Here is a 140,262-nt window from a genome sequence, read left to right as displayed (position 1 = left end):
TGGCATGGGAAATTATTTATGTTTGCAAATTGCTTTTGACTCACATGAGTTATTCTTCTTGCCTGCCAACAGGTCTGGGGATGGGAGAGAGTTACTGAGCCGGCAGCTGAGAAATCCAGGGGCGATGGCAGAAGGAGCACTGAGGCGGAAGTCACGAGCCTCGGGATTTGGTCCCAGCTCCGTCACTGCCATGCCATTACTTCCCCTTGCTGGGCCTCAGGCTGCTCATCTGCAAAACGAGAGGGCTGGGTGGCCTCTGAGTGCCGAGGGCCTTGGTGGTTCTGACATCTCCTGGGCCTGCGACCCCCGAAGAGGCACAGACAGGGTTGGTGCCAGCGGGTGTACTGCTCCCTGATGTGGGCTCGGCAGTGCTGCTGCTGCTGAGCGCTGGAGGGTGGAGAGGATGCTGCCCAGCCCTGCCCGGCAGGAAGAACTAGACAGGGCAGCGGGGCAGCCAGTAATGTTTCCTCCTTTAGCCTTTTGCTTCATACTGGTCCTTAGTGAGGTCTATTTCCATAGACTAGGATGAAAACAAATGTCGGCAGAGGAACCACCAGAGCAGAAAGTCCCTGGGGCTGGTCCAGGAGAGAGATACACACAACCAGAATGAGCATCCTAGACATAATCAGGGCCAGAGCAGGATCAGCTGCATGACAGGTGGATAGGGGTCACCTGGCCTTCGGGGAGGAAGGGGTTGGCCCACTGATGATGGAATCATTAGCTTCTGGAAGCCCGGAGCAGAGAAGGGTCCCAGAGTTCCTAATCCAAGTCCTTCGCTCTACAGATGGAGAAGCTGAGCCTCCCAAAGCTGAGATCAAGGTGAATTATCGATGATTCTCTACCCACAAGTGGATGCTTATGTTCCAACAAGGAGCAGTGCTCCCCCAATTCATCCACCATAAAGTTGGATTTAATAATAGTAATAATTCGAAATTCAATGCCATGGCCATGACGGATTGGCCGCATGCTGCTCTTGAGAGCCATGGTCTGGCCTCTATTCTCTGACTGTGGTTTGGGGCCTAACCCAGAGAGAAAAGAAGCCCAGGGTCTGGGCTTCTTCCAATCCAGTGACCACCAAGTGGGGATGAAGGCTGTTGTGGGCTCAGCTCTCTGAGGTGGCAAGAGACCTGCTAACCTCAGAGCTTTGAGTTGGTTCTGCCTTGGTATTTGTTCAGTCCTGGCCAAACCACAGTGAGCCTCAGCCCTGGGTCTAGAGGGGAATTTGGGGTCTGTGCACTCCCTCATGAGAGATGACCTATGGATGGGCAGAAGGCAGTCAGACAGCAAGAAGAGAAACTTTTCTGCAAATCCCTTTTCTTCTAGAGCCTGCCTTTTCTCCTAGGCCCAGAGATGAGTTCCCAGGGCCATGATATTCCACCTGAGTAGACTATAATGCCTCGAAGGTCTAGCTTCTCATCAGTTCCATATGATGAGAAAGAATGCAAGGATGCACCCAGTCTTCAGCTGTGAGTCAGCCTGGTGGCAGGTCTAAGTGGTCTTGCACACCTTTCAGTACTTCAGAGAGAAGAGGGTGACACAGGACCAAAATCAAGGTGGGCAGAGGCAGCAGCAGGGAGAAAAGGAAACCAGAGAGGACCAGAGATAAAGAGAGAGACCAGACCCAGAGGTAAGGAGACCAAAAGGACCAGAACCAAAAAAACAGAGAATGAACATAAAAGAAATAGAAAGAGAGCAAGACAGAAGCAGATGAGGAGAGAAACCCATACAGATAAGGAGACACAAAAGGCTGGAAGAAATCAACTGATTGAAAAACACTGTGTTGGAAGGGATCAAAGTCAGTGTCACCAATATGGGGACAAACTGACTTGCGTCTCCTGATACGATGCACTGAGAAGGACACAGCAACACTCCAGGGCATTTCTCCCACAAACGTAGCACCCGAATCTAACCATGTAGAAATGTCAACACCAAGGTTGAAGAACCCAGAGAAAAGCAGAGGCTCTGTCCCAGCTTGTTGTTGTTGTTGTTCAGTCGCTAAGTCGTGTCTGACTCTTTGCAACATACCAGGCTCTCATGTCCTTTACTAGCCTGTCCCGGGTTAAAAGAGACTAAAAAGACAGGACCGCATGGACTATACAGTCCGTGGAATTCTCCAGGCCAGGATATAGGAGTGGGTAGCCTTTTCCTTCTCCAGGGGATCTTCCCAACCCAGGGATGGAATCCAGTTCTCCCGCATTGCAGGTGGATTCTTTACCAGCTGAGCCACAAGCGAAGCCCAAAACACAGGACACTCAATGCAATTCACGATCCAGGTTTGGCTAATGGAAAAGGAAAAAAACTTGGCTCTAAAGAGCATGACTGAGAATATTCACAAAATTTGTCTATGGACTCTAGGCTAGAAATAATATTGGATCCATGGTAAAAGTCCTGATTTTGATAACTGTACAGTGGTTATGTAAGAAAGTGTCCTTGTTCTTAGGAAAAACACATTAAAGTATTTAGGCATAAAAGGGTAAAAGGTCTCCAACTTACTTTCAAATAGTTCAGACAAAATATGGGGAGAAAGTGGGGAGGAAGGGAGAGAGAACAATAAAGCAAATGGGAAAAATGTGAATAACTGGTGAGTCTGGATAAAGAATATATGAGAGGCTTCCGTGGTGGTCCAGCAGTTAGGAATCTGCCTTGCAATGCAAGGGATAAGGGTTCGATCCCTAGTCAGGGAACTAAGATCCCCGGGGGCAACTTCGTCCAACAAAGTCCAACACAGCCAAATAAATTTTTTTTTTTTAAAGAATATATGAGAGTTCCTTTACTATTCTTGCAACTTGGAGCCTCCTCTTTGGGGTTGGGGACAAGTGTTGGCTGACACCAGAGGCTCATATTGAATCTGGGAAGAACCAGATGTGCCTCCCATGCGAGCGAGGCTGAGGCCCAGCTCTCCAGCAGCTGAGAACATCTGAGCAACTTGACCGTCCCTTTCCGCCTGCTTGAAGGCCTGTTTCCCACCCCTTCACCCCCTGACTTCAACACAAATGAATGGGGGTCCAGGACAGTGGGCCCGTAGCCACCAAGTCCCACACCAGGAAGTCGAGGTGCCTCCAGCTCAGCCTGGCTACTCACACCTCACAGTAGGGCCCACCATCACTCTGTGGCCATGGGAGGAGGCAGGATCTGGCAGAAAGGGGAAGGATTAGGCCGCTGGGCAAACTGGGCTCCAAGTGCCAGCCATTCTGCACTCACCGGTTCTGGGTCCTGGGGCTGGCGGCTCTGTCCCCTAGAGCTCCCCAAGCCTGGCTTATTCTTACCATTTTGGTCTCCTAAATGCCACTTCTTGAGAGAAGGCTTCCCTAACCAATTACTCCATTTATTATCCTGTTTTTCTTCTTTAGGGGCTTCCCTGGCAGCTCTGAGGGTAAAGAATCTGCCTGCAATGAAGGAGACTCAGGTTCAGTCTCTGAGTTGGGAAGATCCCCTGGAGAAGGGCGTGGCAACCCACTCCAGTATTCTTGTCTGGAGAATTCCATGGACAGAGGAACCTGGTGGGCTACAGCCCATGGGATTGGGGCACAAAGAGTCATGACTGAGCGACTAACACTTTCTTCTTTAGAGCAGGCATCCTTAGCTGAAATTTGGATTTGTCTGTTCCCCTATCCCCCCCCAGTAGAGTGTAAGCACCTGGAGAGGAAATCAATGTCTCTTTTACTCATTGTTCTAGTCTCAGCTTCCAGAACTTGGAATAACTCAGATACCAGAGCTATTTGTTTAAGGGAGAAAGGAGGGAAGGGAAGAAGAAGGGATGGAAGTGGGGGAGGAAATCTCTGAACCTCTCTGAGCCTCAGTTTCTTCACCAGTGAAACTGGAGGAAATTGGTGCAGGGACTGCTGAAAAGTTTGCTTGGATATAGGATTAAGAATGTCCCAGGGTAGTGTTAGACCCAAAGAGGCAGTAAGAGGCTTCGATTGTTAATATGACTGTCTCAGGCCTAATCACAGCAACTCCAACCCTCTTTCACCCCTGCCCATATCACTGTTCAGACATTTGGTAATTAATTTGGCAACCTGGACATTTCTCTTTTTTTGGCCATACTGAGCAGCTGGTGGGATGTTAGTTCCCGACCAGGGACTGAACCCGGGGCCCTCTACAGTGAAGCATGTAATTCTAACCAACCACTGGACCACCAAGGAATTCCCATACCTGGTCATTTTACTTTCATCTAGGGGAGGGTAGATTGGAAGGGGTTGGAAGGATTGGAGTTATTTTGTCATAGTTTGTGTTTTAGGTTTTGTGTGTGTGTGATTTTATTTTATTTGATTCAGTACTATGAACTGAGCACAGAGCTACAGCCGAGATCTCCCCGCCTCTGCCCTCCAGACCTGACAAGCCAGGAGTCCTGTGAATGCTGGCAGGGTGACAGGCGAAGTGTGGGTCCAGCTCCCAGTTTCTGCATGGGCCCCAGAAACACTCAGCCACGCTTCTCATGAAGAGATTCTCAAAAAAAAGCATCCCTGGGCCCCCAGATTGCCTTACTCATTCTGACCTGGGGATTCCCATCTTGATTCAGTTGTAGAACATGCTCGAAAAGAATCTTGCCTTCAGTTCTCTGACTTGCCTGTTGGTAATAGAAGAGAGACAAAGCCAACTGAAAACAGGCAATAAATGTTGCCTGGCTAGCCAAGTTGAGTGAAAAAGTGAGTGAGTGAAGGAAGGAAGGAAAACCTCTGGGAGTTTTAAGTTAGTTTAGCTCATATTTTAGTTTCTTTCCTGGCACATATGAGACTCTGGAAACACTGGGAAGATTCCAATCTAGGCCCGACCATTGTCCCCACCCAAAGCTGGCATTATTTGGGACCAACAAGCTTGTCGAGGTGTGACTAGCATTCCAAATGAAGCTGGTTCCTCTCCCAACCTAATTAGGGCCCACATAGAGAACCCTACTGAAATGCAAGCCCCAAGGAGACAGGAAGTAGCTCAGAAGGGATAAGAGAAAGATTTCAGAACCACAGCCACTGAAATTTGTTTACCATTGTCTAGCTTCCCTTGTGATATCACTGAAAGATGCAGATACACACTGTGCTTTGCAGGGAACACACCGCAGGCCAGTTTAACTGATCAAATCTTGGCAAGTTAGCAAGTAGGGATCATGTGCCCGCTCAGTAGCTTCAGTCATGTCCGACTCTTTGTGATCCCATGGACTGTAGCCTGCCAGACTCCTCTGTCCATGGGGTTTTTCAGGCAAGAACACTGAAGTGGGTTGCCATGCCCTCCTCCAGGGGATCTTCCCGACCAAAGGATCGAACCTGCATCTCCTGTATCTCCTGCCTTGCAGGCAGATTCTTTACTGCTATGCCACTGGCAAAGCCCCGGTAGGGACCATATCGACATTTAAAACATTAGCTGCAATCTCCTAGTCTGGTTCAGCCGCCTCTCCAGCTGCCTGGAGAAATGAAATGTGCCTCCAACTCCAGACCAGCTGAGTCTCTCGTAGACAAGTCATCTCTTTGTGTTGTCCATGCCTTGTATGAAGGGTGTGGGAATTGCCATGTTGAATGGACTGCTGACAAAGGAAGAGACCAACTTGTGACCTGTTCAATCAAATTTCCATCGTCAAGATAAGAGTGGGCAGGGACTTCCCTGGTGGTCCTGTGGTTAAGAATCTGCCTCTCAATGCAGGGGACCTATGCTTGATCCCTGGTTAGGAAACTAAGATCCCACATGCTGTGGGCAACTAAGCCTGAGCACAGCAATTAAAGAAGCTCACACACCTCAACAAAGACCCAGCACAGCCAAAAAAAAAGATAGAGAGAGAGAGAGATAAGAGTGGGCAAACGGTCAGGTCTATAAATAATGCTTTCAAGAGGGGCTCTTCCTGAACCATCTCACAGATTTGGCAGGTGTGAGCTGCCCATTTCTTTCTGTCCCAAATGCAGAGCTGGCCAGCTCTCTCCCTGGAGCTTTGGCAGCTCACCATGCAAGAGCCCCTCTCGTCTTTCTCTACCCAGCACTGAGCCAGGAACATGGAATCTTCTTTAGCCACGAGATGGTTCTTCTCTCTCCACCTGCCCTGCAACCATGCCACTGCCTGGAAGTTAACTCAGGTGGTGAAGAAGCCTCCTCCAGATTTCCAGTTCCTGATTAGGGTGAGGAATCTCCACCAGTGACCAAAAATGTGCCCAGAAACCCAGGTCATTGCTGTGTTCTGTGTCATGCCTTGCAGGGATCCCTGTGTCTCTGCCACTCTTGACTGGTCTCTCTTACCTGCTGAGCCTTAGCCTCTCTCACTAGGAGGGGCTGTGTCTTTGTCACCATCATTCCCCAGCACAGCGTCTGGAAGGACTGGATAAATATTTACGGAATGAATGAGCTGTGTTTACAAGGTTACAAGTCACTGCTGCTGCTTCTCTCCTCGTGTCCCCCAACAGAAACTCAGAAGAGTAAAAATTCAGGCAGAGGCTTTCTCGGGGGCTGTCCCCTGGTCCCCCCATCCCCAAGTCAGCAGGATTTCCCACCTGCTCATGGGATGGGAGCAGAGGAGGTATCTCTTTTTCTCTCTGTATATCTAAACAATAGCCAATAGTTATTAGATTCAATCTTTGTTCTTTACTCTTCTCTCTTTTATGAAAGACATTGCTTTTGTCATAGCTTGTGAGGTACTTTGTTTTCTCTCTCTCTCTGATAATTTTCATCATCAGCTTGAGTTTAGGATAAATGCCAAAAGTGACACCAGCTCCTGAATAAACACCACTGCCTTGTGCCCCCATGAGCTAATAACGACAATAACTCACAATTATAGATTGCTCACTGAGCCAGGCTCCATGGGAGAGCCCTTACATGCTTTTTCTCTTTTAATCCTCACAATAACCTGATGCAATACAAACTAGTATTACCCCCAGGAGGAAATGGATGCTTCGAGAGGTCAAGTACCTGGCCGGGGGTCGCAGAGCCAGTGTGCAGCGGAGCCAGGGCTTGAATCCAGGTAGCCTGGGCTTCTAACCCTGATATCACACTGCTGCCCTCAGGAGTCTTTGCACACAAAGAGTGTCTGGCCAGGATGTCCCTCTTCAGGAATGGCAGCATAGTGACAACCATCTACACATCAGAGGCACCAGCTGTGAACTGAGATGAACCCTACAAAGTGAACTGCTCCTGGGACCATAGAGTCATCACAAGGCAGGAGCTGGAAGAAGCCTCTAATAGACCTTAGGAGCCACTCCCTCACTTTATAGACAGATACAATGATGCTTGGGGGCTCACACTTCAGCTGGTGGAGCATCCAAGATCATCCAAGAGTGCTTCTGCCTATGGCCCCCGATTTGTGGTCCACTCTCAATGCAAACTGGACAAGAGGCAGTTTGAGATCAGATTTGGCCTGCTCAGTTCTTGGTTCAGACCTAAACACCCTGGCTTGTTTCACAGCTGATTCAGCCCTCTGGAGGCCCCCCAAGTTGAACATGGTTTTAGAGTAGCCTCCAAAATATGAGGCTGCTGGTTACCACATCTGCTGTACAGTCCTGGCAATAAACTCTCTGCTCCTCGTGCCTGAGTTTCTTTGTAGCCTCCTCTCTTCCGCAAAGAGCTGACAAAGGATTTTTATTCACAAACCTCACGTCATGGTCATTCTATTTCCATGGCTACTCCATTAATTAAAAAAAAAAATATATATATATATATATATTTGGCTATGCTGGGTCTTAGTTGTGGAGCGCCAAGTCTTTGGTCTTCCATGCAGATGCGGGATCTTTAGTGGCAGCTTGTGAACTCTTAGTTGTGGCACCATTAATGTTAAATTTTGGTCACATCCTCATGGGATGAATGGACAACCCTCAAAGTACTGAACCGGAAGTCCAGGTTGTTCAGGCAACTTCCATCCCAGCCTTGGCTGCAGCTCACATCCCCAAATGAAAGTGTTATATGTTCTCAATAGCACCAATCACTTTCTTCCCCAGGGCTTATCAAGGTTGTAAATTACATTAGGTGTGTGGCTTTTCTATTACTGTCTCCTCTCACCCCAGGCTTCAAACTCCATGAGGTCAGAAGCCAGGTCTGTTTTATAGTAAAAATAACTCTGAGCACTGGGCTTGATCGGCATGGAGAAGGTGCCTAGGAAATCTTTGTTGGGTGAACAGGTAAGAGGGTGGGTAGATGGATGTGGATAGATGTTGAGAGAGTGGGTTTAAAAAAAATGTCTAAAAAAATAAATAAATAAATAAATAAAATGTCTAGATGCCAGATTACCAGAATGGCACCTGAAGCTGAGGGAGGTCCCACTGTGCACAATGATGAGGCTAAGGAGGGCCAGAGTAGGTGTAATAATTCTTCCCCTACCTTCCTTCCCCACCTGCAGTCTCTCCAGCTACCACCCTGGAGACTTCCTGCAGAAGGATGTCCCCTGTAACTGGCAGCCCCTGGGTTAATGGCAACCTCAGGAGGTTGGTGAATGGGACTATATTCTCTCTTGTTTATTTGGATTTTGCCCCTTTCTTCCCCAGCCTGCTGCTCCAGGAAAGGTATCGGGAATATTCTAACAGATGTAAGGGAAGCAGATGAGCAGGCTGGAGCAGGTAACCTTCATGTACTTCCCAAAGTGGAGCTGACAGCACGCACTTTATCTGGACATTCCCCTACCAAGGAGAGGAGGTGGATGGGAGAGAGGGAGGAAGTCCATTCTTGGAGATACCAGTTTCTAACTGCTGCTGCCTCCACTCTAGTGACACATGGGACTTCATAGGCTCGTGGGCACCTCCTTCATGCCCTTGGTGCAGGGCCTAGGATAGTGCTGGGAACAGAGGTGCATTTGAGGAAGCATCTCTATAATCATAATGGCAAAGAGAACCATAACGGCATCAACACTAAGATGCAAATTAAAGACTAACCTTTCCTCTGCTTTTATAATCAGGGCACTACTAAGTACCAGGCACTTCCCATGGTATTTCATAGGGTCCTGCCATGGTCCCAGCCTATAGACAGGGAACTGGGAGGCCTGGGGAAATTCAGCTCCAACAGAATTGTGCCCAGTTGGGGGCCATGGTTCTGTTTCGTCTGTTCCCTGGAATCTTATAGGTGGAAACCCTAGAGGTCATTCAGGTCACCCTCAAACCTAAGCAGGAATTGCTCCATGACTTCCCATGATAGCACTGCGGGCCTACCAGTCCCAAGCATCCTGCTCTGCCAAACTCTAGGGGTTGCTAATTGTTGCCTGCTCCTCTGTTAGCAACCCGTAGAGTTTAAATCCACCTTCTCTGAAGCTTCCTCCTGTTTCTTCTGGGCTGCGCCCCCAGGGGCAGGCAGGGATCCAAGTGCTGGGAGCTCTGGGGACCGAGCCTTGGCAGGAGGGTCCCCCCCGCCAATGGGGCTGACCCCCAACCTCACTCTGCCGCGGTCTGTTGAACCTGACCTGTACCTTTGCCCTTGGCTCCTACACACACGCGCGCGTGCGCGCGCGCGCGCACACACACACACACACCCCACGCTTTCAGAAAGGAGACAGCCTCTGTCTAGCCTGGAGTGAAAGAGTAACTAGTACATTTTCCTGGTTCTTCCCATACCCCACCCCACCCCCACCCTATTCCCACCTTCTTTTTTTAAACCTTTCGGATGGATCTAGAAAGAATAAGCCAGCTACGACGCCGGTTGTGGAGAGGCGGGAGATGCTCTCAGGGCAGATAGCTCTGCTTGAGCCCCTTCCCCAGGTTAACTGCAATGGGGGAGGGGAAGCATCTTGGAGTAGGGAGGGGTGGGCTTATCCCGGAGGACACCCAAGCACGACCCCAACACTGCGGTTGGGTTTTGATTGCCCTCTCCTTCCCCCTAAAAAAGCGCGATGGGGATGGGAAGGGGCGGGGCTCGGGGAAGGAACGCACCGGCCGCACCTCGACCCTGCTGACTCGGCATAGCTGGCTCCGCCTGCCCCAGCCCGGCATTAGGAGTAGCCGGGGCCGCTCGACAAAGCTGGGGAGTGGCGCCCCTCCACCTGGCATGCCTGTCTGCCCTTCCGCGGCCCCGACCCGGCGGACGACGCTGGCGGCCGGCCATCTTCCCTCCTCGCCCCCGCGGCCGACGCCTCGCAGCTCCGCACCCGGGAGAGACCGCAGGCCAGCCGCCACCCACCATCCCTGCCCCCGGCTGGGGGTCAGCTGGCGCGCTCCAGCGCCGTCGCCCCGTGGCGGGTGGGACCGGGGCAGCTGGAGCCCTGTCCTCTAGGGGGTTCCCATCGACATGACCCGGGGGCTGGACGTGGGGGCGCAGCTGCTTTCTTGGGGGCATCCTGGTGAATTGTCGGTGAAGCCTTTGAAACATTTGCGCCGGGCAGGCTTCGGTGCCACATGTCCACCCTCCCACTTCGGTGGGACTGCTCTGGCTTTTCCCGCCCGCGGTTCCCTCGAGGTCTGCTGTCCTTCTTTTGCGTCCTCGGTCGCATGGGGCAACACTGTGATCCCACCTAATAGCCACTTTCTAAAGGATTGACATTCAATCCTAGGGCTCAATTCGGTGTCCCGACCTGATTGTAAGCGCCCCCAGGGCAGCCGAGTCCGGAACAGTGTGCCCGGGGCAGGTCTGGAGGCGGCTCTTCGCCTGGATTGTCCGGGCCAGCGACTGACCCAGCAAGTGAACAGCGATGAGGCCCGGGAGTGGAGTTTCCAACCACGTGGAGTTTTCACAATGGGGGAAGACAGGGAGGGGAGCAACCTGGAAGCCCCCAGAGTGTGACCAGGTGTGTCCCTTTGACGGTAGCCTTCTGGGCAAATCCATTCGTCGCTGGAGCAGCGGAGGCTGCGAACGAGCCGGGTTCACCCCACCCTGGGAGCGGGCCGCCTGCCGCCCGGGGAGGCTTGGGAAATGGGCGAAGTGGTCAGACTGGTTTCCGGAGCCGGGCTCGGAATCCACGCGGGCTGGCAGGCATTGGTGGGGGAGGATTGAGCCCCGCCAGCGGCGTTGGCAAGGCCACCCTGGGATGCTTTGTTTTCCATCCTCGAAGGAGACCCTGCAGGATGGGGGTGGGAGGGACAGCAGACGTCCGGTTGGGAAACCCAGTTTCAGGTATGAACCAGTAGTCTGGCAGCTCCCCACCCCTCTGGTGCCCAGCCCCCTTCTGCCCGGTCCGGACTTTAGCCAAGAGTATTTGGGAGATTGAGTTCCCGGTCCACAGCGAACCCGGGCTTTGATCTTGGTATTTGAAAGAAACAAGGGAAGGGGTGGGGTGTGTGAAGAAGAGTCCAGCTCTGCCACTAACCTGAAAGACCATGCACAGGACACTCCCCTCTCCCAGCCTGCTTCCTCATCCATCACCATCTTTTCCAGTCAGACACTCCTGGGGGTCTGCATGCACCGGGAGATGGGGACTCAGAACCCCTAGGGAGTCGCGTGGAAAGGAAAGGAGGGTGCAGAAGCCGATGTCCACCCGCTCCCTCCCAACCTAGGACGTGCAGTCGGGAGAAATCAACCAGTGGTTGGAGACCTTGGGTGCCCCCACCTCATCCCCAGGGGCTGGGGACTTGGGGACGAGAAAATGGAGTCTTCAGGGAGAAAATTCTCTACCTAGGAACAGTGTGGCACTTGATGGAGTAGGCTGCCAGGAGCCAGATTCTCCCTCGGTCTCAGGGGTGAGGAAGGGGTGCCTCACCTTCACCACACACACATCATAAACCCCCCAGGTCAGGAAGTCCTGTGCAGGGGCGGTGAAGGAAGGGGCTGAGCAGCAAGCTGGGGGTTTGGGGCGACAGCACTGCCATCCCAGAAAAATGGAGCGCTGAATCTCGCGTTTGCAGCAGCTGCTGGGCAGCTCGGGGGGTCTAGAGAGCCGCCCACGCTGCGGTCTTCTTTGAGGTTCCTAGGGGGAAAACGGGGGCGTGAGGTGGGCACTACACGAGGTCAGTGGGGGCTCGAGGATTAGTGACACCCCCCCCCCAACCAACCCAAGTAGAAAAGAGAAGGAACTCGAGGCTAGAAGAACACCCAGCTCTTGTCACCCGCCCAGCCTGCGGAGGACCCCACCCCCCTTCCCGCAACCAGGGTGGGCTGCGGCGAAGGCGCGGGTCCAGCCCGGCAACCGAGGTGGAAGAGGTCCTTGCTGACCCTCTAGGGCTAGGCGAGTGGCCGTCGCACGAGAAGCCCCCCCCTTGGGAGGGGCTGTGCGGGCTCCCAGGGAGGGGCGGGGCGAGGGCGCGGGCCCCGGAGCCCCCAGGCCGCCCAGCCCGGGTGGGCTGCAGGGGCCCCCGCGGGCCCGGGGCGGGCTTTGTCTGCCGCGGCTCCTCTTTGGGAAGGCGCCAGCCCGGGTACAAGATGGCGGGGAAAGGGTGGGATCGCAGGCGCTCGCCACGCGGAGCGGCCCCGCTCTGCCTGCAATGCAGCAGGGGGAGGGGCGGGAGGCGGTGGCGACACTGCGAGCCCCCCGCCCCCGCCCCGGCCACCGAATGCGCCCCCCCCGCCGATGACCCCGCGCCCCTCTGGCCCCGCCGCCTCTGTCTGGCGGCTGCAGCCTCCGCCTCACTCTGCAGAGCCCCGGCCGCGGCAGCTGCAGAAAATGGCTGCCAAAGCGGCGCCAGTCGCCACGCTACCACGGGCGGGGGGCGGGCTCCGCGGCCGGCCCGCAGCCCCGCTCCCTTCCGCGTCCGGGCACTCTCCACCCGGGCGCCCGGACCCTCGTGGGCACCGGGGAATAATGGGGCCGCAGCGGGGGGCGAGAGGGGAGGGGGAGGGGCGGTTACCTGCCAGAGGAGGGGGCGGGGAGTGGAGGGTGACAAGGGGCCAGTACCAGGAGGGCGCTCTCTGTCTGTGCCCCCCCTATTCCGCATGCCCCGTGCCCTCGCGAGGTCGCGGCGCCCGGGTGGGGCAATGCTAATGGGCTGTTGACCTCGGTGACCGCTTGCAGCCCACTGTCCGCACCGCCACCCCCTCCCTCGTGTTGAGGCTGGGCTGGCCAACCCTGACTCCCCCTCAACCCCCCGCCACCCTCGGCGAAAAATAAAAAATAAATTTAAAAAGCTGTGTGCGTGCTGACTACAAAACGACCCAAGCCCGGAACTCTGCGGAGAAGATCCGGGTGGATCCTTCGGCGCCATGAGCCGAAGCGGCGGCGGCAGCTCAGCAGGTGCCGCGAGCCCACCCTCTTCTCTGCAGGGAGCAGCCCCCCGACCCCCGCCTCCGGCCAGCCAAGGGCCGCCGCCCGCGCCGAGGAGGCGCCCGCGGCCACCCTGCCTGGCACCCGGGCCCAAGCACGCTTCTCTGGGCGCCAAGGGGAGCCCGGGGCTCTAGAGAGAGGTGTCCAAAGAGATCTGGAGAATCGGCCGGGGGTGCAAGCTTAGGGCAGGGCCTAGGGGCACACCAGGAAGGGAAGGAACTTGCCCCCCGGAGCCCCAGAGCTGGTATTGCTGGGGGAAAAAACGAAAAGTGAGAACAGAGGACCCGTGGGTGGGGTTGGGTTCTGGAGCCCGAACCACTTGGCGCAGTCGAGCGGGTCTGTAGCCCCCTCTTACTCCAATCGGGAAGAAATCCGGGCCGTAGTGAGTCCAGCTGGCTAGGAAGAGGTGTTCCTGTAAATTGGGACTTTATTTTCCCCTATCTGCAAATTTCTCTCACCCCTCCCACCAACCGGGTACTCAGCTCCAGCGATTTCACCACTACTGGCTGGAAATTTCAAATTCAATAAATAAAGAGGGCAGGGACCAAGAGCCAACAGGTCAAGGAACTGGGTTTCCAGATTAGAGAATGGCTTCTGCTCTTGGAGTTTAAGAAAAGAGAAGCAGCACACGTAAGGAGACACCTCCCCGTGACGGGAGAACATCTGGGGCCCTCCTCCCTCCCCTCGCTGGGCGAAGGTATCCATCCACCTACCTAAGCACGCAGAAACTTGGGGTTGGAGATTTAATATGAATGACCTGGCTAAATGGGCGTGGGCAGGTGCGGGGCAGGGATGGGCTACGTGGAAGTATCAGGAGGCTGCACCCGGGTATTCACGAATTTTTCCAGGGCTCAGAGAGGTCTCCATGGCAGAGGTCCAGCGTTGGGCGCAGACCCAGACAAATCCTCTGCCCCGAGGGCATCCCCAGTCACTGCGCGGGAGGGAAACTGTGCTTTCTGCTAGTCAAGACACCGCGGCAGCAAATCTCAGCCAAGGTCGGGGAGGGATATGTGCTGGCACCAAGGGCTGCTGCGGCCGCAGCGCTTCCTTCCGCAGAAACAGCGAGGAGGAGGAGGCGGCCAAAACTAACTCCATCCAGCAGGCAGCGCCCTCCTCAGTTTGGCACCCGCGTTCCCTGGCAGAGCCCGCTTCTGCCACCTTCCCCGGAGAGGGTCCAGGTTGGGGAATTCGAGTTTTGGAAGAGAAAGAGGGCGAAGGCGAGGAAGGATGCCCGGGACCGAGCAGAGGTCACGCAGGTCATCGTTCTCCGTTTCCCATCCCCCACCCGAGCCAGGTCTTCTGTGCGACCCCCACCTGCGCAGGGCTCCAGGCACAGGCTTCCCAGTAGAGGGCATCGCTCAACGCCTGGGCTAAGCGGCGGCCCTAGAGGCAAGCTCTATCACGGGCAAAGTCCCAGGGCGCTAAGGTGCTCATTGTCTTAGCTGTCCCTTTTGGTTCTCCTGGGGACAAGCGCGAGTCCCTGAGAGGGTAGCTCCGGTCGCCGCGGCGTCGCTAGAGGAACACGCGCTTCGGAACTGGTTACCACTCAGGAGGGGTCAGCTGGACACCTGTGCGTGCGTGCGCGTGCGCGCGCCTCTGAGAGCGAGGGAGGGGGGAGCCCCGGGAACCGCTGTGCGTTTACTGCCCGAGTTTGAGGCAAACCCGAGCCTCAGGTCCATGGGAATAGGGACATCTTCTTCCTCCTCGGGCTCCCGTCCAGCGGGTGGGCTCAGCGCTGAGCACCTGACCTGCATCCCGCAACCTCCAATGCGCTGCGTTCTGCCTGGAAACCCGAGGGTGGCTCTATCAGTACATTTTTCTCCCCCACGCAGCGTTCCCTCCACCACTGGCAGTTTTTTAAAACAACCTTTCAATGAGACATCGATTTATCATTATTATGATTGCATTCAGAAATCCAGCCCGAAGGGACACCCTGGGAGATAGTAATTTGGTGGTACCTAGGGCGGTTTGCGGTTTAGCACATCCCTAGTTCCGTAACCACATTTATTCGGCAGCTAATTGCTCTAATTACCTTTGGGGCGTGAGAGGTGAGCGTGAGTATGTTGCGGGCAGAGGGGAGACTTGGACTATTCCCAGAGCCCCGTGCGTGCACACCGTGGACCTGATGCTGCTGCAGCAACCGCAGTAGCAACGCGCGCGCACACACACACACCCTCCAGCTCCCCTCCCGCATCCGGGCCTTCCTGCTCCTCCGTCACCGCTCGCAAGGGTTTGGGGAGGGGGTGCGTGGGGTGGAGGTGGAAGCGTGAGCGGAGGGGGCGAGAACAGGCTGAGCGGGAGGAAGAGAATGATAACGAGGCCGAGGGGGAGGGGGAACAACCGCGAGGAGAAAACTTGGGGAGAGGGTCAGGCAAAAATGGGGGTAAGCAAGGAGAGGGGTGCGGAGACGAGAGGCGGGGAAGCCGCGGGAGAAAGAAAGGGAGGTGGTGGGGAGCGGGCGGGGGCGGCTGGCTCGTTTCCACTCGTGAGAGCCGGTTGCCGAGAGACGCGCGGGCCAATGAGCTAGCACCAGCTCAGCCCGGCACCCGCCGCGTGCCCTTATATGGTGCGGCCGCTCGGCGGGCGCTCGCGCACATCGCCATATAAGGGCAGGAACCTAAATACAGGCTATACCTTGTTCTCCGCTCGCCCGGCCGCGGCCTCGGCGATCGATGAGCGCGCCGCCGAGCGGGCTGCGGCGCGCGGGTCCCGGGAGCCGGCGGGGAGGGGGCTGCGGCGGCTGCGCAGCTGGGCCAGATGTGGCTGGCGCAATGGCAGCGCTAGTCAGCTGTGGCGCTCGGAAGGTGTAACCCGCCGCCTCCAGTCTCCCTCTTTCCTTTCTCTCCCACTCCAATCTCCCACTATTTCCGAGGTGCAGATGCAAATGAGCTAGAATTGACATCTAACTGCTTTTGTTTTAAAATAATAATAATGTGAGCGAGTCTGTGTTAAGTCTGAGCAAAGGCCCAGGATCACGAGAAACCTAGCCCCACGCTAGGGAGCTGGTAGGGTGGGGAGGAAAGAGCCCTGGACTGTGATTTGAAGGTTCGAGGTCCCCTCAGCTTTCTCCCCAGACCTGGCCCTTGGTGCCGTCAGCTGACATCCAGCGCCTTTTCCTCCGACCTCCTCGGTGCCAGGCCTGGCGGAGGTCCCAGGCCGGGGCTCGAGAAGCGGGAGCTGCGTGTGGCCCGAGCATAGAGGACCCACGGGCTCGGTGCCTGGGAGGCCCAGGCAGCCTGGAGCCAGCGGAGCGGCGGGAGGCAGCAGTGAGAGGCGTCGCCGTCACACCTCTCAGCGTCTTCTTTGTACCTGCCCAGCTCCTGGACTGCGGGCTACATGCTACCCAAGGTGACAGGCCTGGCAGGTCCGCGGCCCAGCAACGCGATTGGGCCCAAGGAGGCGAATTCAGACAGCTTCGAGGGAGAAGGCCCGCAGGAGGTCTCTTTGAGAGAGGAGGTTGGCCAGAGGGTAACCTCAGAACAACCGGTCAGCCTCAGACATCTCCCAGCTCCTGTGTAACCCTTTGACCCCAAAGTCCTGTCTCCAGCTTGTTGCACTGCTTGGTTTCTCCCTTCCCACTTCTGACCCGTTTCCTAGCCCACCCAGAGAAGAGTTTTGGCCTCCTCCAGGAGAGGGTCTGGACCAGGAATGGCCCCTGGCCAGGATGCCAGCCAGTCTGGAAGGAGCCTCAGTGGTGTGATGACATAGTTCTCCTGCCAGCAGAGTGGGTGGGACATAGCTTTGCCAGTGAATGTTGTTGGAGACCCCACATAGCTTACCCATGGCTCCCCACTGTGTACCAGGCTGAGGCCTTTACTGCCGCGGACATGAGAGACTCCCAAAGAGTCTTGCCAGAAGGCTGATGGTCCTGAAGAAACCTAGCATCTGGGCCAGTGGCCCCAGAATCTGAGAGACCCATCCCCATCACCCAGTGCACCGGTGTCTCAGGTGCCCCTCTCCATGCAGTTTGCACCGGGGTTGTGTCCACCTTGTCTTGGCTTCCCCAGTGCCCGGAGTTGCCACAGAGAGAGCCTCTTCCCTCTAAGGAGGCCATTTCCAGTAGCATGATGCCACCTATAGAATGTACCTGGAATTAGTCCCAGCTGTGGCTATGCCTCCAGCAGCCTGGTGCTGTACTGAAACTGGAGAGAAGATAATGCTCCCTCCTTGTCCCCGATTGAGGTTCGGACTGGAGAGGTAGTCTCATCACCCAGCGCTTCCTCCAGGACTCTTCCTCTTGCCTTCTTGAACCCCCCAGCTGTTTAGTAGTTCTGCACCTGGCATCATTTGAGAAACTGAGACCAGAACCTGGCATGGCTGGAGCAGGAATTCCCAGCTCTCCCCAGGAGTCCCTGTGATTTCCCAACAGTCACAAGCTCCAGGGTTGTGTGCTGGCTGAGGCATCAGTGGCCAGCCGTCAACGGTGAACAAGTATTTTCTAAAGGTTTTGGAAGCCCAATAAACCTGACCACATGACCCCTAATGTACAGAATGGGGAAACTGGACAGGCTACTCTAAGGCTGCCTGATCCAAATGACCCTTTTACAGGATAAACTGAAGTCAAGAAGGGAAAAGAAAAATGACTTATCCAAGGCATCTCAGCCAGTCGGGGGTGGAGCAAGTACAGGTCTGAATCCATTTTTTTTTTTTTAATTCCCCATCCACTGCTCTTTGGATTATCCAGGCACGTCTCGGCACGAGCTTCCATGTTTGCATGGCTTGGTGGTCCTGGAACCCTGGAGCTGGTGCATGAAGTCCCATGATGGCTGCCCAACTGGCTTTACCTGGGCCTTGGAACTGAATGCCTTTGGTGGCAGTCAGTAGCTCTTCCTGGGTGGCTGGGGAGGAGGAGGGGGGCCAGAGGCAGGAAAACTCTCTTGGACCCTGACCTCAGGCTATTGGGCTGCTCATCTGGCCAGAGTCTGGGAAGTCCAAGGGTCAGTGACCCCAACTGCACCCCAGATGACTCTGTTATGCCAAACACCATGACTTGGAGCAGCAGTGGGGCGTGTCTAGCTTCCTGCTGTGCTTGGTTCCAGTACCATGACACCTCCTCTTAGGCACCGCAACTCCTGGGTGACAGACCTAAGTCAGCCCTGTCCTCAGCTTAACTTGGTCACCAGTAAGTTACTTAGCCCCACTGAACTTGTTTTCCCATATTTAAATGTGATTACTAAAGTCTCCCTCTAAGGATTGTGATGAAGAATAGAAGAGTTTGGAAGCTTCTAGCCAGAGCTTGGCATGGAGCAAGCAGCCATTGCTTGCTGATGGAAGCTACATCTTTCCACTCCCACCACTCCTGCACACCCTCTTGCGCCAGGTTAGGTACAAGGCTCTGCTAGACAAATGACCATAAACCTTCATGTACATTTGAGCCCATGTAGAAACATGGGAAACTCCATGTAGAAACTCCCAAGTGCTCTCCAGCGGGCTCCCTTGGGCAGCTAATTTGTGGGTGTCAGCTCCAACTTCCAGCCTATCCTTGGATAAATTTCTCCAGTCAGTACTCTCCAGTTCTAGCCTGGCTCCATCCTCTGCTGCAACCCTGAATCCAGCAATCTAGCCCTTGGCTGGCTTCCCTGAACATCCCTAGGAGCTCTCCGGTGTAGACTGCACCAGGATCTTTCTCTTTGGGGAACAGAAGTGCATGAACCCACAGAGGCTGGAAGAAGCACTACCTTACTGTAGGAAATTGAGCCTGGGACCCCTTTACTCATCTGAGAAAAACAGCACGTGTGTGTGTGTGTGTGTGTGTGTGTGTGTGGTCTTGCCTTCCTGGGATCCAAATTACTCTCCATGTGGGTCCACTAGAGGTACCTATCAGAGCAACAAAATGGGAAAGACCCTGCCAATTTGACAGTTGGGAATACTAATTTTTCAGAGAGGAGGAAGTCTGCTCATCTTGTGGGGCAAAGGCTGAAGGCACTTTCCTGGATTCCCCTGAGCTGGAAACTTGGGCTGGACAGCGGTTGAAAGCATCAGCTGGAGGGAGCAGCGGGATTAGCCTACAGGCTCAGAGTACCCTGGGGTGGGGTGGGGGAGGCTCTGTCTGAGGCTCCAAGTCATCTCCCCCAAGCCACCTCTCCTCCACTTCTGTGCCCATCTTTCCTTCTCTTCCCTCACACTTGCCTGTGGCATACCCTCACTCTCAGGATGGGATCCCCACGGTGGATATCGGTTCACTAGTCAGCCCAGACAGGCCACTGCCCCCACTCGCTTCTGACTGGTCCAAGCGCCTTTAAAGCCCAGCTGGCTTACTGCGATCCCCTCACCCACTTGCCCTCACCCTCTCCATTTCCACTGGACCAGTCCGCGCGGACCCGACTAGCGCAAAGTGGGGCGCGAACTTTCCCCCTAATCACACTAGGGAATTTGCTTTTAGAAGTTTCCGCCTCCTGGGAGGAAAGCTCACCACCCCGCTGCCCCGCACTGAGGCTAGCGACAGTGACTCGGAGCCCGAAGCCTGGCGCCCGGCGCCCCCAGGTCGCGGGCGCCGTTCCAGCGGGGTGGCCAGCGCCTCTTTCCGCGTGGGCCGCTCTTTGTTCTCGGTCGGTTGAGCCCGGCTTGGCTCCGGCTCTAGGGTCAACGAAGCTATTACTCCGGACTTTTCAGGCTGGATGGCGCCTCCCTCAGGAGGAGAGGCTGCTCGCGGACTGGGGAAGTTCGATCTCTCCCCTAAGCTTGCGGTGGGGGGTGGCGGTGCGGTAGTGGGGAGGACTGTTTAGGGACCCACTGCCCGGGGCTGCTAGAATACTCGCAGCGGCTGGAGAACGAGGTCGGCTAGGGACCTCCTTCAGACTTAGATTTAGGAAGCTGTTAAACCGGCAACTCCCTGAAAGTCGGACTCCTTTCTCTCTACTCTTCACTGGGTGTCCACCCTACTCTCGCAAAAGGAGAAATTGAGGCTGAAACCTGGATCTGGGATTGGGAGACTAGGAGCCCCAATTCTCCCCGAGTTTGTTTCCCAGCTAGGAAAAGACTTGAGGGAGGCTAGAACTTTGCTCCCGTATTCCAGGGGTGCCCTTTCCCCAGGGCACCCATCCCCCTAGGGAAGAAGCTGTGCTATCACACCCACCGCCAGGAAAAAAAAAAAAAAAGATAATACCTCTAGGGTGAGCTGTGCCACCCAGGGAGGTGTAAAAAAGTCTGGATGGAGACTGCGTCCAAAAGGCAGTGATAATAAAAGCAGAGGAAAGAGAAGGATGGAGGGACGGCTGGTTTACTGTCCCAACCCAGTAGTCGCGACTCTCAGCGACACCCTCTCCCGTGCCAGGAGGTCTGTTGGCGCCCTCCTTCCTTTCCGCGGAAACAGCCAGTCCCTCGACTGTGGGCTAATCTTCCGCCCATTTCCCTTCTCGCTTCCCCACTTCACTCTGCAGGTCGCTTCACTCTCAGCAATTCCTAATCCTGCTTTCCCTCTGCAACTCTGATTTAAAAAGAAATATAAGAATTATTTCAAAAAAAGTGACCGCAATGGTGGCTTTTTCTGCCACCTCCTTAAAAAACGTAAAACTTCCGTCTTCTTGGAAGAGATAGGGAATTCCTGTCCACAGCGCGATGCAGGGAGGCTGGGGGTGGATCTCCCACCCTTACGCACTGTGCTCTCTCTTCGTGGTTTGCTGGGGAAGACAAGACTGACCTTGGAGGGAACAAGTCCTGCTGAAAAAAATCCTCTGGAGCCCAGAATAACCCTGAAAGTGGCCCCACGATTACAATTCTGGTCCAAATCCATTTACCATATTTATTTGTGGATTTCTCCCTCCCACTCCTCTTCATATTAAAAAAGATCAAAAAGACGTTTTAATGTATAAAAGATGTTTCCTCCACATAATGCCCTCATCACCACCCACATACCTTTTTTTTTTTTTTTTTTTGCTTTGAATCCAAGGACTTTTGCTGCGCCAGTCGTCGCGGCGACCGTCCCAGAGCAAGGAAGTGCTTCCTCTTGATCTGTCCAAAGGGTGGGGAACTGAGCCCTAGAGGGGCCAGGCCAGAGGCCCAGAGAGCTGATCTGCCGGATACCTCCTTAATCCTTGTCGAGCCGCTCGTCTATCTTCTCTCTGCCCAGCGCTATTTTCAATGTCTACCTGCTTATATCCCCCAGCAATCCCCCATGCTGTCCCTGTTTCTTGGGCCAATGAACCTCCCACCAAAAAAAGAGTGTTTTCCAGGATTCCCACGGTGGCTCAGTCCTTCACCCGTTTGGCCAGAAAGTAGCTAAACTTCAACTAGATAAGTAACAAACTCAGCTGTGAACCTGACATTTCCACTACTTTAACTTTCACGGCTCCCTGGTCCTGGTCAAGAACCCCATACTCAGCAAAATCAGTTTTTCTTGCCGTAAGCTTCTGTTTTCAGGATCTTAAGGACTAACTGAAGAAATCAAATTAATTTTGCCTCTGATTACTGTGTTATTCTAGATAAGCCATTATTATGCAAATGACAGAGTGCGGCTTTCAAGTTGAATAAGAACCGTGCCGGGTAGCGGCGCAGGACTGCCCCAGATGTTTGCATAATTACTTCTGCCCTAACTTCGAGAGTGCAAAATGTCAAGGGAGGAAGTGGTGCGGGTAAATACGGTACCACATTCCCTGAATTTGATTTCCTAGAGAAGGGCGGGGAAGCCGATCTGAGGCTTTCATCTGGAGCGAGTGCAGGCGTCCCGACTCTCTGCCGAGGGTGTCCCAGCCCGAGTGGCCGTCGACGCACTCCCCCTCGCGGGTGAGCCATCCCGCAGCCAAGAGTGGTCGGAGAGACCCGGGTCTCGCCGGGGCAGTGAGGCGCTTGCGCGGGGACTGAGCCGCTGCTAGCCGCGCGCTTTCCGGCAGCCCGGGAACCGGCAACTCGGCTTCTGGGCGTGCGCGGAGCCTGCGCGCTCTGGACGTTCAGCCTCGACGCCCGTCCGGCTTGGTCTGACCCCCGACAGCGCCCCCTCCTGGGGCTAAGGCTGGGGGTGCACCTCGGGATCCCCGGCGCGGGGCTACAAGGAAAGGCACTGATCAGAGCCGAAAGGACGCCGAGGTTCCATCCACGTCTGTCAGAGACAAGAAGGCCGGACCCTCCCAAGAACCGTCGCCTTTTCTCCGTCGAATCTCAAACGTCTGCCCCTAGGGTTTCCCATACGCCCCCGCGAGGGCGAACGCGTCGGCGGAGCTCGGCCTCCGGCGGGGAATTCCGCCGGAGCACCCAGACTCATCCCCCCGACCCCGCAACATGTGCCTTCTTGAAGGACCTGGCAGGCTCTTGGTGTTTCTGATCTCTGAAACAGGAGACTGGACGTTGGCTCTTCTCAGCGTGAACAGCCTCACGAGGAAGTGGTACTGGCCGAGGGATCTCGAGTTTGGAACTAACTCGAGGTCCCGAGTGAGTGAGTGAGTGAAGTCGCTCAGTCGTGTCCGACTCTGCGACCCCATGAACTGTAGCCTACCAGGGTCCTCTGGCCATGGGATTTTCCAGGCAAGAATACTGGAGTGGGTTGCCATTTCCTTCTCCAGGGTATCTTCCAAACCCAGGGATCGAACTCCGGGTCTCCCGCATTGCGGGCAGACACTTTATCATCTGAGCCACCAGGGAAGCCCCATCAAAAAGTCACTTCAATTCCTTCCGCTTGGGGGCGGGGTAGGAAGTGAGAACGAACGTGAAGAGCCCGACGGAGTCCGAGGCATCCCTGCAGATTCCCTGGGGGCGGGAGAGATCCTGTGGGGTTGGAGAGGGCAGTGCGGCGACCAGTTGGTCGGCATTGCTGGCGACCGAAGTGCCTACCCTGGCAGAGGTCGGGTTCTAGGGAGCCCAGACCTCGCTGAGCGCAGGCTCTGGGGCTACCAGTCTTCACCCGGTGTCTTCCCTTGGGAAGTGTATGTTCCCTGCCTTCCTGATGGATGCGGTCACCAGCGGGTAGGCAGCACACACACACACGGACCCTGCCTAGTCACTGCAAGGCCAAGGCTTTCCCCGTGCAGACAGAATGCGGAGTCAAACTCTTCTCCTGGAGCATCTTGAATCACAGACTGACGTCAGTGTGTGGGTCAGTGAGCCCTGAGGCCAAGGCTGACGCCGTAGGGGAGTTCTCGAGTCCCGGGAATCTCGGGGCTAGGAGGCTTCGGATAACACCTTCCTCTAGGCTTTGACCCTTAGGTTTTGACCCTTAGGTTACCCATTTGTCTCTCGCGGCTCTGCCACTCCCCCATGCCCTCTTCGCCTTTCTCAGTTCCGCCCCGGCTTAGGCCGTCGAGTCTGAGCCCCTTCTTCAGGGCCGACGGGAACCGAACTCCCAAACTCATCCATTCTCGGTCCCCTTCCATCCTTCGGGACAGGCACGGATATGCAGTAGCTCAGGTCTCCCACTCACCTCGGACCTATCTCCCCTTGCACCCCTCCAGCCCCAAAGTGCCTCCAGGCTCCTGGAGCGGGATTTTGCAAGCAACACGAGGCTGCCTTCCTGGAGAAGATTTGGGGGATTCACCCCGCGGCGCGCGTGAGCGCATGCGCGCCAGCTTCAGCGCTGTGCGCGTGCTTCCACTGCACCGCGCCCGCAAGGAGCTGGGCCTCCGCGCTGCCGGAGTCGCGGTTTTGGTAGCGAACCCACCTGATGCGACGCCTCCCGGGGCAAGTATCCTAAGGGGCGAATTTAGATTGCGTCTGAGGAGCAATTTCCCTGGGAGGGTCAGTGAGCACCCAGCTCCCTCTTTGTGGGTAACCCCTCATGGGAGGCAGGGACAGCTCTGGCTGATACTGGATTCCTTGAGGGAAAGTCACCCAATCCAGACCCACCAAGTCTCATTAGCCTGACCTGGCCCCAGAACACTAAGAAAGACAAGTGTTACAGTAATAATAAACATTTATTGAGCATTTACTTATGCCTGATGGTGTGACAGTGCTTAAAAAAATATTAATATTTCTTTTTAAAATAACAATTATGGGGACAGAAGCACAGAGTGGTTAAGTAACTGGCACAAGGGCACACAGCTAATAAATGAATTTGAACCACTGGCCCTGGAGCCCACAGTTTTAGCCACTGTGCTCTGTGATGAAGGAAAAACAAAGACTTCCACTATCATCCAGCCTCCAAGTGGGTTGATTGGGCTCCTAGAACTCATCCCTTACTCTGTTGTTCCAGTCTCTCTTTCTCTCTCTTTTTTTAATTCTGATGGCCCAGGTCAATGTTTCTGCTTAGCATGGTCAGGTTGCTCACTCTGACAATGAGACCACTGTCTTCTATGGCCAGTTCCATTGGCCCTTCCTTACCTTGAATAATTTCCATAAGCCGGGAAGAAGTGAAACATCTAGAGGGTTCCAAACTCCTGTCCTACAGTATCAGAGAGCACTGGGCTTGGGACGCCTCACACAGAACCCCTGCTGTGTGCCCCTGGGCAAGTTATTTGACTTCACCGTGCCTCAAGTTTCCTCATCTGTAAGATGGGGATTATGGAATTACTTTTATCTGGTTGTTGTGAATGTTAAGTAGAATAATGCAGCTGCTCAATAGATGCTGCTTGCCCCGTGGAGCTGCCATTCATCCTGTGATTTCAGGGGGCTAAGTCAAAGGTTATGTTGCTTCTAGAGTATGTGCAGGCTTGTGAGAAATGTGCAGCATGGTCATCCCTTTAGTATCCTTTGCAAATTATTCTAGTGTTCCTCTGACACCCATTGAAAGTCTACTCGGAAGGAGAAAATGGCAAGGAGAGGTGGGAACTTCTTGATTCTGGGAAGGACTAGAGGCTGGAAACCTCTAGGTTCCAGGCCAGAAACCTTGGCAGCCTCCCTCCTGTCACCATCCAGCCTGTCCGGGTCGGGTCTTTGGGACTTCTTTGCAAGGTGTTGGATCACCTCTGCCTTTTCTCCTGTAGCGGGCGAACAGCCTCCCAGAGGCATCCGGCCCTGGCCCAAGCGTGGGGGCGGCAGAGTCGGAGGACGCCTGACGGGCTCCGGGGCTGCTGGTGGCAAGCCACGGGCCGCGATCGCCGCACACGCGGCCACGCTCGGAGCCACCCGTGCTCGCTTCACAGCCTGCCCTGCCGTCCCGCCGGAGGCGGATGATTTCTAAATCCGCCCGCGTCCGCGGCCAAGACCAGGCAGGTCCGACACCCGCCAAGCCGCGGAGCTGAAACGCTCCCAGTGGACTAGCTGGGGCCCGGCCGCATCCTCCAGCTAGAGGACGGGCTGGGGCTTGTTGGTTTGGCCGGCGACCCAGGAGCCGAGCCCGTCACCCCGGTCGCCCTTCCCCTGTCCACCCCTCGGACCGCGCCAGCCTCGAGGACTCCTCCCCGGGGCTGAGTCCGCGGGCAGCGGACACTGGGCAGCCTAAAAGGGCCCTGGACCGAGGGCGGCCCTCAGGTGAAGGAGGCGGGCGCGTGGAGGCACAGGATTCCGACACCTTCCGGAGACTGGGCCGAAGGCTGGGGCTGGCTTCCAGAACCCGGAGCAGGTTCTGGGGGCACTTTGTCGGGAAGGGAAGTGGCAGGCATGTGCCCAGTTCACCGAAATGAGTGCAGAATCGGGCAGTAGACCTAGGGGGTCGGGAAGCAGGTGGCCCGATGTGGGCGGGCGTCTGTATTTCCACAAACAAAGGAACAGGGCAGCTCACCCCGGAACTTGGGGGTGGTGGGAAGACGGCTAAAAGAATCGCCGACAATTGCCTTCATAAAAATGCGATCTGAGAGCATTTGATTTCCACTTTCACTCCCCCTCGCCCTCCGCCCCGACACACGCACTGTCTCCAAAGACACTCAAATTGCAGCCATATGGGGCTAAAGTAATAGGAAGCAGTTACCTTATTTACTGAAGTGGCGGCGCACTCAAACTTGACAGCCACAGCCGAGGACCGCCGGGCAATGAAATTAAGAGCAGAAGGTTCTTGTTCTTTGAAACTTTGTTTTGTTTACACCCAGGGGTGCACGCGGGAAAAACAGTTACCTGACTTTGAAAGATAAAAGAGGTTGTGTGTAGGAAAGAAGGGAGGTGGCGAGAATTGAGTGATGAAGAAGGCAGGTCCAACAAGAAAAGTGGGGAGCTAGGTTCCTTCTTCCTTTGGTTTCTAAGTGTCACCGGCTGATCACTTTGAAAGAAGGGGTAGGGACTCAGCGGGAAGGATGCCTCTACCCACCCCCCACACTAGCCCCCTCCATAGCAGGTACAGGCAACCTCCCTCACCAACCAAGGAGGCCCCAGCTCTGGGTCGCACCAAGACTACAAGCCCATTTCTCAGACTTCTTCTCATTTAGTCTCCAAACTCTCTCGGGGAGTCGAGGTCACTCAGTGACCGGTGTTCACACTCTCTCCAATCCTGGTGTCTTGCAAACAGATGGCAGCGGTGCGCGAGTCAGGAGTGAGACACACCCCCCTCACCAAACCCGGGGTTTCTCCGCCCACACCGCGGGACTGAGTTTCTCTGCAGCGGACAAGAACGGGGCTTGGTCTGATTGTTCTCAGGTTATTCTATGCCTCTCCTTTCCTTCAGGATCGAGTTCCACCTTTGCTATGGGCGCTGTAGGAATCCCCGACGTTTGCAAACTCAGGCACTTCCAAAGCGCTTATTTTGTTCAGAACAAGTGTTTTCACAACCAGGCATAAAGACAGGCAGAAAAATGCGGGAAAGCAAAAAAAAAAAAAAAAAAAAAAAAAAAAAAAAAAATTACTAAATACCCCCTGGAGGAGGGGCCGTGCACAACAGCGCCAGGGTTTTCATTTCCCACTTGAAGCTTCGGAGGCACTTAAGCAAAGAAGAAAGAAAAGAGAGTGAGAGAGGTACGAGGGAAGAAAGAAAGGAAAGAAGGAAGGAAGGAAGGGAGGGATGGAGGGGGAAAGGAGGAAAGAAGAGAAAGACAGGGAGGGAGGAGCTGAGCTAACTTTTTCAGCGTGAAACTGAAACCATCGACCTCTGCACGCCTCGTGCAAACTCCGGGTCTGTAAAGGCACCCAACGCAAACAGCTCGCGGGAACAGCGCCCCAGAAACCCTATCAGAAGGGAAACCACCACTCTTTGCGGGCGCGGGCCGACTCGCGAGGGATGGGGGAAGGACGTGGGTGGGGAGGGGCGGTGGCGAAGCCCCTCCGTTCCTCCAGCCATTTCGGGACAGGCTCCCTCCTTCCGGCTCTAAGGTGGCCCTAAGGCTGCCCGGGGAATTCAAGAGACCGGTGCGTGGCTGGCACAGCCGGGCAGCCGTCGCCCACAGCGGGCAGCGAATTCCAAGAGGCTGCGGGCGGGGCGTGCAGAGCGACCCGGGCCCAGGGCGGAGGGTGGGCTTTCTCTGGGCGGGGAAACCAGACACTTACAGGCGGCTGAGGCCGACTTTATTTTTACTGCCCAAACTGTTGGAAAGTATTTAAGCTTAAACAGAAACAGCTGTATCGCTGGCACCGGCCAACGAAACTATTTGTTACCGGGAATGACTTTTTATGATTAAGGACCCGGCCGTCGGCGGCCTCTCGCGGGCAACTCGCGCGGGTCGCCAGGGCTATCTAGGCGTCGCCAACTTGCTGTTCGTTAAGACCGAACGGCCGGAGAGATGAGGCTGTTCACCCAGAGCTCACCTTGTAAAGTTTGAGCAAGGCCAAAATCTGGACCCCCGCCCCGTTTCCAAGGGTGGGGGCGGGGAGTGCGGGAGTGGGAGGGTAGGAGTGGGGGCGGGAATCTCTCCTGTCCAGCGCGCCCAGGACCGCGCCGCACCCGTCGCGCACCTAACTTTGGACAGGAGGCCGGTTTTCCGCTCTGGGCTTCCTGCCCTTGAGTCAGACTCCTTGGCTCGCCTTTCCTCCTCTCTCTTGTTCTCCTTTTTTTTTCCCTCTCTTTCTTCCACCACATCCCTCGCCAAGGGAAACTGTGCTTCCAGTCAAGTTTATCACCGATGTTTTAACTAAATCGTGGGTTCCGAGGAGTGGGTGCTGTTACTTGCAGCTTGGGCGATAAGAGAAAAGGGTTGGGGATTGCTGGGCCCAGACAGGGCTTCTGTCTCTGTAGCTGCCGTCCCAGCCCACGGGTCACCGCGAGCTGAGCAGGAACGTGCAGTTTGCGTGTGTGCAAACGCGAGGCACGAGAGACCCGGTCCTCGCCCCCTTTCCTGGACCCCGCCACTTTCTCCCCTCTTTGTCAACCTTCAGTGGACACTGTGAGGCTCCCTGGGTTTTCTCGCAGTGTCTGCCACGCGCATTGGGATGAGCTGCCAACAGGAAGAGTGGGGCACAGGCCCAGCGGGTTGCCCGGGTACAGGTAAAGCAGGGAGCTTTTCCAGTCGCGCTCCCCAACCCCAGCCAAGCTCCAGACTCTGCCTTGGTGGAAGTCCATGCCCTCCCCAACACACCCCGGCCTGGGGCAAGGAGTGGCTGGACTGGGGCTAGCGACACTTGGGGCCAGGGCCTGGAGTGGAACAGCAACGCGGGCTGGCGGCAGGGGCAGGTGGCTGCGGGTGTCCGGGACGAGTCAGGGAGGGGGCAGGAAGAAGGCGCGCGAACTCCCCCACGGGATCCTGGAGTGCGGAAAGACTCGGGCGGCAACGGCGGGCCGCCACTGGCTCTGTATTCGGCCTCCAAGCTGGGGCGAGCGCTCGAGCCCAGCCCGCCTCTCAGGGCCCGGAGGGTGGCCGAGGGCAGGGTTGCGAGACCGGAGAAGGAGACACAGGCACATTGATTTGTTAGCGGGATGGGGTGGGCGGCAGCGGGGGGAGGCCGTTGCCATGGAGACCGAGGGTCGGGTGTGCAACCCAGGGGGAGGGGGCCGGGTGGGAACGCTGGCGAGGGGCGCGTCGCCGGCACTAGGGGGTTCGGGCGCGGCCCGCGGCGCCCCAGCACCTGTGCATTGTGCATTGTGCTGCGCGGGCGGCGGCGGGGGGAGGGAACGACGCGAGTCCTGGCGGTGGGGGTGGGGCGGGCTGGGGGTCGCCAAGGGGGCGGGGCCTGGCTGACACCGCCGCCAGGGTTCCAGCGAGAGCTGTGGGGGACGCTGAGCACCGGGGGGACATCTTGGCGGCGGGGGAGGGGGCCCCGGTGGGGACCGAGGGTGGACGGCCCCCCTGCCAGCCCGACAGACTGACAGCGGCCGAGCCCGCCTCCACGCTACGCCACTTCCGGCGGCGGCCCCACGCCCCCCCCCCCCCTTCGCGCTCAGTCTCCGGAGCCGTCTCGGACTCCGCCCCCTGGCGATTGGAACGCGGGTCACGTAGCAACGCGGGGGAGAAAGCGAGAGGGGCGTGGCCCGGAGTTCGCCCAATCAGAGCGCGGGAGAGCTGGCTCTGGCCGCTCGGCTTTAGCAACGTCGTTAGCAACACGTGGGGCGGGAGGAAGCGCCGGGCAAGCGGGGAGGAGGGAGCTGCGCGAGGGAGGGGGCGGGGAGGGAGCGAGCGCGCGGGAGGGGGAGGAGAACTGACGTCAGCGGGAGAGTATTATGGTCTGTCGTGCGCTGGCTGCTGCTTTTCTGCTCCTGGAAGCGGCCAAGGGGGGAAGCGCCGAGTCAACATGGAGCTTTCAGCGGTGGGGGAGCGGGTGTTCGCGGCCGAAGCCCTCCTGAAGCGGCGCATCCGGAAAGTAGGTGCCCCCGGGCCTTGGGCCGAGCCCTCCCCTCCCGGCCCGGGTTCCCTCCCCCTGCTGCAACCCAGCTTCCCTTCCCCCAGGTCCCAGCAGCGGCCGCGGCCGTGGCGGCGGCTCTGAGCCCAAGCGCTTTCCTTAGACTTGCAGCGATGCACAGATTGCATGGGTGGGGGGCGGGGTGGGGGGAATGAATGCCGGTGCATGCACTATGTGCAGCGTTTCGTGCAGGGGGTGATGCAGCGTACGCGTGCCTTTTCGCGGTGGGATTTAGCGCATTCATTCGGTGCATGCATTTTTTGCATGTATTTCTCGTGTCCCCGTCATGCATTTTTCCCCTTGCACACACAATTTCCTTTTTGCATCTTCAGGGACGCATGGAATACCTCGTGAAATGGAAGGGCTGGTCGCAGAAGTAAGTAGGTTCTGTGCAATTCTCAACCCCAGACTGTTATTCCGGAGCTTTCTTTCTTCCTCTTTTTCCCTTTACATTGAAATACAATACAATGCAACAAGAAAAGTTACAGACATACACATGCACACCCGCGGTTCTTTCTCTGCTCCCTGAACTGACGCCCACTTCTTCCTGATTTCCTTTAGGTACAGCACATGGGAACCCGAAGAAAACATCCTGGATGCTCGCCTGCTCGCAGCCTTTGAAGAAAGGTACAGGCCCTTCCAGGCTTCAGCTTCTCACTTAGAAACACGAAGGGTGGCTCCTGTCCAGCCTCAATTGGAGCGCACTTGGTTTCTTCACTCACGCTCCCCTTTCCCCCCTCCTTTCTTTCTGCAGGGAGCGAGAGATGGAGCTGTATGGCCCCAAAAAACGAGGACCCAAACCCAAAACCTTCCTGCTCAAGGTAGGGTGACAGTGTCCAATGGTGGGCAGTAGTGTTCTTGTGTCAGTTTGTGGGAAGCAGGCCATGAGGGGTTATGAACCACTGGGGTGTGCTGTTTGTAATCTAGGAGGGAGTCCCTAGACAGGCTGTCACCGAGTCACTTCACCGCTAAGGGTATCTGAGGGGAGGGGCTTAGCCAAATTAGAATTCCTTTATCAGATCCCCTCAACCATCTCAAATAGACATAATCAACTACAAGAAGGGTACTTGGTACAAATGACTGCTTCCAGACAAATCTACCCCTTTGCTTCCAGACAAACTGATACCCCTATAGTTCACCCCAACCCATATGGGAATTCCAAGGCATCAGAGGGTGAAGCCGGGAGGCTGGGGCTGGAAGAGCGGTGGGGGAGGTGGGGGAGGTGGGGGAGGTGGGGGAGGTGGGGGAGGTGGGGGAGGTGGGGGCGGGGCAAGGGCCCTGCTGGGTTCTTGACACTACCCTCTCTTCCTGAAGGCCCAGGCCAAGGCAAAGGCCAAAACATACGAGTTCCGAAGTGACTCAGCCCGAGGCATTCGGATCCCCTACCCAGGCCGCTCACCCCAAGAACTGGCCTCTACTTCCCGGTCCCGTGAGGGCCTTCGGAACATGGGTCTTTCCCCACCGGGAAGCAGCAGCAGCACCAGCAGCACCTGCCGAGTGGAGCCCCCTCGGGACCGCGAGCGCGACCGGGAGCGAGAGAGGGAGAGGGAACGAGAGCGGGAGCGTGAACGGGGCACCAGCCGTGCAGATGACAAACCCAGCTCGCCAGGTGACAGCTCCAAGAAGCGAGGTCCCAAGCCCCGGAAAGAGCTCCTAGACCCCTCACAGAGGCCCTTGGGAGAACCCAGTGATGGCCTCGGAGATTACCTCAAGGGCAGGAAGCTGGACGACACTGCTTCCGGGGCAGGAAAGTTCCCAGCTGGCCACAGCGTGATCCAGCTGGCTCGAAGGCAGGACTCGGACCTGGCCCAGTGTGGTGTGGCCAGCCCTAGCCCCGCTGAGGCCACAGGCAAGCTGGCTGTGGACACCTTTCCGGCCAGGGTCATAAAGCACAGGGCTGCCTTCCTGGAGGCCAAAGGCCAGGGCACCCTGGACCCTGGTGGCCCCCGGGTCAGGCACGGCTCAGGCACCCCTGGCTCTGTGGGGGGCTTGTATCGGGACATGGGGGCGCAAGGGGGAAGGCCCTCCCTCATCGCCAGAATCCCAGTGGCCAGAATCCTGGGGGACCCAGAGGAAGAATCCTGGAGCCCCTCTCTGACCAACTTGGAGAAGGTGGTGGTCACCGACGTGACCTCAAACTTTTTGACCGTCACCATTAAGGAAAGTAACACGGACCAAGGGTTTTTTAAAGAGAAAAGATGAATATCTGGGTGGGTGGTCCCAAGACCAGGGAGCAGGAGAGAGACAGTGCAAACTTGGCATAATGCTTTTTATTTCTGGGTGGGGAGGCGGCCTTCTGGCTGGCCCTGTCCCTTCCCTACCTTCACACAACCCCTTTCCTTTCATCCCTCCCCACTCAGTTTTGGTTGGAAAGATTATCTCTAGAGTTATATTTTCTATTAGATGTAAATATGTTATTTAAGAAAAAATATCTAAATATATATATTTCAACTCTTGAAGTTGTTTTATTTAAACAAGGAGAGAGAGAGACTCAGTGTGGTTTAGTTGGGGAAGGCAGGCTGAGTTGGGGCAGGAGGGGTCTGACAGCCACCCAGGGCAGTAGGGAGGATGAAGACCTGGGCACTTGGCCTCTGATGGTGTCTGGAAGGACTCAGCCAGCCCACCTCACCCCTCCTTTTTCCCACAGCCCCAGGGCAGACCCCTGAAACCAAGGCAGGACCCGGATTTTTTTCTCTCTTCCCATTGGTTGGCCAGGCCAACAAAAGATTGGTTCCCCAATCAGAAAGGGAGGAGGTGGGGTCAGTCTTTTTCCTTTTTTTTGGTGGTTGTTGTTTTAAGATTAAGAAATCTGTTGGGGGAAAAGCAAAGTATTAACTGGAGTAATTTTTTTGTGTGTGAAGTTGAAGGTAAAAAGTTGCGGGTGGGTGGGGAACAGCAGAGTTCCCCCAGGACCACACCAGGAAAAAGCACTTTACGGGAGATGTGTGTGTTGTACAGGCAGATCGGATCGTAGGTATGTCATGTGGACAAAACCTCCCAGTTCCCTCGATTCCTTTCCTTACTTCACAGAAAGAAAAGAAATCCAGCGAATCTGTTTACATTCCCGAAATGCCAGGATAAATTGGGAGGATTGCATGTCGGTGCCCAGAGTTCGAGACAGTTGCTGTTTTACGAGAGAAATGTTCGGGGGTGGACTTTTCTTTTTCGCGTCTTCTAGCTTCGCCAGGAGAGACGGTGACCCCCATCTCCCAGGAAGATTGGACTAGTCCCCCTCCCTTGGGGAGGGCGGGCCGCCAGCTCCCAGGAGAACGCCCGGCCGGACAGGCCCACCCAGAGGGACCCACGGGGGTGGGGGGCGGCTGGGAGCGGAGGCTTAGCACCCAGGCCCTGGTCGCAGCTCGGCTGGGAGTGCGGTGAAGGTCTGGGCTCCGGCTCGGAGCTGGGCAGGACTGGCACCCCGGCAGCTTCGGCGGGGCCAGGGAAGGAGGGGCGAGGGGAGGTTTCCATCCAAGAGAGCGCATCAGAACTTTTCCTTTTTCCTTCCCCCCCCCCCTTTCTTAAAAGCAAAAGCTATAATTTATAGGCCTTTTCGATTCGCGGAGTGTTCTCTATTTGAACTCGACATTCAAACTCCGCCAGAGGGGGAGGGAGGAGAGGGAGTTGGAGAAGAGACGGCCGGCGCGGCTGGGGAGGCCTGCGCGCGGCAGCGGGTCCCTGGACGCCCCCGCCCCGGCCGACTCGTGACCACGCTGTGTTCCAAGGACGCAGGACGCGCGCCCCTCTTTTGACTCAAAAGCACAAATCTGCCCCCCCACATCCCGGTCCCTTCGAGGACTGGTCCTGCGGCCTCCTCGCCCTCCCCCACCCTTAAAGGGCCAGAGGGAATCTAACTTCCCATTGCTAGTGGAGGGAGGGGCGAGGGGGCCCGGCGCTTTGGGAGGAAGCACAGACTCCCGGCGATACAGGCGGGGAGCCGGGACTGAGGGGGAAACTTCTCGATCCTCGGGGGATTTGGCGGGGACCCCCGCCTGGTTTCTCTTCTGCACTCCCCGTATTCCCACTCCCTCTTCGCAGCCTCTCCTCCAGACTTTCTTGCCTTTGAAGTGAGGGGGTAAAAAAGAGGAAGACGGAGTACTACAGGATTTTTCTTTTTTAATTATCAAATTGCGCCTATAAAAAGCCCGTGGAATGGGGATTTTTATCTGCTCACATTTGTAAAACTGGTATTTTAGACTTTGTATAAAGAAGCGCCGTTGACCAAGTGTATCTATTTAAATATCGACGCTATTTTCAGATGAAACTTCATTGAAGGGACATGTCTGTTACCGAGTGGACGGTCATTCCAGGACCCATGTCTTTACCTGGCTGCCGCCTTCCCTCCCTCCTTTCCTGCCTTCACCCTCATCTCCCTCCCTCGGGGCTGACTTTGCCTTTTCCCTCCGACCTTCCCCTGCCCTGGTTTGCCCCACCGCCTATCTGTCCTGTCTTCTGTCCGTGGCCGTCCGCGTGTCTCCTTTGCTCGCTCTTGCGACGCTGACCTGGGGGTGGGTGGGCAGGGCAGGGGCTGCGGGGCTGGGCGTCTGCAACCGCGCGAGATGTGCGGGTGTTGGGTTTATTTAATTCTAAGATTTGTACAAATCTCGAATCGATCTCCGCCTCAGCTCGAGTGAAGCTTGGCACGTATCTTCTGCGGTTGTGAATGTCTGTATCCAATACCGCTTTTTACGTGTTTAAATATATACTTTGTAAATAGAGACGTGTTTCGGATTTTATTCCTTTTTTCCGGCCCTCGAGAAGAGGGAACAGGCGCCCCGGGAGGAAAGGACCCTTCCCTCCTCGCTCATGACCCATCCCACCCGCCTCTCTCTCCCCTATCGGCCCTGGACGATCTGTTTCCAGTAGGCCATTCCCCAGCTGGGGGGATGCCAATCAGGCGGGGCAGAAGGGTAGGGTTGGGAGGGAGCGGTAAGTGACTCTTCTTAGCCTTCTAAAGGGGAAGGTCCTGGCTTTCCTCACCTACGGACTGCACTTCTCTGCGGTCTGGGCAGAACTCGGGGATCCCAGGGAGATGGGCGCGACCTCTGGGTTCTCATTTCTCCTGGCGGGACTCCCCCGGCGCAACCCACCCCCAGGCCTGATGTCCTGGTCCCTGACGCCCCGCGCCTCGGTGCCGCGCTGCTCCGGCTTCCCCACCTGCTCACCAGTGCTGTCCTGGGACCCGCCCCCCAGGCCCACCTAGCCTCGCCAGCGCTCCCCGAATTGCAGCTCCTCGCGCCTATTGATTGAGGAATTGAGTTCGCGGGTATTGCTAGGCAACTGGCTGCTCCGAGCCGGCGCAGAGCGCGCTGATGTGATTAGTGAACCCAGAGCTGCCGAGGCGCAAGCCCCGCGCACCCCGCCCCCGCCAACATCCCCCCAGCCTCTCAGTCCCTGGTCTGGGGGAGCAACACCTCCAACGCTGGGAGAGATATGGTTCGGGGTAGCGCAGAACACAGGGTGGGGTGGGGGTTCCTCAGATTTTCCTGGCCGAAGACTTTGCAGCAATGGGGTGAGGTCGAGAAGCCTGCACAGGAGAGCCGCACTCGGGACCCCAAAAGGGCCACCGCACTGAGCGCAGTTTCACCCCGCCCCGCCCCAGAGACCTAGCAGACGTCGCCACCAGGAAAAGCAAGCGCGAATCTAGGCGCACTTGGCAGAACCGGAAGGGCTGTGGGCACGGGTAGGCTGGCGCATCTCCTATTCTTGCCCATTGAGTCGGTGACCCCGCGTCTGGCGGAGCTCTCCCGCCTTCTTCCTCTAGTCTGTGGCCTGTATGTGGACCTGGGACGGAGGGAGCGGCCAGGCACCTGACTTTGGGGCCGTGGGCCAGCCTTCCGACGTGAGGGGCTGGGCTGGTGGGCAGAGTCAGAGGGTGGGGAGTGGAGTGCAGTGGCTTGGGGAGGATTGCAGCGGGGGGCCAGTCCCCAGGCCGTGGCCCCGTCTCTCCACAGAGACTCTCTCCCGCATTGGGTAGCCTAGTGGGCTCCTGCTTTGGAAGACAGGGAGATGGGAGGGCACCGACTCTGCCCCCTTTCCCCGGCTGTCTGGCCACCACCAGCCTTGGCCTTAATCTGGTGCTTCTCCGGCGGGTTTCCATAACGTGGGCAGATGCTCTGGGAAAGACACCAGGTGTGGAGGCCTGGGCCTGTGGTGCTGCCTGGGGCTGAGGCATGCCTCTGCCTCCGAAGGGCAGGGCAATCTACTGCTGCCGCAGCCAGCAGGGAGCTTGGCCCAGCACACATACTGGTTGAACTGGAATCTTTATGGGTCTTTAGAGAGAGAGCATTGGGTTGGTGGGTTTTTTTTTTTTGGGGGGGGTCCCCCCTTTGATGCTTAACAGTACAGATACTAGTCGAGGCCCTGGGCTGTGTGCAGGAGACTCAATAGTGAACAGGCCTGCCCCAGGATTGGGGGTGGGGGGCTCATATTCTTTTCCCCTCTTCTCACCCAGAGTCCCCCAGGGCCAGAGGGGGCCTGGAATCCAACTGGGGTTCGAGTTGGGGGCGTCTTAGTGCTTGATCGGGCTCTACCTCCAGCCTTCGGAGCCTGGACAGGAGAAAAGGGGGTTGGGGCCGGGGCTTACTTCTAAAAATTTGGAGACTTTTGGGTGTGTGTGTGTTTCAGAGCAATTGTATTGCGGGTCGTGCAATTCGGTTCCCTTTGGCAGCTCGGAACCGGGGGTGGGGAATGTTCCTCACGCGTCCAAAGCGCCAGCGGCCCGATCTTTGCGGGTTGCGCGCGCCCTCTAGAGGCGATGGCCTCAACCCCGCTCACTGGCGCCCACCCACTCCCGGCGGCGATGCCTTTCTGAGTCGCGAGGGGAGCAGGGAACGTCTCTCCATCCCAAAAGTACTCTAGAGTGGGCCACCGTGGGCGCCCCCTCCGCGACCTCCCTTCGGCCAGGCCCTCTAGCCACAAAGGTAGGGAAGAAGGTGTCCAGCGGCCGGATCCGCCAGGCACCCTCGTGCTGGATCCAACGGCGCGGGGCTGAGCCCTAGGGAGGCCGCGGGCCGGGCCCTCGGGCCGGGTCGGGCCCCTTGGCAGCCCAACCCATTCTTCTGGGAAGGCGGTGGATTAGGCGATCAGATCAGCAGCGCAGAAACTAACAAAGGCCAGTGTGGGTCAGGGCCCCCCCACCGTACACGTCTGGCTGTCGCTCTGTACAAATGGACTCGCCACCGGGGGCCGCGCGGGTTGTTACTCCTCTAGCCTGCTCTTTCGTGGCCATCCCCAATCCCTTCTGCTGCCCTCAAAAGCCAGAGGACAGGACAAGTAGGGTCATTTCTGCTCACCTTCTCCAAAAGAAAACAACGCCAGCCTCTGAAGGCACAACAAAAGAAAACATGCCAGTAGCCTTCCCCGCAAGAATGATTTCAAATTCTCAGGCCTTTTCTGGAGCCGGCCAGAGCTGGGGGAAGAAGCATTTTGGTAGTGCGAATCTCTTCCTGAACTAAAACATTCAGGCCTTCACCCCAGCTAGCCTTTCAACCAGTGGTGGCCAACATCCAGGCCCAACTTCTCTTTACTTCAAAGGGAGCTTCCTTCTCCCTGGAGGCTGAAATTTATGAATAAATTCATGCTGAGGGTAATGCAAACCTTAAAGGACCAGGGAAGGTTATATAATAAGCAAACCGTCTCTTTTATTATGAGCCATGGGTTAGGAATCACAGTAGCACCACTGATTCAAAGATTCTTGTGCTTCATGGCTACTCCCCTGAATTTTATAGCTGTGTCCTTTTAAAGTGTTACCACATGTGGTGGATTCAAGGGGTTGAGTAGCTTTCCAACACAGGATCATTTGGATACTGGGGATGGGGAGTGCATATGCACATGTGGAAATATTGGTTTGTTTTAAAGTATTAGTTTCTGGGAGATGTCTCAAAGTGAGCTTGACTTGTGACATACTGCAGCATCCCTGGCCTCTATCCACTAGATGCCAGTAGCAATAACACTCACTCCTGCCCCCTGTTGTGACGACCACACTCGACATTGCCAAATGTCCCCTTCAGTGTCCAACTGCCTTATCTGGGAAATGCTGGTGTAGGGACTCATAATCAAACCCACCCCTTTGCTTAGAAAAACATTTTTTTGACCCCATTAAAGTGGCTGAAACTTTTGCAAAGCCTTTAATTTTTTCACCCCATGATTCAAGTTGAGATAAGTATTTTGCCTCAAGAAAGATAAAGTGAAGATACTGCTGTTTCTGGGTATCACTCATGACACACACCAAGCCAGAAAGTTAAGAATTTATTGATATACCAAGAGTTAACAAAAGGTTAAGACAAAAACCCTCTGACACCATCTGCTAATGACTCTCCCCTACAAAATAAATTAACATCCGTCTAAAAAGATCAGCAACCTATTGCTAGTGTTAGTTTTCAAAAAAATAAAAAAAATAAAAAAAAAACAACTAGAAAATCCACAGAACCTTTAGATGCATGTGAGCAAAGATCTGGTCCTCTGGGTACAATCTTCCTCTCCTCCCACCCTTTCCCCCCCAAACCGTTATGAGTTTCCTGGGGGAAGTTTTTCCTTTTAACTAGTTGGTCCGACTGAATATGGGGGCTGGGCTGCTGTACTGTTTCAACAAAGATCTTAAGTTTCCCAAGGCAATAACATATCCACTTTTGTTCTCTTTAAAAAAAGCAAACAAACACCCATAGTTTAAAGTAATTAGAAGTGGCATACATGAATGATGGGGCTTTGTTTTTTTTTAAATTAAAAAACACAAATCAAGCTAGTGATTGGCAATGGTCCAAAACTCTGGTCCTCCCCCAAAGTTCTCTCCTAATGAAACCTCTAGGCCTAGAGCCCTCTTAGTCAGGTCAGAATTTCTGAGTGTAACCCCAAACAAGGGACACTCTTTTTGGTATGAAAAATATATATATAAAAATATGCCAAATCCCCTACAGAAGACAAGACTGGCCACTCTTCCTATCCAATACGGAAGCAAACTGACAAAACAGGATTAAAACAACACTCAATATACATTGTGATGCAGTTCAGCATAGGAAACCCTGCAGGATAAAGAAACCAGTTAGATGTGTGACCAATGCCTAGCCACCCACCCACACACCCACACCCACACACACCCACACACACACACACACACACACAGCAGTAGCAAATGAAAAAGTACTGCTTTTATTTATCGGTAAACATGACAACCAACTCTAAGCATCTAACTCTTCAGCGAAGGCTGTCACACCTGCACGTGTGTATACACACACTCACACTTAGAGACATGAACCACTTGGGCTCACAAGCACCAAGAAAAAACATGCAACACAGCAAGAAGGCAAAGTGGCTGGGAGTAAGATGTCTGCAGATTCAAACTTTGGGATTGAAGTAGCTGGTAAACAGAAAGGCACCCAGTCGGGGTTTGAAGACCTGGTGGCTGGAGCTGTGCGGTTAGTCCAGAACATGGGTGCCCTGAAGGTGTGAAGGGGAGAGCCACTGCTGGCCTGGCTCTGCAGCCTCTAAGGCAGCACAACTTGAAGGTTATGAGCTCCTCTGATGGGGAGGCAGCCCGAAGAGTCCCTTTAGTCACACCCAGGGGCATCCGGGGACAGGAATGAGGCTGGTGCCAGGGGCCCAGTGTGCTGGCACCCCTTTCTTCCAGACAGGGCAGTGCACTGGCATCTCTCCATCTCCTGCTGGGGTAGTGGAGGGGGCATTCTTCCCCTTTATGGCCCACTTTCCAGTTTTAGCCTGTCTGGGACCCCCAGCCCTTGGGTCTGCTCAAGTGGGCACCATTCCAATTGCAGATAGCATGGCTATCACACACGAGTCGCAAACTGCATCTGGACACCCCTCAACCAGGTCTTGGATGTGGATCCGTCCCCAAAGGCACACTGTTGAAATTGATTTGGCTACACAAAAGCCGTATCTTCCTATTTGGCGTGGAGGGTGAGGGACTGGGGGGGCTGGAGTTCTGGGAGGCCTACCCTCAGACACTAGAGCCCACTGTGTCCCCTGCCCTCAGAGTTATGGGAACAACAGAAGACTCTACATCTGCTGGCTGATGTTAACTGGTAATTGAAGCAGAAATAAAGTTCTCTGCATTCCCACTTCTCTTTTTGGCATCAAAGACCAGTGACTCCACTCACTGATGCACCTCTGCCCCAAGTCAGTAACAGCAATTTTGTTGTTGGCTGGAATTGCCAAGACTGCTTCTGGACTCAGCCATCTTGGGGGAGGCAGTTGGGCTGGCAGCTCCGGCCTTTCTGGAGACCCTCTGCCGGGTGGACCACTCAGATTTGTCCCACTTCCCAAATGGTACAGAGAAACAGCTTCTTAGCTGGGAAAGAGAACATGGAACCCCCAGAGGTGCAGGGATGGGGGGGATTGTCAGGGGAGGTAGGTGGGAAGTGCAGGAAGCCCGCCGAGGGCCGAGGGGAAGGGAAGCAGACTTCCAGCAACTGCCCACATGGCCCAGTTTGCAGGGCCACGATTAGGACTAAGGCAGTCCTTGCACCGGGTGGCAGAAAGGAGGGCAGTGGAAGGACGCCCTTCTTCTGTCTCCCGAGCTTGGGAGGTTTGGGGGAACAGCTCTGGGACCAGCCCCCTCCCTGCCCGTGTTGGACTCTGGGTCAACATGTGGGGGCTGCAGCTGTTAATCTGAATCAGGGTGAGATGGCACCCACACCTACCTCTCTAGGGTTCCTGATTCCAACTGCCATGCCTGATGGCTAACGTTAAGGCCACAAGCCCTCAGCCGTCTGAGGTGAGAGCAGACAGGGAGGCGAACAGTGTCCTCACCCTTGCCGGCTCAGGCGTTGCTCTGAGTCGGGGGTTCTGACCAGCATGCCCCCTTCCCCGCTCCTCACACAACCTGAGCAGAGTACTCCCAGGAGTGGCACCCCCCAGGCCTTACCTCCCCCGAGCCTTAAGCAACCCTCTCTTCCAGCCACTGGCAAGAACAGCCAAGCTGGACCTGGAGAAGACCCCTCCTAACACCAGTGCGTGGGGGAGACGGGGAGGCAAGCTGACCACTGCGGTCATCACAAACCACGAAGGCAGTTCAAACAGTGAACGTGGTCGGGCTTAAGAAACACAGGACGCTCTTGGCAACATTTCCCTGAGCCCCAGGCGGCCACCCAGACTTCCTGAGGCAAATGGGGAGCAATGCAAAGGCCCAGAGGTAGGAACAAGGGTGAAGGCCAGGCAGCAAGGCATCACGGTGCCTCCCCTGTTAAAGTCACAGGGAAGGCTGGGCCCAGGGGAGTTCCCACCCAAGCCTGCCCCTGAAGGAGGCCACCGGCCCCTGGAGAGGATTTGGGATGCAAGCCACGTATCAAAGCATAGTCAGAGGCCAGAGAAGGGCAGGGGAGCCAGGGTAGCCAGGCGGCGTCAGTAATGTCTCAGGTTGAAGAAGCCCACACTGGTGGGAGACTCCTTCACCGTAACGGTGATGAGGTTGGCGGTGACGTCGGTGACAAAGACGTGCTCGATGAGGCTGCGGGTGGGTTTCCAGTCCTGGCTGGTCTGGACGGACACGGAGAGGTTCTGCCCGGCGCTGGGCAGGGAGGCCGAGTCAGGGTCAGAGTCGGAGCTGCTATTCTCCTCACCGGTACTCATCTCAGAGAGTGCAGCTGTCTTCCGTGCTTCTCCAGACGTCGGGTGGCCCTCCTGCCCGGGGGCCATGCTGCCCTTCCCACAGTCCCTCTTGCCTGCAGGGGTGGGCATGGCGGCCGCTCTGGAGACCAGCTTTTCACCCTTGCTGACATCAGTGGGCAGGCCGGTCCCACTTCCTGCAGTGGGGCCGCCCCCAGCACCCTTCCCAGTGGCTGGGTTGGTGGCAGGAACGCCCTTGGTGGCTGGGGTGTGGCGGGCGACCATGCCCCCTGCTGGCGTGCCATTCTTAACACTCTGTAAGTCCAAGACCTGGAGGCTTAGCTCCTGGGGGGGTGCAGGCTGGGGGCCCAGGCACCCAGCAAGGACCTTGTTGCCACTGTGGACGTGTGGGGGCCCTCCTGTGCTCCCTATTTTCTGCTCTACAGCTCCACTCGGGGTCTTTGGGACTTTGCTTCCTGGGGGGCTTATCCCCAGCTCCCCCTTCTGCGTCCTCATCTTGAGGTCTAGCCCGAGGCTGCACTTGCTGGTTGCTGGGGCCCTGAGGGCCAGTCTGCCAGCAGTCTGGGCCTGGCTCTGGCTCATCCGGTTCATGTAGTGCACGATGGAGCTCTGCCAGCTGATGCCCCCACGGCTGGGGCTGCCGGCCATGCCCTTCATCAAGCTGGCCAAGTTCTCCGGGGTGGCCATGGCACTTGGGCCACCGCAAGCCTCCTTGGCATGGGCCTTCAGGGCCGCCAGGCCGGCCACGGGGGCGCTGAGTGGAGGGGGCAGCTTGCCCGCGGGTGCCCCCAGGTCCTTCCGGGCCGTCTTTAGCACCTTGGCCAGGCTCACGGGCCTCCGGGCTGCCTTCTGCTCCGGGGGCAGGGGCTTGCGGCCCCGCTTCTTCCGGATGGGGTCCTTCAGTTCGGGCTTGGCTACCAGGATCTGGGCCTTCTTTTGAGGCACCGGGTGAGTCTCGCGGCCCCGTGGGCCCCTCTTGGCATCTAGGTCACTGTCCTCCTCCTCCTCTGAGGAGGAAGAGGAGGACGTGGAGGAAGAGGAAGAGCTGCTGGATTTAGATTTGGAAGGGGCGTCAGATTCCTGCAACAACAAAGGATGAGGTGTCACTTCTAAAGCCTGGTCTCCAGGGGCATTCACTGGACACCTTGGAGCCAGCCCCTCCTGCAACTTCCAGACCAGAGAGGAGGCCAGGAGGGAGCGATCTCACAGTCTGGTTCTGATGTCCTAAGCAGCGCAGTTAGAAGTGAAAGAGAACAAAGAAAAACAGGTGGCTCACAAAGAGAAGCCTGAGTGATGGACAGAAACATTCGCAGGCTGACACTGGGCCCTGGGCCTTCCAGGGGCCTGTGAGAAGCTCCCAGCCCTTGGCAGACACCTGGCACAGGGAAATTCAGAACAGCACAATTCACGTGTCTCAGAGGGGCAGGGTGGAGTGAAGCAGTGTGTGCAAGGGCTCTGTGACCAGGATATCTTGCTTTAATCTCTCCATTTCCAAAGATGATCTCTTCAGACCCTTCCAGCACATAGGAAAACAAACCACTGCCCTCCACATCCTCTGGGTGTCATCCCAAACACTAATTTCGAACACCTTCCTGGTTCTCAGGTCCCTGTGTAAAGGGGTGCTTTAGGGAGACTGAGTCAACACCTGCTCTTGGCCACAAAGCTCTTCTGCCCCAAACTGGGGATGTTGGAATCAAGCCCAAGGAGTCTGGAGTCTCCTTGTCTGGCCAGCTCCCCACCTTGCTGCCGCTTCTCAAGCCAATGTGTGCGTTCAGGCCCGGAGGGCAGCACCTTCAAGAGAGAAATCAAAGACACATCTGATCTTGCAGCTGTGCCATGGAGCCCAGGCATGTGTGCACCTACCTGGCACACCTATGAGCACCTACTGTATACATGTGTCCTGTTTTTTGTTCCTTGTAAGCCACTGGAGGTGAGAAAGTAGCACAGAGTGGACCTCACCAGAGTAAGAAACCAGCTGGGGTGGGGGTGGTGCTCAGCCACGCCAGAGGGACAGGGCAGGAGGTGGAGAACCGAGGTTCACTGTTGCCCCCTGCTGGCAGAGCCTCAGAGTGGCAGTCCAGGGGGAAGCAGAGCCAAAGTCTTCTGAGCAAGGGAAAGACTTGCGTGGAGATGCCAGCTGGCCTCCTTCCCCCAAGCCTGCAACCCTCCTGCCACCACTTTTCACTGGGCCGGCAGAGAGCCAGCACTTGGGGGTAAGCCGCCAAATCCAGGGCAGTAGCCACCCACCTTGAGCTTGGAGTGTCGGCTGCAGGAGGACATCACGGTGTGCTTCCTCGGCCTGCCCCTGGGCCGCTTGCCTCTCTTCCGGTTCTGCACCTCCTTCTCGTGTTCCCTGAAGACAATCAGCAATCAGAGTCACAGACTTTTCCTTCGGCTATCCTGGAACCCTATGGTTTCAAATCCCCCCAGGTAGCTTATCACCAGTTTCCCTGCAAAAACATACCCTGTTAATGAACAGATCCAAGGCAGAAGTGCAGATCCCTTTCATTTACGTTTCAGTAAAGACAAGTCAAGAAATTCAAGCAAAGCTGGGAGAGGAATTATTCCCAGTTTTCTCTGACTCCTCTTAAAACAACTTTGTGCAAATCTGCAGGGAGATAGTACAGCAGAAATTCTACACCACCACTAGAAGGAGCCTTCATGGTCACATGGTCCAACTTTCTCAGTCCAAACAAGAGAGTCCAGGGCCAGGGAGTGAGGACCACTGCCCTCCACTCTCCACCTCTCTATATCCTGCATAATATCTCAGTCATGGGAGCACCGGGGTAACCAAGGGGTCTTCTTCCCCACGGTCTTACCCAGAGCCAGTGCTCCCAGCATGTATTTCTTTCCCTGTTTCCTTTTTCTGGTTCTTTCTGTTCCTAGACTCTGTTCTGATGGAAGTACTGGCGGCATCTGACTGCATGGTGGCTGGGGCTCAAGGCAGGACAGTGTTAACTAGCTCCATGACTCAGGGTCAGAGGGCCAAAAGAGCCGCCCCCACCCACCACCCCGAAAGCATGTATTCTAGGCTACCCCAGGGGAAAAGGCTCTATCTGAAGTACTTTCCTGGTAATTAAAATAGGCAAACATCATCTCACTGGCGCCTGTAAGGTGATCTCTTAGAGCAGCCCCAGCCTGTCTCCTAAAAGGACAGGAGCACTCATGGGTCTCTGCTGACACATTAACCTGTACCCATGGGCCCAGAATATGGACTTCCCCTGACAGTCAAAGACCACATCCCCACACCAAGCAAATAACCACCAGTTCTTAGATCCCAGGGGAATCTCTGGGGGTGAAAAGAACAAGGCAGAGCACCCACCTCCCAGTTTTATCGCCCCTGTGATGTAAACCAGAGCACCCCATGGTTCTTTTAAACTCTTGCATCTATCTCTGTGACATCTGCTAACCTCAGTTCTTGCCTGTTGTACTGTAAGTAAAAATGAAGGATACACACTCTCTGGACAATCAGGACACTTACAGAAAAAGGTACCAGCTCCCACCCCTTGGGACCTACAGCACTTGAGTTATGAATTAAATAGCAGACAGCAAGCCTGCTGGTAAGTTTTTTCAAAGGTATCGAGGCAAGCATATGCTCATTGTCTTCTCTCTCAACCCATACTGAAATCTCTTACTTTCCCCCTCATTCCATGGCCCGTCTGAGAAGACCCAAAACGTCTTGCTAGAGCAAAAAAAACGGCGGACATAGGTTGAAACAACAGAGAACAGCTGGCTGGATTGATCCCATCTGAGAAAGCTTTTGGGCACTTAATTTATCAACCTCTACCAACAGGGCAAGGGGTTTCCCTGGTGGCTCAGTGGTAAAGAATCCGTCTGCTAATGCAGGAGATTCAGGTTCACTTCCTGGGTGAGAAAGATCCCCTGGAGAAGGAAATGGCAACTTGCTCCAGTATTCTTGCCTAGGAAATCCCCCTGACAGAGAAGCCTGGTGGACTACAGTCCATGGGGTCGCAAAAGAGTCAGACACGACTTAGTGACTAAACAGCAACAACCAACAGGGCAATTCCCACACCTTACCCCCACCAGTCTGCTCTGGAATTCCCTGGAACCTTATGCCATCACAAGTCACTCACCACACTTTCCCCTGTATTTCAAAGAGGCTTCTCTTAACCCAAGTCTCCTACCTAAAAATAGATACGACATCTTGAATTACAGAAGCAAATTCAGCCCCTGAGACTGGTGAGGGGGCCCCCATGGTGCTCACTTGGGACCAGCTGTTTTGCAGCACAGAAAAAAAAATAAACGTGCTGCTCTTGGTCCAGACACACCATGGTAGGCATAACTTTCTGCTGTGTGTTCCTGTTCCCTCTGTGAGCCTTCTTTTGCTCAATCCACGCATGAGGACTGGGAGGCCAGGTCTGCATTTTTTAGAGCAAACCTGCCACCCTGGTTTTTATTAGTGATGTTTGCAAACTAGTCAACAGCAAAGGCCAAGAAGAAAAGCCAGAACTTTTCACAAAGGATGTCCAAGAAGGTTCATTTTGGCAAGTCTGTCACAAAGACCAAAAGCAGCACTTACTCAGGGATTCCCAAGATCTGGACACAGTGCTGGCTCTCCGAGGGAAGGGAGGGAGAAGACGACTCACCTGGGACTTCAAACTACAGCCCAAGCCCAGGAACTCTGGAGGGCCAGCACTGCCCTGAATGACTGTGTGACAGGCCAGTGTCCCCCCAACTGGCTTCCCCCTCCCACAGGTTGGTTAACTTTCTCACTTCTTCTGGAAGGCCAAGAGCAGCCTCGGGTCCAGGATATTTTCCTCTGGCTCCCAGCTGTTGTGTCTGGAAAAGCAAAGAACAGGACATCTTAAAGTTCTAGGCAGCGACCAGCCACTTCCGAAACCAGCCCAAGTGGGGTTGCCCCACTGTTCCCTGATGCCTGCTGGCAGCCAGGGAAGCGGGGTACTGGGGACTGTTCCCCACGGTCTCACCCACATCCAGGATGAACTCCCGGGACACTGAGTTCTGAAGCCAACACCTTGTCCTCAAACTCAAAGGGAAACCATTGCCTCCACCCCCAATTAACACCCGGCCTCAGGAGGACTCTACAGCCTCCCACAGGAAGAAAACAAATCGCAATAAAATGGAAAGTTGCAGAAAGGGAAGACCCCAAACTCTGGCCCGGAGCCAGGGAGGGAAGGGAAGGCTCCCTACAGGATGCTGAGAGGGGGACGCTTAGGGGCACAGAAACGCAGCCCAAAGATTAAGAACAATGTTGCTGGCATCCAGGCCAACACCGGCCGGGGCACCCAGTGGGGAAAGCAAAGAAAGAAAAGTGGGGTCCGGGAAGAATGGGGAACTGGGTCTGCGCGAATCGCCTGTAAATAGAGCCCCTTCCGGGATGCCAAGTTCCCTCCCTTCCATTAAGAGGGGAAAGAAAAAAAAAAAAAAAAGGAGCCCTACATCCATGAATAGAAAGCTCAGGTTACAGCCGGGGAAAATACGGACTAGAGGAGGGGGGCTGGAGTCCCGCGGGGACGGTTGAGGCGGGCGGGGGCGTATGCAACAAATGGGCGCGGGAGGAACGAGCGGCGCCAAAGGGGCGCGGGCCGGGCGTGGGGAGAGGCGGCCCGGGAGCCCGGAGCGGAGCTGGGAGGGCCGGAGGGGCTTCCGGGGAGGCCGCCCAGCCCCGCGCCCCGCGGGCTTGTAAACAAAGGGCACCCCGCGCACGCTGGGCGTCCCCTAACCGCCAAACTCGAGGAGCCCGCGGAGCCCCCCGCAAACTTCCCGCCGGGCGCGCGGACGCCCCCCGACGGCGCGGGCGAGGAACCCACGCCGCTCTCCCACCGCACACCGAGGTGGCGCGGGCGGGAAGACGGGCACCGCATTGTTGGGGACTCACTTGGAGGACCAGCCGCGCCACTTGACCAGGTACTCCAGCTTGCCCTGCAGGGAGAGAAGAGGCGCGTGAGCCGGGGTGGGCGGGCACGGGCGGGCGCAGGCCGGGCCGCACGCACCTTGCGGAGCCGCTTGCTCAAGATGCACTCGGCGGCGAAGACCTGCTCGCCCACGCTGCTCAGCTCCTCCATGCTGCCGCGCGCCCCGCCCCGACCGCGGCGCCTGCCGCTCCCCGCACAGCCACAGCCGCCGCGCGCCCTGCCGGCCGCACACAAAGCACCGCCCCCGCCCCGCGCAGGCCCGCCCCGCGCACGCGCACCGCCACCGCACCCCTCGGGCCCCAGCCCGCCACCCGCCCCCGCGGGCCGCCCTGTTCCGGAGCGGGCCAATGAGCGCGTGGGGGTGGTGCCAGGAGGCGGGGCGCGTATTGTTCACCGCGGGCTCGGCTTCGCGCCCGGGGCGGGGGTCCCGCGCGCGCTTGGTCTTGCTGGGCTGGGGGCACGGGTGGCGCGCGGGGGTCCACTAAGCTGGGGCAGGTCCCTAGCGAGGAAGAAGGAAGCGCCTCCCTTCTTCTGACCTGGCGATCACCGGCCAAGTCCCGCTTGGTCTGCGGGGCTCGCCCGGCCTCCGCCGAACTTCGTTTTCCGGGCAAAAAGCCATTGTTCTGGCCCGAATGGGGGGAAGTTAGGATGCGGCGAAGGCGGCTGCTTCCTGCCCCTGCCCCCGAGGGGCGCTGCTTGGAGCGCGGAGGGCCCAGGTGCCCTCAGTATTTTTGAACTTGGTCTCGAGCGGTCGGACTATTTTGCGCGGGAGCGAAACGGGCTGGAAGAGGGTGGGGAAGGAATGGGAGACAAAATACGAGGGGAAGAGGTGAGCAGCAAAAACGGAGCAGCCCAACTTTTCCCCCCAAAGGCAGAGAGGAAAATGAATCAGCTGAAAACGAACGGCTCTTTCTTCGTACTTTGTTAAAAGTGGCACCCAACCCCCAAGTTTTAGGGCGCACGTAGCGGGAAAGCAACTGCACCTTTTAAATATTTTGTTGCATAATTTTAAGAAAATGAACGTGGCGGGGAAAGGATCGAAATTTGAGGAGATGGTTCTAACCTGGGACTAAGTCATTAATGGGCCCGCTAGGATTTGGCAGTGGATATCCGTTGGATCAGTTGCATGCGGCAGAGAGGAGACTGGACCGCGTTTAGAGTTAGGGGTGCCCTGGAGTCCTGAAGGGCCATCTTCGGCAATGACCCTTTTGTGCTGTTGAGAACAGTGTTCCATGAACAACTTTCCTCTTAAATCATTTAGCTGTTGAATCAGAGCAAGTCAAATGAGTAATAAAGGTAGCGTTATTAAAGTTAATAAAGTAATACGTTAGTGCTAACTTTTTTCACATCAGTACAATTTAACACAAAATTCATTTTCTGGTTTTGCTTTTCCCTTGGGCGCAGCTGCAAAGTACTCTCTGTGTTGAGCAAATCGAAAAGTCGTTTCTTGTTGCAATGACTGTCAATGTAATTTTAATCATTAAAACCATATTTATAAAAGATTATGCAGGAGAAGTGTGCTTTTGTTGCTGTTTTAACGGGAAAGGCCTACTGTAGAAAATTTGGAACTGCAGAAGCCCATCTTTCAGTTTTTGGCATGTTCTTCAGTTTATTTGGTTAAGTAGGTTACAGTCCTTTGATATCCTGGAGGGAACTTGGGTAACATTTGCAAACTCAGATATTGTTTGCAAAGGAGGTGGGGAAGAGGAAGATTAGAGGGGGATTTGATTGCTTACTTTGGAGGAGCTGCAGCCTGGAACCCCTCTTTTGGGGTAAAACCTGCACTCCTGGGATAAAGAGAGCTGTGTACAATTTCTAGCTCCTTTTGTATCCTCATCTTCTGGAGCCAGGCAGTAAATTGTGGGGCTGATGCCAAAGGTGTATTTATTGTAATCCAACAAATAGCTGGATCAGTTTCAACTCACCATTCTTTGCAGAATTCATCTTGGGTGTGAGGTTTTTGCCCTGGAAGTTTCCACTTTCCTCTTGATGATATATGGTATCCTGGGATACTTGCTTTTTTTTTTTAAAGAAAACTTAAGAGAATTTTTTCTTCCTCTGAGAAATAAATTTGTCTAGAATTCGACCCCAACTCACTGGGGAAAAAGAAAAAATCGATTTCCTGGAAGATTTAATACATATATCGTCTATCCAACTGGGGCCACCCAGTTTGGGTCAAATAATGTTTAGGTGATTTACTGGGAGAAACAAATATGACAAATTTGAATAGAATTAAATTCTCAGATAAATAGGGTGAGATATGATCCAAAATTTGTGAAGTGTTCCTTAAAAACAAAACTGGAAGTTGGCAGAATCAAGGAATGATTCCCGCTAATCCAGTTGTGTCAAAACATGGGTTTGGGCTAAAGCTGATTCTGTTTTGACTGTCACATTTAAGAATTATTAAGACAAATTAGAGCTAATGATTTTCTTGTTCATTCAACAAATGGTTCCCCAGCATTTGCTGTCATCTGGACATGACTGGATATAGTATAGAGTCTGTAACAGTGCTGTCTAGTAGAACTTTCAGAGAGGATGGAAATGTTGGAAATGCCTTATGTTCGTGTGCTTCAGTGTGTTATTCACCAGCCATCTGTGGCTAGTGAGCACATGAAATGTGCTGCTGAGGAATTACGTTTTAATTTTAAATTTTTTTTTTTTTTTTTTTTTTTTTGCCGCACCTCATGGCACATGGGATCTTAGTTCCATGAACAGGGCTTGAACCCGAGCCCACTACATTGAAAGTGTGGCATCTTAACTGCTGGACTGCCAAGGAAGTCCCTTTATTTTATTTTAAATAACTTAAATTTAAATAGCCACGCATAAACTGGTGGTTAGGGCTTCCCTGGTGACTTAGATGGTAAAGAATCTGCCTGCAGTTCGGGAGACCTGGGTTCGATTCCTGGGTTGGGAAGATCCTCTGGAGGAGGGCATGGCAACCCACTCTAGTAGTATTCTTGCCCGGAGAATCCCCATGGACAGAGGAGCCTGATGGGCTACAGTCCATGGGGTCGCAGAGAGTTGGACATGACTGAATGACTAAGCACAGCACAGCACAGCTAGTGGTTCAGTATTGGGCAGTATACATCCTTAGGAATGCAAGGACTATAAACATATTTTCTAAGAAAGTAATGTACTTACTTAATCCTGGAACATGAATAACTTATCTACATTCCCATTTATGCTTTACTGTCTAAGAATGTTTGAAACACATACAAAAAAGATTTAACAATACAAACATACAGGTAAACATACATACTCCATTTAATGCCTTTTTTTTTTAATGCAAGTGACAGTGTCAATGAAAAATATGAACTAATTAATGTTGGAAATACCACTAAGAAAAGTTACATATTTTCATGCTGCCCTTATGGATCTGAAAGCAAAGATACCGAGGCACGAAGTGAATGACGGATGTGACAGTATTATTCTCAAGTTGATGGAGAAGTCAGGAATTGAGATGAAGCAAGTACCCTTGATCTGTCAGCTTTGGCAGTTACAACTAAATAACACTGGCAACATCTTACAAAGGAATTCCCAGGTGGCTCAGTCGGTAAAGTATCAGACTGCAAAGGAGGAGACCCTGGTTCAATCCCTGGGTCTGTAAGATCCCCTGGAGAAGGAAATGTCAACCCACTCCAGTATTCTTGCCTGGGAAATCTCATGGACGGGGAGCCTGGCGGGCTACAGTTCGTGGGATTCCCAGAGTAGGATGCAACTTGGTGACTAAACCATCAACCATCTATGGTAAAGAATCTGCCTGCCAACAGGAGACACAAGAGACGCAGGTTCAATCCCTGGGTTGGGATTGAAGGAAGAAGTGGCAACCCACTTATTCTTGCCTGAGAAATCTCACGGACAGAGGACCCTGGCAGGCTACAGTCCATGGGGTTGTAAAAAAGTCAGACACTCTTGTTGGCTGAACAAGATCAATGACTTACAAAACAGTTTTGGGACAGCTCTTAGTTTTTCTACAAATAATGTCTCATTATTGTAATCAGAGTTGACTGAAAGGAGTAAGTAACACCATCCACACCAGATACATGCTCAATGGTCTGCATGGGAGAAACTCAGGAAATATATAATACATTGCACGATCTTGAATTGTCCCCCAACCAGGTCCCCTCACATTTGCAAGACGGAAGTAACTTACAGGCGAGCCGTGTTATGTGATGCTGATTCTGTATATGCAGTGGATAAATATTATACGTACGTGAGACACAGTGTTTATGTATCAGAACTCAAGTTAAAATAAGCACAGTTAGGGCCCTTGCAGAAGTTCTCAAGCTTTCAGTTTGCCTAAGAATCCCCTGGGCAAACCATGCAAATATTGACCTTTGGGCCCCACCCCCAGAGATCCTGACCCTGGAGATCCCAGAGGCCTACTACAGCTCACAGTGCTTAGAACACTTCTTACAAAGGGCAGCCTGTCCCAGCCCAGATTTTACAGGAGCAGGAATCCTAAATTGCTTCAGGTCATGCGGCTGTGAAGCCCATTCCTGCCATTTCCTACACACGCCTGGTGGGGGCGGGCAGGCCACATCTGGAAGTGGTGAGGCAGCCGGCACGTAGTAGGCCCTCCAGGGCTGAAGCTTTTCAAGCACCTGGGACCTGCCCCAGGCCGCCTAACCTATTGCATGGCCCCTAAACAGGAGCACAGACTGGACTCACCTGGATCCTGGGGCCTGGGGAGGTTAAGGAACACTGTTACAGGAGGGAGGAAAACAACAATTAGCCAATCCTTCATGATTGTACTTTGGAGACCAGACCGCAACCCTCTGTGAGAGACCTCCCTTGTATGTGGATTTTGTTTTTAAACACTGTCATTTATTAATTCTGCACTCATATAAGTGCATGATTCTAATTTCTTACAGCTAGTGCAGTGAGAACATCTTTATTTTTTGAAACTGAAGTACAGTTGATTTTCAATGTTGTGTTAGCTTCTAGCTAAGCGATTCAGTTATGCATGTGTGTCTCTGTGTATGTATATATTTTCTTTTTCAGATTCTTTTCCATTATAATTTATTACAAGGTATTGAATATAGTGTCCTGTGCTATACAGTAGAACCTTGTTGTTTATTTTATTTCTTAAAAAAATTTTGTAGCTGTGGTGGGTCTTTGTTGCTGCACGGGTTTTCTCTAGTTTCGGAGAGCGGGGGCTCCTCTCTAGTTGCAGTGCATGTGCTTCTTGTTGCAGGGACTTCTGTGGTTGAGGAGCACAGGCTTCAGTAGCGGTGGCACACAGGCTTGGTTGCCCTGAGGCATGTGGGATCTTCCCAGATCAGGGATGGAACCAGAATCTGTTGTATTGCAAGGCAGATTCTTAATTACTGGACCACCAAGGAAGCCCCTATCTATATTATATATAATAGTTTGTATCTGCTAATTTCAAACTCCTAGTTTATCCCTGCCCCCTCTTTCCCCTTTGGTAACCGTAAGTTTGTTTTCTATGTCTGTGAGTCTCTTTCTGTTTTGTAAATAAGTTTGTTTATATCATTTTCTTTTTAGATTTTCCATATAAGTGCTATCATATGATATTTGTTTTTCTCTATATGACTTGACTTCGCTTAGTATAATAATCTCTAGGTTCATCCATGTTGCTGCAAATGGCATTATTTAATTCATTTTTATGGCTGAGTAGTATTCCATTGTGTATATGTATCACATCTTCTTTATCCATTCATCTGTCGATGGGCATTCAGGTTGCTTCCATGTCCTGGTATTGTAAATAGTGCTGCTGTGAACCCTGGAGTGTATGTATCTTTTTGAGTTCGAGTTTTCTCTGGATATGAGATTTTCTCTAGGAGTGGGATTGCTGGATCATATGGTAACTCTATCTTTAGTTTTTTAAATGAAATTTCATAGTGTTTTCCATAATGGCTGCACCAATTTACATTGCCACCAACAGTGTGGGAGGGTCCCCTTTTCTCTATACCCTTTGTAGCATTTATTATTTGTAGACTTTTTGAGGATGGCCATTGTGACTGGTTGAACATCTCTATCTTTGCATGTGCAAGATGCTAGCACATCTCTGGGATGGCATGCCTAGATGCTGTACTGAAGGACAATGAGTCTACATGTTTTTTGTTGGCTATTGCCAAAGTGTGCCCTAAGGGCCTGCACTGATTTACAGTTCCACCCCAGGTAGATAGGGTTGCTCCTGTCCCCACATTCTCAGCAACTCCAGGAGGTGTAAGTCCGTCTAGGGCATTTCTGAAAGTGTTTAATGTTTAGCTGGTTTCAGTGGCACTCAAACACAAATTAGTCACGTCTGTTGCACATCCCACATCTGCTTTTTTTCAAGATCTTTGCCTGGTACAGGATTGTTCGAGTGTAAAAAAGGTTTTATGAGTGCAGTTTCCCAGTGTGAAATCCATTATTTTCACAAATTTAACAATAACTTACACATAAAAGTTTTAAATTTTAGTGTGAAGCCCTTACTTAAAAATCAGTAATTAGTTTGGAGATTCAAAGCGGTAAACGAATATACATCATGAGGTTGCTAATTGTTCTCCCTGGATGCTGGAGGTGATCATGAACATCCTCTATACATCCTTTGGGTACCATTGATAAACCCAGGGGTTTCAGGAGTGATGGATCTGAGAATTGGGTTGCAAATCCCCCTCTGAATCAAATGTATGCTCTATTTCATTCCCTTCGTTAGCTGGATTACTTCTTGTCTAAAAGAACCCAAAGAAAGAAATGTTGCTCAGGTCTCACAAGACAAGAGATTTATGTTTCTGTCTTTAATCCAGTTGTTTTGGTGAGAGACTATGAAGATAAGTTCAAAGGACACACAGTTTTCATTTTATTTTAAAATTTTTAGTATAAAGTGTTTATTTATTTACCTGAGTGCACTGGGTCTTAGTTGCAGCATGTGGAACCTAGTTCCCTGACCAGGAATTGAACCCAGACCCCCTGCATTGGGAGCCTGGAGTCTTAGCCATTGGACCACCATGGAAGTCCCCAGGACACGCGACTTTTTTTAAAAAGCCATTTCCTGCTTCTTGTTGGCAAAAATCTCAATGATAATCAGAGGAATTGCATTTGGAGACTAGGAATGTTAAACCAGAACACACGGAGAAAATTCCACATTGCAGGTGAGCACGGGGTGCTCAGAGGATGATGGGAATATCCAGTTTGATGTGTCCAAGGCTGATCTTCTGCTTTTGCTGGGCAGCATCTCACCAGGTCCCCAGCCTCCAGCTCTGTTCCTCCACCACTGGGGACCTTCCTGGCTGTCGACTCAGCAAGGAGAGTGAGACATGCCCTGCTGCCAAAAGGCTCAGAGTGTGTGTGTGTGCATGTTCAGTCATGTCTGACTCTTTGCAAGCCTCTGGACTACATAGCCTGCCAGGATCCTCTGTCCATGGGATTCTCCAGGCAAGAATATTGGAGTGGGTTGCCATTTCAGACAGATACTGAAAAAGCTCCCTTTCCCCTTCCTGTCCCCAGCAGCATGATTCTTCACTCTGGAAGCAACAAATGCTACCGCTTCCTAGGTTTTCTTCCAGGGGCACCTGAACCAGCAAGGATGTGTGGAGCATTTCCTCTTGCCCCAAGGTCCCACTGGTTTCTTTTGATCGTACAGATGGTAGTGCACTAAGACTGTTCTGCACGCTGCTTTTTTTTTTTTCCCTCTTAGCTGTATGGCTTGAAGGTTATAGGCCCCATCAAGTGGATAGATCTACCTGGCTCCTTTGAGTCTCTCCATGATATTCCTTAGTTGGATGTATTGTTGATATAACTAGATCCCGATTCACAGATGCTGAGTTGTCCCCGTGTTTAGCTCTTGCAGCAAAGAGTAGCATTTGTTTAAAGAACCGAGTTTTTCTGTTTGCTGGACTGTGAGAGGGATGCAGGCCTGCAGCAGAAGTGTCCATGGCGACTGCAGAAACAAAACATGTTGAAACGCTGTTAATTTAATCGCAATGCACGGCCATGTCCTTTGACTGGGCACGTTCTCACAGGTTCCGAGAGCATTTCAAATAACTCTCAGTGCTGACGGTGGTGGCCACTGTCTTTTGAGGTATTTTTATAGGCTATTCCTCTTTGGGGAGGAAATCTATTTTACATGTCCAGGCTTTATAAGTGAAAGGGGCTGCTGTCAACATTCCCATTTCATATTTCTTGGAGACCCTGGTTCGATTCCTGGGTTGGGAAGATCTGCTGGAGAAGGGATACCCAGGCTACCCACTCCAGTATTCTTGAGCTTTCCTGGTGGCTCAGCTGGTAAAGAATCTGGCTGCAATGTGGGAGACCTGGGTTCAATCCCTGGGTTGGGAAGATCCCCTGGAGAAGGGAAAGGCTACCCACTCCAGTATTCTGGCCTAGAGAATTCCATGGACTGTATAGTCCATGGGGTTACAAAGAGTTGGACACAACTGAGCAACTTTCACTTAATACAAGTGCTTTCTAGAGCCTCATGGCCTAGTGTGAACGTTGCTGGATGGGAGCATGTGTCCCAGAATGAATAACACGTCAGTGTACCCACAACTTCAGTAGACAGTATCCACTGCTACTGCTAAGTCGCTTCAGTCGTGTCCGACTCTGTGCGACCCCATAGACAGCAGCCTACCAGGCTCCACCTTCCCTGGGATTCTCCAGGCAAGAACACTGGAGTGGGCTGCCATTTCCTTCTCCAGACAGTACCCACAATACCCACAAATTCAATATCAACAACCTCAGATGCTCAGATGACACTACCTTTATGGCAGAAAGCTAAGAAGAACTAAAGAGCCTCTTGATGAAAGTGAAAGAAGAGAGTGAAAAAGCTGGCTTAAAACTCAACATTCAAAAAACGAAGATCATGGCATCCAGTCTCATCATTTCATGGCAAATAGATGGGGAAACAATGGAAACAGTGAGAGACTTTATTATCTTGGGCTCCAAAATCACTGCAGATGGTGACTGCAGCCATGAAATTAAAAGACACTTGCTCCTGAGAAGAAAAGCTATGACCAACCTAGATAGGATATTAAAAAGCAGAGGTATTACTTTGCCAACAAAGGTCCATCTAGTCAAGGGTATGGTTTTTTCCAGTAGTCATTTATGGATGTAAGAGTTGGACCATAAAGAAAGCTGAGCACTGGAGAATTGATGCTTTTGAACTGTGGTGTTGGAGAAGACTCCTGAGAGTCCCTTGGACTGCATAGAGATCCAACCAGTCCATCCTAAAGGAAATCAGTCCTGAATATTCATTGGGAGGACTGATGCTGAAGCTGAAACTCCAATACTTTGGCCACCTGATGCGAAGAACTGACTCCTTGGAAAAGACCCTGATGCTGAGAAAGATTGAAAGCAGGAGAAGGGGACGACAGAGGATGAGATGGTTGGATAGCATCATCAACTCGATGGACATGAGTTTGAGCAAGCTCCAGGAGTTGGTGATGGACAGGGAAGCCTGGCGTGCTGCAGTCCATGGGGCCACAAAGAGTCAGGACACGACTGAGTGACTGAATTAAGACTGAGACTCAGTAGATAGAGTGGAGCAAAATAATGAGGATGCATGCAGGTGGGAATTTGCAAGGTAAATTTTGGGTTCAGAAGTGGTTATGAGACCACACACACAGCAGATATTTTTTGAGTGGCTCTCTTGGTCAGGCACTGTGTTAGGCTACCCTGAAGGAGTGGGGAACAAGGCTGGCAGGGACCCCAGCCAACAGTGACAGCAGAGCAGGGTCCACAGCCTCATTTGGGGTGGGGGTTAGGGTTCTTAGTGATTTTTAACCCCTCAAGTCCTCAATTAAATTAAAAATCAGTTTAAAAGGCCCTGGTAAAAGTTGAATGAGAATGTGAAACCAGCCCTCGCGCAGCATGGGTAGGGATGCAAATGGTTTCACTGTTTCTGCAAAGCAATTTGCCATTGCGTTTCCTTAACACCACTCATGCCCTTTGATTAACATCTGCCTAAACTCAGACAGTAAAGAATCTGCCTGTGATGCAGGAGACCCAGGTTTGATTCCTGGGTCAGGAAGATCCCCGGAGAAGAATGGCAACCCACTCCAGTACTCTTGCCTGGAGAATTCCATGGACAGAGGAGCCTGGAGGGCTACAGTCCATGGGGTTGCAAAGAATCGGACACGACTGAAAGACTAACACACATACACATACCATTGTAGCAAGTGTGACCAAGATGCCAGGTGGACTCACATCTCTGATCTCTAAGAAAAAAAACCCAGAGATGCACTAAAACATTTATTTATGTACCAATTTGTTCAATGCAGTAGAGCTTATAAATAAATTGGAAATAGTTCAATATCCATCAGTGGGCAGTTGAGTTAAATGGAGTGTCCTGTGAGCCAAGACTGAGCGACTTCACTTTCACTTTTCACTTTCATGCATTGGAGAAGGAAATGGCAACCCACTCCAGTGTTCTTGCCTGGAGAATCCCAGGGACAGCAGAGCCTGGTGGGCTGCCGTCTATGGGGTCACACAGAGTTGGACACGACTGAAGCGACTTAGCAGCAGCAGCAGTACTCATGCAAGGAGATTCTCTACGATCTTCAAAATCCAAGTTTTAGAAGATCTTTTTAAAGGACGTGGTAGAAGCCATGTGTAATGTTAGATGAAAAATGCAGATTAGATAAACACATAAAGTGTGGTCTCAGTATTATAAAAATATCTATATGTGTGCATGGAAGAAAGTGAGGAGAAATAAAAATACTTTGTGAGATTAAAATTAGTTTTCCTTTTTTAAAAAATAATGTTTATTTATCTGTTTAGACTCTGCTGGGTCTTCATTGCCGTGTGCGGGCTTTCTCTAATTGTGGGTAATGGGGGCTACTCTCGAGTTATGGTGTGTGGGCTTCTCATAGCAGTGGCCCCTCTTGTTGTGGAGCACAGACTCTAAGGTGCATGGGCTTCAGTCGTTGCCTCACATGGGCTCAGTAGTTGTGGCAAAAGGCCTTAGTTGCCCTGTGGCATGTGGGATCTTCCCAGATCAGGGATTGAACCAGTGTCCACTGCATCGCAAGGCGGATTCCTAACCACTGGACCACCAGGGAAGCCCTTTTGTTCCTTCTTATACCTGTCTATATTTTCCAAGATTTCTGTGACGAGTACATAGTATTCTTATTGTCAGCATTTCTGAACTCAGACTCTCAAATCTGGACAGGTGGGTGGTGAGGGTGAGTAGGGGCAGACTTGGGAAGAACAGACCTTTTGAGCAAGAGAGGGAGAAATTATGAGAAGGAAGAAAAGTGAAGAGGTGCTGGTTTAATTTTTCAAAAAATCCTTAAAAAAAATCTCTCACTGAGACAAAGAAAGCTGTTGCATCTTTATTAAAGTTACAGCCCAGTGAGTTTTTCTATTTATAAATTTGAATGCAGAGAGGTCGCTTTAAAATGCAGCAAGTAGGGACTTCCCTGGCCGTCTGTGGTTAAGATGCCATGATCCCAATACAGGGGGCATGGGTTCTATCCCTGGTCAGGGAACTAAGACCTCACATGCAGTGGCCAATAAATGAATAAAATGCCATAAGTAATGTCACAACTGTGATCACTCACCTAGAGCCAGACATCCTGGAATGTGAAGTCAAGTGGGCCTTAGAAAGCATCACTACGAACAAAGCTAGTGGAGGTGATGGAATTCCAGTTGAGCTATTTCAAATCCTAAAAGATGATGCTGTGAAAGTGCTGCACTCAATATGCCAGCAAATTTGGAAAACTCAGCAGTGGCCACAGGACTGGAAAAGGTCAGTTTTCATTCCAATCCCAAAGAAAGGCAACATGAAAGAATGCTCAAACTACTGCACAATTGCACTCATCTCACATGCCAGTAAAGTAATGCTCAAAATTCTCCAAGCCAGGCTTCAGCAATACGTGAACTGTGAACTTCTAGATGTTCAAGTTGGTTTTAGAAAAGGCAGAGGAACCAGACATCAAATTGCCAACATCTGCTGGATCATGGAAAAAGCAAGAGAGTTCCAGAAAAACACCTATTTCTGCTTATTGACTATGCCAAAGCCTTTGACTGTGTGGATCACAATCAACTGTGGAAAATTCTGAAAGAGATGGGAATACCAGAGCACCTGACCTGCCTCTTGAGAAATTTGTATGCAGGTCAGGAAGCAACAGTTACAACTGGACATGGAACAACAGACTGGTTCCAGATAGGAAAAGGAGTACATCAAGGCTGTGTATTGTCACCCTGCTTATTTAACTTATATGAGAAACGCGGGGCTGGAAGAAGCACAAGCTGGAATCAAGATTGCCGGGAGAAATATCAATAACCTCAGATATGCAGATGACACCACCCTTATGGCAGAAAGTGAAGAGGAACTCAAAAGCCTCTTGGTGAAAGTGAAAGTGGAGAGTGAAAAAGTTGGCTTAAAGCTCGACTTTCAGAAAACTCAGATCAGGCATCTGGTCCCATCACTTCATGGGAAATAGATGAGGAAACAGTGGAAACAGTGTCAGATTTTATTTTTGGGGGGCTCCAAAATCACTGCAGATGGTGACTGCAGCCATGAAATTAAAAGACGCATACTCCTTGGAAGGAAAGTTATGACCAACCTAGATAGCATATTGAAAAGCAGAGACATTACTTTGCCAACAAAGGTCTGTCTAGTCAAGGCTATGGTTTTTCCAGTGGTCATGTATGGATGTGAGAGTTGAACTGTGAAGAAAGCTGAGCGCTGAAGAATTGATGCTTTTGAACTGTGGTGTTGGAGAAGACTCTTGAGAGTCCCTTGGACTGCAAGGAGATCCAACCAGTCTATCCTAAAGGAGATCAGTCCTGGGTGTTTATTGGAAGGACTGATGCTAAAGCTGAAACTCCAATACTTTAGAGTTGACTCACTGGAAAAGACTCTGATGCTGGGAGGGACTGGGGGCATGAGGGGAAGGGGACGACAGAGGATGAGATGGCTGGATGGCATCACCGACTCGATGGACATGAGTTTGAGTGAACTCCGGGAGTTGGTGATGGACAGGGAGGCCTGGCGTACTGCTATTCATGGGGTCGCAATGAGTCGGACACAACTGAGCTACTGAACTGAACTGAACTGAATGTCACAACTAGAAGCTTGAAAGAGAGAACAGTTTTAGCTGAGACTCTCATGCATCTTTCTGAGAAGTCAGACCCAGGGGGCATGAAGGGATGAGGACTTGGAGGACCACACCCTCACTCTTTTGATGTCTTGACGGAACATCTTGTTTTCCGGGCAGGATGTATTTGTATGCTTTGCTCTCTGACTCTGGTTATGTGGAGAACACCCACCTTCCTTTGGGGTGCTGACCCTCGCCCTCCCCGTGTAGCTGTGTGTGTTGGTGGTGGGGCTGGACATTGGTCCTGGGAGCTTATGCAGCTCCTGGCCTGGGGACAGCTGTGACTCAAGTAGGGGCTATTACAGCCCTCCCCTGGCCTTCCCCTAAGGGTCCTGCAGAAGGATCTTTCTTCCTCTGAGGTGGCTAAATTGGAGGGATATCCATCATGTCCCCTCCCTGCCTACCCGCCACCCCCCGGGAGATAAGTGCATCTGCTGAGAGATACTGAAGTCAGCACACAGAAGAAGAATAAGAAGGAGAGAGCAAGAAATAGAGAAAAATAGTGGGAAACTTGGGACGGACCTGGAGTATCGGGATCCAACTGGGTCTTCCTTGCTTGGACATCCCCTTGGCAGCCCCCGCTAGTATGAGTTGGGTTTCTGCCCCCTCCCATCAACCCAAGACTCATTTCAACTTCCTGTCAAACATTTGTAAAACTTGATGTTCTAGGCCGCAAAGAATATCAGATTCCAAAAGTGGAAACCATATGGGCCCCATTCTCTGATCACGAGGTAATAAAACAGGAGACTAACCCAAAAGGGGGCTGTCTAGAAAGAGTCTAAACAAACACATCCCAGAAGCAGACATCAGCATGTCAACAGGCACCTCCAAAGATGCTCCATGTCACAGCTCATTAGGGACACACACGTTAAAACTGCACCTCTGCCGAGCAGATACAATTCGGAGGACTGCCAGTGGCAAGTTCTGGTGAGGGTGTGGGGAAACTGGAACCCACACGCACTGCTGGTGGGAAGGCAAAATGGTTCAGCCGCTCTGGGGATCAGTTTGGCAGTTTCTTAAAAGCTACATAGACACTTACCATATGACCCGGAAATCCCCCTACGTATCTATCCAAGAGAATTGAAAACATATGTCCACATGAATCGCGTACCCGAAGGCTTATAGCAGCTTCATCCAAAATAGCCAAATGCCCGTCAGCTGGTCAATGGATAAACAAGTTTTGGTAGGGCCATTCTAGGGACGGCTGCTCAGCAACTAAAAGGAAAGGATTACTGATGAAAGAAACAATGTGGACACATCTCAGCGTCTTCTGCTCAGTGAAAGAAGCCAGACGCCAAAGACTACTTGTATATATATATGCTTTCATTTCTATGAAATTCTAGAAAAGGCAAAATTTACAGACACAGGAAGCAGATCAGTGGCTGCCTGAGCCAGGGGTGGAGGTGGGGGTTGTCTGCAGAAGGCACTTTGGGAGTTTTTTTGGCAGGATGCTTCCCAAACTGGACTGGGGATGTGGTCCTAGAGTCTTTCTTTGCTGTTCTAGGGATTTCCTCCTTCTCTCTCATGGGATGGCCATACAACAGAATGCCTGATGGTCATAAAAAGTGCTGTAGAATTTTTTTTCTTGTCCTGGGCAGATAGACATATTAAGTTTTTTTTTTTTAAAGCATGTTATAAAGCTATATACACAAAATGATTCCATGTTTGTTAACTATGTCCAGAAAAGGCTGGAAATACATTTGTTTAATTCTTGCTTATTTAAAAAAATCATGTCTGCTCAAGGAATGTGTATGGCTTACATAATGAACAAATAAAAAATATTGTAAGAAAGCTTGGGGACCCTTCACTCTGGTCTTTTCCTCTATCATTTTCTGTATCCTAAAACTTAATTATGGTGGTGGTGGCACAACTATATACATTTCCCCAAACTGATAGAATAACTGTTTAAAATGGGTATATTTTGGGACTTCCCTGGTGGTCCATTGGTTAATACACCCTGCTTCCAATGCAGGGGGCAAGGGTTCGATCCTTGGTCAGGGAACTAAGATCCCACATGTCCTGTGGTGTGGCCACAAAGTAAAAAATAAAATTAAATAGGTGTATTTTATTGTATTTAAGCTATATCCCCCAAAGCAGAAACTAGTGAAACTGGAGAAATCTGAAAGGGTTTGTGGACTGTACCAATGCCAATTTCCTGGTTGTGATATTGTGCTATAATTAAGCAAGATGCCAACTTTGAGAAAAGCTGGCAACCACCCAAAGCTGGAAGAGGCAATAAAGAGTCCTCCCCTAGAAACTTCAGAGGGGATGTGCCCCTGTCTACACCTTGATTTCAGACTTCTGGTGTCTGGAACTGTGAGAGGGTGAATTTCTGTGGTTTGAATTCATGTAGTTTGCCATACTTTGTTACAGCAGCCCTAGGAAGCTCATAGAGAGGACTGTGAGCCCCTGATGGTAGTGACACTGGAATCACTGTGGAGGGGTGGTGAGGCAACGAGAGGTGCCAGACTGATTGGTAATCTTCTAGGAAAAAAATGATAAAGTTATGCACTCTGTGTTGTTGTTCAGTTGCTAAGTCGTGTCCAATTCTGTAGCCCCATGGACTGCAGCACACCAGGCTTCCCTGTCCTTCATTATCTCCTGGAGTTTGCTCAGATTCATGTCCACTGAGTCAGTGATGGTATCTAACCATCTCATCCTCTGCTGCCCTCTCCTTTTGCCTTCAATCTTTCCCAGCATCAGGGTCTTTCTCAATGAGTTGGCTCTTCGCATCAGGTGGCCAAAGTATTGGAGCTACACTAAACTAAAAAAGTATCAGATGGATTAAAGGTTAAATCAAAAAAAAGTTAAGGCTATCACAGGTAGAAGAATTCTTGTGATTTCTTCTATCACAGAAGAAAATATAGAAAAGAGAAATTTGTTTACTCATGGGAAGTCTTTTCTAAGCATAATACAAAACCCATTTCCATTAAAGGAAAAAAGCTTGACTAGATTTAGACTTCTATGGCCAAGAAAACCCCAAGAACAAAGGAAAAAACAAATGACACTCCAAGGATACATTCTTGCCAAAAAGATTTAATCTGAATCTAGTGGAGCATCTGGATCCCAGTCTCACTTTCAGAAAAGACAGGTAACCTTGGAACAGGTAAAATACCTTCACAAAGAAGCCATCAGACAAAACCAGGATGTGGTACACTCCACAACACCATTGACTTGGACTTGTTCAAAGGGCATGGCATTAAAATAAAAAAGCTGAATAACTATAAAGATGCATTAAAAACCAAATGCAGTGGTGAAGCTTTGTTGGGTCTTGGTTTGAAAAGGAAACTTTGAGGATAGCTGGGAAAATCTGAACCTTGATTGACTGTTAGGTGACATGGAGACTTTTTTTTCATTTTATCGGGTGTGATTACCATATATTGAAAAATATTGAAAAACCAACACATTTTTCCTGATTATAAAAGTAAAACACATATTCCACGGAAAATATATGAACACCGGACTTCCCTAGTGGTTCAGTGGCTAGGGCTCCTTGCTCTCAGTGCAGGGAGCCTGGGTTCAATCCTTGGTCAAGGAACTAGATCCCATATGCTGCAACTAAGACCTGATATACCCAAATAAATAAATAAACCCACTGAATAAACGTTAAAGTTTTAAAAAATACATGCATAGTTAGATAGGATAAAGATCACCCAGGAAAGGGCAATGTTAATATACTTAAATAGTTGTTTTTCCTTACTTTGTACATAGATGATATATGGCTTATGATCTTTAGCCTATCTTCACTTAATGTTATACCATGAGTGTTTCTCCATAAAAACAAAGTTCTTTGCAAACATAACTTTACACGATTGCACAGTTATTGCAGGCTAATTGTCATTATTGATCATTTCCGTGCTAGCGACCGTGACAACAGTTTACAGAAGTGAGCTTGTTTAATCCTTGTCTCACACTAGTCCAAGAAGCAAGTATTAATAAAATAATGATTCCCACTTTAGCAACTTTAAATTTCCTGTTCTGGCTTGTAGCCCCTTCCTGCATCTTCCGGGTTAGCCTTGGAGCATTGTCTGCTGCTTCCGCTGACCTCTGCTTCCCCCATCACGTCTCCTCCTCTGACTCCCACACTCCTGCCGTCTTCTTTCACTTATAAGAACCTCTATGATCACACGGGCCCATCGGATAATCTGGGACCATCTCCCATCTTAAGGCCCTTAACTTTGTCACATCTGCACAATCACTTTTGCTTTGTAAGGCAGTATATTCACAGCCTAGGCTTTCAGATGTGGACATCTCTGGGGGCCATTATTCTACCCACCTCACTTGCCCATATGACATGATGTAAGTGATTGAGGTCAGGCTTCTCTTTGCTGACACCCTGTGATCTATTGGATCTCTGCATATTGTTGGCTGGTTAGATTATTTCCAGTTATTTTAACATTGAATAAATAATGCTGTGACAAGCATCCCTGAATAGAAAACATTTTGTAATTTGAATTATTTCTGTATAGTATGTTTTTTGGAGGGAATCTTAGGATCAAAGGGTACAATCATTTCCGTTGTTCTTGATACTGAGTGCTTTCCGAAAAGGTTGGCCACTGCCCACCACCAATAGCACCGTATCAGGGAATTCTAGCTCACGCTTTTGTCTTAGAGCTGGAACAGCAAAAAGTGAAGCCAGCTGGCACAAGTGCCCGGGCAGGGGACTTCTGCTTAGGGTAGGGGCTGAAAATTTCTGCTCTCAAGTTGAACCTGGCCCGTAGATCTCCTTTATTTTGCTCGCACACTTTAAAAAATATATACATAATTCACCAAGATAAAATTCACCATTTTAAAGTGTTCATCGTTTTAGTCTATTCATAAGGCTGTACAGTCAGTTTAGAGCACTCCTACCATTCCCGAAAGAAACTCTGAGTCCATCAGCAATCTGTCTCCCTTCCCCTCTCCCCCCCAGCCCCTGGAGACACCAGTCTACCTTCTCTGTATGAAGTTGCCTATTCTAGAATTTCATACAGTTGGAATCATACGTATGTGGCCTTTTGTGTCTAGCTTCTTTCACTTGAGCACTGTGATTTCAAGGTTCACGTTTAGTGTGTAGTGTGTCACTGTTTCACCTCTGCTTATGGCTGTGAAGGTGGCTTTATTTGAAAAACAGGGTCTTTGAAAAAAGATATGATTAAATCAGAGATCTTGAGATGAGATCCCCCTGGATTTCATCTGGGCCCTAAATCCTGTGTCAGATGTCTTGATATGAGAGGAAGGAGAGGGAGATTTGAGGCACAGACAGAGAGAAGGCTGTATGCTGGCAACGTAGAGACTGGAGTGATGAGTCTACCAGCCAAAGATCGCTAGTAAACCCAGAAGCTGGACCAGGCAAGGATGGACTCTCTCTCTCTCTCAGCCTCCAGTAAAAAAACAACCTGGCAACCTTGGTTTCAGACTGCTGGCATCAGAGCAATAGGTTTTTGCTGTCTTAAGCCCTCCAGATTGTGCTAATTTGTTAACAGCAATCCTAGGAAACTAACACGGCTTGCGTGAGAGCCTTTTAGTGCTAAACCCAGGAGAATCCGGCACAGAGAAGGGTTGGTGAGTCTGACACTGGAAATGCCCGTCATGTGTCTAATTTTTTAAAAATTAAAAATAATCTTGCCAGTTAAAAAAGAATGTTTATTTAGATATTTTTGGCTGTGCTGGTTCTTTGTTTGCTGTGCGGGATTTTTCTCTGGCTGCAGAGAGTGGGGGCTACTCTGTAGTTGTGGTGTGCGGGCTTCTCATTGTGGTGGCTTCTCTTGTTATGGAGCACAGGCTCTAGGGTGTGTGGGCTTCAGTAGTTGTGGCTCCTGGGATCCAGAACACAGGCTCATTAGTTGTGGCGCCCGGGTCTAGTTCCTCCGCAGCATGTGGGAGCCTCCCAGATCAGGGATCGAATTCATGTCTCCTGCCTCTGTCAGGTGGACTCTTTACCAATGAGCCACCAGGGAAGCCCTAAAATTTTTTAAAATTTATTTTTTACTATGATGTATTCTTTCTTTGTTTTTATTTATTTATTGGCCACACCACGTAGCATGTGGGATCTTAGTTCCTCAACCCGGGATTGAACCCGTGTCCGCAGCAGTGGAACCTGCATCCCCTGTATTGGAAAGCAGATTCTTAACCACTGGACCACGAGGGAAGTCCTCCCACCATGTTTTTTTAAACTCAAGTCAGAACACATGAGACAGCTCTGGCTCAGATGGCATGTTGAGCTTCTCTTACTTAGATCAGGACTGGTCACCCTTCTACATCTCAGCTCCTCCTTCTGTCTGTCTCTTTGGTGTCCAGCTTTTGGTAGCATAGGTTGCCCATGGCTTCCAGGGAGTAGAAATGGGCAGGGGGAGCCTGTGGTCCCCTTAGCAGCCCTGCATGTCTTTGGGAGTATGCAATCCCACCGCATCTCAGCTTCCCTCCTTTGAAAAAAGGAGATGCTTCTGGCCTGGGTTACATAGATGATCTGGCTTCCAGCTGAAAGATGCAGGGGATGACAAAGTGCCAAGTGGTCCTCACCTTCCTGGGGCTTGTTTCTCAGCAGAGACACTGGTGGTTTCACTTAGGAATGAAACAGCCAACATCTGGTGGCAGCCGGAGCCCAGAAGCCCTGTACTGGGAAGAGAGCTGAGCTTCCTTTTTCCTATTTCCTCCTGGATCAGATCAGCAGACCCACTGATTAGCTAACCAGTGAGACAGCCTGAGAGAAAAGAAGAGCTCTACACTTCCCACCACCCAGACCCGATTTTCCTGATCGTCCACACAGGTGTCCAGGGAGCTTCTCCCAGGCCCCTCCCGGACTGACTTTGCAGCTGTAAAGAACAGCCAGGAAAATCATTTTGATCTTAAGACAGCTGGGGTCTCTCCTGGATTCATCCTGAGCTCTCCTGTCCTTCCAACTGTAGTGGATCACCGGAAACCTCCTCTGACGTTCTGGAAGCCTCCCAGGAACCCCCCAGAGCCGTTTTCCTCCGTCTCCAGCAATGCAGAGTTGTGTGGCTGAGGCCTGCCCCTGGACGAGGCCTCTGGAAGAGCACAAGCAAGAATTCCTTTTGATCTCACAATTTCTCAAGTGCAAGTATTTAGAAATGACTCTCGCCCCGAAGCTAGTGGCCAAGTGCCAGGAGGGCAGGCTAGATGGACGAGTGGGGCAGGCTGGGGAGTGGTGCAGATTCCTCCAAGGCCAGGCACAGAGGAGGGAACCAGTTTGCACATCGGGGGGCGGGGAGGTGCAGGAGACAGAGGCTGGAGGAGCTCTACTCTCTCAAGAGTCTGGTCTTCCATTTTCCTTTCATACTGTATTGTCCATATACATAAAAGTAATACATACTCACTCTAAAGGAGGTATTTCTATTTTGTGTCTTTAATATATACTTAAGAGATTTTTAAATGTGTTTTTATATATTTTTATATATATGTGCAAGTAATACATGCTCATGGTAAAACTATATTTATGGCTTGTCTTTTTGAGTATTTTTAATATATTGTGGTTTTTGTGCATGGAAAGTAGCATATGCTCACTAGTATGAGCTAGACTAGCAAAAATAACTTGTAAAATTGAGATATAACTTACATATCCTAAAGAGTACAGATCTTAAAGAAATTGCTCAGTATATTTTCACATTATGTAGGTATCTATGGGGTCGCAAAGAGTCAGACACGACTGAGCAACTGATCTGATCTGATCTGATCTGATGTAATTATCACCGTGGCAAAGGCTCCCTTGGACCCCTCCAAAGAGGTCACCTCTATTCCAACTTCTAACACCATAGATTAAAAAAAAATTACTTATTTAGGCTGCTCTTCACAGCATGAACTTAGTTCCTTAGGGATCGAACTTGTGCCCCCTAAAGTAGAAGCTCAGAGTCTTAACTACTGGACCACCAGGGATTCCCTGTCTGGCTTATTTCACTCAGCACTAGCCTGCAAGGTTCAGATAGTGAAAGCTGCCCAGTCGTGTCCGACTCTTTGTGACCCAGGCCAGAATACTGGAGTGAGTAGCTGTTCCCTTCTCCAGGGGATCTTCCCAACCCGGGGATGGAACCCAGGTCTCCCGTATTGCAGGCAGATTCTTTACCAGCTGAACCACAAGGGAAGCCCTACATTTTTATAGATGAAGCCAAATTGGTCTTCCAGAAACTTTCACCAATGCCTACGTGCACCAACATTAGGTGAGAATGCTTTAATTTAACTTTAAAATAGATGCCCCCTCCCACCCCATGCCACACGCCAATGGCATCTCACTTTGCTTTGTGTTGCTTTAGTTGTGAAGCTAAGTACCTTCTCTGGGATTCATTGACCATTGATATACTTGAGAAAATTCTTTTCTTTATTTATTTTTGATTGTGTTGGGTCTTCGCTGCTGTGCAGGCTTTTCTCTAGTTGCAGTGGGCGGGGGACTGCTCTCTAGTTGTTGGGTGAAGGCTTCTCATTGTGGTGGCTTCTCTTGTTGCAGAGCATGGGCTCTAGAGCGTGTGGGCTCAGTAGTTGTGGCTCCTGGGCTCTAGAGCACAGGCTTAGTAGTTGTGGTGCACCAGCTCAGTTACCCCATGGCATCTGGGATCTTCCTGCACCAGGGATTGAACCTGTGTATCCTGCATTGGCAGGTGAATTCTTTACCACTGAACCACTATGGAAGCCCAATATACTTCTTTTTTGAGGATTGTCTAAATATTTTATTGAAATCCTTTCTGTCATTCATCTTTTTAAAATTATATTTGTAAACACTCTTTGTATATTGCAGAAAGACCTTGTATTTGAAAGGCATGGAAAGGAAATAATTTTATATCTATAACAAAACAGAGGAGGTTCCACTGATGTTAGTTTTTTCTTTTTGCTGCTCGGACTAGGGATCAAACCTGTGCCCTCTGCTGTGGAAGCCTAGAGACCTAACCGCTGGACCACCAGGGAATTCCCTCTGGTGTTAGTTTTGAAACTCAACTGTCCAACCACACTCTTCTTTTGCTTGTATATTATACCTTGATCACACAGTATCAAAATGAGGAGTTTAAGTTTGATTTTGGTAAGTGTTTTGGAATAAAATAAACCCAGAACTGGGAGGCACCATCACTTCTCCATTTTGACAGCATGCTTTCCTTCTGAGCCTACAGTGGGCCTCAGAATCCTTCCTAACACAAAGCTCCATGTGGCCCGTGGTGACTTGAGTTGGCATGAGTTGAGACCTCTGTGCTTCCACGATGGAATGACTCCTGGAAGTTACCTGAATGTAGTGATGCCCAGTAGAGGTGGGATGGAAGAGCTATCGGGGTTTGTACTGGTTTCATCAGGCTGAGGGCAGGACGATAGAGCTCCAGGCTGGGGCTGCAGGGATTCTGCCCAGAAGATCTTGCAGGGCCATAGTAGGTTCTCACTGAACAGCTGATGAAATGTTGGTGATGAGGTCGTGTCTGGATTTTGCAGGTGAGGAGAGGGAGAAGGGGAGATTGGTGGCCCAGGGGGTTTCAAGATAAATGTAAAGGATCCCAATTTTGGAACAAGAGGTGCATTGACTGCGTTTGTCTTTGTTCATGCTTGTTGCCCCCGCAGGTGAGTTCCCAGAACTGGAGGGAAGGAAGCCTGGATGGCAGTGGGGGACAGCTCTTACTTCCCTTCTCCAAAGTCTTTGCTGTCCTTGTTCTAGGCTGGGCTGGCCGGGTCTCAGGTGTCAAAGGTGGACTTTTTAAGCACCTTATGTTTCAGGCTGGAGATCTTGGGAAACAAAATGTATTTGGGCATTTTGCCTATTCCTTTTCCTGCACAGAGAAGCCTCCCCCATCTGCCTCCAGGTGGCTTTGCAATTTAAACTTGAAAATGCTGAAGCCTTTTCCCACAGCCACTTTGGGATGACTTTGTTACTTTCCACATCCTCCCAATTAGTTCTCTGGCTTTGTGTATCCCTCAGCATCCCTTCTCATTCCACTGCGAAATGAAATGTTTTTACGTAATCTGAGGGAAATGTTTTAACATCCATATTACCACAGGTAGCCTGTCTGGGCTTATTCATGGAGCTAAGTAGATGGTGTTAGGTACCTGGAACGTACCTCCTTACCAACCCACCCCTCTGTGTATGCATGCATGTGCACGCATGTGTACAGGCTCACACAATTCTCTGTACATACAATCCTTTTGTATCGTGTATACTACAGACATTGCACTGAAAAACCAAAACATCAAATGGCATATGTTAAACCTACTTGGAGATAGGTGGTAGGCTGGGTGCCAGGGAACACCTGGCAGTCAGGGTTGCTGCTGTCAAGGAACTTTGCTCAGTTTCTGGGTCGCAGTCAGTGGGCTTCATTTGGCACCACAGGATGGGTGCATGCGTGCTTAGGTGGTCAGTTGTGTCTGACTCTTTGCAACTCAGGCTCCTCTGTGCATGGCATTCTCCAGGCAAGACTACTGGAGTGGGTTGCCATTCCCTTCTCCAAGGGATCTTACAGACCCAGGGATTGAACCAGGGTCTCCTGCTTTGCAGTCTGATACTTTACCATCTGAGCCACCAGGGAAGCCCTTACTGGTAGTATGAGACCTTTAACTTTACTACTTGTCCTGTGATGTGTGGCCCATGCTTTGTGCAAGCTGGGTCTTTTCAAAAATTTTAAAAGTTTAGTAAGATGTACATAACATGAAATTTACCCGTTGAGCTGTTTCCCTCCTTTTAACCATTTCTAAGTGGACAATTCCGTGGCATTAAGCACATTCACATCATTATGTGACCATCACCATCATCCATCTCTGGAGTGTTTTCATCTTCCCAAACTGAAACTGTGCCCATTAAACACTAATTCCCCATCCTTCTCCCCCAGCCCCTGGCACCCACCATCTACTGTGATCTGACTCCCGCAGGTCCCTCAAAGGAGCAAAATCAGAATATTTGTCCTTCTGTGACGGGCTGATTTCACTGAGCATCATGTCCTCAGGGTTCATCCACGTTGTAGTAGGTGTCAGCATTTCCTTCCTTTTTAGGGATAAATAATACTCCGTTGTATGGATAGATCACATTGTGTTTGTCTGTTCATCCATCGAGGGACACTTGGGTTGCCTCCACCCCTTGACTTTAGAGATAGTGCTGCTGTGATCATGGGGGTACAAATTGCAAACAGGACTTTTTAATATGTGGACTTAATTGTCAACATTTAATAATTTGGAAATTTCACCCCCAGAATATCTGCTGTCCAGTTTCTTGTGAAAAACAAGGTGATCTGGCCATACTGGCCTGCTGTCCTGAGTGTCAGGCACTGCAGAGGAGGTGGGAACAGCTCTTGATCCTGGGATGATATCATCCAGACACTGAGACCAGAGGTTGACAGCTCTATGTTGTTGGGCTTATGCTGTTGTTTTTCTCATAGTCGAGTTACAAAGAAAGCAAAATATTTCCATTACTTGTGTCTCTATCAAAAGTGGAAAATAAAAAGCAGCTGGAGAGGTCTCCGTGTTCTGGGGAAAGAGGACTATTCTTACTTATTGAACATACAGAGGGGGTAGATCTGTGGGCAAAGAGCCCAGAGGATTCGTTTCGTGTTATGAAATAAGCTAGCCCCTTCACCCACTTCAGGTCCCTGCTGGGCATGCCAGCTGACCTCCGGCTAGGGTTTTAGGAGTGCTGGCTAAAACCAGCTGTTTTTAGCAGTGTATAGCTCTGTCCCTGTTAATGGGTTGGTAATCCCTCTGGACAACCATACCCAGTCACCTCCAAGGCAAAGTTATTAGATGTATAAAGTAAGCAGGTCGAAAGACGTGTTCTAACCCTCAGTACTGCTGAACGTGAGCTTTAATGGAAAAAGAGTGTTTGCAAATATGATTAAGGATCTGGTGAGGAGAGGAGGTCATCCTGGATGAACCGAGTGGGCCTGAAGTCCGATGACAAGTGTCCTTATAAGAGACAAAAGAGGAGAGATGCGGACAGAAGGGAAGGTCACATGATGATGGAGGCAGAGACTGGAGTGAGTGGCCACAAGCCAAAAAATGCTGGCAGCAGGAGCTGGAAGAGGCAAAGGAGCCGTCTGCCCCAGAGACTTCAGAGGCAGCCCTGCCGACACCTGGATGTCAGACGTTTGGCCTCCAGAACTGTGAGAGAATAAATGTGGGTTGTTTGAAGCCATCCAGTTTGCTATGCTTTGTTACAGCCACCAGGGAAAACCCAGGTAGCTGGATTGTCTCTGTGGATGAAAGGGAGCTTACTGGCCAGTAACTTCAAGATATAGTTGAAGGACTTCCCTGGTAGTCCAGTGGCTAAGACTCCATAGTCCAATGCAGGGGGCCCAGGTTCGATCCCTAGTCAGGGAACTAGATCTCATTGCTGCAACTAAGAGTTCAAATGCTGCAACTAAAACTAGTGGGAAGCTGCTATATAACACAGGGAATCCAGCAGGTGCTCTGTGATGACCTAGAGGAGTGGGATGGGAGCAGGGAGAGGCTAAAGAGGGAGAGGAAGTATATATATATGTATAAAATTATGACTGATTTGAGTTGTTGTAGGGCAGAAACCAACACAATATTGTAAAGCACTTAACCTCCAATTTAAAAAATTAGATTTTGCATGCCACAACGAAGATTGAAGATCCTGCATGCCACACCTAAGACCCAGAGCAGCCAAATCAATAAAGTAATTAATTAATTTAAAAAGATTCAGTTGAAGATACAAAATCCAGAAATGTTTTTGGCTTCACACTGGCCTTTGTGGTCAGAATAGCAGGAGAGCCAGGTTCTGGTTGGTCTATGTAACTTGCACTCCCTGAAGTGCCGAAACCACAGAGAACCTCATTTTAAAAAGAAGAAATTGGGCATGTAGATGTGATGATTTGCCCAGGGTCTCATACATAACTAGTGGCAAAACTCGAGGCAGAGCAGAACCAAAGAAAAAGTGAAAGGTGGGCGATGACTGATGCTTCTTATCCGGGCGAGTGGTGGCAGGACCCTCACTTTGTGTTTTATCTTAAAAAGCAATTATTAGGCCCAAATATTAAAAGCATCCCTCTGCTGTTGGAACTTGTGGCTCTTTAGAAGGGATGAACATTCTTCCCTGTGCTTGCTTACCGGTGCTTTAAATTTCTTTGCAGAATTTATTTACCCACGTTTCATAGGAGAAAAACAAACCTCTTTTGAAAATGACGTAAACAGAAAACGTCAGTTGTCTAATAAAGTCTGAAGAGTAGTCATAGTAAGAAATGAATGACCAGAGCCTTTCCCAGGCAGATCCTCCCATAGGGGAGGATGGAGGGATGAGCGTGCTGGAAAGACATGGCGTCTTTCCTGTTGCCTGGGCTGGATGTTTATAAATTATGTGCTGCTGCCCCTGACCTGTTTCTTTAGCTGAAGTTTCCATGTAAAACATTGGATTTCCAGAGGGGTTTTCTCTGTGGTGTGGTTTGTTCAAAAAGGTTGGCTCTTGTATTTGTTCTTCAGAATGACTTTCTCCCCAGGAACTGCTGGTGAAAAGAACCACTTCCCCAATTCATTCCAGATGTGGAATACATCAACCTGCATCTTTTCAAAATATTCACAAGCTTTTAAAAAACTGAATTAACTTTCTTTTTGGTTGCGCTGGATCTTCGTTGATGCACAGCAGCTTTCTCTAGTTGCAGTGAGTGGGGGCTACTCTTCACCGCGGCTTCTCATTGTGATGGCTTCTCTTGTTGTTGAGCACAGGCTCTAGGCACACAGGCTTTGGTAGTTGTAGCACATGGGCTCTAAAGCGTGGAGTTCCCTGCATTGGCAGGTGGATTCTTATCCGCTGTACCACCAGGGAAGACCAAGCTGCATTTTTTATTAAGATGGTGGGAGTATTTAAGTTGTACTCTATTTAGAAAAATAAAAGCAATCTGATGATGGCTTGAATCTGATGATTGAAAAACGTTATTTTCCACGTTGAACCACCAGGCATCAATTCACCTGGGGGGATTTGGCTGACACCCTGTAGCTGGAACCCAGAACAGCCTGCAGTAGGAATTCCCAGGGGCTCCTTGGAGCATCCTTATCCACCGTCCCTGAGCTTCTTTCACAGAGGAACCAGAGCTCCAGCCAGGTTCTGGTGGGAGTTGGGTAGACATCTTCAGAGTGGGGACATCCCAAGCTGTTCTTCCTGGCTCCCCCGTGGGTGCCTACAGCGGCACCTGCTTATTAGCCAAGCAGGACACTGGGACAGTGGGAAGCCAGCTAAGCAAACTGGATCCTCTGTTTAGACTTCATGGCCTGAAATATGAACAATGTGCAGGCTCTGTGCTTTTTTTTCTTTTTTGGTGGAGCCCCAGAATCATTTTGTTTCCCAAAATACATATAACGTAAAACATATCATTTTAATTATCTTAAGTGTATAAATCAGTGGCATTTAATGCATTCACAGTGTTGTGTAACCATCACCACTGTTTAGTCCCAAAACATTTTCATCACCCCAAGAGGGAACTTGCACTCATGAAACAGTCACCCCGCCCCATTTCTCCTTCTGCTCAGTCCCTGGCGACCACAAACTCCTTTCTGTCTGCAAGGATGTGCCTCTTCCGACATTTCCTATGAATGGAATCAGGTGGCCTGTGGCCTTTTGTGTCTGGCTTCGTTTACTCAGCACGTTTCCAAGGTTTACCTGTGTTGTCACGCGTGTCAGTGCCTCACTCCTTCGTGTGGCTCAATACTATTTCACTGTAAGGCTACATGGAATTTCATTTATGTTCTTCTGTTGATAGATATGTGAGCTGTTTCCACCTTTTGAAGACTGTCAAGAATGCTGCTCTGAACATTTGTGTACAAGTGTTTGTTCGAACATTTGTTTTCAATTCTTTGGGTGTATATACCCAGGAGTGGAATTGCTTTGGTAATTCTGTATTTAACTTCTTGAAGACCCAGTAAACTTCCACAGTGGCTGCACCATTTTGCATTCCTACCAGCAATATATGAGGGTTCCAACTTTTCCATATCCTTACTAACATTTCTTATTTTCTTTCTTTTTTTTTTTTTTTAAATTACAGTCTTCCTATGGGGAGAAGTGGTATCTCGGTGTGGTTTTGATTTGAATCCTATGATGACGGTGATGCTGAGTGTCTCTCCTTGTGCTCCTCAGTCATTTGCCGAGGCGCCCTTGCTCTTTATCAACACTCTGTGCAGCAGCAGACAAATCTGTCCAGAAGGGAGTTGAACTGGGTGAATGGCCTTTAAGCTACTTTGTCCACATAACTCCTGAAAGAACTTGGAAAAGTCGTGCCCCTGTGGTACCTTTTTATTAGGTCGATATCTGTTCTTCATCATGAGGTTTGTTAAGGTTGCAAAGGGTGTGATTTCTGGGGTATTGTCAATTTTGACTCAAAAATAAAAGGTTCCTCACTCTAGAGAAGCAGAACCTGACATGTTGTCTTGTTTCCAAGATCATTGAGCAAGTCATGTTCCTCTGCCAAAAACAAACCAGCCCAGAAAGCAACTTCACACCTTAAGACAAAAATCATAGTATCCAAATGATCACACCTTGCCTATTTCCTGTGAACCTCGACTCTATTCACTAACAACAAGATTTTTAGCCCTGACCTTTGCTCTTCCTGTCATGTGTCCTGACATTTAGAATTAGCAATATCACATGAGAAAGCAGTTGTTGGTCCACTCAGGACAGACACATGTAAATTTGGTGACCGTGGTTTTCCTGTGATTTTTCCCCCTTTTCAATACTTGATGGCTCTTTGGATTTGGTGAGTCGGTACTTCTGAAGTCTGCCTTTTCTTTACTCTTTGCAAGAAAACTTTCTTTTTCTAAATGCAGCTGCTGCTGGATTCCTTGGGCGATTATTTTAAATATATCAAACGAAATGTAATTTAGGTAGCAGTGTGGCATCATGATACCAAAGATGTGGGCAAATTCTCCTTGGTTCTTTTCTCCTCCACTTTTCACTTCTTCCACTGAATTTTATTTTAATAAAAGCATTTTTTATGTTTGACAGTAACTCAAGGATAGGTCTCTGCAACAAAAACATGTCCATAATTTAAATTTAAAATATTTTATTTCCTGTGACTCTAAGACTCTCAGTATTAAAAATTACTCTGGGTTGAGTGATGTATACAATTAATCGATTCCTCAAACCAACCAAAATATATTAAAATTGTTGTATATATTTATGATATACATATAAAAATTAGTTGCTGGACTGAATCTCTTAATGAGATGAACGGGGCTGTGTGTTTTCAAATGGTTCATGTGTTGTTCGATGAATATTACTTATTATCTCAGATGTGGTTCAGAACCAATTCCATCCCTGTTTTTCATTTTTATTGGTCTAGACCATGAGAAAACTTGTTCATATAAAATTTATACATGGTAATGTTATAGTTTTGTTTTTGAACTTCTTGGAGATTTAAGCCAAAAGTCACAGTGATTTATCATCAAAAACATAACAAAACAAAAATGACCAGATTAAATTCTCCTCCTGGTGTTAAAGACTCTGGGCCTTAGCCACTTGCTGTCTTGGCAGTGGGGTTGCACGAGTGGCCTGGGTCTCTCTCCTGCCGGGAGATTTCACCACCTTCCTTCTCCTCTTGCCTTGTGGGATGGAAGGAAGGACAACCTCCGGAGGTGTGATGGGGTGAGGAGGCGGCGTCCCGGTACTGGTGGTGGTGGGGGGCCCCCAGACTCAGCCTCTGGCAAGCTCTCCCTGGAAACGCGCCCCCGGGCGGCCAGACCCAAACAGCCTCAGACCCGCCCGCTGCGCTTTGGCCATTAGGAGATGCCGGGGCCAGGGCGCTCCGGGCGGGATAAGGAGTAGGGGGGTCCGGGGTCGCCGCGCAGACCGTCCCACCTGGGGTGCGCTCCCCAGGGTGCTGCTCTGCCCCTGGAGTGATCCTTCAAGGTCGAACTGCAGAGAGAGTCAAGGAACCCGCTGCCCACCGATCACAAAGGGGAGGGACACACCGGCTTGCTGCGCGTGCGCGGGCAAGGGTGCTACCCGGACGCGGGCTGTACATGCGGGTGGCTGGGGTAGGGGGCGCCTGTTCGGAGCGTGTATCCTCTGATGTCAGGATCCCGAGCGAGTGTGGGATGTGTGTGTGTGTGTGTGTGTGTGTGTGCGCGCGTGTGTATGTTGTACGTGTATTTATGCGTATGTGGCTGGGATGTGGAGTAAGATGGTGTTTTGTATGAGGTGCATGCAGTGTGCTCAACATGTATGGAGTGTGTCTGCGTGTGTGGCGTGTTTTGTGTGTATGTGGGGTGTGTGTAGAGGGTGGGATATGTTACATACGGTGTGCGGGTGAGGTGAGTGTGGAGCGTCGCAGTTGCTTGCAGCGCTCCGGGTTCGCGTCCCATCTGGTTTGGGCTGCGCTCCCAGCTTGGGGCTCAGCGGACCTCTGCCTGCCGCGCGCAGGACCACCAGCTTGGGCTGGACCGAGTGCGGCAGGTAACCATGGAAACAGATGCTCCCGCGGCGGAGGTGGACGGGTGGCGTGTGGGGGAGGCATCTGATGAGGCGCCCAGGCTGGTACTGGACACGCCGCTTCCTCGGTTGACTGGGGGACCCGGGGTCCTCACTCGGTCGCTCGGCAGGCCTGGGGCGGGGCCCGAAGGATTCCTGCTGTCTCACCTCCCAGCAAGGAAGCCCTTGCTGCTTCCAGGTGTGAAGGCGCAGCAAGTCTTTGGCGCCTCGGATCCTGCTCAGGGGAGACGAACCCCCGCGTTCTAAAGGTGGCCGGGAGCCTCACAAGCAGTTATCGGGTTTTAGGACCCGCAGGTGCTCCTGTTGGGTCCCAGGACAAATGAAAAACCTGGGAAGGGCTGAAGGGAGGCCTGGTGTTTGGCACAGGCTTCTCTTCAATGGAGAGGGGAGCAGCTCACAGGTTCTGGAAAGCAGACTTCACTCCCATCCAGTAGATCCTTTGTGGGAAAAGACTGGCCAGGCCTACTAGCCTTGATATACCTGTCCTCCCCTCTCACCTCTGTTCAGAGCCAGCTGGTGGGCGATGCCACCTCAGTTCTTATCCTGTGTAATGGGAGGAGGTTGGTCTAGATCACTTTTCTTTCATTCACTCGTTCATTCATAACCTTTATCTAGTGCAAATATGCTCAAGTGTAGCACCAGGGCCAGCAGCATCAGAATCACCTGGAAACTAGTGAGAAATGTACATTCTCAGGCCACCTCCAGACCTACCAATGTGAGAAGCACTGATCCGCGGTGACCCTTGTGCTAAACATGGGGCTACATGATCCCTCCCATCATGGGATTCTAAAACAAACCTAGTGGAGAAAGTTCTAGCTCTTTTTTCTGAACATCCTGTGTTTTGCTTGGGGATCCATCTAAAACTAGATGAAGCATAAATACTTCTTGGCCACATCCCCAAGGCTGGTCTGAGAAGGAGTGGGGCTATTTCAGAGAAGGAGGAGTAGAAGAAGTTGGACAGGAGGTTCGGAATTCCTCTCAACTTCAGAAGCTGCTTGAGAAAGACTTCAAGGGGTGTTGAGGAGCCCAAGAGCGCCGCCTCCTGGTGACAGCGTGCAGGACTGACTCTAAAGAATGGGGCTTCTTGACAAAGGGGGCTTTCAGTGTCCCAATCATACACCCAGCCAGGCATGAACTACCCGGTCATTACTCAGGAACGTTTCATCCATTACTGCCAGCAGCTGGACTGGCCAAATTCAACAAAGGCTCTGAGAAAACAGGAAGTTGTGTGTGGCTGATATGTAAGAGAGTCCCCAGTCATGTCCACGTGGCTTGAGAATGCAGTGCATGGCTTTGTTTCAGCTGGGGTTTTCTCCAGACCTTTTTAGTCAGGCTAATAGTAAAATGAACTTTGTACAGAGAACTGCAACATTAGTTTTCCGTGGAGTCCTGAACTCCTCTGATAGGTACTGAGAAGGGTGCAGGGCATGGTGGAAATCCAGTGTACTTTTGTGGAGGGGTTGGGGGGGCAGTCTTTGGACACTGGCCTTGGGGAGGCTGAGTGCTGCCCTCCAGAGGCGTCCTGGGCTGGCCATGCTGTGGGAAGGGAGGGGAGGCAGGAGGGGCGTGGACAACCAGCATGGTTATCCTGACTCTGGAAAACCTCCTTTATTATTTTTGTTTTGTTGTGTCTACCAGTCAACATTTTTCTTTAAATCAACTCACTCTTTTTCACTTAAGTTACTTTTAAAAGGAAAAAACTTAGAAAATAACAGACACAAATGGAAAATCCGTAGCATTCACCCAAGCTGAAGGTGATCATAAAAACAAATATAAGGCAAATAACAGGGTTGTAACACTCCGCCCTGACACGGTTGCCCACCAGAGCTCTGAGCCTGGGTCTTCTCTCTATGCTACAGGGGGAGGTGTTTAAGATTTAGTATCAGCAAGCAGAAACTTTCTGCTAGAGAAACAAGAAGGTTTGGAGATGAAAAGGGAGGCGATGTGACTTTCTCACTCTGTGATACCCTGTCTCTTTATAACTCCTGAAACGTACGTAACACCTGGGCCTTCTGTGGGCCAGGCCCTGTTTTAAAGACTTTGCAGATACTAATTTCATCATTGAGACTACCTCACTGGACAGGTGCTGCTATTGGTTCTGATTTTACAGATGAGGAAACTGAGGCCCAGAGGTGAGAACCTGTCGAGGGCTGCAGAGTGTTGAGTTAGTGAGTGTCAGAGTTCGGGAGCTGTTTGAACCCATCATCTGCTCAGGGTGGTATCCCCCACCCCCCAGCCCACCCCCAGCTGCACAGATGGGAATCAGCCCACTGCTCACAGCCTGCCTCAGCTCCCATGTTCCTGATGCAAGAAGCTTATTCCGTGTTAGTCAACCGCCGGGACTTTTTTGGGGTGCTCTGGGGATGACAGACATCTGCGGTAGCAGAATACTTAATGTGGGCCAGGCCAGATTATTTTTCTCTCTTTTCTCTCTCTTTTCCTTTTCTGTTTGAAAAAGCTGATTGAGAGTGATTCTCAGAATATCTGTTGGCTCGTCCCTAGAAAGTAGGCTAGCCTGACCATGGTCGTTGTGGGCTATTGGTGAAAGGTTGGGTGTCTCTTGGAGATGGGGGTCATGGCGGTTACGCTGGCATCTCTGATCACTCACTGCTCCATGCACATGGATGCGAAGGGATGCCCCACCCACCGGTTCCCTCCAGCCTGATTTGGGCCTGTCCAGATTTGGAAGCTGGTGTGGGCAGTCAGGAGGGCCTGGGTATCCCAGTAGGGCTGCACGTGGTGGGGGTGGGGCAGTCCTTCCAGGACAACTACGGGATGCAGGGCCAGGGAGCCGCAGGGCCTTTCCAATCAGGCAGCACTCCAGCCCCAGGCTGGTGGTTAGGCAGCTGTGGAGGGCAGGTTAGGATGGATCCTGCAGATGGAGATGGGGCTCAAACTACAGGTAGAAGCAAGAGGCCCGGGCAAGGGAGAAGAGGGATTCATAGACAAGGAATAGGCAGATCCTGACAAACATGTCCTTCAAAGAATCTGTCTCTCATTGTCACAGCTGGATTTATATGCAAGAGCTGAATTTGACAACTTTAGCATCTCCCATAGTAGGGTTTTAATTATCCCCATGCCTACTATCTAAGAACCACCTGCCTCGGTGCTTCGTCCTGGGGTAACCTCAGAGACATGGACACCTCCTTATTATCCCATTTTTCCAGATGAGGAAACTGAGGCTGGGGGAGGTAAACTACTCCCCTTAGGCCATGGGGACAAACTGGAGCAGTACTTGGTCTGACTCTAAAGTCCACGCTCTTGAGAGCTGTTGTGAGCGCACAGTCCTTGAAGTGGCTCAGCACTGACAGTGTCCAAGGCACCAGGTGGTGGACATTGGCCCCCTGCCCCTGGCCTGGCCACCCAGGTCCCCTCTGAAGCCAGTCAATGCCCACCTTTTCTTGAAACTTCTCCAAGGATATGTCTTATGTGTAGACTTACCACACACACACACACACACGCACATGCACACACACACCCCTCCCCTCCCCCACAATTGCATTCTACCATTTGCAGCATTTTCTTTTTAGCTGAGCAATGTGGCATAGTTCTGGTTTCCTTCAGTTCTCATCCCCCCTTTGCCTTTTAATGGGGAGCCCACCCTTTACCAGCTTTTGCTGGCAGTCCAACCAGGGCCCGTTCCCAACAAGAATGGGTAGGTTCCCCTGTGTTTGTCAGCCTCCTAAGAAACTAGGAGTTTATTATACCCTGGATCCAAGTGGGAAGGCTGTAAGAAACCAGCAGGCTTTAGAATAAAATGTTGCACCCACACTGGTCACTGTGTTTTGGTAACAGCCAGTGGGGTCCTTTATTCCCATCCGTGCTTTCTGCCTGGCAGTGTACTCCTGGTGGCCTGGGTGATGGAGATGGCCCCTGGGCCAGAGGTGTGTGGACTCGGGGCTGGGAGCTCCAGGGCAGAGCCTCCTCATCGCCCACTGGAGCTGGAGTTCGGGGTCTGGGTGTTTGAGGCTTCAGTCCTATTGCAACCACCAGCAGGCCTGCTGCACCCTCCCAAGTGGGCACTCAGGTACCCCCCTCCCCATCACCGTGCACTCAGTGACCCCCTTCCCCCATCCATGCCTCCCTCCCTGTCCTGCTGTTATGGGGCTGGTTCTGCTGTGAGAGGAGGGGAGGAGGCAGAAAGGGGGGTTGAAGGAGAGGGAGGGGGAGGGAAGGAACGGGGGCATCTTGGGAGTCTGGGGGCCATGGGCCAGTGAACCAGATCATGCCCCCAGAGATCTAAACCTGGGCAGGGGTCAGATTGCCAGCATCATCATGGCCAGGCCTGGGCCGGGGCTGTGGGGACACGGAGGCATGTAGGCCTGGTCCCATGTCTTCTGTGGAGACAGGCCCATCCATATCCAGTAGATCATTATAGCAGGAGTATTCTCAGACCCTGTTTGCAGCTTCTGGAGGCTTCCTGGAAGAGGTGGGCCTGGAAGGACAGGTGTGTGTTGGGTTGGGAAGAAGGGATGGGGCAGGGGAAGGTGGAGGAGATGGAGCAGGTGGAGGAGATGAAGCAGACAGGCCTGGAGGGAGGGAGTAGAGGGAATTTGGGTGGGGACAGACAGTGCATGGAGGCAACCGTGTCAAGCAGAGACTGAGGAGGGCCCCTGTGGGAATTCCTGACCCTCAGCTGGACCTGGGAGGGCACAGGGCGGGTGCAGGTAGGGGCCCGGGGGTGCAGAATGACTCCAACTTCCTCAAAACTCCACCTCTTGGGCCTCTGACCTTGAGCAGAGGGTGTTATGCGACCTCAACCAGGAGAGTTGCAGCCACCAGCAGTCCTGTCACCAAGGGAGGCCAGCCGCTTGGCAGGAGGGCAGACCCTAAGGAAAGTCAGAGGATTAGTGAACGAGAGAAATGGGAGCATGTCCCTCACCCTAACTCTTTAATGGCAGGCGAAGTGTCCCCAGGCTACCCCCACAAGCTCCCTGGTTTCATCACACACTACCCACCCCTCCCCGCCTTGTTCACCTGCCCCAGCTGCACTGGCCTCCTGGCTTGTGTTCTGTGTGACCCCTCACAGCCCCTGCCCAGCGAGGCCTGCCCATCCCCAGGCAGGTGCCCCCAAGAGCTGCCACCTTGCCAGCTCCTGGGTGACCTTTGCCCCTGAGATGGGTCAGGGTTGGGGCAAGGATGTGTGTTGGGGAGGCTGACAGAGGAAGACTCCAGGAAGGAGTCCTCATGTGGCCATGGAGCCTGGAGGTGGCCTGTCCAGTGGGCAAACTGCCAGCTCCTCTGGCCCTCAGCCTCCCCATGTTAAACAAGGCTGCTCACGCCCACTGGCTCTCCTGAATATGCAGCCAAGATGCGCAAAGTGTACTGTGCAGTGTCAGGTGCCATGGGGATGTCAGGGACTCCAGATGTTCCCAGGAACCAGGGACAGGAAGGAGCAGGTGACACCAACTGGCTGGTGGGGCACCCTGGTTATGGCTCTGCAGGCCCCCATCCCTTGCAGCTGCCTGGAGGCACACCTGAGGGGGTCGTGGTGGTCTCCTGGAGAATAGGCAGTAGGGTGCTGAGGAGCCCATCGTTGGCCTCTGGCACGATGCCCAGCAGTTTGCACATGAGCTCATACACGTGGACGCTCTCGAAAGGCTCCACCTCCAGGCCCTTCTTAAAGCTGGGGCCCACGGCCCGGAAGATGGTCTTCATGTCCATGACCTCATTGTCGAAGCCGTGCTCCCCGTTGTTGAACTGCACGTTCACTCTCTGCCAGGAGGGAGGGTCCAGAGTGAGTTTGTGCTGACCCTCCCAGCCCACCCCACTCTCTCCAGGAGCACCATCTACCGGGCCCTGGGTTGCAGAGGACCTCTGCAGGGAGTTCAAATCGGGGGGGTGGGGTGGGGTGGGAAAGATTCTGAGCCTCCCTGTCTCTGAATTCTCAGCCCCAAAGATCAGTGGCCCAAAGAAGGAGCCTCAGTGAAGACCCAGAGACATGAATGGAGACCCAAGTAAAGGGGGCGGAGCTTCAGCCAAGGACACGCTCCGGGCTCCTTTCCATGGCTGGGCACCCACACGTCAGTACTCCTTTCCTAGAATCCTGCCCCTGCTCTGCATATTGCTTCCCTCTCAGCCTCCCTGAGCTCTCTCACCTCTTGTGTGTCACTCTTACAGCTAGCCTTCCCACTTTACCCTATACATGCACGTGCACACACAAACACATGTATGCATGCACACCCATGCACACAGGTATGCAGTGCATGTACACACCCCAATTCCTGTCGCATAGTGTGGGTGTGTCCCTTTGGAGGCTGACACGCCTCAAGTTGGGGTCTGACTAGAAACAGGGGAGTGCTTTCTACAGAACCAGAGAGAGACTCAGCAGGGTGGAGACATGCCTGCACCTGGAGCTCACCCCGTGGATGACGTAACCCGGGTCGCTGTACATAAGCAGAGGGGTGATCCGGGAGTGATTGGCGTAGTGGAAGGATTTGGGGAAGAACTCCTTCTTGTAGACGTGGAGTCTGGGGTGGGCGTCCTTGAGGGCCTCGTACACCTTCTCCAGCATTCCTTCCTTGGGGAGCAGCATCCCGTTCGGTCCGTAGTCCAGGAGCTCGAACTCAATGTCCTTGAAGCTGAAGTTGGAGAACTTGTGGAACTCCACCAGGTCACTGGCCGTCTTGTTGACGGTGGTCATGCCATGGTCGGACACGATGAGCAGGTTGAGGCTGCTCTCCAGGCCACTCTTCCTGATGCTGTCCCGGAGGTAGCCCACGGTCCTGTCCACCTGCATCACTATCTCCTTCCTCTCCTGGGACTCGGGGCCGTACCTGTGGCCTGTGGAGTCCGGCTCTCCGAAGTAGAGGGTGACCAGGTCCAGGCCCTCGTCCGTGAACCACGTCATCACCGTGTCGATGTTGGCCCTCCACTCCGCCTCGTCCTTGTAGTTGTGAAAGATGCCTTCCTTCTGGCTCAGCGTCACGGCCTCGCCTTGGTAGGTGACATTCCCACCGGGGTAGAAGAAGGAACCGGTCTTCAGGCCCTGCGGGGGAAAGGTGGCATCAGGGCCGAGGGCCTCCTCCCACTTGTCCCCTGCTGAAACATCTGCCCTGACCGCCTGCCCCTGGACTGCACACTCACCCATCCCTGCTCCTGCCTGCAGCCACGGGCCTTCGTATTTTCTGAAAGACCTTTCATAGCTCTTATCTTATGTTATTAGGGCTGATACTGATTTTATGGAGGAGAAAGCAGGTGCCCAGTGGACTCAGCACTAATCAGATAGTGGATATAAAAGTGTCCCCAGATATGCTGTGCCCTCATCATCACTGTGGCCGTAGGTCACAGCGTTGCTCTTTGAGCGCTCCCTTCCGACCTGTAGCCTGGCCTCTCCTGCTATGCATCCATCGGCCCCTTCATTGCCTGCCCTTCTAGGCTTCAACCCGGCCATCCGTCTGTCTTTCCATAAACCAATTGCTGTTTTGTTTACAGATCCATCTGTCCTTGCCACCATCTGTCCACTGCCTCAGGTCATCATGTCCACCTTGAGATGTCAGTTCTCGGCTACGCTTTCTGCAAGCAAGCCTGGTGTCTGGTAGCTCCTTCTGAAGTGAGGGGACTCAGATGTGAGTTGGACGCCCTGCCCGTGAAGTTTATTCTGGGCTCACCTCAAAATCACCCATTTGAGTTTGTTGTCAGGAAGCCCAGAGCATTGCAAGAGGCTGGGGTTCTGGACTTTTTCACTGGGATGACCCACCTCTCACTCTTATCTTTCACCCTTTAGAATTCGACTGCCAGGCCCTGAGAGGGGAACCAGGATGAAGCCATTTCATTGTTCCCTGCCTGTTAGTGGAGTGACATTATTTTCCATGTGGCCCCCTTTTCACCAGTGCTGAAGCCCAGTTTTCCCTCCAGTCAGGAGGATGCAAAATCCCTCTGGGTCCCAGGGAGGACAGGGCAGCCTGTGCAGCCACTGGTGGGTCCTCATGGGCACCTGGCTCCCATCTCCCATGGGGCCCCACTCAGCACCTCTCCCAGGCTGGGAGCATTGAACTCCCGGGTCCTGCCGTGGATGTCCTGTGGTCATGCCATGGACACGGCCTGCTTGGCCAGGTCCCCCACCCGCCTCCTCTGTCTGTCCAAGTGGGCGTGGGTGCAGCATTACCTGCCTCTGGGCGGTGATCCAGATGGGTAAGCTGCCGTTGTCCCACCATTTCTGGATGCCCAGGGTGGTGTGGTAGGGCCACTTCAGCTTGCTGCTTGTGTTGTAGAACATGTTGTGAACCACCCCGTGGTTCTCGACGTATTTGCCTGTGGGATGGCAGAGGGGGGTGGTGGGAGGGAGGGCACAGCCAGGGCAGGGGGCGGGGAAGCACACGTGGCCCTGGGAGCCGGGCTGGGCCACCACAGCCACGTACCCTGGCCCAGAGATTCTGCTTTCACTCAGAGTAGCTAATCCTGCCGCTGAACTCTTACAAAGGTGTAAATACACACGTTCCGGGATATCGTTTGCAGCCTCGTTGGTTTTAGCAAAAGATTGGGAGCAACTTGGCTGGCTATCTGGAGAGAACTAATTAAATCAATATGGCCCAGCCATGAAATAGAATCTCAGGCAGAAAGATAAATGAACCAAGAGAAGGTGTCCTTTTTAACTAATTTTTTTCAGGATTTCCCTGGTGGTCCAAGAATTAAGATTCCACCTTGCAATTCAGGGGACATGGGTTTGATCCCTGGTCAGGGAACTAAGATCCCACATGCCGGCTAAGCCCATGCGCCACAGCTACTGAGCCCTCGAGCCACGGCTAGAGAGTCTGCGTTCTGTGACGAATGATCCCACATCACGCAACAAAGACCCAGTGTACGACAACTAAGACCTGACACAGCCAAATAAATAAAATTTAAATTTTAAAATAAATAAAATTTTAAAAACTAAAAAAACCCTGCAAAGCACTATGCTCTGTTGGAAACCTTGTACACTGTTCGTAGGAATGTGAAATGGTGCAGCTGCTATGAAAAGCAGTATGGTGGTTCCTCAAAAATTAAGAAAAATTTTTTTCATAGCAATGCCTCCATGTGAGTTCAGAAAGTAGAAAAAGAGGGGTGTTGAAGAGTCCACCTCCTTCCTTCATATTCCCCATTGTCATGTGGTCAGTAAGGAGTTGACATGAAAAAGGGAGCACCGGGGGCCTCTGCTTGCGTGTGGTCATGAAAATGCAGGTGTGAGAATAAGCTGTCTGTACAAGTGACATGCCTTAAAGTCATGCTTCCCTGGCAGCTCAGATGGTAAAAAAGATCTGCCCGTAACGCAGGAAACCCTGGTTCATTCCCTAGGTTGGGAAGATACCCTGGAGAAGGGAATGACAACCCACTCCAGTATTCTTGCCTAGAGAATTCCATGGACAGACCATGTGGTCGCAAAGAGTCAGACACAACTGAGCGACTAACACTTTAACTTTCAAAGTCATGTCCACCCAGAGCCTCTGAATGTGACCTTGTTTGGAAATAAAGTCTTTGCAGATGTCATTAGTTTTGTTAAGATGGCGGCATCCTGGACACTTCCCTGGTGGCACGGTGGTAAAGAATCTGCCTGCCAATGCAGGGGAAAGGGAAAGTGAAAGTCGCTCAGTCATGTCCGACTCTTTGTGATCCCATGGACTATACAGTCCATGGAATTCTCCAGGCCGTAATACCAGAATGGGTAGCCTTTCCCTTCTCTAGGGGATCTTCCCAACCCAGGGATTGAACCCAGATCTCCAGCATGGCAGGCGGATTCTTTTCCAGCTGAGCCGCAAGGGAAGCCCAAGAATACTGGAGTGGGTAGCCTATCTCTTCTCCAGGGGATCTTCCCGACCGAGGAATCGAACCAGGGTCTCCTGCATTGCAGGCGGATTCTTTACCGACTGAGCTACTAGGGAAGCCCTCCAATGCAGGGGACATGGGTTCAATCCCTGGTCTGGGAAGATCCCACCTGCTGTGGAGCAACTAAGCCTGTGTGCCCCCACCACTCCGGAGCCTGCGAGCCACAGTTACTGAGCCTGCATGCTGCAACTACTGAAGCCTGGGCGCCCGGAGCCTGTGCTCTGCAGCAAGAAAAGCCCCCACAATGAGAAGCTCATGGCACTGAGTGAGGAGTAGCCCCTGCTCACTGCAACTAGAGAAAGCCCACGTGCAGCGATGAAGACCCAGTGCAGTCAAAAATAAACAAATAAAATTAGGTATAAAAAAGATGAGGGCATTCCGCATCAGGTGGGCCCTAAATGCAGTGACCAGTGTCCATAACAAGAAGAGGAAAGATACACAGAGGGGAGATGGCCGTGTGACAGGGGGCAGGGATTGGAGAGCTGTGGTCACAAGTCCAGGATCGCCTGGGTCCCCAGAAGCTGGGACAGGTGGGAAGAATCCTCCCTTCCAGCCTCTGGAGGGAGTGTGGCTCTGTGACACCCAGATTTTAGGCTTCCGGCCTAAATAGAGCAATGGTGGGTTCGAGGGTGGCTGGGAGCGAGCAGTGGAAAGAGCAGGAGCCTCAGGCTCAACTCTCCTGCCTTTCTGAATCCTGGCCACACTCACCTCCACCAGAAGCCCTCCTGGGTTGCAATCCTGGGTGTGGTCCCCACTTACGATGAGACCTCCAGGTGTTTTTTATCTGCCTCTATCACTTGCCCCCGACAGGAAGGGTTCCTGACATCCCCTTTGGCCAGGTCATGTCTGCCTAGTGAGGGTGTCCCCTCCTTGGCCTCACCTTTGCCCTTGCACAGTGTGCCCACCGGGTCGAGGCTCCATGCCCACACTGTGGTTCAGTTTGTGGGTTCCCTGGTTTCTCAGCTGCCCCCCCAGGACCCCAAGCCCCATCTGAGGCCAACACTCACCAGTGACCAGAGTGAAGTGGCAGGGGCTGGTCAAGGTGATGAAGGCAGGGGTCATGTAGCGAGCTTTCACCCCGTCCAGTGCCATGGCATCCAGGTTGGGGGTGTCCACGTCCTGGTCATAGTTCCAGCGGAAACCGTCGAAGGATACCAGGAGCAGCTTGTTCCGGGAGGCCTGCTGGCGGACAGGAGCCCCTGATGCTGGAGCCAGGAGGGTGGCCAGGGCCATGGCGAGGAAGACAGCTGGGGCTCCCATGATGGGTTCGTCAGAGATGCAAGTGCCGAGGGAAGTTTTCTGCTGATGAACAGAGCAAAGTCCTAGGGTCACTGAACAGCTCTTATCCTGTGCGTCTTTGAACTGAGACCGTGCAGGAGCCTCAGAGAGTGGCCCCTGGCTGCTGTGTCCACACCACCCTGGGCCTGGCCCTCAGGCACATCTGCCTTTATTGACAGTGGATCTCGATGCCCCTCCCGCTTCGTGCACAAGTGTCTTTCCAGGGAGGATGGGGACCATTCTGGAAGGCGTGGTGAGCAGAATCGACTCACTCCATCGGGAAAGCCTGTGTCCCCAACCCCAGCTCTCATAGCGACTCTGGGTCCCTGTGCCTGGCTCACTCTGTCCCAGCGCACCCGGATGGGGCCCCTTCCTCCAGACTATAATTTGGGGAGGCCTTTGGACCAGGGCTGTGGGTTCAGGGTTCAGGAGACTGGCCTTGTCTATGGGGACTCCCCAGCCTGGGGGAGCACCTCTTCCCCTTCCTGCCCATGCTAAGGGGGCTCCTGCGGTGGGGCAGGCAGAGCTCCAACCTGGATTAGTGCCTGCTGTGCCCTCCTTCTCAGGCCTCAAGGAGCCCCAGAGGGTACAGGCATGGGCAGCCTCACTGTTGGATTTCATCAGCAAGATGGTGAGAAGTGTGGCCTCCCTTGTTACACTGTGCTCATGGAGAGGGCAGTGTCGGGAGGGACCTCTGGTTTCATCGTGCAGTTTTCTGTCTCACTCACTTTCTCTCCATCTGTCTCTTTGTCTCTGTCTCTCTTTCTCACTCCCTATGAAACATGTTCCACCAGCTAGGTCCCAGTCTAAGTCCTGGGGACACGACAGTGAAGGAGACAGACGGTGTTCCTGGCTTCTTTCAGTTTGGTTGGGGACACACAAAATGAATCAACAAGTAAAGCAGTAGAATAGTGGGAGTCAGCAGAAAGCAAGCAAGCAGGGAAATAAGATAGAGCATCTGTCTGGCAGGTGGTCAGCCAGGGCCTGGTGAGAGGATGACTGTGAGGGAGTGATCCTGGGGGTCGTCAGTCAGGGGAGTGGATCGGGGGCAGGCGGGAGGGCGGCAGGGTGGGTCCTGGGGCCTGTGGCTGCGGTATGGAGTCTGGCATTCTTGTGCAGTGCACGGGGGAAACGCCATGGGGTGGTTTTAAGCTTGTGAGTGACATAAACTGATCTAGCATTAAAAACAAGAAACTTCACTCAAGCTGCTCCATTTGCAGGACTGTCAGCTTGACAAAGGAAGCGGGTGGGGTGCTCCACAGGGAGGGGACTGCTGGTGTCCAAACCAGGATGGGGGCTGTGGGAGTGACAGGTGTGGGTAGTTTGGAGGTTCTCCTGGAAGGATTTGCATGTTGGGGAGAAGGAAAGGGAGCAATCAAGGGAGATGTCCAGGTTTCCTGCCTGGCAAGCTGGGGTGATGGTGTCTTACAGCTATCCCTTAGGGTGGTCAGAGGTCAAAGGGCAGGTCGAGGGCAGAGCATTCTACCTTGGCCACGTCTACCTGAGGGGAGGTGTTAAGTAGTTGGTATGTCCCGAGTTAAATTGTCTTCAGCTGCTGAACTGCTGAGGGCGGTTCCACTTAGGACTCCGCTTGGCTGGTGAGAGGGACTATTGTCAGGCAATCCCCAGGGTCTCAGAGCCACCCGCAGCCTCCTCTGCGGTGAGGCAGTGGGGCCCCAGGGTACAGATTCTTGGGCCCTTTCCCCCATCTGAGGGGCCACACCCTGGAGGGATCCACACACAATGCCGCCCCTCATGAGCCTCTCAGAGGCTGGAGTCCGAGAGATGGAGATGGTCCCCTGCATGGACTTCTACAACCAGGATATGTAGGGACTGCCCTGTGCCAGCTTGGTGCAGGGCTGGGGCACAGAGGGCAGGCTTTCCTTCACTGAGCTTATGGCCTGGAGTTCCACCTGTGGACCTGTGTGAGGAGCTGCCAAACGTACCACAGAAGAAGTGTGGGTGTCTTAGGAGAGGGCAGTGGGGACCACATTCATTCTAGTGCTGGAGTGGGGACCTGAAAGACCCTCTGAGGATTCAACATTTCACGCTGTGCTGTGCTGAGTTGCTCAGTCATGTCCCACTCTTTGGGACCCCATGGACTATAGCCCACCAGGCTTCTCTGTACATGGGGATTCTCCAGGCAAGAATACTGGAGTGGGTTGCCATGCCCTCCTCCAGGGGAATCTTCCTGACCCAGGGCTCAAACCCAGGTCTCCCACATTGGAGGAGGATTCCTTACGGTCTGAGCCACCAGGGAAGCCCATGACTACTAGAGTGGGTAGCCTATCCCTTCTTCAGGGGGTCTTTCCAACCCAGGAATCGAACCAGGGTCTCCTGCATTGCAGGTGGATTCTTTACCAGTTGAGCTACCAGGGAAGCCTGCACAGATCTATAGGATGGGTTTAGCTGGGAGATTGGAGAAGGAAATGGCAACCCACTCCAGTATTCTTGCCTAGAGAATTCCATGGACAGAGGAGCCTGGTGAGCTGCTGTCCATGGCCTCCCACAGAGTCAGACACGACTGAAGTGACTTAGCAGCAGCAGCAGTTGGGAGAGATGTGGGCAGGAAAACCTTCCAGGCAATGGCGGTGATGAGATGGAAGAGGGCACCGACCAGGCTTGAGGCTGGAAGACAGGCCTGGGGGACTCTGGATTTTATGTTAGTTATTCTAATGTTTGTTCTCCTAATATCTTCCAATGTGTATTCTTCTTCTTTTCATCTATAATAAAATGTCTGCCAAGAATAAAGACTACATTTCCCAGCAGGCCCTGCAGTGCAGTTTGGCCACATGAGCATGTCCTGGCCAATGGGTTGAAAGAAAAAATGTCATGCAACAGCCCTCAGTCTCCTCCCAGTGCCAGCTTTGCCCCTCTGGATTCTTCCTCTCTCTGGTGCTTCAAGCTCAGAGGCTGCCCGGAGAACTGATGATAAGGGGCACTCTGAGAGAGGTTACACAGAAGGAGCCTGGTCCCCCAAGGCATCCTGGGCAGCGTGGCCGGCCCGCCTTGAATGGCTCAGCCCTGGGGAACCCTCGCCAGGGAGAGTTACACACACTCTCTGCTTCCATTTCGGTTATTTGGGTTTTCTGTCACTCTCAGCAGGACCTAATCCGAGGCGATAATAGGATAATGGGCCTGGGAGGCACTGCTGGGCTTTAAGCAGGTGGAGTGACATGATATGCTGGCTGCTGCGTGAGGAGTGGGAGGTGGGAGGTGGGAGGTGAGTAAGGGGCTGATGCAGTGGTCCAGGGGTGAGGCCGGGGCCAGGGGCAGAGGGGCACAGACCTGGGGTACGAAGGTGGTGGGTGGGTGTGGGGTGTGGGGAGGGAGGGGTCGCTGTTCTCTTCTCACTCTGCGCTTCCTCCTGCTGGTCCCCTTCAGGGATGTGGAAATTCCCTGTCTTGTTCACCCTCTCCTGCCCACCCTCTCCTGCCGGTGTGGCTTTCTGGCCTGAAGGTGGCATGAAAGATCTGCTTCCTGCTCTCAGCCAGGCTTGGGGTAGTTCCTCTCCTTTTTTTGACTCTTTACCTCACTCATGTTTTGTCCCAGGGAGCTCCTTAGCTCACCCCCTGTTAGTTTCCTTTTTATTCCCTGGTCTCCTAGAGCCTGTCAGCAGAAAGAGAGTATGTTGACTGTAGCTAACAGTTATACGGTGTCTCTGCAGACCAAGCCCTGGGCTTCATCCATGATCTTGTTCAAGCTTTGCAGCAGTTCTTGGAGGCAGGAGTTAGTAATAGACTCACTTTATGCGTGAGGATACTGAAACAGAGAGGTTTAAGGTCACTGAGCAAGTGGAGAAGCGGAGACTTGAGCCCAGGTGGTGTTTTGCCCGCAGAATCCCCCTTGGAAAACCACTAGATCCCAGTGACTTACTAGCCGCTTGGGGTCTTCTCGTCAGGCTTTGGGGCTATTGATTTTTTTCTTTAAAGAATAGTGCAGCTGTGAGTATCTTGGTGTCACTGACTTTTTCCTTTTCTTTCCCATTCACATTGTTTCCTTGGGGGACAGTCTTTAGCGAGGGGTTATCAGACAAAGGATGTAAAGGCTGCTTGGTTCTTATAATCAAATTGCCATCAGGATACTGGTGGATAGATGCTAGTACCGCCTCTGGCCCACTGTTTTCATTGGATTTTATTTTTTGTTCCTTTTGGGTGACTTAGCAGGTGTGCAATGATGTCTTAACGTATTAAGCCAGGAAGGCTGGGAGAGCTTCATGTCACGATTTCTCATCTTGAGCTCTTCATGTACAGATGCTTCATCATCTCTGACCGTTGATCCAGTGGTCAAAGTGATCACTGAGTCTTAGGGCTTTATTCTCTGTTTAATTTGCAGTGTATATTTTGGGGAAGATATACTTCTGGATTCTATTTTCCAGACTGCCATCATTTATATTAATATTTGTTACTTGTAACTTTCCCTACCCTCTCGCATGCTGGTCATTCTTCAGGTAGACTCAGAGCTCCCTGCAGGCAGGGGTTGCCATATTGTTCTTTGCTGGTGTGATGCCAGCCCAGAGTATGTACTCAATGTATATTTGTTGAATACGATTAAATACATTCAAAGGGAAAAATTATGCAAGTATCTGCTATACTTTCTGGTTAGGCAAAACCTTTTAAAGAATAAGCTTATTTTATGATAATTTAGACTTATGGAAGAATTGCAAAGATAGTAGAGAGTTCCCATATACACCACGCCCAGTTTCCCCTATTATTAACATCTTACATTATGTGGTATTTTTCGCAGTTAATGAGCCAATATAGATTAAGTCATTTTTAACCCAAGTTCATGTTCTGTTCAGATTTCATCAGCATCTGACCCAGTGTCCTTTCCCTGCTCCAGCATCCCACTTTGCACGGAGTTATCACACCTCCTTACATTTCTCTTGGGTGTTTCAGTTTCTCATATTTTCCTTGTTTTTTATGACATGGACAGATTTTAAGGAGTGCTGGTCAAGCCTTTTGTAGACTGTCCCTCAGCTGGGGTGATACGATGTTTTCCTCTTGATTAGATTGGGGTTGTGGGTTCTTGGGAAGAAAAGCACAGAGATAAAGCATCTTCTCATTATATCATGTCAAGGGTACATACTGTCCACATGACTCATCACTGTGGATGTTGACCTTGACCATCTGGCCAACAGAGGGTCGGTCAGGTTTCTCCAGTATGAGTTACTGTCTCCTGCCCTCCTTTTTCATATTCAGCTTTCTGGAAGGAAAGTCATTATGTGCCACCCACACTTAAGGAGGGAGGGGTCATGCTTCACCTCCTTGGGAGAATCTGCATACATTTGTCTTCTTCCTCTTTGTTTAGTCAATCATTTCTACCTGCCTGGACCCATGGATATTTATTTTATACTTTGAATTATAATTCAACGCTACTGGATTTATTGCATTGCTCAAATTACTCCAGCATTGGCCACAGGGAGCTCTTTCAGTTGCCTCTTGCATCCCTCTGACCTACCCCATCATTTGTTTCCATGAGCACTCCCTTGCTTTCTGGAGCACAAGATCTGCTGGGTCGTCTTGGACATGTCCTACCTCAGTCCTGGAATCTCAAGCCCTGGTTCCTTGAGAGGCTGGACTATGATATTAGATCCGGGTGCTGGGTGTGTTGCTACTGGGGTGTTGATAAAGCATTTAAAAAGTCACCATCTCAGCTGTTCTTGAAGCCAAGGGCTCCCCAGCTGAGTCCGGTGCATGTGCAGCTTTGAGAGACAGGGCTGATGTCTCCTCTGGGCGCAGCATTTATGGGCAAACCAGGATCCATGGTGGAGAGAGGTCCCGAAGGGCCCCTATTTGAGGACACAGAAGGAAGCATGAGGGGGGTTACTGAATGCTTTTCTTGTTTAGGGTGTCATTGGTGCCCCACAGGACCTCACCCGGAGGCCTCGTTGGCCTGGGGACCAGGTCAATTTGACACGTTCAGATGGCCATGTGCAGCACACAGGTACCCTGGCCAGCTGAGCGGCACATGGGGCTCAGGTTGAGACGAAGCAGCCTGCCCAGCTGTGTTTGGTTTCTGCTGGGGAGAGGGACATACCAGGCATTGTCCCCATAATCTCATTTATGACCTGGTATGCGTGAATTACGTTGCAGTTCTTTCTGTCTCCCCCTGTTAGGCTGTGAGTGACTCTTTATCCCTGCCTCCTGGCACACAGCAGGCATTGTGTCATTCCTGATGCCTGTTTGAAAGAGTCCATGGGTGACGTTAGCAGGTCAGGACCGCTGCTGTGGCCTTCTGCCCCCGACCAATCTCCCTGCTTTTCTTTTGTCTCCTGAAAACGGGAATCTCTTGTCTCTCTGGCCACTGTGCCCCCCGGGCTGTGCTGCCTGCCAGGGAGCCCCAGATGCCCTGGTGGGGAGTGGGTGTGGAAGCAGGGCCCCTCCAGCCAGGGGCTGTCCTCTTTGTTGGAGAAGCCTTGAGGTCAGGGGTCCACCTGCCAGATTTCTACAGTGATGAGTGCAAAGTTGGGTCTGGCTCGGTCTCTCTCAGCTGCCAGTTCGTGCCCTTTCCTGGGGGGTGTGGTGTTGCTGGCATACTGTTTACTTCTGGGGATGCCGAATGAAGAGCGGCATGGTTATACAGTTTAGCTGGAGCAGAGGGTTGCCATTAGGAGGGCCCCAGACCAAGAAGAATTTGACTTGGGGACACAGTGATGACTCTTCCCAAACAGAGCCCAGGATGCAGGGCCTTGCATCTTGGGAGGGGTCCACATGAACTCCTGGCTTGGGGGCTGGGATGGGCGCCTCATCCTTGCGTCCCTGGGTGGGGTGGGGCACTGAGCCATTGAGCCTGGCACAAGTGCCTGGGAGGCAGTGGGGAGCCACCAGGAGCCACACAGACAAAGCTGAGCTCCTCTGCTGTGCCCCCAGGAGGGGTCACATCTTTACGACCTTGGTGGTGTTCCTTAAGGGGGAGACCATGGTCCAGGGATGCCATTCCTTCTCAAAGGGCTGCTTCGGTCCAGCAGTGCTGCAGGGAGGAGGAGCAGAGAGAACTGGCTTCCTCTTCTCTCTGTCTCCACCACTGGCCCCCTCCAGTGTCATGGGAGGCGGTCACCCCTGCCCGCTGAGGCCGGGACCTGCTTGCTGATGACTGTTCTGATTACTGGGGCCTGACTCGACCTTCCCGACTGGGATTTTATTAGCGTAACAATGATCCTCTTTATCAATTGCTGTTGCCTTTTATGACTTCTCAGGGCCTTTATCTCAGCGGCTACCTCGCCTCCTGGCTAAATGAGGATTAATATTTTAACAGGATTATGTGCTGTGGGTTAGCAGTACTCTCGGGGGAAGCTGGGCGCTCCCCCGCCTACCACCTCTCTCCTCCTTGCAGGCCTCCTTCCTGGTGTGCAGGGGAGGTCTCCCCAGAGATGGGGTCTCTTGTTTCAGAGTCTGGGATGGGATAGAGGGTGGGTGGGAGGGTTGGGGACCTGAACTCTGGGTGGGGGACAGTTTGTCTGAAGAGTAGGTTAGTCCTAGGGTAGGGACTCCTGGAGGGCAGGTCCCTGTAGAGACCATGGTCTGTTTCCTGGGATCAGCGGACGTGACCACCTGGTCAAGGGGAGAAAGGAGGAAAACGGAGGCAGAGCTGTGGAAGAGGGAGACAGAGACAGCGTCAGAGACAGAGGGAGAAAAAGACTGTGAAGGGAGAGAGGGAAGGAAAGTGAGTCTGAAGCCAGGCCCTTAAACTGTTGAATTGAGGGACACCACCTTCTCTGCCCCTTTCTTACTTTCCTCTCCTCCCCAGTCTTCCAGATGTATGGAGGGTACAGTAAAAATAAAAAAAGAGAGATTAGTTTTACGTTTAGCCTTTTTAGGTTCACAGGACAATTGAGTGGAAGGTGCAGAGATTTTCCTTATATCCTCTCTTCCCACTCGCGCATGGCCTCCCCCATTATCAAACCCCGCCACACCCCCCCCCACCCCGCAGGCTGGCACGTTTGTCACAATCAATGAACCTGCATAGACATATTATCATCACCTAAAGTCCATAGTCCATTACTACTCTCGGTGTTGTACGTTCTATGAATTTGGACAAATTTACAACATGGATCCACCATTATGGTATTGTACAGACAATTCACAGCCCTCAGAATTCTCTGGGAGGGGGAAGCTTTCATTCCAGTTCCTATAGGCTTACTCCTGCCAAGAGAGCTTAGGCACCTCCTGTCCCTTGGGCTGGCTGCATCGAAACAAAACAGAATGAAACAAACCAGGGAACAGCAAGGATTGGTGAGGATGCGGGGAAGCGGGAACGCTGGGCACTGTTCTCGGGTATGTGGAATGGTTTGGCTGCTGTGGAAGACGGTATGGGTGGTTCCTTAAAAAGTTAAAGTAGAATTCCCATATGATCCAGCAATCCCTCTTCTGGGGATGTATCCAAAAAAGAATTGAAATTAGGATCTCCAGGAGATACTGGCACACCCATACTCGTAGCAGCTTAATTCACAATAGTCAAAAGGTGGAAACAACCCAAGTGGCCATCAATGGGTGAATGGATAAACAAAACAGGGTCCCCTATTCAGAAATAAACTTAAAATGGATTAAAGACCTAAATGTAAGACCAGATACTATAAAACTCCTAGAGGAAAACATAGGCCTGACATTGTTTAACATAAATCACAGCAGTATTTTTTTGGATACAGTTCCTAAAGTAAAGGAAATAAAAGCAAAAATAAACAAATGGGACCTAACTAAACTTAAAAGGTTTTGCACAGCAAAGGAAACCATTGACAAAATGAAAAGACTGTCTACTGAAGAGGAGAAAATATTTGCAGAAATATATGACCAATAAGAGATTAATATCTAACGAACATAAACAGCTCATGTAACTCAACATCAAAAACCCAAACAGCCCAATTAAAAAATGGGCCAAAGAACTGAATAGACATTTTTCCAAAGAGGAAATGCAGGTGACCAACAGGCACATGAAAAGATGCTCAGCATCGCTAAACATCAGGGAAGTGCAAATCAAAACCACAATGAGATATCACTTTACACCAGTCATAATGGCTATCATCAGAAAGAACACAAATAGCAAATTCTGATGAGGATACAGAGAAATGGGACCCTTCATACCCTGTTGGCGGAGATGTCAATTGGTGCAGCCACAGTGGAACAATTATGGAGATTTCTCAAAAACTAAAAATAATACCATAGGACCCCGCAATTCTACTCCTGGGTATATGTTAAAAAGAAACCAAAACACTAATTTGAAAAAGATATATGCACCCCAATGTTCATAGCAGTATTATTTACAACTGCCAACATATGGAAGCAACCTAAGTGTCCATAATGAATGGATAAAGAAGACATAATATATATCTATACATATGTGTAGAGATATACAATGGAATAGTACTCAACCATAAAAAAGAATGAAAATTTTCCATTTGCAACAACACAGGTGGACTTGGAGAGCATTATGCTAAGTGAAATAAGTCAGAAAACATACTGCATGATACCACTCATATGTGCGTGATGCTAAGTTGCTTCAGTCGTGTCCAGCTCTTTGCGACTCCATGGATTGTAACCCGCCAGGCTCCTCTGTCCATGGGATTCTCTAGGCAAGAATGCTGGAGTGGGTTGCCATTCCCTTCTCCAGGGGATCTTCCCTACCCAAGGATCGAATCTGAGTCTCTTATGGCTCCTGCATTGGCAGGCAGGTTCTTTACCATTTGTGCCCCCTGGGGAGCTCACTCATATGTGGAATTCAAAAATACAACAAATGAGTGAATATAACACAAAAGAAGCAGACCCATAGGCATAGAGAACAAACTAATGGTTACCAGAGGTGGGGGAGGGATATACAGAGGTGGAGGGGTGGGAAGTACAAGCTACTGGGTGTAACATAGGCTCAATGATGGATAACATGGGGAATATAACCAATATTCTCCAATAAGTGTACATGGGAAATTATCTTTAAAAATTGTATAAATTTTTTAAAAAACAAAAATAATAAAAACAAAACATGGTCCATCCACATAGTGGACTCTTATTCATCCCAAAAGAGGAAGGAAATTCTGACATCTTCTGCAGCATGGATGCATCTCGAAGGTACTATGTTAAGCGAAATAAGCCAGCCACAATAGGACAGATACTGCATTATTCCACTAATATGAATTCCTAAAGGAGTGAAATTTATAGAGACTGAAAGTAGAAGAGAGGTTACCAAGGGCTGGAGCGGGGGAATGGGGAGTTATCGTTCCACGGCGACAAAGTTTTAGTTTTGCAAAATGAAAAGAGTTCTGGAGATGGGTTGCAGCAAACATGAATGTAAATTTTATGTTTTGTGTGTTTTACTCCAAGTGAAAATTTTAAAAAATCAAATTAAAAAGTTGAGTTTTTAAGTTAAAAACTTAAAAAACATTTAATTAATAAAATAAAAATCAAAGGAATCCTAGGACCTTTCAGGGATGGCAAGAATGTTAGGGGTGATTTAACACTAGGTTTAGAGAATTCTGCTTCCCTGGTGGCTCAGATGGTAAAGAATCTGCCTGCAATGCCAGAGACCCGGGTTTGATCCCTGGGTCAGAAAGATCCCCTGGAGAAGGAAATGACAACCCACTCCAGTATTCTTGCCTGAAGGACAAGAATGGACAGAAGAGCCTGGTGGGCTACAGTCTTTGGGGTCAGAAGAGTTGGACACGACTGAGTAACTCTTTTACTTTCGAGAATTCCAGATTCTGTCTTAGAGGTGGGGTGATATTCTCTAAAATGTAGGAAGCCACAGGGAGGCCTGCTCTGTGTTGGGGACTTCGATACAAAAATAAAAAAGATGAGGTCCCTGCCCTTGCTGGAGGGCAGACACATCGATTGAAATCACAATAAAAGCTTTGTCCCCTCAAATTTAAAAATAATTAAAACAATTTTAAAAGTTCAAAACTAACTTAGAAGATAATTTTGGAAAGAATTCAAATGTATTTCAGAAAATTTGGAAAATACAGAGAAGGATAGGGAGGGAGTTAGGAGTAATTTTTTTTTTTTTTAATATATTTTTGGCTGCAAGGCATATGGGGTCTTAGTTCCCTGACTAGGGATCAAACCTGAGTCCCCTGCATTGGGAGCGTGGAGCCTTAGCCACTGGACCACCAAGGAAGTCCCAGGGTTGTTTCTTAAGCCTCCAGAGTCCAGCACCATTCCCCCTTCCCCCATAGACCTCTGCCTGTCTCTGACCCTCACCAGGCTCAAGTCTTCCCCTCCTTGGGCCCCTCCTTTTGTCGACTCTCTCCCTGGGCTCCCGCTGTGGTAGTTCAGCCCATCTCCTTGCTCTCACCTTCTTCCTGCCCTCTGTTAGCTATTCCACACCACGCTCCTCCCTGCTCATGCATCACTCCAATATTTATTCCATGACAGCAGCTGCCCATTAACCAGGAATTAACTTCCAGGTCCTGGCTGATGGAGGTGCTCAGACAGTGAGGGGGGCTCACCTTAGAGACGGGTCTTGGGCTGGCAGGCCAGGTGCTCAGACTCACCTCTGGGACCCTCCATTCGGGGGGCTGAGGAGGCAAATGGGAGCCCATGGGTGAGAGTGTGTGCCTGAGTCCTCCCTGCGCCCTGAGTGATGTCCTGGTACCCTTCACTTGTTGAGCAAGCTTGCTTTCTGTGGTTCTGTTTGGCATAAAGGAAACTCCCGTGTTCGTGATTCCTCTGAGAACCTCAGCAGGGCCCTGGACACTGGCCAGGCTTGGGAGCTCACCTGCTGGGCTGTTGGGAGTGACTAGCATCTCTTAGAATAGTCTGGGCCCTCCTGATCCCTCCTGCATCTGTGAGGAGAGGGGTGGCTGGAGGTCGTTTGTCAGCCAGGCACTTGCCCTGCGTTCCCACTGAGACGAACCAGCAGAGAAGGACTCATTTGCCTCGGGAAGATGCAGGTGGGACCTCGAGCAGGTGGCCCTGGGTCCAGCACTAGGGCCCAGCCCAACTCTCCGGGCTGGTGGTCAGCTGGGCGGGGAGGAGACTCTGCCCTTTAATGCAGGCTGCTGGCCTCTGTGGCCTCTCAATCTTGGGAGCAGAGTTCCTTCTGGACATGTTTTCCAGTAAATCTGCCTGCTGCCGCCTTCATAGAAAACTGCTGATTTGGGGACTTCCCTGTGGTCTAGTGGTTGGGAATTTGCCTGCCAGTGCAGGGGACACGGGTTTGATCCCTGGTCTGGGAGGATCCCACATGCTGCAGGGCAGCTAGGCCTGTGCTTCAAAACGACTGGGCTTGCCAGCTCTCTGGAGCCTGTGAACTGCAACTAGAGAAAGCCTGTGCGTAGCAATGAACACCCAGTGCAGCTCTCTGCCAAAATAAATAAATAAATGAAAAAATCAGCTGGGGAGAGGGGAGCAACTGAGGTACTCAGCCTGTGATCTGGGTCATGATGGGATGGGCTGGTCTGGCGGCAGACAGCTAGCTGCGGACCAGCTCTGTCCACCGGGGACCCTGAGGCTGCAGTGTCCCTTCAGCCCCAAGAATCTACTGCAGGGAGGCCCCTCTGGCTTGCAGTGCTTCCCCTGGAGCTAGCAGCCCCCTGGGAGGCCCACTGCAAGGAGGACAATGAGACAGAAGTGACTCCTGCCTCCTCTGAGGGGCTCCTGCGTCAGTGTCCTTGGAGCAGTGGTCCTTTCCCTGGACAGCAAGGCCTGAGTGGGTCTCTCACAGCCACACTTCTCCTCTGGGTATGAGCACCACCTTCTCAGAGCACCCCCAGGAGAGGTATCAGGGTTGTGGGAGATGGGGTGGGCAGGGGATCTGAGGCAGCCTCTGCTAATTGGGGCAGGATGTCAGGTTTGCTGGCATCTCTTCTCACCTGTATCCCCGCCCCCCCACCCCCCAACCCCCGCCAGGTGACTCTGAGGTCTCTCAGCTCCTGACTGCCTGGGGGACAGCCAGGACCCTCCTTTCATGACCCCACTGGCCAGGGGCTCACATCCTTTGTTCTGTATTTGGCTGAGTCCCTCCAGTCCCAGGAACCCATCGCCTGGGGCGCCCTCCTCTGAAAGTCACAGCATCTTTCAGAGCTTCTTGGTCCCCACAAAGCTCACCTACTAGTGCTTTTAATTCAAGCTTGCTTTGTCATTGTCCCCTCATTGTTTTGGGTATAAATCTTTTCTTCTCTTCTCTTCTTGGAACTGCAGCTGGTCTGGTCCTCTGCCACCGGCCGTGGTCTCCAGGGGCACTCAGGACTCAGGCCTGGAATTTTCCAAAAGGGTTTTATCCTGAGTGCGTTGGCGTAAACAATTGTCCCTTCTTGTTCCAGCAGCTGAGATCTGATGGGCAGGGGAAGAGAAAGGGCACAGCTCTAGGGGGTTAGGCCACGGGACAGTGTCTGAGGTCTCTATCCCTTCCACTGGCACCCAGAAAGCATCTGGGCACCTTGGTGGGCTGGGGGCTCTAAGAGGCACGAAGGTGGTGGATGGGGGTGGGAGTGGTGGGTCCTGAAGGCCAGAGCTGGCGGTGGACTCTTCTGGACACTGCGGACAGATGACATCTCTGTTTATTGCAGCATCTTCTCCCTTGAGGCTTTTGGATGACCCACTATCTCCAGAACCATCCATTATATAACTATTTGGATGTTGTTTATGCGCTGATAATGAAGAAGGAACTTTCCAGGACAGATAAGGGACTACCTTTGACTCTGCTGAGCAGATAGGGGGTGTCTAGCATGTCACTGCCAGGCCTGCTTCTCCCAACTCATCATCCTTATCTGGGGACAGGAACGGTGTCCCTTTCGTGCCAGCAAAATGCCTTGGGCAGGTCCTTGGGAATCCTCACCTGCCTGCCTGTCTCCAGTGTTGTTGATGGTAACAGGCTTCGTGACTCAGGAGGCTGGGTGACCCCTGGAGGTGTGTGGAGTGAGCTGGGGCTTCAGACAGATAAAATCAAGAACTTGCATTTCCGGCAGGGGGGCAGGAGCAGGGCTGAAATGGAAGAGAGCGTATATGGGGGGCCCTGTCTCCCACTGGGCTGCTCAGGCTGGGCCTCCTGGGGTCAGTGGAGGGGCTGGTGAAGGAGCGGCTCTGTCTCAGGGAATTAGTACAGCCTGCCTGGTGGGGCTGGTTCACTGTGGGTTTGCCCCTGCTCCCTGTTAAGGGTGGAGGCCAAGCAGGAAGGGAGGTGAGGCGTGGAGGGACGTGGCTGATGTATCACCTGCCCCCAAACCACCAAGGTGACCTTCTCAGCCCCTGTAGCTCCCCTGACTCCAGCATTCAGATGAGCCTTGCAGAGTGCACGAGCTTCCTGTAAACTCGGTGGCTTAAAATAACACGTATGACTCCCTACAGTTCTGGAGGTCAGCGTCTCACTGGGCTGAAATCAAGGACTTGGCAGGGCTGCCTTCAGTCTGGAGGCTTGAGTGAGGTGGCCGTGGTCCTGCGCCCAGGGTCCCCAGCTATATTGCAACCTTCCAACCTCTGCTTCTGTTGTCACATCTTCTCTGACCTCCCAACCTCTTAGAAACACCTTTGTGATGGTGACTCTGGGCCCACCCAGATAAGCTACCCTCCCAGGCTCCTTAGTCACATGTGTAAAGTCCCTTTTTCCACATCAGGTACCATATTCACAGGCTGCAGGAATTGGGATGTGAACATTTTGGGGGTCATTGCTCTGCCGACCACCGAGAGGGAGTGTGGGGACTACAGGACCTCTGGGGGAATCTCCTTCCCCAGCACAATGTTGAACTGGGTCTTGAAGTCCACAAAGGCCGTGGAGGGGATGAAAGGCATCCAAGATCCTTGGTGGGGACCCAGTAGAGACTCCCCCCAGGTGCCCAGCCCTGCAACGAGAGCCCCATGGGCTTTTGGGTGCAGGAACCATAAAAGAGTAATGATAACATCATAGACTCTCTCCCCCAAATGAATATTCCCAGAGCAAGAGAGAAGGTGAGGCTCAGGGATATAAGTTGAGTCAGCTTCTGCAACTTCTAAAATTTCTACAATGTCAGGTGAGGTTTGTAGGAGACAGGGCATGTCTTTCTTTAAATTTTTTTTTTTTTTTTTTTTTACAATAAAAGTTTTCAAAATCCTTTAAAGACAGACTAGCACAATAAATTCTCATGTGTGCATTACCCCAATTTGACAGTTATCAAAATTATCACATTTACTTCATCTACTGCTCTTTTCTTGTCCTTTGCTATTCTCTGGCTGAAGTACTTTCCAGCCTGTTAGCAGATATTCTGTGACTTTGCTCCTGCGAATATCAGGATGCAACTCTCCAAATATGGAAAGCTTGGTGACATAATTACAGCTCCATTAGCACAATGTCATAATTATCGGTAATTCCTTGGTATCAGCGAATGCCCTATTTATAACCACGTTTCTCTGATCGTCTCAAAGAGACCTTTTTGCAGTTGGTCTGTTTAAATCAGGTTCCAGACAAGGTCCACAAGTTAATTGTTGTGTCTTTTAAAATTCCTCTTAACCTAGATCAAGATCCTCCTCCCCATTTCCCTCCAGCTATGACTTGCTACAGAAACCAGATATACTGTCCTGCTGATCGTCACCCATATTCTGGATCTGATTGCTTCCTTTCGGTGGTTTAGTTGCTAAGTTGTGTCCAAATTTTGTGACCGCAGGGACTGTAGACTGCCAGGCTCTTCTGACCGTGAGATTCTCTGGGCAAGAATACTGAACTGGCTTGCCATCTCCTTCTCCAGGGGATCTTCCTGACCCAGGGATCAAACCCTGGCCTCCCGCGTTGCAGGCGGATCTTTACTGACTGAGCTACAAGATTGCTTCCTTTTGGTGTCACTTCATCCTCACCTTTCCTGGAAATGGGAGTTTAGCTCTAGAAGCTAGATTCAGGCTCACCTTTCTGCCAGAATCCTTCACGGATGGGGCTCTGAGTTGGATTCTTAATCACTGGACAACCAGGGAAGTCCCAAGAAATAATTATTTCATGAGAGCTTGCAAATATGGTGCTTTCCTCCTAGAATCACTGTTTTACAAGTGAAGTCGCTCAGTCGTGTCCGACTCTTTGCCATCCCATGGACTGTAGCCTACCAGGCTCCTCCATCCATGGGATTCTCATGTTTTACAAGGAGCAGTGAGAATTCTGTTAAACAAACCTTCCCTTATCAATTGAGTTATCAGGTTACCCTGAAATAGACTTTAAAAAAGGGAAATCACAAATTGTTTTTCTTTTAGTGAACATTTTTTTTGAATAAAGAGTTAGGCCTTACTTACTTTCAACGAGTTTCCCATGAGGTTTTGTTTTGGTTTGCTTATTCCCCCCTTTCTGTTTTTCTATTTCATGTATTCTGTTTGTTTCAGCCCGTTGTGTTCACTGTTCTTTCTTGGGCTTGATTTTCCTCTTTGGCCAGAGATTTCTGATTTTTTCCCCCTCAAAAGGCAGGCCACGGGCGCCTATCACATCAGTGATGGGAGGAAGGGCAATTCCCTTGGACGGTGGGTGACGGACAGGCTAGCACTGGGTAGGGGGCTTGCTAACCAGAAGCTCTTTCTTTGGGGGATTTATTTTCCTGCCTTGTTTGAAGTGCCTGGGTTGGGCCCTTTGATAATGAGCCGTATCTAAGCAGGATCCGATTAAAGGGCAGTGGATTCTGATAGTCACAGAGCCGTGCTGGGAAAAGCGGAAGAAACATCAGAACCGAAACAACAAAAAAAACGCCTGGCTATGTAGTCTCCAACATGCCCACCAGGTGGTGCTGTTCAGCCACGGCTCTGTCGGCTTTGGTCCCAGCGGCCCGCTGGTGTCTCTCACACTTGGTCCCCACTCAGTGCCACTGCCCGCCCCCTCCAGCCAGGCTCGGGGAGCCAAGGGAGGACAGACACTGTGCCCTGCAGGGTGTGCAGTGGTGGGTTTGGTGGTGCTGTCCCCAACCTCAGCAAGCTCCTGCCAGCGACCGTGACAGCTGCAAAGCTGGCATGGCTTCCTGGCCCCTCTTCTCCCACTCTGCTGACCTGGGCTCTCCCCCACCTGCTCCAACATGGAAAGCAGGCATTTGTGTGGTTATCTGACTGAGGCTGGGGGGAGGACAGATGGGTGTCCCTGAAGTAAGCTGACCAGTTGGTAGGTGCCCTGGGGGTCTGAGGGCCCAGGCCCAGACTCCTGCACCCGAAGGGAATGGAGAGTGGTCCAGCGTGGTGGCCGTGGGAAGGGCACCCACCCGCTCCAGGGTGCCTCGTGGTGAGCGGTGTGTCAGCAGGAAGGATCACGCTTGGTAAATGGACGCTCTTCCTAGGGGAATCCCTCAGGAGGGTCGTGTTGGGGTGGCAGGTGGGGAAAGGCCCTGGGGGCTGCGTGCTCCTGGGGTTGGAAAGGGACACAGCACAGTTGGGGGTTCTTATCCTCCAGGCTCCTGCCATCTCCTTGCTGGGTGCCACCAGGGGGCTATTTTCAGGTTGGGGAGTAGGGGGTATGGGACCAGCCAGAGGGAGCTGACCACCTGCAAGGCTGCTCTCTGTGGCTTGCAGAATGGGCTGGTCTCAGTCTGACCCACCAGGAAGAACCCAGGCACATACAGGGTGTGCTGACAGAGAGCAGGTAGATCCCCACGTCCAGGGAGGGAATCAGCCAGGGAGGAGCCAGCGCCTTTCACCAAGGACGACTCATGTGCCCGCTATGTCATCTGAGGAGGAGCAATCATTTTACACAATGAGGGGGGTCCTGGGAGGAGATGGGGTGGAGGGTTCATGGACAAGGGGGTCGTGAGGCGGAGGCAGGGGCTGAGGTCTCGTGTCATCACCTGACCTCTTGGTGCTCTTGCTGCAGTTGACACTCCTGGGCTCGGCTGCCACCTCCTGAGGGCCCGAGAGATGCCCTGTAGCCAAGGTGGGTCCCCACAGGAGGCCCTGGTTTCCTCTGGGCAGACGGCAGGTGGTCGGCAGGTTGGGGTCGCCAAGGTGGGGCTTGCACTTGACCGAGGGCCTTGGAGGCCACATTGGGGCTTCTGGCGTCCTGCTTCCGCAGCAGCCTGGCCTGGCCTGGGCCCTGGCTCTTCTTCTTTCTCAGGCCACGGGGGTCCTGGGGAGAGGAAGGTGCTGCCCAGGGACCTGGAGGAGTGAACTGAGTGGGGGGTGAAGGTCTGGGTGAGGGTGCGGTCCAGGCCTTTCCAGCAGGGACCCCTCAGGAACTAGACCCCCAACCCAGGCCTCAGGGGAGGAGGAGGAGATGTGTGGTTTCCGCCTCCTCCAGGGGCAGAGACTTCTGTCTTCCTCTCTCTGCCCCCTCAGTTGTGAGGCAGAGTCTGAGAGGTGCTTCCTGCCCTGGTGGGGCTCTGCCGTCCCCTTCCCCTCAGGGGTGCCATATGGGGCCCGTCCAAGCAGCCAGGCCTGGGCTCTGGCTCCTGCCCGTCCCTTCCTGAGGGCCCCGCTGGAGCCAGGAGGAGGACCAAGTGGGCCGGGCAGATGGGCTGCAAGGAGGGGCTGCCCGGGCAGACGGGCCGACTGTCAGGACAGATGGTGGGCCGGGCAGGGGTCCGGAGCCCGGCCCATCTGTTCCAGGCCCCCGGTGGGGCTTTTCTCGTCCACCTGGGGCTGAACTGGGATAAGGCCCAGCGGTGGCTTCTGCCCAGCTCTGCTCACGTCCTCCTGGGTCATCTGTCCCCAGGGCTCAGGGCTGGGTGTCCCTCCTGGTGCTCATCCTCCTGGCAGGTGGCATATGGCCACGCTCACAGAGCTGGAGGGGTTCCCTAGGGCCCTGGGGGTGCCCGGCAGAGCGTGCGGCACACCCTGGGGACAAAGCCGCCCATGGCAGACCGGCAATACCGAGAGGCTCCCGGAAGCCACCAAGGAAAGTCGCGTCTGTGCCCAGTTGTCAACATCAGCCAGCCCCGCTCAGCGGAGGAGCGGCTGGTGGGAAGGGGGCACTGCAGGAGCGGGGGCTGCCCTGGTCGGGGGTCAGGACTGCTTCTCAGAGGAAGGGGTGGTGGGACCCATGCAGGCTCCAGGATGAGGGGAAGGCAGGCAGGTGGGCAGGCGAGAGGGCCCCCGGTCGAGGGAGCTGCCAGGCCAGGGGGTGGAGGCTCCGCTCAGGGGTGTGGGTGGGAAGGCCCTGGTGTCCTTGCTAAGCCGTGGAGTCACCTCCCATGACTTCAGTCCTTAGATCCCTGGGTGGGGGGGTCACAGCTGTGTCCTGGGGCCTGAGCAAGCTGGGAGAATTCATCCCATTATAGTCTTATGTTGATAATGATAATCCAAAAATATCTTCCTCTATCTTTTTTTAAACCAATTACAAAGAAAAACCTCTGCGGCCACTGTGGGCCACCCGTAGCTGTGTCCTCAAGCAAGACAGGGCTCTGCTTTTGTGCTTTCATCACTGCAGGGGAGCTGCTCCGTTAAAGGCCGAGGGCAGGGACCAGGGAGGGGCATGTGGGCCTCGGGTGAAGGGCAGGGGTGTTGACAGGGTCAAGATTGCCCTCCAGAGGTCACTCTGGGTGCCAGATGGAGAGTGGTCCTGGTGTCTGCTCCAATGACCTCTCCAAGAAGCCAGAGGAGGGCTCAGGCTTTGGGGAGTGCCTCCTGCCCAGCCAGTGGGTGCAATGTCCTTCCGTAGCCAGCTCAGGGGGCCCAAGATGGCCCTTCAAGGCTGGGGCTGTGGCAGCTGCTTGCTGTCTTTTGCTGGCTTCCCATCATCCTCTTTCCTGATGGTGGTGTTTGTCACCCAGCCGTGTCTGACTCTTTTCGACCCTATGGACTGTAGCCCGCCAGGCTCCTCTGTCCATGGGATTCTCCAGGCAAGAATACTGGAGTGGGTTGCCATGCCCTTCTCCAGGGGATCTTCCTGACCCAGGGATCAAACCTGGGTCTTCTGCATTGGCCGACAGATTCTTTACTGTCTGAGCCACCAGGGAAGCCAGTTCCTCCTTAAATGCAATTGTCCTGGAGCCAGAGTGTGGGATTCAAATCACACTCTACCCTTATTGGCTGGGTGACCTTGGGTAAGTCACTCACCCTCTTTGAGCTTTGATTCCTTCAGCAATAAAAGGGGGATAGTAGGGCTCCCACTTCATGGGATCTTTGCGACAATTCACTGAGCTACACCCTTAGAACCCTGTCCAGCACATAGCTGGCACTCAATATTATTATTATTATTATTACTGTTGCGGTCGTTGTCTTATTTCATTGAAGTAACATCCACAGAGCCTTCAATAAACCGTTTAAAGTGAACAGGTGAGAGGCATTTGGTATGTTCACAGTGTTGTGAAACTGCCACCGCTTGATCATTCCAGAACATAGTCATTGTCCCAAAAAGAAGCCCTGTGCCCATTATCCGTCACATCTTATTTATTCCCTTGCCTCTGCTGCTACTGCGATCCCCTTAGAAGACCACCAACCCACTTTCTGCCTCTGTGGATTTGCCTGTCCTGGTCTTTCCTATGACAGAATCATCCAACATGAGGCCTTTTGTGTCTGGTGCCGTGTTTTCAAGGTTCATCAATGTCATAGCATGTGTTGAACTCCCTTCCCTTTTTTGTGACTGAATAATACTCCAGTGTACGGATGGACCACATTTTATTTATCTCATTCATACACTGATGGACGTCTGAGCTGCTTCTACATTTCAGTACAAGGTTTTATTTGAACACCTGTTGTATTTTTTCGTGTGAAACCCTTCACAGATTTCGGAGTCCTCCTTGCAGGGTCCCAGGCTGATTTCTCTGCATGGTCCCAGTTTGGGTTTATGTGCTGCAGAGGTGAACACCTGCTGCGTGTTTTCACGTCTATTATCTGGGCCCTTAAACATCCAGGGCAGGACCCAGGTTGCCGTGTTGTTGTGAGGCTTCCGTCTTGTGGGCTGACTCCCTGCTGCCTTGCGCTGCAGATGGGAAAACTGAAGCACGGAGAGGCTCGGTCACTGCCGACCCCGTCTGCTTTCCCTTGGTGTCTCTGAGCACCCCCACCCCCCGGGCATGGCCCTGCCCTCCTGTCATGGGCTCCCCCGCTGGGCACGGTGGCCTTGGATCACCCCGTGCCTTCTTCCTCTCCTGTCTCCACCTCTGCTCTGCTCCTTCTTGTCCTCTGTCTCCGTTCTCTCCCTCCACCTCCTGCCTTTGCTGAGACCTTTCTGGTCATCCTGGAAACCCCTGTAGGTGTCACTTTGAGATATGGATGTGGCCAGCTTCTCCTTTAGACCTTCGGCTTCCAGAGCAGGTGCAGATCCTTTGTCAGGCCTGTAGATGCTCCAGTGAGTCTGGACGCCAGGAGGGGTGTCTTGTCCCCACAGGGAGAAGCCCCAGGGCTCCCTGTGCCCGGAGAGCTCTGCAGAGCCTTCCCTCTGGGGGACAGTATGGGGACACGTGGTCTGATGCTGCTGTCCCATGGCCTTGATGTAATTGTAACTGCGTGATGACCCATGTTAGTAATAAAACAGGGACCAGAGTAGCCCAGGATCTCTGTAAGATCCTCACAGTGGGCTGGCACCTGACACAATCTATGTGGCTCCAGGCCTGGGGGGGTGGGAGGGACAGAACCGAGACCTTGAAAGTGCTGCCTGGGACTCGGAGGGACCCAGTGGGGGCCTAGAATGTGTCCCGGGGAAAGAGGCCCAGGGGACTTGGCTGGCTTTGCTGGGTGTGTGAGGGAGACAGGGAGCCATGTGGACGAGCTTCAGTGGTCACTGTCCCCAACCTCCCTGTTTCGTGCTGGACTGAAAGGAGGGTGACACGTTTTTCTTGCTGAGATCTGGAAATCCAACTGTAAGTTCTCACTTGATCACGAGAGTCTTTGCAGTTCCCTGGGGACAAGAGAAACATGCACACAGTCACTCAGACACCCCAGGTGACAGGGAATACCATGCTTGCTGCCTGCCAGGCTTTGGCCACGGCCTGTAAATATCACCTGCTGCACTCTCAAGGGGTCCCCTGGGGAGTCCGCCTAGAGAGGTCACACGGCTGGCATGGGCGTTCTCAAATCTGCAGGACTGGAAGCTCGGGGGGCGCCATCTCGGATGGCCCCTGGTTCCCCGGATGGTGGGCACTGTTGGGATCGTCCCCTCTCCAGCGGGCCCTGATCCTTCTCGTGGATTCTGAATCTTAGGGTGGCTCAGATGGGAAGTAGGGCTGACTGGTCTTGGGGTGGCTGCCCTGTGCAGGACCCGCCCTCCTGAGTCTGATTCCTCGGCTCCTCCATCTGGGAGCTTGTGTCCCCCGAAGCGCACCGCTTGACTCCCACTGGCCAGTGGTGCCGCAGGAGCCGGCCTCCCCGGGACACTCGCAGGCCTCCTTCCTTAGGCGCTGCCACACGTCCACCCCCGCGAATCCCCAATGTCCGGCTGTCAGCAGTTCTACTGGGCCACAGGGAGCCCAGACCGTGGCAGTGACAGCAGGCCCCTGGAGGGGGAGAAGGACACCCTGGCTGCCACTTGGGGTCGAGATGTCCCTTGCTGGCCCCGGTGTCCTCTGCCGGGCCCTTTCCTGTCTGTCCTGCTCACCCTGCATCGATTGCCAATTGGGCCCTTCGCTTCTATCCCATTTTCGCGGCTAATGGCTCTGCTGCCATTGATCTGCGTAAGGGAGCATCTCGATCAAGCACCGCCTTATGGTGCCTGATGGTCACTGAGACTTCCCTGCCCGCCCCTCCCCCTCCCGCCTGCCTCCACAAGTCCCCCCCCTCCCCGCCCCCGGCCATCCCTCTAGGCCTGCCCTTCCCAACACCCACTTCCCTGGCTTTGCCCTCCCCCACGCTCTGTCCCCTCTCTTCAGGCCCCTCTAGAAGGAAGAAGGAGTATCCACTAGGGCCTCCCCCTCTCAGGGAGACAACTTCTCCCTTCTGCTCTCTCATCCAGCTGGTAGGAGGACCTTGCTAGTGGGAAGCCTCAGTGGAGGGGGTGGTGGTGCCATTCACGGACCGGCCTTAACCTTGGCCTCAGGTTCCCACCTACAGACTTTGCACCCCAGTCTGACTTGGGAGGGGAGACTCTGCCCTAGGCCGTGGCTCCTGGAAAGGACCCTCCCTCAGATGTCCCCTCACAGGGCCCTGGGGGAGGGTAGAGAGGTCCTGAAGATGGCACCAGGTGGCCCAGGGGGCCAGGGCCAGCTCCTTGCCAAAGCCGTGGACCCTGGATTGGACACAGCTTATCCATGGGCCTGTGGGGCCCCCTCCTGTCCTGCTTCCAGTCTAGGAAAACTGGATTCCTTGCCCCGAAGGAACAGGCAAGGAGAATGTTACTGAAGGATGAAGTCCAGTAAAAGTGCCCGGCCAGTGGAGGCCTCTGCTCACTCCTACCTTTAGCCAGGGCTCCCCGGCCTGCCTTGCCCTGCCTTGATTCCAGGGTCCAAGATGGGCTCTTGGGGCCCGGGGAGTCAGGAGCGGCAGCTGGGGCTTCCAGATTTGGGGTTGCAGTTGCCATGTGGCTGTGTGAAGCTGTACACCCTTGGCCCTTTCCAGAAGCCTCTCTGCTAGGGGAGTACCCCAGCCTGTGAAAGAGCCTAAAAACAGCAGTGCAGGGAGATCACCCCTGGCACTGCCTGCAACCAGCCTGCTCAGTCCAATTCAGACAGGGATATTGCAGAGAAGCCTGTGTTCCCAAGAGTCCACGTGAGTGTGGCCCAGAGTGTCTGGTTCCCTGGGGTCATGGGTGAGGCCCGAGAGTCCACATTTCTAATGCTTCTGGGGGACCCCACTTTGAGAACCACATTAGCTAAACTCATAGAGTTTGTTCATGGAAAGTTTTGCCTTTAAAGGAAAGACATCAGGTTTCAGGTTTTTCTTGTTTTGACCTCGACCGGAAACATGCCAGTTCCTAAGAGCCGTTGGAGTGGGCAGCAGGGGTGTGGGTGGGTCCCCTGCCTTGGGGAGGCCCGGGGTCTCACCCTCACAGGGAGGCTGAGAATCAGGGGTGATCTGCTTGCTGCTTGCGGGGACCCCCTCGGTACCTTCTGCACATTCTGTGGGGCCTGCTCCCCTCCCACAGGCCACCCTCACACAACATCACCAGCCTTCACATTAATGGGCATAAAATATTTACTTAACTCAGCTTTTTGCAAATATTCCTTCAGTTATTTCCCCTCTGCTGGGAACATAAACTGTGCGGCCGCGGCACACGCTGAAAGGGTTGGGTGTTAAATAATACAATATAAAGCCTGTGAAGCCCAGACAGCTCTGTGCGGACCGGGGCTGCCAGCCTGGTCTCTGCACCAGCAGACAGGCCTCCTCGGGAGCTGGACAAGGGCTCCCTCGAGCTGGGCAGGGAGGGGGATAGCCCTGGGTGTTGTTCAAGAGACAATTAAACTTACATTTCCAAAGCCTCCCCTTCACCCTTCCAGAAGCAAGTTGCGGGGACCTTGGGGAAAAACAGTGAGATGTGTTTAAAAATGTATCATTCCTTTATATTTTAATATCCTTTATTGAAATATTTCCTTTTTTATGGCTTTTTTCTGACAGCCATTTTGCTTCCCGATTCTCCTGGAGCTGTGGCTCCCGGTCCCTGAGGCTTTGCCGAAAAGCCCCAAAATAGAAACCTGTTCCAGTTGGTCCGGGGACCGCGGGCTTCTGTGTTATTCATGACTTGCTACCCGGCCCCATCGTTCCTGTGAAGCTGCTGATCTGTCAAGCAGATGAAGCTGGAACTCAAAGTTTGCGGGGAGCCAACTGGGGAAAGGGGTTTTACTGGGATCTTGAGAGGAGTTCTTCTCTGACTCAGGAGGGCGTCTTCCTCCTTTCCTGACACTTCCCTGGTGGACAGAAGCATGTCCAGCTTCTCTAACCCAAGGGGCTACCTGAAGGGGGAGGGCTTGGTCACTGTGTTTTCTTTTTTTTTCTTTAAAGACTGATGGGTTGATTTTCTGCACTGGGTCTTCATGGCTGTAAGTGGACTTTAGTTGCGGCGAGCGGAAGCTATTCTTTGCTCCCGTGCACGCGCTTCTCATTGCAGTGGCGTCTCTTGTTGCAGAGCACAAGCTCTAGACACGCGGGCTTCAGTAGTTGTGGCCCACGGGATCAGTTGCTCTGCAGCCTGTGGGATCCTCCTAGACCAGGGATCAAACACGCATCCCCTGCATTGGCAGGCAGATTCTTAGCCACTGGACCACACCAGGGAAACCCCACACGGTGTTTTTTCTTATCATCCCAGAAGGTTCTGACCCTTGAGAACGTGCTGAAGGCAGGGAGCGTTGTGGGGGAGATGGAGCCAGATAGAGAGATGGAGAGAGAGAGACAGGGAGACAGACAGGGATAGAGAGACAGAGAGATGGAGAGAGACGTGAGACTGTGGGAAGGCAAGGGATTAATCTGAGATCACCAGCTGCCAGGTGATAAATGTGTGCTGTTCAAACAAAGCAAAACAGCAGCCCTGCTTCCGCAGTAAGATGGCTCCATTGTGTGCGTCACTTCCGGCCATGAAACAACAAGGATTCATAGAATATTTCAGGTCTTCATCTAAGTGACATCGTGGGTTGCCTTTTCCCTATTGTCTTTCTGCCTGTGGACCTGTCCCATTCAGGAGGCCTGGGGTCCTGGGAAGCCTGAAGACTGGGGCAGACGTGGCGGCCAGGGAGGGGTGTTCCTGGAATTGCTGATGAACTCCTGGGTCTAAACCAGGCCGAGGGCTAGTGTTAGGAGCCAGGTGGCAGCAGAGCCCATTCCTCCTCCTTCGCCTGCCTCCCCGCACACCGGGCAGCTGTCGGGACCAGAAGAATGGTGATGGTGGTGTCCCTTTGCTGGGGCAGTGAGTGGCTGTGGACCGGGCTCTAGGCTTGTCCATTTCTCCTCCTTGTCTGGACTCCAGTAGAGCCATAGTGGCCACTACAGGCAAATCGTGTCTGAGAGAGAAGAGGTTTCCTCTTATCCACTGTCTCTGGGCAAAGAAGCCCTGATTGTGCTGGTGGTCCTGCTGAGCTGGGTCCAGGGGGCTGAAGGGGCAGCAGGACTGTCGCATGTAACATCCCCACAGGGCCAGAGAGGCCTGGCCATGGAGAAGTCGTACGTACAAGAATGAAATGAAGGAGCTGGTAAGTTTACGATAATTTACAATAAAAACCTGAAGCCAAGTGTAAATATGCATTTCCTCACACAGCTCCCACCTTCTTTAACTCTCCAGTTGGATGGACTCAGAGCTCTTTGGCAAGCACCCCAGTGTCCCCAGCCTGAAGTCCGGCAGATGCTGCGCTGGGTCTGAGACCTCCGTGAGCGTTAAGTTGAGGCTGAGGAGAGAGCAGAGGACGGTCAGGAATCCACTGCAGACCCCAGGCCCTGGGGACATTCACCCAGGTGACCTGCAGGGTCCAGAACTCGGACAAGGTCTGACTTTAGGGAGGGGAGAGCCTGCACGCTTGGGGTCCCTTTGAGTGCACACTCTCTGAGAGTGTGTTGACTCTCAGCTGTGCTTCCCAAGAGACAAAAGCAGGAGGGAGGGAGCTCCAAGGTGGCTGAAGCCCAGGAGAGAGCTGGGACACGGCTCTCAGATGCCGCCTTTCAGGGCTTCAGCCTGGCTGGGTGGGAAGCACAGCTCTCCCCACACCGCCACTGCTTGCATCACTTCTGCCTGGACCAGAGTCACCTGGAGGGATAACCAGAATTCATCACCCCGTCATCTGGCATCTTCGCTACCCTGCTCCTGTGTGCCCCCTCAGTGCTGCTCCCCCCACCCCTTTCTGCCTGCCCAGCTCCTTCAGGGTCAGCTGACATCTCCATACCAGCTCCCAACCTCTGGGTCCACCCTGATGTCTCCCCATTCTTCCCTCTGCCCCTGCACTTCAGGGGCCACCTCCATGTCTGCCTCGTGTCTCAGTGAGGTGACGAGGTCAGTGAAGGGCACGGCTCTATTCCCCACAGGCCAGCACAGCCCTGGCCTCACCCTCGGGGTCACAGGACCGAATGTCATGAGTGTATCTTGCCTGCCTGTGACCTCTACCTCCGTGTGATTTGGGGACAAGCCACCTCCAGGAGGGAACACTCCCACTTATCATTTATTATTTAGCCACCGTCTGTGGCTCTGTGTGCCTCACAGATGCTAACCCCTGCGATCCTCGCAGTGACCCTGAGGAGGAAGATGCATTTTACAGGTGGGGAAACTGAGGCCTAGAGATGGTTTGTGAGCGGTGAGGACCATGGAGCTGGGGAGGTTTCGGGGGAGTTTGAACGTGGCCAGTCTGTGCCTCGGTCCTCTGTGATCCCAGGGTATCTCTCCTGCGAGCAAGGACTAAAGAACGTCTTATTTATTGTCTTGGCTGGGCATCTTTCCTATGTTGTTCCTTTTTTTAATTTCCTGCTTTCTCAGATGAAGCCTCTGTGCACCCCCGCTTCTCAGAAACACGCCCTCAGCCCAGGGATACCAGCCTTGACAGTCAGGGCCCTCAGCTCCCTGCTCATCCGCGAGCTTCCCTGGGTTTGCAGCCAAAACCAGGAGGGCGCTGTCTAGAAGAAGGATGGGCGATGTGGAGGGTGCCTGGCTCCTCCACACAATAAAATGCAGATTTCCCATTAAAAGGCAAAGCTTTTACTTCAAAAGGTTGAATAGGATGCGACTTGAAAAAAAGATTTCCAGCTGGTTAAATTTAGGGCAGGGGACGAGGTCCAATGCGCCAGCGCTCCTGGCTGCCGGCCTGCGGCAGAACCTTTGGATGGGAAATTGGAGCGTTTTCACTCTCAGTGCTTGCTTCTCCGTATTTTTTTCTCTCTCCCCCTGAGTTAGGCAAACAAATGTTGATCGCTGTGTTGGCCGGGACTGTGCTTACTTAAAATAGGCTGTTTCGGTTGGGTGCTGGCCAGTTCGTGATGGGCCTCGTCCCAGCCTACACCCTCGCCGCACGGAGGGCAGAAAGTGTCCAGTGCCCATGGCTTTCTCCTTCCAGTGACCACCAGCACCCTGACCCTGCTCTGCGCTTCTCACTCACAGTCATGTGTTCCTGGCCTGTCACAGGTCCTGGGGGCAGGAGGAGGTGGGAGTGTAGCCCCTGAACCCAGTCTCCCAGAAGGCCCATGACCATGGGCAAGTCAAGGGGCTGCTTGGACCTTGCTACTTGGTCTGATGGCAAAAAAGCTGGAGCACACATCTCCAAGGTGCTGTCCACCTCTGACATGCTGAGTGGGCCTCCTTCATGGGGTCAAGCACAAATACCAGCCTGCAGAACCCCAACAGTGGAGGACGGACTCTGGGAACCCCAACTGTTCCCAGAACCCTAACTGTTGGGACACGAGGCAGGCGAGGCTGTGTGGATGGGAAAGTCAGGGCAGTGTGCATGCATGTGCATGGGTGTGGAGGGTGCGTTTGGTGATGCGGGAATGCGGGAAGACTTGCATTTGAGGGTCTCACAGCCCCGACTCTCAAGAGTAGAGCGAGTGAGGAAGGGTCACCTGACCAGGCTGTTGGGAATAACGCAGCCTTTTCAGAGCAACCAGCCAGAGGAGACTGGCACGGCCTTGACCCATGGCTGACTTTTCTCCTTCCTCTCTCTTCTCCCCTTTCTCCCCTCCTCCCTCCCCTGAGTAGCAGCACTCTGCGGGTTGTATTAGACCAGCCTCAGAGATGGGAAGTGAAGTTGCTTAGTCCTGTATGACTCTCTGCGATTCCATTGACTGTAGCCTACCAGGCACCTCCATCCATGGAATTTTCCAGGCAACTGTACTGGAGTGGGTTGCCATTTCCCTTGCCATCAGAGATGGAGGCTCAGCTCAAAGGTGTTCTGGACTCTGTCTGGGTCTGGGTCTGTTCTGGGCTCTATCTGGGTCTGGGTCTGGGAGCCCCAGCCTCTCCAACGCCCCCGTTGCTGAGTCATGCTTGGTTTCTCCTGGGGGTGGGGCAGGCCTTTTATTCTCTGCGCCTTGTCTCCCCTCTCTTATTCCCTGGACTGGAAACTCCAAGCCTCAGCCTCCAGCCCCCACGCCTCCTGGCCCCTTTCTTTTAGCTCCAATGCTGGACATGAAAGCAGACGCATGGGCAGAGCGTGATATTAGTGCCAGAACCTAATTTCACAGCGTTTCTGTGGAATACTCCATAAAACTGAACAAATGAGCTGTGGTCCAAATCCATCTCATTATGAGCACTGGGCGAGCAAAGGCAGCCGAGCCTCCAGATTTGGGGTTGCTGCTGAGTATTGGGGACTGGGAGCGTCGTCGGGGGGGGGTCAGCCTGGGATTGCCAGGAAGCAGAGCCTGAGGGGCAGGATCCCGTGTTACCTGAGGGACAGGTGGTGGGTCAGGAAGGGAGCCACAGCCCATCAGGCAGACTGATGGCTCAGCGCTCAGGACCATCTGCAAGGAGCCCTGTCCTTGGATGGTCTCTCCATACAGAGAGGGGAGACTGGCCCGTGACACCCTCCTCCCATGGCCAGAGGCTAGCCATCCTGAGCTTGTGCACTTGTGGGTGCCGAGTGGGGACCCAGGGTGTCCTCCTGGGTCAGGTGGAGAGGGGCAACCGACAGGGTTTGGCTGAAGAGGACTGGACAGCAGTGCCACATGCCCCTCATCCTCTGGTGGAGGGCGCCATGCCCAGGAGAACAGGTCACTGGGAGAGAAGGTGCCTCCCCCTTAGGATCTTGGAGCTACGGCTCCTTCTCCACCGGCCACCGATGCAGAGAGGGCACAGCAGGGAGACTAGGGTCAGGTGGGGAGGAGGAAAGGAGGGGAGAGGGGAGGCACTGAGTAAGGAGGGTGAGTCCGGGTTCTGGGAAAAGTTGAGTGGCAGACAGACCTTCCTGCAAGCTCCTGTACCACACAGCCCCATCCAGCCCAGGTCGGCCCAGGGGAGAGCAGGGTGTCCCCGGCCACGTGAGCCTTCAGGCAGGAGGACAGACCCAATAGCTTGAGATGCAGGTCAGATGTCAGACCCAGAGTGGGTCTCCTCTGCAGCACAGGCCTCGAGGTGAAACTGGGCAGGTTGGGTACAGAGCCCCAGCAGCTCTTTGGGGGGCACCTTCCGGGCTGTGAGGACAAGTCAGCCGTCCACGCCCTGCCCTTCCCCTGCCCCCTCACTCCCCTCTGTCCCATCGCATTAGCGTCTTGCCTTCTCTGTTTGCTCCTTTCTTGCGTGATGAAATATGCATAGACATCGAAGTGTAAATAATAAATAAGCAAAATGTGCCTGTGAATCCACCACCAGCCTGGAGCACAGACGGGTATCCTGGATCCCGTGGGTCCCACTGCCCCTCCTCTCCCCCCGTTTTATCCCCCTACTCCAAGATAGGAACTCTGCCCTGCATTTGGAATTGTTCATTCTCTTGCTTTTCTTTGTGGTTTGAACCCCTCTGTGTCTAGGTCTAAGCAGCATATCATTTCATGGTGGCTTTTTGAGCTTTACTTGAATAGAATCTTGCCATGTGATTCCTCTTCACCCTGGCTTTTTTTTTTTTTTTTAAACTCTGGTCTTTGTTTCTGAGATTCAGGCATAAACGCAGTCCATTTCTTTTCAGAGCCATGTAGAATTCCAGTGAGTGTAGCACGACAAGCCTCCATTCTCCAGGTGGTGGATGTGTTTTTAATTATTTCGAGCTGCGTTGCTATAAACATTCACGCTTCCTGGTGAACACGGGCAATCGTTTCTCTAGAAAAGTGGCTAAGAAGGGGGATTTCTGGGTCTCAGGGAGTGCATTTTCTGCTTCACGAGATGAGGACGGATTGTTTCCAATGTGGTTGCGGCACGTCCATCCATCGGCAGTGTCAAGTTGATCGGTGATCCACACCCTCGTCAGCTCTTGATACTGTCTCATTTAAAATTTTTTACTGATCTGATGTCTATAAAATGGGATCTCGCTGAGGTCTTAATTTCCATTTCCGTTACTGATGAGGTTGAATACAGTCTCACATTTTAATTGACAGTTGCATTTAGTCTCATGAAACACTTTTTTTTGTCTTTGGTTCATTTTCCTATTGTTGCGTGCTTTTTAAAAGTTGATTTTGTGAGTTCTACACACATTCTGGGGCTTCCCTGGTGGCTCAGAGGTTAAAGCGTCTGCCTCCAATGCAGGAGACCTGGGTTTGATCTCTGAGTCGGGAAGATCCCCTGGAGAAGGAAATGGTAACCCACTCCAGTATTCTTGCCTGGAGAATCCCATGGACGGAGAAGCCTGGTAGGCTACAGTCCATAGAGTCACAAAGAGTCGGACACAACTGAGCGACTTCACTTCACTTACACACATTCTACCTTGGGATCATTTGTCACTTATTCATGGTGTGAACACCTCCCAGATTTCTGTTCCTTTCCCTATTTCTATGTCTTTTTTGTATAACATTAAAAATTTTAATGCAGTTAAAAATCCTCAATTATTTCCAATTATTAGTCCATGGAATTCTCTAGGCCATGATACTGGAGTGGGTAGCCTTTCCCTTCTCCAGGGGATCTTCCCAACCTGGGGATCGAACCCAGGTCTCTTGCATTGCGGGCAGATTCTTTACCAGCTGAGCCACAAGGGAAGCCCAAGAATACTGGAGTGGGTAGCCTATCCCTTGTCCAGCAGATCTTCCTTATCTAGGAGTTGAACTGGGGTCTCCTGCATTGCAGGTGGATTCTTTACCAACTGAGCTATGAGGGAAATGCTTTTATTTCCTTTAGGGATTGCAATTTTTTGGAAAAGACTTCTCATTGATTTCAAGATCATGAATCTTTTGCACTTCCTTTGAAAAATTGTTAAGTTGTGTGATGTGTACTTGTGATGGGGGTAGGTGTTCAATTTCTTGTTTGAAATAGGGTAACCAGGCGAATTCCTTGGTGGTCCGGAGTTAGGACAATGCCACATTCTCACTTCTGAGGGCCCAGGTTCAATCCCTGGTCGGGGAACTAAAATACCACAGGCTGCGTGGCATGGCCAAAAAAGAAAAAGAAAAGAAATAGGGTGACCAGGGGGCCCAAGCTTGATTCCTGAAGAGCCCATCCTTCACAGCTCATCTACTCATGAATCCTCATGACCAAGCTTGTATCAGTGTGGGTACTGCTCAAGCTTGAAGGCATCTCCTGTGCTTTGTCTGGTGGTGCTGGGTCAGTGTGACAATTCTCCTGTTTCCAGACTGGGGGGGTCTTACCCTAGGGGCAAATGTGTGCATATTTGCTTTTGCTTTTCTTTCTCTCTCCTTGTCTCCCTCAACTCTCCTCTTTCTGTCTGAATTTCTGGCATGCATTTCACTCTCTCTGCCTCTCTCCTTTATGCTTCATATGTTTTAGATCCTTGTTTAAAATCAGAAGTTTGTTTATTTTTATTGTTTTTTTTTTTTTTTTTTGAGAGTTATGTTTTATTTGGCAGGAATTTTTAGGACTTCAAGCCCAAGAAGCAGCATCTCAAGTAATCCTGAGAGAACAGCTCTGAGGGAGGTGGCCAGCTTATATAGAAGTCTTACAACAAAGGGCAGGTGGTCTGAACATCAGAGGATTATTGTTAGTTAAGGAAAACCAGATATCTCAAGTTAAGGAATTTAGCACTTCTCTGTGTATGGGAAGATGGGAGAGTCTGGGCTCACTGAAATCCTTCTTATGATATGCACCTCAGCTATTTGGGGCCAGTATCCTGTTTAGATCCTACTTTGGAAGCCCCAGAAAAGTTCCCATCCCATTTGTAAGAGGCCTGTTGTCCCACAGCCTGGAGTCTAGCTCTTGGGATACGCAGCCTAAAGCAGAGTTGCTCTGCTGAGCCATCTTCAACCAGCTTCCTGAGATCAGACTGTAGACCCGTCAGAGTGTGAACACATTCTTTTGTGAGCTGCTGACTCTGGAGGTATTTTGTTACGCAGCATTAGATCAGCAGCAGCTGACTTATGCACTGGGTTTCGAGGAGGGTGGCCTTTTGAGAAGCTGATGTTAGGGAGAGGGATGAATTTGTTCTAAGGAGGTGGGGAAGGGAAGGACAATGCAGAGGTACAGTTGTGAGGAGATATGAACTCTGGGTGGGGGTTAGGAAGTAGGCTGGAGAGAGACAAGCAGGGAGTGGTGGGGAGGTTGGAAAGGCACATTGGAAGACGCTGTAAAAGACGGTGGTGGTTTCAGAGATGACTCCCGACCTTGGGCATCCTCCCTTTTTGAACCTTTTATTTGTGCTTGCTCCTGAATCGTCATAGTACTTGGGAGCTAAATATTTCCGCTGAGGTGGTTACGGGTGCCTGCTGCTTGCACCCCATGGAAACACCTGGAATGTTTCAGTGAGAGAGAGATTCTGAGTACACCCAGGCTCCAGGCTTTAACTTGGTTCTGGTGCCTCAGCCTTTAGCTCCTCTCTATGGGACACATTCAAGTGGTCCCTTCAGAGCCCCTGCTTCCCAGATGCCTCCACTAAAGAGTGTGAACACAGAGGCAGGTACCAGGATTGGTGAATTGCCTGGAGGGAAGCAGGAAAGGTTGGAACTCTGGGTATGTGGCCTGTGGAACCATGATTGGTGGGGACAGAGTGACTGGATGCCTCTGGACCTCAGTGTGGGCATGTGTCCTGGGTCAGAAGGCTGGTTGAGCGTGGGAGCTGGGGGTGGAGGCCCTCCCTGCAGGAATATGTCTGCCAGAGAAGAAGGCTGGGAGGTGGGGGGAGCAGGAGAAGCAGCTTCTTTTATTCCCTGTTTCCCAAGGCTCCTGATCCAACCTGAACATCATTAATCCAACAAAGGCAACAACCGACACAGTAAAAAGGTTCCAAATATAAACAGCGCACATTCCCATCAACATGTTAATTAGGGCTCATTAACTGTGAACAACCCCCGTGCAGCCCGAGGAGGCAGCAGCCGCTGGGATGATGTCTCCGGAACCTTCTGTCTGCCCCTAGCGACCTGAGCGTGCTCCCATCTGCCGGGACCCCGGGGCTGCCCAGCCTTCTGCCGCAGCCTGCACAGGTGCTATGCCCATCCCCTCCTTTTGGGCTTCCTCTTTGGTGGCTTGGCTTCTGTCCATGCTGGGGTCTGATGTGGGCATGGCTAACACAGCCCCATGACATAAAATCCATAGGAATGGTGTGCTAAAGCAGCGGCCACAAATCAGAAGAGAGTCACCTGCTCACAGCAGCCATTCCCGGTCACGACAGGGCCTGTCACCCAAGCCCCTGGCCAAGTATGTGTCATCAGTTGAGGGAAAAATCTATTTGGAGGAGAAAAGAGGATGTAATTTTATTTTTTTCTGCCCTACCCATTTAAATGCTAGCTGTAAGATTAGCTCCACTTAAAGCAAAACAAAACAAGAAGTCAGTGCTGCCTGGATCAACTGCCTTTTAATTATTATTACCATTATTTGCACCTCTAAACCCGTAATGATCAAAACTGCCTTCCAAAAGGTTGTGGACAGCCTGGAAATACTGTGATCATTGCTTTATAGTGCCACCAAGGGGTGCTGACCAGAGGGCCCAGGGAGAGCTGGGTTTAGGATTGGTTCTCAGGCCAAGGAGAGAATTTTGCCAAATTCTCCTCTACTGGGCTCTGTGGATGCTGCAGATCTAAGTCATGCCCTCTCCAGTTCTGCCAACTTGCAGCACCCCCCTCTATTGTGATTCACCCCTCCCAATGACCAGCAGGGCAACAGGAGGTGCCAAGGGGCTGGCCCCAGGGTGGGAGGAGCAGTTCTGGTGGTCCCGAGGGGCCAGGCTGAGGCTGGCCTTCTGCTGAGACCACGATTGTCTCAGACCCACATGGTTCCTTCCCTCTAGTTTTTTTTCCCTGGGAGCCCCTGCCCCACCAGAATCCCATCCCCATTACCCCCACCAAATAGTGAGAGGACGCCCATCTTGGGTGCTCCTTTTAGGTATCCCATTGAGGATCCCTTGGGGACCTCTCTCAGTTTCCAAGCTGCATGCAGACCTCAGTTTCCCACTCCAGGTAATGGGCCGATGGCTTCTTAAGGAAAAGGGAGGGATGCTAACAGTAGTGATGATCTCTGTGATTAATCATAGCAATTCAGGAATTTAAGGCTAATGGGCTCAGTACAGAGATCAGTTCTGATCAGTGCAATCCCCTGCAAGGTTAGCCCTTTATGGGTGGCCGTGCCTGCTGGTTCTTTCAGCTTGTGACCGTGTGGCAGAATCTGCTCTATTTTCCCACTTTCTTTGCAGTTTCTTTTCATATTAATAAAAGATTGAAGTTACCTAATTTTAATGGGCAAGGAAAGTTATGACCAACCTAGACAGCATATTGAAAAGCAGAGACATTACTTTGTCAACAAAGGTCCGTCTAGTCAAGGCTATGGTTTTTCCAGTGGTCATGTATGGATGTGAGAGTTGGACTGTGAAGAAAGCTGAGCGCAGAAGAATTGATGCTTTTGAACTGTGGTGTTGGAGAAGACTCTTGAGAGTCCCTTGGACTGCAAGGAGATCCAACCAGTCCATTCTAAAGGAGATCAGTCCTGAATATTCATTGGAAGGACTGATGCTGAAGCTGACACTCCAATACTTTGGCCACCTGATGTGAAGAGCTGACTCATTTGAAAAGACCGTGATGCTGGGAAAGATTGAGGGCAGGAGGAGAAGGGATCGACAGAGGATGAGATGGTTGGATAGCATCACTGACTCAATGGACATGGATTTGGGTGGACTCTGGGAGTTGGTGATGGACAGGGAGGCCTGGTGTGCTGTGGTTCATGGGGTTGCAAAGAGTCAGACATGACTGAGCAACTGAACTGAATTGATCCAGAAAGATGTATTTAAATTTGATACACTGGTGGATTTTTTTTTAATTGAGGTAAAATTCACCTAACATAAAATATACCATTTTAAGGTGAATAATTCAGTGGCTTTTAGTACAGTTGCAATGTTATGCAATCAGCATCTTTATTTCCAAACGATCTGCTCATATAAACGAAATCATACAATGTGTGCTGTTTTGTGACTGGCTTCTTTCAATTAGTGTGTTTCCAAGATTCATCCACATTGTAGCATGTATCCATGCTTCATTCCCTTTAATGGGCTGCATAATATTCCATGTACAGATGGACCGCTGTTTGTTTGTCCCTTCATTGGTTGATGGACATTGGGTTGTTTCCACCTTTGGGCTATTGTGAATAGTGCTGCTGTGAACAAGTGTGTACATGTATTTTTCTGAGTATCTGTTTTCAATTCTTTTGACTAGATACTTTGGAGTGGCATCCTGGGTCATATGGTCATTTTCCGATTAAGTTTTTTGAGGAACCTCCAAACTGCTTTCCACAGAGGCAGTGCCATTTCACATTCCCACTAGCAATGCGTGAGGGTTCTACTTTCTCCAAGTCTTCTCCAACATTTGTTCATTTTCTTTCTTTCTTCCTTTTTTCCTGTCTCCCTCCCTCCCTCCTTTCCTTCCTTCCCTCTATCTTAGGGGCTGTGAAGTGGTGTCTGTGTTTTGAACTATGTCTCCCTGAGATAGTGATGTCTTTCCCTGGCCCTTCACCTGTCTTCCCAGGAGCTGTTCTTGCTCCCTGTTTCTGCTTTTCTCTTCCTGTTTCCTTCCCTTGCTCCTGACCCACAGGCCATTCCTTGAGCCCTATTGCCCTCAGCAGCCCCTCTGCCTGTGGGCTCAGCCTGGAACAACATAATGCACATTTCAGGAGGTGGCGTCTTCCTGCTCCATCCAGCCCTGGGTCAGATGTCCCCTCCCCTTCCCAGCTCCTCGCATCACGAGGCTGAAGGTGGGACTCTGATAAGGTTCCCTGGAAGAAGACCCCGAGATATATGCAGGTAGTTTACCTGAGGGTGCCAAGCACACGGGTCAGGGCAAGAGGAGGAGAGGAAGGTAGCCCCTAAGGGGAATTATCAGGCCAGCTGCTGGGGCCATACTCACGTCTCAGGGTTATTCCACCAGAGGGGCGGGGGGTGGCTGTCTGACACTGACCCCCAGACTCTGAGTGCTACTCCCTGGGGATATTCAGGCTGGCTGCCTGGGATCCACCGTGAGGAGGGTAAGGACAGCGGCTCTAGGGGCTCGAGAAAGCCCTCAGGCAAAGAAACATAGAGTTGTTTCTTTAGATGTTGGGCTGGTGTGTGCTGAAGCTGTGGAGTGAGGGGACGGGTGGGGCGTGGAGAGGATCTGCTATATCTAGACCCTCTCCACACCCCACCTGTGTCCAGGGACTTCCAGTCCAAGTCCTGCCCAGGACAGGAGCCAATAAGAACCAAATGTGGCTTCCACTGGGGGCTACAGTTCACCTGCAGGTGGGGCCTCATGTTCCTTCTTTGCCCTCAGCTTCAGAGGGCGGGGTGTTGTGGAGCTGGCTGTGGGGAGCTGGCCACAGCTCTCCTGAGTCATCCACACACCTGGACGGTGGATGGTGACAGCTCCTGGCTTCTGAAGATGCCCCCTCCACCCTGTGCTGAGGACGCACCCCGGCCTCCTGGCATCCTCAGAATGGCTCTCCAGATGCCCCCGAGACAGAAGCAATTTCCAGGCACCCAAGGTGGCTGACCCAGCTGCCTCAACCCAAGCAAGGAACGTTTTTCACTCATGTCTGTTCTATTCCCAAGGGATGAGCATGGCTCTGTCGCTGGCCGGGAGAAGGGAGCTCATGGGACTGGGCTGGCCTCCCCGTATCCCTGGGTCCCCAGAGGATGCCTGCCTGCCCCACGGCAGGCTGCCTGCTCTCCCTCCCAGTGGGCTGAGAAGGCCGTGAACACCATGGGGCAGCTGGGGCTGCAGTGGAGAGTCAGAGAGAAATACCTTCCCTTCTGTCCCCCGCTTCCTGCCAGGAGGACCTCCAGGCGCTGACAGCTTTAACTGCTGGGGTAAATGAACATCCAGGGCTCTGGTCTCTGGGAGTTGCTCTTATGCACAGGAGAAGGGATACAGAAGCACAAGTGGAAGATACTTCATAGAGAAGCATGAAGGCTGGGCGTGGAATCCTGCCCCAAGGCCACAGACGCGGAGCCCAGAAACAAGGTCACCTCCAGAACTGACTGAGCCCCTTTGTGACTGTTGCCAAAAGCCCCCTGATCATCACCAGTAGGCTTCCTGACCCCATATTCGGCAACAATGTCCACTCCAGTGCTCACCCTAAAGCGCCTTAACCGATCACCTAAGGTCAACCCTCCACTTAAGGTCAACCCTCCAGCTGGAATTTTTCTTTGTCTTGAAAGTGAAAGTCACTCAGTCGTGTCTGACCCTCGGAACCCCATGGACTATACACTCCATGGAATTCTCTAGTCCGGAATACTGGGGTGGGTAGCCGCTCCAGTCTTCTTTGTCTTGAGGCTATTGAAATTGGCCACTAACCCATGAAAAGCGTCGACTCTCCCTGGCCTGTCAGGAGGTCGGCCCGCTGAGCTCGCAGTGCCTTCATTATCTCTGCTCCTTGCTCTTAATAAACTCACTCCCTTCTGAAATGCTCTGTACCTGGGAATTCTTTTCTGACCTGCGCATGATTGGGGATTGGCATGACACTGGGGATAAGGGCCTTGTTTCTCCTGCTACTGACACAGTTCAGTTGGTGCAACGTAATGGAGGTATGTGTGTGCATGTCTGAGCTTCAGGAACCAAAGGGGTGCCTGCAGGCTAGGGTGTATGTGGGTCTTAGTCAGCTGGCTGGCACGAGCCTGGTCAAGCAGTGCTGGACACTTCTCTCCACCGCCTAGCTCTCTCTTTCAGTCCACAGTCCCGGCTTCTGTCCCCATCACTATTGACTGTGCTTTGGGAGCCTCCCAGGGATTTAAATTTACAGAGCTGGCTGGATACCTTACAAAGCAAGTGGCTGTCAGTGGTGAGCCCCAACTGTGACCTGCACCCTGGAAGGAGGCGTTTCATTTTGAGGCCATGCTGAGCTGAGAGTGGCCTTTTCTCCCCTCACTAAGAGACTGAGATCCCTAAATGCATCCTGGCAAAAGGGCCAAGCTGCCTCTTTTTACTCAAAATGCAAGTCCAAGAGGGTCACACTCTGTAAGGGCACCAGGGTTGGGGGTGGGCATTGCCACCACTGTCTTGGGGTTAGAGGATGGCCCCTGTCCCCCCATGCCCCGCTCTGATACCATCGATTTCCTCCAGTCTGCATCTGAAGAGATCTGCACAGGGATCTATACACCTGCAGTCCTGTGAGGGAACTCGGGGTGGGGGGAGCGGGAGGCAGAGAACTTACAGCTCGGGGAGACCGGCTTGCAGGTTGGCCTTCTAGTCAGCAGGGAAACCCACCCTCTGGCCAAGGCTGCACCCCAAAGACAGGATATGATAGCAAAGGGCAGCCAGGCACAGGTCACTGGAGCCCTTTGGACTGAAGGTGGGCGTGGACAGTAATTCGCTTGAGTGGGGACATCACCCGCAGTCCCCGAGCTGGGCTCTAGGAAGGGGGTGTTTCTCCCACATGCTGGACACGCAGGTCCCCAGGGGAGGCTGGGGTGGGAGGAGGGTTTGAATTTACTCCTGAGGAGCCACCAGGCTAGCACATACCTGCCATTGTCTTCTTCTCACGGCAGGGCTGTCCCCACTTCACCTCTTGTCCAGTGTCTCCAACAGTTGCCCTGAGGGCAGTTTGCAGTTTGGCTTCGACTGTTAGTCTACTCAGCCCTGGGCAGCCCATTAATGTTTGTGGAATGACTAAGTGAATTTCTGAGGGGCCATCCTGTCCCCCATGACTGTCACAGCCCCATTTGCATTTTGTCACCATCTAAATTTCTGCCTTGACCTAGGACCTTCTGTGGGGCATGTGCCTGGGGCATTTCCACCCTTTGAAATACTCCTGCACATCCTTCAGCACCCCACTGAAATGTCACCTCTTCCAGGAAGCCTTCCATACATCTTCAGTTAGAAGTGGTCCTTCTATCCCTGAGCTCCTGAAACTTGTTCATAGCCTTCCAGCAGAGAGGGACTCCTACCTTGAGCCTAGACTCACCTATTAATTAATGAATTCCCCACACTGTCTGGAGCCGGGCTTAGCCCCAGGTAGGCAGATCGTAAGCATTTATTTCAATGATTAGTTAAAGGAAACAATAAGGGGATGAGCTTGTGTTCCTGGAGAGTGCCCCAGGGTTAAGGGAGAGCCCAGTCCCTTTTCAGCCTCACCAGGGAGACGCCTGAAGCCTTGGGTCCTGATGATGACTGCCGTTTAGCTGGGCTGTGTGGAGTCCACAGGTTTCCTGATTCCCTCGTAGGCTCCACCCACACTGGGACCCTTGGCCTGGGTCCATCCCTGCCCTGACAAGTCCGGTCAAGAATGAAGACCAGCTTTCCTGGGGCCCCCTCCAGCTGAAAAGTCACCGTCTCCAACTTGCATCTGCCTGGATGCCTGGCCCCGACTGAGCACAGGTAGGTCTGTCTGTTTCATTCGCACCTGTGAGCATGGGGATGAGCTTTGTGTGTGCGGGGACCTGGGTCGGTGTGGGGGCTGGTGGGATGGGGGCGCAACCTCCAAATGGCCAGGTCAGCAGAAAAGTGAGCATTGGAGAAGGAGGTGGGAGGGGCATGTCCCAAAGGATAGGGTGTATTTGCCGCTCAGCATGCAAGCTGCTACCCCCTGCTCAGGCCAGGGGCTTAGTGACCCCAGAGGAGTCTCCCTGCCACATGATAACTGCTTCTCTTTCTTTCTCTCTAAATAGGAGTGGTTGGCAATCACAGCTATGGCTGGCTGTCCCTGATCTCAACAGGGGTTTCTTTTTCTTTTTGAGAGGAAGATGGATTTTCAAAGTCTTAAATTTCTGTGCCTCAGGTGGCAATAATGCTGCCATGTCAACCTTTGGAAGCTAAGTCTCAAATCTGACCTAATCTCTGTTTTTCCTTCAGGCATCTGATGCTGGGTCTTTGCCTGCATTCCATTTTGGTGCTTTGGTGCTTGCCTACTTTCCAATGATGCTTTCCATTTTGTCTGGACCCCCAAGGGGCTGACAGAACAGTGGGGATCTCATGATGATATCCCTGCCTCTGGCTTTGTCCCCATGGAGCCACGCTCCCTGCTCCCGAGGTGCCCTTTCCTCCAGCACCAGGGACGTGGCTGAGCCCTTGTGGGCATGGTCACTGTGAACAGGCATGGAAACAGCCCATGGTGTGAGGGTGCTCTCCATCAGGGCAGAGGCCTGTCTCTGAAACTGATGCCTGAATCCCCGTTCCCTGGGCTGGAGGCTGCCCCAGGGTTGTACGGGGAGGTGTATCAGTCAGTCCTGCTGACTGCCATAACAAGTGGTCCCCAAGCCCCATTGACTTAACATACTGCATGCTTATTCTCATACTCCCCGGTGAAGAGACTGAATATGGCCAAGTCTCAGTGAGACAATTCAAGTTTGTGTTGAATATTACCCATGTGCTTATTTTCCCATTTTCCATGTGGCAAAAACTGTTGGAAAATGATAAGTAAAATTGATAAAAGGGATATAACTCTCCAGTATCTTTGTCTATTTATATAGAGAGTAAAGCAGAGATATAAGGGGTTAACACAGTCTTGTCTAACCGAATCTTTCATCTGAAGACTCAAATAACTAAATTTGCCTCCTAGATCAGACAGTGGGAGTGTTCCCCACAAGAGCCAAAAGGTGGAAGCAACCCAGTGTCCATCAGTGGATGAGCAAACAAAAAATGGTCCGTCCACACGATGGAATATTATTCAGCCTTGAAAAAGAAGGAAATGCTGACACCTGCTACAACATGGATGAATTCTGAGGACATGCTGCTAAGGGAAATAAACCAGTCACAAAAGGACAGACACTGTCTGATTCTGCTCATATGAGGTACCTAGAGGAGTTAAATTCACAGAGATGGTGTGGTGGGGGGAAGGGGAGGTAGTGTTTAATGGGGACAGACTTTCTGCTTGGGAAGGTGAGAAAGTTCTGGAGATGGATGGTGGTGATGGCTGCACAATAATGAGAATGTACTTAATGTCACTGAACTGTACACTTCAAAACAGTTAAAATGCTAAATTTTAGATTATGTATATTTTACCACAATTTCAACTGTGGTAAAACTGTAAGGATTTCCAATGGTTCCCAAGCTTCTTCATGCCTTTTTTTTTTTGGCTGGAGTGTTTCTGATAGCACCAGGAACCCCTAAAGGCAAATGCTGGGGCTTCTCAAGTTGGCAAGTCTTGCTTGTCAGGACCTTCCTTCCTCCGTGCTGTGCTAAGTCACTTTAGTCGTGTCTGATTCTTTGCAACCCCATGGTCTGTAGCCCACCAGGCTCCTCTGTCCATGGGATTCTCCAGGCAAGAATACTGGAGTGGATTGCTATTTCCTTCTCCTGGGGATCTTTCCCGATCCAAGGATCGAACCCAAGTCTCTTATGTCTCCTGCATTGGCAGGAGAGTTCTTTATCACCAGTGCCACCTGGGAAGCCTTCTTCCAAAGCCAGCATCTTTTCCCTGACCCTAAGCATTTCTGGATTTCAGGTTTCAGGCCTCTCTCCTCCCCTGAGCTTTGTGCTCAACACAGGGCTTTGAGGAAATCTTGTATTGTTCTGCGTAAATGCAAACTTACAAAAGATACACTGGGGATGATTAACCAGTATCATAGAATCATTTTTCTCCCCCCTAGATTTGCTGCATAGTTGACTTCTAATAGATTAACTTCAAACGCAATTTACTCCGAGCTGTGTCCATGTGCAGCAACTCAACCTTTCTTTTTGGCTGAGAGTCAGGGGAGGCTGCATGCATCCATTATTGGAAGCAAATTACACATGACTGGTATTCCATTTTCAGAATAAAACCAGAGCTGCCTCAACGTGGTGGGAGGTGTAGGTAAAAAGGAGAAGAATGAGGAGAGAGTGACACAGGGCACTGGGCACTTGTAAAATCTGCTCTGGGGAGACAGTCTCAGTACTCTTGCCTCCCAGAAGTCCTTGGCAAGGACTGAGCCCCCCACAAAGGCCTTGGGAGGGGACAGCCTCAGCCCAGGATGACTTCATTGTGGAGACAGAAACTAATTCCTCTCTAAGTGGGAAAAGGCTCTTTAGCTGCATTAAGAGGCTGAGATCTGATGAAAAGGCGAATAGATTCAATCTTCCTTGCATCAGTCACCTGGGACTTCATCAGACTCAAACCGATTAGAAAAATTCACATTGAAAGCAGCATTTATAATAGACCCAAATTATAGAAAACATTTGGCCTGGAGGGAGGGAGAAATAGCATTTTCACCTAAGCCATAATCTTTCATTATCTCCCCCGCCTCCTTTATGGGGTTTGACAGCCCTGTCTCCTCCCCCAGACTAATCATTAGACTAATTAGGGGCTAATCAATGTTTAATTAAAACCTAGCCATTAATTACAGGAAGTACTATGGCAACTTGGGAATAAAATGTGGCTGCAGGAGGGATCAGATTTCCTCAAGCATGGCCAGTGGCCCAAGCAGAAAGCTTTCCTTCTTCTGTTTGTTTCCTTCTGTGCACTTTGGCTTGAGGGGATCTGGAGGTCAACAGGGGGAGAAGGGAGGCAGTGGAGAGGAGGATGGATTGCTCTGAGTGTCTTGGCTTCTGGCCTGTTACCCAATTTTCCCACCCACTCCACGGGAGCTTTTCCCTTGGTTCTAGCATCATTCTTCCCATGTCCCAAATTTAATCAATTTTTCCTCTGAAAATCTTTTATGGGCACCTACTTACTTGCATTTAGACTACATCCAGACCTCTCATCATGAACTGCAAATTCCCAGGTGAATGGTTCTCAACCCTGGCTGCATGTTAACCATCACCAAGACAGCGTAAAAAATTTCGAATGCAGGATAGACAAATAGAACAATGAAGAATAGAGAGCCCAGAAATAGACCCAGCATATGTGGGCATGTGATATACGACAGCACTGCTGAGGAGGGGGCATGAATGATCTCTGCCATAAATGGTGCTGGGCCAATTGGATAACCCCCGGGGGTGTGGGCGGTAAATAGGAAGCTTGATCCCTACCTCACACCATACATGAAAATCAATTCCATTTTCTAGAAGATAACATAGGAAAAAAATCTGGAATATCTTCATGGTAAAAAGAGAGAAAACTATTAAGGAAAAGATTGATAAATTGGGTTATATGAAAATTGAGAGCTTCTGTTTATCAAAGATACCATTAAGAGAGTGAAAAGATGGGGACTTCCCCTGGCAATCTAGTGGTTAAGACTCCACCTTCCAATGCAGGGGGCACAAATTTGATCTCTGGTCAGGGAACTAAGATCCCACACGCTGCATGCTGCAGCCAATAAATAAATAAACAAAACAATTTTTAAAAGGGAGTGCAAAAGGACAATCACAAAGCTGGAGATGACACTTGAAAAATACATAACCAAAAAAAGTTCATAGAAAACTGGGAAAGAGACACTAAGCACTTCACAAAGTGCTTCATTGGTCATCAGGGAAATGCAACCTGAGACGCTGCTATAAACCCATCAGGATGGCTAGAATGAATAGATTGGTGACCTCAAAGGTTGATAAAGACCTAGGACAATGGGAACATCGGGACATGTCTCATGAGAGTGAAAACCCGTGTACACCCATGGTGGATGCATGTTGATGTATGGCAAAACCAATACAATATTGTAAAGTAAAAAATAATAATAATAATAAAATTAAAAAAATAAAAGAAAAAAAAAAGGAAAAACGGTTCAGCAGAATCTGCTAAAGCAAAACATGTGTCTGCCCAGGTTCCACGAGCACAGAGTGGGGAGTCGGGGGCATGCAGGAGGGGCTTGGCAACTCTTGAGGCGGTAAGTGACGTAGCACCAGGAGGACTCTTAAGACAGGACTCCCTATTCTCAGGGGAGGAGGGGTATGAAGGAGAGAGCCTGGATCCTGGATCCCAGCTCTGCATGAGCAACAGATTCACCTTTCTGAGCTGTGGTTTCTCCATCGGTACATGATGCTTACTGCGAGAGCTTGCAGGAAAGGACTACATGTGATGAAGCTTATGAAACACCTAGCACATTGCATGGCCAATAGTTGGGATAAAATTTCTTTTATCACCCTAGGAGTCTACAACCAGAGAGGGGCACATAAATGCAGATGTAGAGGGGCAGGAAACAGGCACAGGCAACCCAAGGCTGAGTCAGGTATAATCAGCCACGGTCTGCAATTAGTGGCTAGCTCTGCACTTATATTCGGGGGTGGAGTCGTGGCTGGGTAGGATCTGAACGTGGTGTCAGGCTCTCTTGCAATCACACCAGGTGGCAGTGATGTGGCATTCCCTGTTCAGGGAGGCAAGCCAGCCTCAGACACACCTCAGACAAAAGGCAGCCTTTTTCACCCTAGGGTCCTCCGTCAGCCTCCCCTTTCTTTACCACTGAGCCACCTGGGAGGATCTAGCCCATATTATTTTGGCATAAAAAGGAATGAGCCCTGCGATATTCTATAACAGGGCCAGACTGGAAAATGCGCAGAGAAAGAAGCCAGACACAAGAGGACGAAGTTGCACGATTCCACTTATACAGAATGTCCAGATCCGGCAAATCCATGGAGACAGGGAGCAGATTGGTGGTTTCCAGGGGCCTGAGGGGCAGACAGGGGGATGCGGGTGACTGTTAAATGGTGTGAGGTTTCCTTTTCCTTCTGGGACTGGGATAAAATGTCCTGGGTCTAGATAGAGGTGGTGGTGGAACAACACTATGAATGCACTAACTTCCATTGAATTGTAGACTTGAAAATAGTTAATTTTATGTATGTGAATTTCACTTAAATTAAAAAAAAAATTGTTAGTCCAGCTTTTCCCTTGGGCTGCTGGGAGATGTGACAAACACACTGAGTTATTGCTGTTAAAAACCCACCCATGGTTGCCTCCTCTGAAATGATGGGCAGCAGGCTGGGTTCATCTGCCCCCTTCCTAATTGCCCCCATCTGGACCCAGGGCCCTACAGGTGTTGGGAGCAGTTATGTCTACAAACAGATTTATCCTGAGGCCTAGAGCTATACTACGACCAATGCAAGGATGCCCATCCCCACTTCGCTGACCCTTGATGCCTCTCCAGGCACTGGTAGGGTTTCAGCTTGGCCTGTCTGCACCCCCCACCCCCACCCCCACCTCCTTTTGCTTCTAGAACAGGAATACACATGCCTGTTGAGTGGATACTGTTGCCATGTGCGCACACTGGTTTAAAAGGATGTGTTGAGCAGCTGACACAGAGATAAATGGGGATGGAGTTATAGGAAGGGGAGGGGAGGCCTCAGAGCAGCAGGAACGGGTATCACTCCCCACCCCTGAGGTGGGAGGGTGCCAACCTCATGCTGCCGTCTTGGAGGGGTCACCTACTACCTGCCTGCTGTCTTGGAGGGGTCACCTACTACCTACCTGCTGTTACCTGTGTGAGTCCAGGTTCCCCACCTGTGCTGCCCTTACCAACCTCCAGGGGCGTCTGGAACCTGGAGAAGCTGAAGGTTAAGGGGTGCATGCAGGTGTTGGAAATGATCCAGGGGTGCAAGTGTGAGTCATCACATGTTGAGAGAGGGAGGGAGAGAGGAACTGTCTTTGTCCACGTGTAAATCAGGAGACAGATGACAGAGCCACTCCTGACTTCCTTCTAGGTCTTCCTCCATCTCCTTTCTTTTATGAGCACTGTGAGTCCTTCCCTTCTATAGCAGTGAATTTTCAACTCAAAGGGAAAAAAAATCCCCTGAGTAAATTAAGTCCTTCTCCCGTGCTGCCTGTATTGGGGCCACTGAGACCAAAGAGTCTCATTTATTATTTTTACAGATGATCAAATTGTTTTCACCCTTTGTCTCATCCTCTGAAGCATGGGCTTATGTGGACTTGAGGGGCTCTGTCCAGAAGATGCCATCTGTGACCCCAGGAGGGACCTGGTCCTGCTGACACGTGCCCCTCAGTGTGGCCTTGAAGCATCTACCTGAGGGAGATGAGACCTCTTTTAAAGACCCTGGAAGCAGACCCTTGAGGGTGCTCATCTGGCCCTCTCCACTTTCTTTCCTTAGTGTTCCAAGACTGATTGTTTTAGTGACCTCAGAGTGTTCCATGGCAGAATGATGTGAATGTTGGTGTCCAGCCCTGTACTGTGTGGGCTCCTAGAATCCATCCAGGGTTGGTATGTGTATGTGTGGCTGGGATGTTGAGAACGTGCTAAGAGTACATGGGAGTGAGGTGGGGAACGCGGAGGCTTGAAGACCCTCTTCAGTCTCCCTCTGGGCTCCCAGAACAGGCCACTGAGAACCAGGTCAGAGGAGGTTTCCAATCGCTGGGTACATGCTTCCTCCTCCCCTCGTCTTCCTCTTCCTTTATGCCTCTCCTTCTTCCCTTCTGTCTCCCAACTTGTCCCGCCCATCCCCTCTCAGCCCTTGCCACCAACAACGCACTGTGTCAGGAGCCTGTTTCCAGGTAGATCTGCTCTGTGCTCTGTGCCACCTTGAGCACGAATATGTGCGTGTGTGTGCACGTGCATGCGTGCGCAGTGTGAGGGGACAGGGTGCCTTGGCCCAAATGTGTCTGGACTGGGTGGAGCCCTCCAGGATGGCAAAGGACTTGGCCACAGTCAGCATAAAGAACCCAGTGTCTTCACCAAGGCCAGGAAGTTAACCTCGGTCCAGGGGATGACCTGCTGCCTGCCCGGCACCCTCAGTGCCTGCCACCCCTTGCCCTGCCTGGCTATGCTGCTCTGAGGGGATCCCTTGTCAAGAGCCCCCGGCACCTGGAAGGAGGAAGCGGTTCTGGAGTCAGGACTGTGCTCTGATTCCTGCCTTCCCCTCACGTTCCCACTGAGGGTGGCTGCGGGAGGGAAGCATCCTGGAGGGTCTGGATGTGGTGGGTGTGGAGCTCCTGCCCCGTCCTCCTCCTGACTCCCAGGACAGTGTGTTGCACCACACACGTCTTCCTGTCTCAACACGCGGTCACCTGTATTTCATGTTGACTGCCTGCTCTCATGGACCAAGAAGCAGAGACATGGGGAGGCTGTCAGTGGCTCTGAGCCATGAATTTCTGGTCAGATTTAACTCCTTAAGAATGAAAGGGGAAACTTCCCTGGTGGTCCAGTGGATAAGACACTGAGCTCCCAGGGCAGGGGGCCCAAGTTCAATCCTTGGTCAGGGAACTAGATCCCACATGCCACAACTAAGATCCAGTATGGTCAAATAAATAAATTTAAAAAAAAAAAGGGGAAGGAAGGGGGCTCAGGTTCCCTTGGCCTTCCTGGTTCTTCGTCTTGGTGCCCATGACACACGTGGCGGGGCCTCTCCCACGTCTGCCGGAGCCAGGGCTTTGCCTGCCGGGCCACCTCACACTGCCCCTCTGTGCTCTTTCTTCTCCATGCCCCTTGACCTGTTGCCTCACTTCCTGCATCCTAGTTTTCAGTCCTCCGTTATCTCCCACCTGGACCACTGCCGAGGCCTCCCTGTTCCCCCAGTCCCTGACATTCCCCGCCTACATATCCCATTGCTTTCAGAGTTGTTTACTAGGAACAGAGCTATTTCCATGGCATGGAACATTCTGCTCAAGAACATTCAACAGCTCCCCATTACCTGCAGAAGGAAACATGTCCCAGGGGAGCCAGTCTTCTTAGCAGGGCATTGAAACTCCTCCAATTTGACTCTGGCTTCACTTTATGGGCCTGCCCAGCCTCATTGCCCTTCAACTCCTCACCCCCACATAGTCCTGCCCCGAATTAAACAAGATGGCCTGTGGCAGTTCTCATCTGTGTTCACTCAGCCTGAGCTCTGTGTTGGAAAGGTCTGTGTATGAGAGGAGTCCCAGTAATTTTCCAGCCCACGCTACCTTCTTTTTCCTTTGAACTCAGAGTGTTCATGGTCTGGGTCGCGCTGCATGGAAATTCATTTATGCAACAAACACCCTTTCCATTGACATGATTCTTTAGTACAGCTTCACAAATTCTTCAAGTTCTTTGAGGGGGAACTTTTCTAGGAAACATCCCTCAGCCTGCTCCTAATTACCTGGTATTTTCAACCCATCTTTGTATGGTGTCAAAATCATGTCAGTGTATCATTTTCAAAATTCCATCATACAGAACTTGTCCTTTCGCCCTTTTATTCTTTCATCTACTGTGTGTTGGTTGAGTTCCTGTTTTGTGACAGGCGCTGATGGTGTGCTGGACACAAGGCAGGCCTGTGCCGTTGTTGTCAGGTGAGGCAACACTGGAGCCCCCAGCACGTGAGAAGCGCCGGGGTGATGAGGGTGAAGAAGGTGCAGGGTGCTGGGAATGCAGGTGATGGGAGCTGGTGTGGTCTCGGGGCATGTGAGGGCCCCTCTCTGGAGAGGGGACGTTTCAGCTGACATCTGAAGGATGAGGAGGTATTGGACACAGATTCGGGGGGGAGAATCTGGAGGGACTGAGAGGCAGGCAGACATGTGAAAGGCAGGAAAAATGTCCCAGGTGACCCAGAGTGGCCTGAAATCAAGGCCGAAAATCCAGGCAGAAAAGGCCATAGACCAAGTCAAAGGGTTTGTCTTGTAACAAAGGGTGATGGGAGCCATGGAAGCGCTTTGAGCTGGGAAGTGACACAATCAGACCTGCCTTTTGCAAAGAACAGCCTCTGCCTGCTAGGTGGGGACACTGTTGGAAGAGGGCAGAGGGACTGAATGAACCATAACAGGGGTCGTCAAGCTAGAGCTATGGGCCAAACCTGGCCCACGGCCTGTTTGTGTCTATAAAGCTTTATTGGCACACAGCTGTATCCAGTAGTTTATATATTGCTGCTCTCAAGAGGTGGAATAGTTGCCACAGAGGCCATATAGCCCTTGGTGCTTGATATATATATATTTTTTTTTTCCTTGATTTTTTTTTGGTGTTTTTTGTCTTATTATTTTTTTATATCTATTATTTATTTTGGCTGTGCAGGGTCTTATTTGCAGCATGTAGGAACTTCGATCTTCATTGCAGCGTGAAGGATCTTTAGTTGCAGCATGCAAACTTAGTTGAGGCATGTGGGATCTACTTCCTTAACCAGGGCTTGAACCCAGGCCCCCTGCATTGGTAGCATGGAGTCTTAGCCACTAGACCACCGAGGAAGTCCTGATGCCTGAGATATTTACACTGACCTTTTACAGGAAAAGTTTGCTGACAGTTCTGTTAAAACGCTGCCTTAATTTGGGTTGTTCTGGAAGCAGAGCTGACAGGAGGATGTGAGCGCAGGTATACTCGTGGTGAGTGGGTGGAGGGCAAAGATTCAGAAAGTGGGGCCGACAGGATGCGGGGCTGGAGGGGGTCAGGCGGGTGAGAGATCGGAAGTGAGGATGGAGATGGAGATTCTGCTTCAAGGGCAGACCTCCAGTTCAGATCTGGGCAGGTCTTGAGCAACCCGACTGTTCCAGAACTTTCACTTTGTTTCTGAGATGACCTCCAGTCTCTGCAGCTGAATAATACTCCACGAATCTTCCTCACCATGATTCACTAATGAAGCTGAAAAGGCTCTTCACTTTCTTCCCAAACGTGACCCACAAGTCCTGCAAATTCCTCTCTGAGCAAAGCATGGGTACCACCATCCTGTCTCTCCCCCGTCAGCAAAGCGACTGTCTGCCTAATTCCTAATTATGCCCTTCAAGGTTGCATTAAATCATTGCGCCAGGACACTGCATTGTGGGTAATCAGCTGCTGTTTTAATATGTTTAGCTGCTCTGCATTTCCACAGGCAGAGACTGTCTGAAGTGAAAATTGTGCCCCTGTCTGTCAGGATCTCTGCTGGAGATCACAGAGCAGAGGATAAGTCTGGTGTGGCAGGTTGGATCGTGTTCTCCCCGCAGAATAAACCCTGCCGAAGGCATGGGCTGGAACTTCCCCTTCTCACCCTCAGACACATCTCAGAGACTTATGGTCATCCTGGCTGGAGGAAATCCAGCTGGAATCTGTTCTATGAATTCCCAGCATCCCTTCACTTCTTTTTAAAAAAACAGCTTCATCGAGATGTAATTCCTGTGCATAGAATTTGCCCATGGACAGAGTTTTTGGTATCTTCACAGAGTTATGCAATGATCACCACAGTCAATTTTAGAACATTTTCATCATCTCTGAAATTGATAATGATAACTATCATCTCCCAAGCCCCCCCGCCCCCCCCCCCCCCCATAACCCCTGGAAACCACTAATCTCTACTTTCTGCCTCTATGGATGTCCCTATTTTGGACATTTCATATAAATGGGATCATGCAATATATGGCCTTTTGTGTCAGACTTCTGTTACTTAGCATGTTTCCATCTCATCTTTGTTGTAGTGTGTGTCACTGCTTCATTCCTTTTTTATGGCTGAACGGTGCTTCTGGGACATTTACTTCCTGAGGCCCATCAGTCATCCCACCCTGGGGGCTTCATCTTGTAGTCCTTACAGCACCCCACACGGTAGGTCCCTGACCTTCACTTGATGGCTAGGGAAGCCGAGACTCAGAGTAAGTGCCTAATTCAAGGTCACATGGTTACCTTGAGGGAGGGGGGTCTAATCCTTGTGTTCAGAGCATCTTCCCAAATCTCCTGTAATTTTCCTAGAATCCAGAGCAGATTAGAGTGAATTAGGAGAGAGGGCCTCTGAATCTGATAGGGCCCATGATGGGCTGAATAATGGCCCCCAAAGATGCCCAGGTTCCAATCCCTGGAACCAGTGACTGTGACCTTATTTGGAGAAAGGGTCAGTGCAGATGGGATTAAGGATCTAGAGGTGGGCGATTATCCTGGATTATCTGGGTGGACCCTAAGCAGTCACATGTATCGGTTTAAGAGGAAGGCAGAGGGAAATCTGACACTTTGACACACACAGAGGAGACACCCACATGAAGGTAGAGCAGAGAGAGACGTGAAGCTGCTGGCCTTAAAGACAGAGTGATGTGGCCACAAATCAGGGATGACCAGCAGCCCCTGGGGGCTGAAACAGGCAGGAAAGTCTTTTGTCCTGGAGTATAGCCCCGCTGACAGCTTGATTTCAGACTAGTGATGCTGATTTTGGGTTTCTGGCCTCCAGAACTGGGAAAAGAATCAATTTCTGTAGTTTTAAGCCCTTTGAATGTCTTCTGTTAGGGCATCCTCAGGAC

General features: G+C 51.9%; 4 protein-coding genes and 1 long non-coding RNA gene across 8 annotated transcripts; 2 read left to right on the top strand and 3 right to left on the bottom strand.

Annotated features, from left to right (window-relative positions):
- Window positions 1-8,558: 8,558 nt before the first annotated feature.
- LOC112583629 (collagen alpha-1(I) chain-like) lies at window positions 8,559-13,884 on the bottom strand. Its single transcript, XM_025279642.3, has 2 exons — window positions 11,189-13,884; window positions 8,559-10,939 (listed from the first exon to the last, which is right to left on the bottom strand). The coding sequence occupies exon 1, from the start codon at window positions 13,014-13,016 to the stop codon at window positions 11,817-11,819; it is 1,200 nt and encodes a 399-aa protein (XP_025135427.2). The 5' UTR covers window positions 13,017-13,884; the 3' UTR covers window positions 8,559-10,939; window positions 11,189-11,816.
- Window positions 13,885-29,416: 15,532 nt separating this feature from the next.
- CBX8 (chromobox 8) lies at window positions 29,417-34,344 on the top strand. Its single transcript, XM_006064134.4, has 5 exons — window positions 29,417-29,590; window positions 29,962-30,005; window positions 30,191-30,256; window positions 30,384-30,450; window positions 30,944-34,344. Exons 1-5 carry the CDS (start codon window positions 29,522-29,524, stop codon window positions 31,829-31,831), a joined length of 1,134 nt encoding a protein of 377 aa, XP_006064196.1. The 5' UTR covers window positions 29,417-29,521; the 3' UTR covers window positions 31,832-34,344.
- A 3,519-nt stretch (window positions 34,345-37,863) lies between these two features.
- CBX2 (chromobox 2) lies at window positions 37,864-47,346 on the bottom strand. 3 transcript variants are annotated; one of them, XM_025279638.3, is made up of 5 exons: window positions 47,182-47,346; window positions 47,067-47,110; window positions 45,941-46,006; window positions 43,454-43,559; window positions 37,864-42,286 (listed from the first exon to the last, which is right to left on the bottom strand). In XM_025279638.3, the coding sequence occupies exons 1-5, from the start codon at window positions 47,251-47,253 to the stop codon at window positions 40,982-40,984; spliced, it is 1,593 nt and encodes a 530-aa protein (XP_025135423.1). In that variant the 5' UTR covers window positions 47,254-47,346; the 3' UTR covers window positions 37,864-40,981. The 3 variants fall into 3 exon arrangements, with proteins under 3 accessions (XP_025135423.1, XP_044794573.1, XP_044794574.1); XM_044938638.2 differs by lacking the exon at window positions 47,182-47,346 and adding an exon at window positions 43,671-43,814; XM_044938639.2 differs by lacking the exon at window positions 47,182-47,346 and having other exon boundaries at window positions 43,454-43,656.
- Window positions 46,243-133,900, top strand: LOC123332528. 2 transcript variants are annotated; one of them, XR_006549334.2, is made up of 4 exons: window positions 46,243-47,095; window positions 128,492-128,645; window positions 129,826-130,057; window positions 132,941-133,900. It is a non-coding gene; the product is annotated as an uncharacterized LOC123332528 (long non-coding RNA). The 2 variants fall into 2 exon arrangements; XR_006549333.2 differs by lacking the exons at window positions 128,492-128,645; window positions 129,826-130,057; window positions 132,941-133,900 and adding exons at window positions 84,970-85,103; window positions 86,144-86,368.
- ENPP7 (ectonucleotide pyrophosphatase/phosphodiesterase 7) lies at window positions 82,897-88,596 on the bottom strand. Its single transcript, XM_025279637.3, has 4 exons — window positions 88,344-88,596; window positions 85,643-85,788; window positions 83,897-84,523; window positions 82,897-83,250 (listed from the first exon to the last, which is right to left on the bottom strand). Exons 1-4 carry the CDS (start codon window positions 88,594-88,596, stop codon window positions 82,966-82,968), a joined length of 1,311 nt encoding a protein of 436 aa, XP_025135422.2. The 3' UTR covers window positions 82,897-82,965.
- Window positions 133,901-140,262: the final 6,362 nt, after the last annotated feature.

Source organism: Bubalus bubalis, chromosome 3 (assembly GCF_019923935.1).
Source record: "Bubalus bubalis isolate 160015118507 breed Murrah chromosome 3, NDDB_SH_1, whole genome shotgun sequence".
In the NCBI taxonomy this organism is placed as follows: Eukaryota; Metazoa; Chordata; class Mammalia; order Artiodactyla; family Bovidae; genus Bubalus; species Bubalus bubalis.
This window is presented reverse-complemented; position numbering and strand designations above follow the sequence as displayed.

Excerpts from the sequence above, each read along its gene's own strand:
- LOC112583629 (XM_025279642.3), bottom strand. The coding sequence starts at position 13,016 with ATGGCGCCGAAGGATCCACCCGGATCTTCTCCGCAGAGTTCCGGGCTT.
- CBX8 (XM_006064134.4), top strand. The coding sequence starts at position 29,522 with ATGGAGCTTTCAGCGGTGGGGGAGCGGGTGTTCGCGGCCGAAGCCCTC. Across the intron at positions 29,591-29,961 it reads TGAAGCGGCGCATCCGGAAA|GGACGCATGGAATACCTCGT; the intron begins GTAGGTGCCCCC and ends TTGCATCTTCAG. Across the intron at positions 30,006-30,190 it reads TGGAAGGGCTGGTCGCAGAA|GTACAGCACATGGGAACCCG; the intron begins GTAAGTAGGTTC and ends GATTTCCTTTAG.
- CBX2 (XM_025279638.3), bottom strand. The coding sequence starts at position 47,253 with ATGGAGGAGCTGAGCAGCGTGGGCGAGCAGGTCTTCGCCGCCGAGTGC. Across the intron at positions 46,007-47,066 it reads TGGCGCGGCTGGTCCTCCAA|ACACAACAGCTGGGAGCCAG; the intron begins GTGAGTCCCCAA and ends TTGCTTTTCCAG. Across the intron at positions 42,287-43,453 it reads GCCGACACTCCAAGCTCAAG|GAATCTGACGCCCCTTCCAA; the intron begins GTGGGTGGCTAC and ends TTGTTGTTGCAG.
- ENPP7 (XM_025279637.3), bottom strand. The coding sequence starts at position 88,596 with ATGGGAGCCCCAGCTGTCTTCCTCGCCATGGCCCTGGCCACCCTCCTG. Across the intron at positions 85,789-88,343 it reads CCACTTCACTCTGGTCACTG|GCAAATACGTCGAGAACCAC; the intron begins GTGAGTGTTGGC and ends GCCATCCCACAG. Across the intron at positions 83,251-83,896 it reads CGGGTTACGTCATCCACGGG|AGAGTGAACGTGCAGTTCAA; the intron begins GTGAGCTCCAGG and ends CCCTCCTGGCAG.